Source organism: Nesoenas mayeri (genome assembly GCF_963082525.1).
Source record: "Nesoenas mayeri genome assembly, chromosome: 13".
Taxonomy (NCBI): domain Eukaryota; kingdom Metazoa; phylum Chordata; class Aves; order Columbiformes; family Columbidae; genus Nesoenas; species Nesoenas mayeri.
In genome coordinates this window covers 14,052,527-14,191,924 of record NC_137550.1, presented here as the reverse complement: position 1 = coordinate 14,191,924, position 139,398 = coordinate 14,052,527, and the positions used below count along the sequence as shown (strand labels likewise).

The following is a 139,398-nucleotide window of genomic DNA, read 5'->3' as shown; positions in this document are numbered from 1 at the left end:
CGGTGGGAAGCGTGCCATCTTTCTCCATTTACTGCAGAAAATATCAACATCATGTAGGGCCTTCCTAGCACCACACTGCAGGACTTGGAAACTGCGCGGTTCCGGTTGTCGCTGCCGATGAGGATGTTGCTAAAACTCCAGCTGAGGGCAGCCCAGCTCCAGCCGCTGCTGCTTTCTGCCCAGGAACTGCCTCCTTAGAGCAGCCCGCAGACTTTCTCTCCTTCCAAAGCACACTGGCTGTCACTGCCTGGCATACACGAGTATTTGCTTACAACTTGCTTTATTTTAGCCTCACAAAATAAAAAACCCCTTTACAAATCAGTTGCAAAGCACCATCATTCATGAAGCATCAGCATCACTCTGGGCCAGCTCTGAAAAAGCTGGTTAACCTCTGTTATTCTTCAGATAGGGTGATTGTCAGGCTCTTTTCCCCTCCTCCCCAAGCTGAACTGTGATTTCACCTTTTGAAACAATCTGAAAGTTTCTGTCTGAAGGGAAAGTAACTACCTGAAGGGCAGTTCTAGCCAGGTGGGGATTGGGTTCTTCTCCAGGCAGTCAGCAATAGGACAAGGGGGCACGGGCTTCAACTCTGGAAATTGAGGCTGGAGATTAGAAAGCAATTCTTTGCAGAGAGAGTGGTCAGGCACTGGAACGGCTGCCCAGGGAGGTGCTGGACTCACTGGCCCTGGAGGTTTTGAAACTGAGATTGGCCATGGCACTTAGTGCCATGATCTAGTCAATGGACTGGAGTTGGACCAAGGCTTGGACTGGATGATCTCTGAGGGCTTTTCCAACCCAGTCAATTCTGTGTGTGATTCTGTGTATCTTGACGTTTCTAGACCCCCAGTGCCAGCACAGGGGTGGGTTGTTGTTGGGGGTGTTTGCTGGCTGGTTGTTTGCACCAACACCAACAAAACCATCTTGGGCCACTTGGCACTTGAGGGGTTTTTACAGCCAGAGTCAAGCTCAGAGGCCTTAAGAAGGGTACAACAGGGAGTAACTTGCAGGATCAGTTACTCAAATTCATGAGTGAGTGAGTGATTTTAGTCAACAGCAAAGAAACAAAGAAAGCAGGATCTTTATCTTATTTGTATATATTTTTTTTAACCTATGTGTCTCCATTATACTGCTGGTCAAAGATACACACACACATAAACATATTGCATGGCATCACGTAACACTTTATCAGCTTAAGTTCCCATGGTAAACATGAAAGAACATATGTGACTCACAATAAGTTCCTCCAATCTTAAACAAAGCATCGGTTTATTTGTATTTTTGAGGCCAAAGGAACTGCCAGAAGGGTTAAATCCACAGAAGAAAGGCATTGATATAATTTGATGTGGATGTTTCCATGGTCTTCTGAAGCAGTGCTGGCTACCATGGGATCAATATTTGATTTTGTTTGACCTAGAAAGTCAGTGAGGGTTTGCCACAGCTGAATGGAACTGTCAGATGAAGGACAGCAAGGGTGGTGATGGGCAGCATGAGTCGACCGGGTGAGTGTTTCTTGCCTTTGGAGGGAGAGCGAGAGATGTGGAGCAGAACCAGCCCAAAGCTGGTTCTCAGGACACTGAGAGGTGACCCCAGTCTGCAGAAAGCACAAAGGAGGGGGGAGCTCCGAGGAAGGGAGGCAGGGTTGGTTGAAGGCAAGTGGAAAATTCATCCTATGGGACTTCAGATTCTGGTGGATGGACAATGATTCAGAGAAGGAAACAGGACACATGGGAGAAAATCTGAAGATCTCCAGCCTGGCCTGGCCCATCCTCCTGCTGTGTGGAAAGGATCAGTGCCTGGGATGAGGCAGGGATGGGCTGGAGGGAGATGCCACTGGCATCTTCCTGCTCTAGGAGACCCCCCATGGCTGCTACTGTGTGGAAGAGCTTTGGCCACTGAGCTGCACAGGACAAAGGTCCCCTGTCCTCTGACCTCAGGCCCAAGGCATCACTCAGGACCACCAAAGCATGGGGACAGGAACAACCCCAAGTTCCAGTATAAGTTGGGGAACAACCTGTTGGAGAGCAGTGTAGAGGAAAGGGACCTGGGGGTCCTGGGGACAGCAGGGTGACCATGAGCCAGCACTGGGCCCTTGTGGCCAGGAAGCCAATGGTACCTGAGGTGGGTTAGAAGAGGGTGGTCAGTAGGTCAGAGAGGTTCTCCTGCCCCTCTGCTCTGCCCTGGGGAGACCACACCTGGAATCTTGTGTCCAGTTGTGGCCCCTCAGTTCCAGCAGGACAGGGAACTGCTGGAGAGAGTCCAGCGCAGCCACCAAGATGCTGAAGGGAGTGGAGCATCTCCCGTGTGAGGAAAGGCTGAGGGAGCTGGGGCTCTGGAGCTGGACAAGAGGACACTGAGGGGGGACTCATTCCTGGGGATCAATATGGAAAGGGGGAGTGTCAGGAGGATGGAGCCAGGCTCTTCTGGGTGACAACCAGTGACAGGACAAGGGGCAATGGGTACAAACTGGAACACAGGAGGTTCCACTGAAAGAGGACAAGAAACTTGTTGGGGGTGAGGGTGGCAGAGCCTGGCCCAGGCTGCCCAGGGAGGTTGTGGAGTCTCCTTCTGTGCAGACATTCCAACCCGCCTGGACACCTTCCTGTGTAACCTCATCTGGGTGTTCCTGCTCCATGGGGGGATTGCACTGGATGAGCTTTCCAGGGCCCTTCCAACCCCTGACACTCTGTGGTTCTGTGTGATAACCCCACGTGGGAGAGTGGGAACCCATGCTACACCCAGCCCCTGTGTCTCTGGGCACGGACGGGAACGCGCGGGGGTGCGGCCCGGAGGGCGGGGACCCCACGGGAGCGTCACGGTCCCGAGTGCGGGGGGCGGAGCCTCCAGGGCGCGGCGGCCCCGCCCCAGCCCCGCCCCGCCCCGCCCTCGGGGCGGCCGCCGCGGTTAAAACTGCCGCGCGCGGCGGGACCCGCTGCAGCCGCTGCCGGAGCCGAGATCGGCCGTGGGTGAGTGTGGCGCCTGCCCTCCCCGAGCCCGCCGCGATCTCCCCGCTCCGCCCGGGCGCAGCTCCCGCGGGGGTTCTGCACCTCTATCCCACCCCCCGTCGCGGAGCTCCCGGGGAGCGTCTTGCAGCGTGCGGGACGGGGGCTCCTGGCCTTGCCCTGCCCGGGGCTCCATCGGGTCTTGTTCTGGCTTTCGCTCAGCGCGGCTGGGGCCGTGAACCCGCTGGTGGCCCCTTCCTGTCTGCGCTGGCCCATGGGCAGCCCCGAGCCTGGCACTGGCCCTCCCCTGTCTCCTCTCCACCGGCTGTGCTGCTGTTTTCTGCTGTCTGAAGCTCCTCTCTGGGACTGCTCCAACCCCGCTGCCCCGGGGATGGGCTGGCTCTGTAGGGCAAGGCCTGAGGGTGTCAGTGGCACATCCCTGGGGAACAGCTGCCAGGCTCACTGCTGGTCACCTGGGTTTAACATGGCTCAGGGCCCCTGCTCAGCCCTGCTGTAACCTCCCCTGAAGGCAGAGTGAGAAGCTGGGTTCAGGATCAAGACCTGCTTAGGACCAGCTCTTACTGGTTAGGCCCCTCCTGAGCTGTGGGATGAGCTGGAGGGGTGGCTGAGCTGTCTGAGGAGCTGGATGTGCTCCGAGCTCTGGGGTGTGGGACAGTGTCAGCCCTGAGCTTGCTGCATGGTCAAGAGCTGGCAGCCTTGGTTTGCCCCATCCCCAGCCTGGTTCTGCGCACAAGCAGCTTTTGCTGGGGCTGCCTGCCCGGTGCGTGCCTCACACCACCCCCTGCGCTGTCTTCTGTCCCCCAGCCATGGCTGAGGAGCTCAGCGACCTGCTGCGGGAGTTCGATGAGGTGATGGAGGACTTTGAGAGAGGCCCTGCCTGTCAATATGAGCAGCACCTGGAAGAGCTGAAGAGAAAAGCGGGGCACAGTGTGTACGACAGCGGCATTGATGAGCTGGAGAGTGAGTCTGGGGAATGAGGGAGGATGGTGTCTGATGGGATGGAGTTGCTTTGGGAGCTCTGGGAATTCTCCATGGTAAACCACAGAGCTTCCTGCTGGTTCCACCTCTGAGTTGCCTGCCTGACTCATCTATCGAGGGCTGGATGGGTAGCATGGGGTGATGGCCATTGGATCCTGATCCAGAGCCTGCCAACATCTGCTGGGGCTCCTTCTGCTGGGTTTGCTGCTGCAGGACTGCACAAGGCTTGAGATAACCAGGAGCTCAGAGGGAATCGGTTTGCTGTAATAACCACGAGGAGTCTCTGTGGCTATGCCCAGGCAACGTCTGGTGCTGTTTGGCTTGGCAGAGACGCTCAGTTCCCTTTTCCAAGTATTCCTTGCAGCAGGGGAAGAGTAGATGGGCTGGCCAAGAGTGAAGGTGGACCAGGGACTCTATGCCACACATGGGATTGGTCCCTGGTCCTGCAACTTTTTTATAAGGTGCATGTGGCCATGGACCGTGACTTTGTACCTGCAGGTACCAGCACGTCCCCAGGTAGCAGTCTCAACTCCAGCAAGGAGGACCTCAACACCCCTGCCGGTGCTTACCCCTCCACAGGTGAGGCTGAAAAACGTGTCCCAAGGACTGATGCCAGGGCTTCCTTCTGCGTGCCTGGCTCTGTTCAGCAGTGATGGGCTGCCCTGGGTGGGGTTGTGCCAATGGGCCCCTGCAGGGCATGGAGGTGGGAATGGGCCCTGGGGGCCTGGCTGGATCCTGGAAGAGGTATGAAGCTGGATTGGCATGTTGAGGCTGGACTGAGCCAGAGGTCTGCTTGGGAGGGTTGTGGAGAGGGGCTCTGTTCTCACCTGGGAAGGGCGGGATTGTGCAGGGATGGGACAGCACAGGGGAGCGGAGCACCCTTCCCACCACGTATGAATCCAGCTCTGGCCTCAGCTGAGCCATTGCTGACTGACCTCATGTACATGGGAGGATGTGCCCTGCTTCTCTGCTTCCCCCATGTTGAGCCTGAAGCCCCGCTTTCTGGGTTGTGGGATGCTGATGTGTGTGGTACCTGTGGGCACTGTCCTGCCCTCCGAGCCAAGGTCTGCGACGAGGGGCAGGGGGAGTGCGGGAGGTGGAATTGATGTGTGTCCGTAGGTCAGAGTCAGCCCCAGGGTTTTCCTTCCAAAAGCAGCGTCCTTGGTGAAACCTCTCACCCCTCAGTTCTGTAGCTGCCAGCCCTGACCTGTGTGTGTGCACAGGGGGACCACACTGCCGTAGGGGTGGGTGGGTGATGCTAGAGCTGCCTGTGCAAGTGTGGGACTCCAGAGCCAGGCAGTGCTGGGCAGCTGCTTGGAAAAGTTCGAGGCTGCTGTTCTGGTGCCTTCAGGAGCTGGGTCCAAGGGTGGGCTGTAATCCTGTAGAGATGCGTTGTCCCACGGAGATGCTGTGCTCGGGGCATTTGCCTGGGTTATTCTGGAGCTGTGCAGCCATCGGTTGCACACGCAGCCCCCTGGAATCTCACCACTGCCAGGCTGGCCCAGAAGCAGCAGTCATGGTTAAAGCAAGGGGTAGGGATCTTTCTTCTCCCAAACTAGAGCTTGGGGTGGAAGGGGGGATAGGAGAGACCTGACAGTGTGTTTCTCCCCGCTAGCTAAGCTTGGAGACACCCAGGAGCTGGAGGAGTTCATTGCGGATCTGGATAAAGTGTTGGAGGGTACGTACGCACCTCTGATCCCTGTGCTTCCCAGGCTGCATCCAGCCTGGCAGGATGCCTGGGCTGGGGCTGCTCTGCTGCCTCTGGCTTAGCAGAGCCTGGCCCAGGGGGCTTAGGACCTGGTTTTGGCATCGGGGTAGAATCCTTCTGTCTTTTCTTCAGGGTGGGGAGGGAAGGGACGTGGAGTTCATCTGGATGTCAACCCGCCCCCCCCCCCCCCACCCCCAGCCATCTTCAAATTCTTTCAGCTGGGGCAGAAATTCCACTGCTTTAGTGTCTTCCCTATCTGGTGCCTCAGTTTCCCCCAGCTGGTGAAGCGGAGGTGGCAGCACCGTGCTGCTGGAGGGGACCGGGAATGTGAAGGCCAGATTGGTCCTTACAATGAAGGCCTGCAAAAAGGGTTGCCAAACAGTGCAACCTGCAGAGCTATTGGCATTTTAACAAAGATTAACAGGTGCTTGTGGCTCTCTGCCTAAGCATCCCTCCCACTGCTGCTCTAGGGCTTTTCTTTGCTATGGGGGAGAAGGTGAGCAGGAGAAAAAATGTTTTCCCTTGTGGCATACCCCAACTTGGAGAAAATCAGCTCTGCGGAAATAGCCTATCTGGAGAGAGGAAAGTGAAGATTCAGACTTGATAAGTACCACCTAACACGTTCCTGTGGAAATGCCCCGTGGGTTGTGTTTGCACTGAATGAAACCATGGGCAGGTCTCGGAGTGAGACTTGTGCATCTGCAGAGTGGGAACCGCTTCAGAGGGTCTGTGTGGTGACAGAGAGGGGGATCGCAGCCCTTGGGAGCACAGCGGGTGGTGGTCTCCTCCTGCAGGTGTTTTCTTCCTGATAAAGCCCTTGGCCGCAGGTGCCTCTGGCAAAGGTGATGCCATGCTTGGGCTTGTCTGGCAGCTTTACCCAGGCAGCTCAACAATCCTGTGGGGCTGACTGGTCTCCAATAGCTTCAGTGCTGGGGAAACTGAGGCAGAGGCCACACTTCCTCTCCAAAGGGATCCCTGTGCGACAGGCTGGAGGCAGAGAGAACTTAATTAAAAAATTAAAGTATTTCCCCCTAGGCAGGCTGCATAAGTCGCAGTTCTCAGTATTTGTTCCCTTCTGAGTGTCCAAAATGAGGTGGCTGGTGGGAAGTGCCGCTTCTGCTGGCCCTGAGCCATGCTGGGAGGCAGAGAAGCAGGAGAGGGACAGAGCCCCTGCAGCAGATTTCTGCACCAGCCCTGCTGCTGGTGATGCTGGGGGGGATCCAGAGCATCGTGCAGCCCTCCTGCCTGCAAATGTTGTCTCACCAATCTTTCCCTCCCCACCCCTTGCTTGTCTTGCAGAGATGTGAGAAGTGGTTTTGCTGGCAAGTTTGGAGAGGAAGACCCACAGCAGATGAGCCCCATGCCTCCCTCACACATCCTCTGCTTATGTGCCCGTGCCACGCGCTGCCTGTGTGGGCGACAGCCATCCCGTGCTGCTCTGTGCCAGGGAAGGGCAGGGACTGGTCCAGCAGCAGTGGGCCGGCAGCTGGGCCACACTGGGGGCCGGGCCCTGCTCTGGTCACTGTACCATCAAGGTCCTGCCAGCATGAGATGGGACGAGCTCTCGCTTTGGGCACCGAGCTCTGCACTGCGAGGGGGATCGGCAGCTCTTGTGACTGTGTGGGGTGGGGGGTCCTGTGCTGCTGCTGCAGCCCGGGGAGAAACCCTGGGTGATTTTTAGGCGAGATCGGTTTGTGGCACAGCAGTGAGACCATGGTGTCCCCTCTTGGGTCGGGACAGCCTGTGCCCACAGTAGCATCTGTCACAGGCAGTGAAAACCACTGCTGACCCTTTGCTTTGCACAAGTAGCCTCAAATAAGGCCCCTGCCTGCACCCCAAGTGCCCCTGCCCCTACTGCTGCTGTAAATACTGTAAAAAGGGTGTTTCACACTGTACAGATGGGATGTATTTTTATGAACAGGATTTTAAGTCTCTCTGCTTGTCTGTGTGTATTCAGTCTTTCCTCATGGGCTCCTCTCTTCTCCGCAGCTGACTGTGCTATGCACAAGCTCAGGGGCTGCTACTGGGGGACCATCAGAGAGATGGGGGAGAGGGGCCTTGGGGAAGAAGGTCAAGCAGCATTTGTCTGTCTGAAGCGGGGTAGGAGACCCCCTGGTCCTCCCTGCCTGTGGCGAAGCATGGAGTAGGCTGGCTGCCCTCTGAGCTCTCCCCTGGCAGCAGGGGTGGATGGGCAGAGAGTTGGATGGATGGACAGACAGAGGAAGCCAGCTCTGCTGCAACATGTCCCCAGGACTGGAGCTCTACTGTTGCCTGCTGACCCCTGGGGGCAATGTCCTGCCTGCCTGGGGTCTCCCTGGAGTAACCCCATGAGCTGGCAGGCAGCCCAGCGGCTCCAATGGGGCTGGATCCAGCTGACCCGCTGGCAAAAGGAGGGCTGAGCCACACAGCTGGGACCTTGCCGGGAGCTGCAGGGTGGGTAAATGACCACGGCAGCTGCTTGGACACCCCATCACACGGGCTCTGGCTCTTGGGCAGTGTAGGGGTGGGAGAGGAGGGCAGAGTCCATCCCGTTCCACCTCCATCTTCCCCAAGGGATGTGCCACTGCCTGCTCCTCTCGTGGGTGGGAGAAGGCCCTGGGGACCTGTTCCCAGTGTGCTGTGGGACCAGCCCTGCTCCTGTTGATACTCTTCTGGAAAGCCACCTTCTTCAACCTACAGATATGTTACAGGGAGTATTTCTTGCTTGGCTAAAGATCCAAGAGGTGAACAAGGCTCCTGGGTTTGCGGCTGTGGGTTTGTTCCCGGTGTGCTCAGAAAGGCTGGGGTGGGTGTTGGTGGGTGATGCTGCTCCAGAGGTCCCACTGTGTCACGGACGTGCCCTGGTGATGTCACCTCTGGTTATTGCCACTCGCAGCAATCCCAGAAATTAGTCCCAGGGAATGGATTTGCAGCCCTCTGCCTCGAGTGGTGTGTGGGGACTCCCTGCCTTGCTGGGGTTGTGTCCCCGCGGGTGTGTGGTTCAGTGGCACAGACAGAAAGTGCCGTCAAATACGGGAATGGTCCAGGCGTGAGATCAACCTGGGAGCAGCTGAGCGTGGAGTGGGATCTGGCAGTTGTGAGGGATGCTCAGTCCTCCCCCGGGATTCCCCTCCCCAGAAGCTGCCCCGTGAGCAGTGGGGTGACCAGGAGGGGCTCATGGTCAGGAGGAACGTGGGGCTCTGCTCGTCCCAGGGCTGGCAGGACTGCCCTTCGTTCCCTGTGACGTCTGCTTGGGGCAGGGACACGTGTGCCTCTGTTGCAACTGTCTGAGCAGGAAACAAGACGGTTTTAGCTTCTTCCCTCACTCCTTGGTTCATGAGGTGTTGATCAGGAGGATATTGGTCATCTAATCTGCCAGCCTGGGGATTAGTGCTGCCGCAGAATCTGCTGAACGTGCATTAGTACTGCAAACTCAAGCACTCAGGCGGGAGGGCCAGAGTGTGACGAGGCTTCTGAGCAGCCCCAGCAGAACTCTGTGCAGGGTGGGGGACACTTTCCATTGTCACTCTCTCCATGCTGTGTCACGTGGCCACTGATCTACCTCCCAAACGGAGCCCACAGCCCTGTCAAAGTGCAGCGAGATGGGGGTGAGAGCAGCGAGATGGGGGTGAGAGCAGTGCGGTGGGGCGGGGGGGGGCGGTGATGCTCGGGGGCTCTACCTGTGACGCTCGGAGATGTCCCCATGATGCTTGCTGTGCTGCGGGGGCTAGAGCAGCCTGCTCTGTGTGGATACTCAGCCCACACCAAGGGTCTAGAGTACTAGGAGCTGCGGGGACCGTCCCTGCCCTGCTCACTGATGATGGCAGCGACCGCGGTGTCAGCTGAGCTGTTTTTTCCCCTCTGAGTCATTGCACGCAGGCATTTCACCCTTGCAATCTAGCTCTGACTCCTCTGTTTCTCCCACCCATGGTTTCTTTCTGTCTCTGGGTATCACAAGCATCATTCCAGCCTGTGTGGGAAGGGGATTTTTAACAGACCACCTCCGGCCCGCCCAGCAGCGTGGTCTCTGGCTGGGTTGCAGTGATGCTGGTGCTGGGCTGGGGAATCCCACACTGTTGCCTTTCCTGGGAGCTGCTCACCAGCTCGCATGAGCACCATGTCTGCAAATGTTGTTAAGCAGCTGCAGATACAAGTATTTTCAAGCCCCAAATCTGCTGTGGCTGATACACCCCAGCAGCAAAATATCAGTCTCGATGAAACACCAGACGGGTTGTTTGTTGTGGGAGTTGCCAGGCGCGGGGTTTGGGTTTCACCACAGGTTTTCTCCAGCCCCTTGAATCAGGCTACATGGATGCTGCCTGCACCTGAGCTGTCCCATGTTGTGCAGGATCCTCTCCAGGGCTTGTGGTACCTCCAGCACCAGTGACACAGCTGTCAGCATCTGCTTGGTTGGTGCTGGAGGGCAGTGGGGCTGGAACCAGGCACAGTGTCAGTGCTGTATGTGGATGACATGAGACCTAATGCCAGTGCCATCCTGCGCTGATGACAGGAGTGACAGTGATGCTCAGCCTGACCCTTGGGACAGGTTTGGACACATCACTGCAAGCAGATTTCTTTGGGCACAGGGGTTCTGGCAGGTCGTCTGCTGGGACAAGGTAGGGTTATTTTTCCTGGGGACCCCAGGTAGGGCTTGGGGACATGCCTGGGTGACAAGGTGACACTGAGATGGGTGCTACAGCATTCACCAGCCTGTGGTGGCTGAGGCTGACCGAGGCGGTGGGTGGGGAGAGTTAGATGATCCCTGTGTGCATGTGTGATGGAGGTGCTGCAAAAATAATCAGCACAAACAAGCACGTCCTGCAGCTCATCAGTTCCTCCCCTGGGCCCCTCTTGCCACAGCAGCGTGGAGGAGGCTGGACCAGGGCGAAGGAGCTCTGGGAGCAGCAGGGCCAGGCTGGACTTTGGTGTGGGCCTCTGCAAAGAGTCTTGAGAGAGCTTGGGACCTGCCACCCACCTGCTGGAGGCGGCGGGAGCTGAGGGTGCTGGTGGAGCTGGGGATGGCCAGACCCCGAGCAGTGCTGGGAGCTGCTGGTCCAGGCTGGCTGGGCTGGAAGCCACGGTCAGTGGAGAGGAAGCCCAGCCCCATCCAGGCTGGAACGGGCGCGTGGTGCCTGCACGGGACACCTGCAAGGCTGGCACTGCTGCCAGCCACGTGTTCACCGCCTGCGGCTGCTGCCCGACAACCGCCTGCTTCTTTTCTTAGAAGCGAGCGTAGCGTGCGCGGGGACGGGAAGTGGCAAACCAGAGTCAAGCCAACTGCACGGGCCTCCCGCCTGCAGCTTTTCCTTCAGGCCCAGCTGCAAACCCAGCCTTCCTGGAGACCACAGCAGTTATTTACCAGCAGAGCAGGCACTGCTCCAGCAGTAGGTCCCACACGCTCTTTTTGGAGGCTGCCCAGTAAGCCCCCTCCTCTGGCTGGGGGTGCTCAGCTCCAGCTGCCATGCCAGCCTGCAAAGCAGATCTCCTGGTGTACTGGGGACCCAAACGGCCAGACTGGGGCATGGAGGTGACAGCTTTTGCAGAGGTGGCCCATAGCCGCACAGTGGCTGGTTGGCAACCAGCCACCTCCCTCTCTTGCTGCACTGACACAGCCAGGAACCTCCCTGGTGGCCACCACCATAGGGGGCACCTCTGGGCAGACGTTGCCTGCACCATGTCTTTGCACACCCTGCTGCTTTTCTGCTCTCTAACATCCACAGGAAGAAGGGATGGGATGCCTTTTGCTGGGTGGAGATGTTCCTCAAGACCGGACAAGGGCTTCTGTTTGTGCACAGGGGCTGATGGAGTGGGACACGGTCCCTCAGCCTACCCAGGCTGATGAAGTTGCTCCCACCCAGAGGGATCTCCCCAACCTCTATGGGGGTAAAAAGAGTCACCAGAGTTTCCCTAAATAAATTATAGGTTAAATTGCCTTTATCGCACCCTGCTGACTGTGTCAGCCCTGAGAAAGTCACATAAGTGAGTTATTCCTCCACCAAAACACCATGGCAAAGAGCTGTTGCTCTTGCTGAGCTTAAAACCCAGTGGCAAGAGGGGCTTGATGTCTAACTGCAGAAAGATTTGGATCAGGACCTCAGTAGTCCCACCAAAAGTTCTCCATCCCCATGTAACCCTGGTTCTCTGGTCCCCTCCGGACTGCTGCGCTCCACCAGCTCCAGCTGGTTCTTTCTCCTCCAGCGGCCAGGAGGACACTGGTGTGGTGCTGCCCGGGGCTGCGTGCGCTTGGGGACCACTGAGAGGAACTGCATCCTTCTCGGGGAGGGAAGTCCCTGCCTGCCCAGACAGTCTGGCCACGGTGATGCAAGCGGCTGTAACTATTTTAGGAGATAACCCAGCCCTGGGGAAGCCATCTGCTGCTGCCTTTCTCTCCTGACAAACCCTCTCACATGTTTTCGGGGAATTTTTCCACATTTATGGGAAAGGAGAAGTAGGAACCTTTCAGGTCCTGACTTAAAAATGTATTTTTGAGTGTGCTTTTTAGCTGGAGCTAGAGTGCTGTGTGGGGGCGGGCACAGCTCTTGTAGGTCATGTTCCCCCTCTGAAACCACAGCGCATCTCTCCTTGCCCACCCAGACCCCAGCTCATCTCATGCTGGTCCCCAGCTCACCCCATGCCCTCAAGGGTGCGAAGTCACCCCTGGGACCCAGGGGAGCACCCACAGGTGTCCTGTCCCAGTGGGAGTGGGAGGGAGCACCAGCTCTGTGGAACCTGACAATGACAGCTGGTCCTCCTTCCCATGGGTGTGTGGGAAGCAGCCCCAGCCAGGCTGGAGCTCGGCTCTTCAGCCCTTCTCTGCTGCCCTGCCAGCCTGGGGCTCTGTCCTCGGCCCCCTCCTCTCCCCAGGGCGCTGCCAGCCCTGGCTGTGCCCGACCCACGTCCCGCTTGCAGGAGCTGGTGAAGCCAGTATCAGTGCAGGACCTGGGAAGGCCAAAGTCTCCATCACCTGAACCCCCGCCCAAGGACAATCCTGGGGAGGATGCAGGACAAGCACAGCTGCAGAGTCCCAGATGTTTTCCTGGGGGGCACAGGTCCTCGATGTCCCAAACATGGACTTGCTCCCCACTGGTGAAAGTGCAACCAGACACAGCTCTGGGGTGCGTGTCCATTTTGGGAACTGAGGGAGAATGGGTTCGGTGACCCTGCCCGCTCCCAGACACAACAAACCCAACTTTCTCTTGAAACATCGATCCTTGCCTTTGGCCACCACAGACAGGAGACACCCCACTGCATTACTTGGGGTGGCTTTGCCTCCTTCAAGGGAGATCCGTGCTTAGGCAAGAGGGGGTGAATGTAGGCTTTGACTGCTCCTCTCTGTTGAAACTACTTCCCAAAAGCAAACTTCCTTCCCAGAACCAAAAAGGGTGACGTTAGCCCAACGTCACCGTTCCCATCAGCTCTCCACTGTCCCTGCCCACAGCTTCCACCACAGAGACAGGGGCTTTAGCTGCCATGCCATGGAGGGACGGGAAGCCATGGAGGGATCCAGTGGGGACATGGGAGACTTGGAGCACCCCAGGCGATGGTTGTGCTGGGGGAGTCCCCAGGGTGACCAGCCCACCTGTGGGACAGAAAGGCAGGATGGAGAGAGGCTGTTGGCACAGGGCTGCGAGGAGAGTTGTGGTTCAGGCTGAACCACCTCAGATCCTGATTGAGAGTGGCAGAAACATGGCAATGTGGCCCTTATGGGCAAGGCCAGAGCTCGGGGTGGGCTTGTGGAAGCTTCTAAAAGTGCCTGTTTCTCTCCATTGACTACTAAGGGCACCCGAGGTAACTAGATGAGTTGTACACTTAGGTGAGCTAAATTGCACCCATAGCAACCAGAAATCCCCTAAGCCATGAAGTATTTCTTTAAGGAGCAATCCTCCTTGCCAGAATACTTCTTGGCATATTGAACTTGTCTTCAGCAAGAAAACTTCCTGAACTTTAGAGGAAGGAGACTCAAATATTTGATATCCCAGTATCAGGGGAAAAATGTATATACACTTACCAAAGAACCTCAAAACTTAAAAATAATGAGATGAAGCATTATAAATAGAAGGAATTAGAAGACTGTTTCAGGATTTTTTCTCTCAGGAGATTAGGTATCCTTCACGTTTAAGTGTCTTGTTGAGATAAATAAACCCTGTGATCCTAACATGGGGAATGGAAAACTATGTCCTTTTTCAATGCTGTAACAAAATGTCATGATAAATCAGGAACATTCTAGCCTTGATACATTCAGCAACATTGTGATAAAGAAATAATCCCCATTTCCTCCCTCAGCTTTCAAAGGGTCATTGTGGGCTTGCAGCTATGGTGGGTTGTGCTACCTGTGCAGAATGGTAGGAGGATGAAGCCAGCCAAGCTGCAACAGGCAGGGGGGTGTTCAGAGAGCCAGGCTGAGCATGCACCCCCATCCTACACAGCCCCAGGGCGTCCCCAGCTCCGCCAGCCCCCAGCAGAGTCTTCCCCAAGGAGTAGCGTGTGCCTCCTCCACCAGCTTTCAGCATGTGTTCAGTCCTGCGAGCTCCATCCTTGCTCCAACTAGTGCCTGATGAACCACCCAGTGAGAACCCCTTCAGTGCTCCAATTCCCTCGTGCAGCGAGCAGTGCGGTGCTGGCTCCTAGCCCTGTCCCCTGGGCTGCGGAGAGTGCTGGTGCCAACCAGAGCTGGGGTCTTGCTCCTGCTTTACGCCCTCTGCTCTGATTCCCACCAGCAGTGCCCCAAGGATGCTCCCCACCTCTGGGTGCCTTGGTGGAGGCCCTGGGAAGTCTGGCAATGACCTGGCAGTCCATGGAGACAGCATGCTGTCTTTAAGAGCTACCAGGGCAGGTAATGGGCCAGGATTGCCCTGGTGGGCCTGGAAGCTTGTGCTGCAGAGCAGGGCTGGGAGGTTTCCTCAGCAGTGGTGCAACTCCCGAAAATTCCCCAAGTAGTGTCTGTGTGACCCCGTCATTGCCCAGGACAGCAGAGCTCCACATTGTGAGTGGAGTGGGTGCTTTCCCCCCAGGGGATGCCAGCATCCTTGGATGGGAGCAGACAAGCTCCTCAAGGTCCTTGCTGAGGTTCCACCCAGGTGGAGACCAAGGCAGGTGCCTGGGATCAGAGGGATTTTGTTTTCCTCTCTCCTGGCTGCTGTTCTCTGCTCAACCCCCACCCCTGCTCCTCCATCGGGCTGGGCTCTGACTTCATCCTCCAGGTATCCAAAGAGACAATGGTGTCTGTGGCAGCCAGCACGGCATCCTGTCCCCTCGCTCGCCCGGGTCACTTCCCGGGATTGTTCTGCTCTGCAAGGACAGGGGTTGGCCCTGGGGACTGGGAACGGACGAGCCTCACGTGCATCTCAGCCGCTGGTATTTCATTCAGCAGCAGAGCATGTCTGGGGTGATGGATGACAGCAGGGGAAGGTTGTCCCCTCTCTCTGGACTTTCTCCTGCCACCTTGTCCTCTGCTTCATCGGGAGCTGCCCCTGCGGTCCCCACCAGCAGCGTTTGGCAGCCCTGACCGCGGGGCCAGAGCCCGATTTCCAACCCAGCCAAAACCCTTTGGCTCATGTCACCAGGACCGGCGCAGGTTGGGGTGAGCTTGGAGGGGAACAGAGGAACCCAGCTGATCCTGCCGGGGCATCCTGCTGCCTTAGCCGGCATTAACCTCATAATTAAACTGCTTTAACTAATACCAGGAGGGTCCAGCCCTGGGTCACCATTCCTCGGCACCAAGCCTGCATTCAAATAGGGGGCTAAGCCAGCAAAGAACCCTCCTTAGCATAATCACCCCTGTTTTTCTGCACCCAGAGGCTGCGACTTTATTCATGCAGTGATCTTTGGACTTGAAATGTCTTTTGTTTTTTCTTGTGTAATTCTTTATGGTTTGGTTAGCATGATGCCCAGCTGCACACTCCTCACTGTCTCCCATGAATTTTCATGTCCTGCCCGTCCTACATCTGTTGGGCATGTTTAGATTTTAAAGTTGAAACCTTTTTCCGTTTTTCTGTGATATCTGCTTTTTTTGGGGGTGCGTTCCTTGCTATCTGTCGGCTCCCAGCTGCATGCTGGCTGTCCGTACTTGGAACACCAATGCTGAGTAGGTATCGCTGGTAGCCACTGCGTGCAAATATCAGGGGGATGAAGCAGCATCCTCCTCCACACAGCCATGTGTGGTCCACAGCACCCCCTCCTTCCCACTCACCCCCTGTGTGCTCAGCGCCAACTTGGCTCTAGGTCCTTCAGCCCCCCCAGGTCAGCACACAGGGTCAGCAGCTCCATCCCTGCACAGTCGTGGGGTTGGACAAGAAGCTGGTTGCTTCCACTCTGAAGACCACCTCTGATTTGATCCCCATCCCAGGAGGGCATGGGGCTGAGCGACCTGTTAGAATCAGGGCAGCACTGACAGGCTGCACCCATCACCGGGACGTCTCTGGGTGTGCTCTCCAAGTGGGGTGCAGATCCAGGGTGGCCCAGAGCGCAGCAGGGATGGGTCCCGGAGCACCCAGTGCTTTGGAGCTTGGGGTCTGCTGGATGGGTGAATAAGGAGACAGGGAAAGCGCAGTGGCAGGACCAGCAAAGGGCTCATAATAAAATGATGCCAAAGGGCAAACCAGGGGCTGTGCAGACAAAGTGGTGGGACACCGAGTGCTCCCCCCACCACGTGTCTCTAGCTTCTGCTATTTCAAGGCTTCCTGTTTCCCTGAATTAAACGGCTTCCCAGCGCGCTGGGAACAAGGCGGGTGGCCCCGGGACTGTCCCTGCCTCCATGCGATGGCTCTGCCTTTCACATTCAGCCAGGGGGATTTTATTATTTCTTTTGGTGAAGCTCCTGGGCAAGCGGCATAGAAAACAATGGGCAGGAAATCGGGAATGGGGTCTGCCTTCCCGGTTCTGGCAGCTCTGCCTCTAGAGCGTCTGCAAGTACCTTTGGGTCCAGGTTTCTCTTCCTGAAGCTGCATCACGGAGCAGCCCAGTCACTGCAGCAGCGCTTGTGGCTGTCGGGATGAGCAGGACAGCGGGGAGAGGAGCAGAGCCCTCTCCTTCCCTCTGCTCCCCAGCCCCACAGCCCCCTTCCTCCTTCCCAAAGACTGTTGCTTTGCAGAAAGTCCATTTTCTGCTGAGGTTTCCAAGTTGCACCTCCCTGTCCTGTTTGTTTCTGCTTCTTCCAGGCCTTTTGCATGCTATGCAAATGAGAAAATAAATGCTGATTTTCCAGGAAGAAAAAAAAGTGAGAAGTTAGTTCATTTAATGGGAAAATGGTGGTGCTGTCAGTGAGGCAGGAGCTGAACATGGGGCTGCTCTGGGGAATGCTGAGGGCAAGGACCTCCTCTGCGAGAGGAATTCCCAGGCCTGGGGACAGTAACGCAGTGAAGGGGACCAGAAAGGGACCAAACCGGAGAGCAGGGCAGGAGACACCCGCTCGCTGTTGCATGTGCTGGGTGTCTGGGCAGCGGACAGGTACCTGACGTCCCTAGGGAGGAACCTGCTGCCCACCTGCCCCCTGCCCAGAGCACGGCGGGGGGGTGGGTGAGGAAGGTGTAAGGCCAAATCCAGCAACCCCTGCTCCCCGGGAGGTGGTAGGGGGGCACATCTAGTGGGTGGGAGCATCACACTGTGCACAAGGTTGTGGCGGTTGCATCCAGGGACCACCCAGGGCTGAGGCCAGAGGAGCTGGTCCTCGTTTCTTGGTGCTAATTCCTGGGGGAACCCAGCTGAGCCATGAGATCACAGAGGAGATCAGATGAAGTCAACGTTCACCTCATCAGGACCTGTGACATGGTCTTCCTCTTCTAAAGGATCTTCACTTACATAGCATGAGGCTGGTGCTGTTTTCTTAGGGTTATTGTTATGGTAAAACTGTCTCTTAATGTCCCAAAAGTGAGAGTGTTGCCAGCCGCTCTGTGACGTTCACCTTTGCTACCTGTCCTGGTGGGACACGGGCCATCTGAGGGTACCAGGGTGCTGGGCATTGGATGAAGACTTTCAACACAGAGATGTAGGGCCATCTTCTCACACACCATCTGAGGAGATGTTCCTCGGGGAAGCCAACACATCTGTGCAGGATCTGTGCATCTCCGTCCCGAGCAGGGGCTGGGAGCGTGCAGGGCCCCCCAGCCTCATGAACTGCTGCTCCTGGGACAACCGAGAGCTGGAGCCTTGGGTCCTGCTCTGCTCTGGTCCTCTCGCACCGCAGGGCCCTCTGCGGCCAGACTCAGCAGGAGCAGGAGATGTTCTTGCTCGGCTTCCAGTGGCATGACCCCACCGTGTCCTCAGCACTGCTCTGTGCTCCTCCGGGTTGTCTCCCAGCAGGGACTGGCCATGCTTCCAGGCCTAGAGAAAAAAACAGTCAGGTTGTCAGCCAGTCTCCATGGGAGGAGTAGAAGATGCCACCCAGGACACCAAGGGGTAACTGGGGAGCTCAAGCCAGGTGCTCCTGGCTGGTGGTGGCTCTACATGGCCCGGCAGCTCCTGCCTGCACCGCTGCTGCCCTCTGGTGCTGCCTGCACCCCCAGTGCTGCCTGTCCCAGCCGGACAGGGGATGGACTGGCAGGTGGGCTCTGGTATCACAGCATCCCAGCATGTCAGGGGTTGAAGGGCCCTGGAAAGCTCATCCAGTGCAATCCCCCCATGGAGCAGGAACACCCAGATGAGGTTACACAGGAAGGTGTCCAGGTGGGTTGGAATGTCTGCACAGAAGGAGACTCCACAACCTCCCTGGGCAGCCTGGGCCAGGCTCTGCCACCCTCACCCCAAACAAGTTTCTTCTCATGTTTAAGTGGAACCTCCTGTGTTCCAGTTTGCACCCATTGCCCCTTGTCCTGTCACTGGTTGTCACCCAGAAGAGTCTGGCTCCATCCTCCTGACACTCCCCCTTTCCATATTGATCCCCATGAATGAGTCCCCCCTCAGTGTCCTCTTGTCCAGCTCCAGAGCCCCAGCTCCCTCAGCCTTTCCTCACACGGGAGATGCTCCACTCGGTAACAGGGCTGCACTGTTTGGGGGCACTGGCTCCTACTGGGGGCATGAACCGTAGCTGCCCTGGCTGCTTCCCCAAGGAGCTCGGTGCTGCTGAGGATGCTCGTGCACTGTGGGGGGATCCCTATAAAAACTGCTACCACAGTGCTTGGCCCATGGAGACAGATGGGGAGAAGGGAAACTGAGGCACCATAGCTCCCCCTCCTCCCTGGCATACACAGTAGCTCTGTGTTCCACTCCAACAGTGCCCCCGGTTTGGCACGAGGGTACAAGGGATTACGGGGAGCATCTGGGCAGAGACCGGTGGGTGCAGTCAAGCCTTGGGAGGTTGGACTGGTGCTGGATTTAGCCCCCAGAGCCCTGAGGTACCAACCGATGTGGCTTGTTTGGGCAGAAGTGGAGGGATGCTGGGTTTAGGGTGGATTTAGGACTGCCTTTTGTTTTCCAGACTAGCCTGCTTTGGGGATCGGGAGGGATGGTGTCTTCCCAGAGGGGACAGGGCGAGCTGCCAGCCCCCTGCTCTGCCCTGGCCTGGGGGTTCTAGGGCTGGCCCAGGGCAGGGTGTTGTCATTGGGGTTGTCCTCTGCAGCCACACCGCAAAACAGAAGCAGACGTGAGGTTAAAAAGTTGTCTTCCTAATGTTAAGCCTTTGCTGTAAACCCACGTTTCTTCCACCTTATGTATTTTGTGCCCCAAGGGACTGTCCCCAAGCGCTGGCCAGCTCCTCTTCAGTGTGACATGGAAAGTGGGGTTGGACACCAAGGTGACTGTGCTGGTGCCAAGGGACAGGTTGTCTGTGGGTTGTGGAAAGCACTAACACCTTTCGCATGTATTTGGTAGATTGAGGGGGGAAAGTGTTCCTGGAGCTGGAACTTTTCCTGTTCCCGTTAACATTTTCCCTTCACAGTCGGGTTTTGTGGGGCTGGAAAGTGCCCCATCTTGTATAAGGATGCATTGTCCAGCTGGAGGGATTCAGGGGGAGAAACTCCTCCGTGTCCTTCGACTCCTCCGCCGTGGCTGGGGAAAAGAGTGGGCAAGGGAAGGAGGGACAATTCTTGTCAAGACCACATCGAAAACATCCCCCCCAACCCCATGTGGTTTGGCAGCAATGTCCCAGCCCAGGGCTGGGTGGTGATGGATGAGCTGAGCTTAGGGGAAAGCAAGAGATGCTTGGGCTGGGTCCAGCCCTCCTCACCCTGCAGGGTGGGGTTTTCCTGAGGGTTTCAGCGTGGGGTAGGATCCCAGTGGGGCTCATGGTGGTGGCAGAGGGCAGAGACCTTTGGGACCTGCTGCACCAGCCTGGCTGGGGGACACAGAGGGTAGTGATGGGGGGTTGGTGATGGAGGGTCAGTAATAGAGTGTCAGTGATGGGAGTGTCAGCAATGGAAGGATCTGTGTTTGGGGGGTCAGTGATGGGGGTCAGCAATGGGGAGGGTCTGTGATGGGGGATCAGTGGTGGGGGTCAGTTACAGGGATCAGTGATGGGGGTGGTCTGTCAGAGGGGACGGGGAGGGGGGGCAGTGATGGGCAGTCTCTGCTGGGGCAGCCAGTCATGGGGGGGTCAGCAGCGGGGTGGACCAGCAATGGAGGACTAGTGGTGGGGAGAGCAGGGATGGGGGTGGTCACTGATGTAGTCAGTCTGCGGTAGTTGGCTAGCGATAGAGAGGGGGAACAGCCGGGCCGGGACAGCGGTAGAGTGGAGGTGCCATTCGCGCTGTTGCCTCACGGTGGCCTCACTCAGGGACCTCCGCACCCGCTTCGCCTGCCCTTGCCCAACCCGTCACAGAACGGGGAGCGTATCGCTTTAAGAGCCCGACGCCCACACTCAAGATGGCGGCGGTGAGGTGCCGCCTCCTTCATCAGCACCACAGTGCGCCTGCGCAAGGCGCTGCCGGATGGGCACGGCGCGAATGGGCGGGGCAGCGCGGGCGTCACGTGGGCGACGTGACCCCGCCCCGTCGCGGTGGAGCCGCTACCGCGGTGGAGCCGCCGTCGCGCAGGTGCCGCGGGGGCTGTGGGGCCCGGGCCTGAAGGAGCGGGGCCCGGAGCGGCCGAGGTAGGGACCGGGGCACCGGGGCAGTTGTGAGGCCGAGCGGTGTGTGCGGGAGTGGGGGACCCGTGCAGCCGAGCGCTGTGGGGCGGTGTGGGCTGTGGGTGGGAAGGCCCCGAACCGCCCTGGGTCTGAGCTCCCGCCGCGCTGGGGAACCGGAGCTCGGCCTGAGCGGTACCGTGGGCAGCTGGACATGGGCCAGGTCGGCTCCCGCAGCGGCCTCTGGGCATCCTGTGGGTCAGACTGGCTGCTGCTCCCGCACCGGCCTTCTTCCCCCAAGGAATTTGAGTCTTGCCAGCTTGTGAGGAGCTTCTGTTGGGATTTTGTAAACCCTGGGGAAGCTGTCTTCTCTCCCAGTCTCCTAAATGTGAACATTTGAAAAGCTGCTCCTGGAAATGAAAATTGGCACTTGCGTTGTCACATATTCCAGGTTTAAAAAAAGAAGCAGCCTGCAAACCACAGTCACAATCTAAACATGGATTCCTAAACCTGGTGACACCTCTGTCTTGCCATCCTGCCTCCTTTTCCCATAGAGCCTTGATGCTTGTGCCCACTAAAATTAATTTGCTCTTCCCTCATCCTAGTTGGGCCAGTGTTGCAGCTGGAGGTGGGAAGCAGGAGCTTTAGCAAAAGCTGGTGTAGAAGGTTGAAGAAGATCACGAAATGGGAGAATTCTCAGATCCTTGTGTTGGACAGGGATGTTCTCCATGAAACTCGACATAAGTCCAGTGCCTGAAGTGTCTTTAGTCCCACTGGCTCCGAGTTACGGGGCTGATACCCCCACATTTCGCACTGGGAGAGGCTGTGTGTGTGTCCTGGCTCTGTTTTCCTCCATGAGCAAGTGACTCTTTCTCTTCCAGCAGCTCCCAGAAGCATCGAAGTGAAGGCAGGAGCAGCTGAGCCTTGGGAGAAGGTACTGCTGCTGCTTGTTGGATGGGTAAATGATCTTCTTGTAATCATGATTAACCTTTCCTGCGGGTGAAGGCCGGTGCCGAGAACAGAGCACCGGGCTTGGGCAGTGTGTGCGAGAGGATGGGCTGCGGGGGACACGCCACTCGCTTTCCATTCTGTCTGCACCTGCTGGAGTGCATGTGGTTGGAGCTGCTGTCCCTCTGTGTTTGTTTGGGTGCTCAAGGAAAATTCCCATCCGAAGGAGCCGCCAGGCACAGGTGGGGTGAGAAATAGGTCAACTGGAGTTTGGAAATCCTTTAATACAACATGTGTTACTGGCTTCTGGTTGCTGTGAGCTTTCATTGGTCCAAGTCCTAAAGCCTTTGTTAAGCTCGAAACTTGTGGGCAGAACGAAAGGAACAATTTAGCTTTCTACGCTTGTGCGAAGCAGGTGTTTGTGAAAGGCACATCTCGGGATTTTCCAGGTGTTAGTGGTTCTGCTCTGGGTGGCTGTGGGGGAGGTTGGCTGTGGGGTGGGACTGCAAGTGCTGGCACCTGGGGGGCAGTGGGGACGTGTGGCTGGCAGACGCCGCTGCGCCTCCGACTGCTCTTGCTCCCGGAAGAACTTGAGAACGGGTTTATTTTCGCAAGCTGTTTTTAATTCTTTGGGATGCAACGACCAAATCAGCTTGTTGCCATCCTGAGCTGGAGCTTTGCTGAGCTGCTGCTTTCTGAAATGACCTCCCACCCTCTGCATGGTGATGGGTGCACGTGTGTAGTATATGACCTCAAACTTGTTTTCACCGAAATATCTTCTGAGGTTTGGATTTGGTTTTGGTTTGCCCAAGATTTTGTGGCGTTGTCACTAACAGTTCTTCAGTAACTCCAGAAGCTGAAATGGTTTGGGAGCAGCACCCAACCAAAAGTCTGGTGTGATTTGTTTGTTCGTTTTTAATGGAGTCATGTTGTCCCTGCACCTTCTAACCCTCCGATATGCTTGAAAACGTAGTAGCAAATTTCCTTTGGTCTCTTTGCAGACTCACGTATCATTATCTTCAGCTACCAGAAAGCTGCAGAATTTAGAAAATCACCATGGGCCCTAAAGCACCGAAGCCCGTTGCTCTTTCCTCCCACAGAGTTTTGTTGGGGGTCATTGGGAAGTTGTGCGCACAGATGTACTTGTCTCTCGTGCCCTTCGCTGTACAGCTGTGCTGCTGCTGCCCTGTGCTCTTGGCAACCCAATTGCGTTTCAGGACTGGGTAACACTGTGAGGCAAGATTTCAGTTTTATCTAAATACTTTCCTTCAGTTCTTCTCCAGCACTACTTTGTCTGATTTGCATTTGATCTGTGTGAGGTTTTTTCTTGGTGCTTTTTTTGTTTGGTTTGTAAGCCATGAAGCTCCTAATTGAGTAAGGAATGTGGCTATTTCAGGGAAATATCTGTTAACGATACGTTATTCGTTCAACTCTAGATGTGTCGGCAAGGCAAAAAACTGGTTGTGCAATTATCCCCTTGCAGCCTGTAATTACAATGCGGAGTGGTTTGCTGTCCGGATGAAGAGCTGCTCTTCACGATCAGCTGGTTTAGTGGGAGGAATCATGGAACGAGCTCTTAAGTTGTTGGCCGTGACTGTCACACGAGTTATCAGCAGCAGGTTTCAAAAACCAGGGATGCGGACGGTGCAGAGGGACAGTGGCTCTGATGTGGGGTGGTGGCCTCGTGCTCAGGGCGCGTTTTCTGCTGCTGAGATGCCTGGAGATCTCCCGCAGCACCCAGGATGTGCCGCTGTCTAGAGTTGATATGGGGATTTTAAGTGCAGGGCGATATACACAAATGTTCTTTTTTAGCCTGGGAACAGCATTTTCAAGGCTGGCTGTGTTGTGGTGGCATCCAGACCATCAGACTAAGGTGCTGCTGTAGCCCTGTGGGCTCTCAGGTCTCACCCACTTCTGCCCCTTTGCTCTGTGTCCACCTTGGCCGACCTCCTCCTCCCCCAACACCCGTATTCTTTCTTTCCCTCTGCCATGGATCTTCATTTTCTTCTTCCATCCCTGGTGTGGAACGTGTCACCAGCTGGATCTGGTCACTAGTGAAGAAAGGCAAACCTGTCCCCCAAAATCCCTCACTTTGAGCATACTCATATAGTTCATCCATAGGACATCCCAGGTCATTTGTGATGTGCTATGAAATATGCTTGCAGGGGCTGGCGTTGCTGTCATCTGGTCTTGGACTCATCCAGCGGGTTTGTTTGGGAGATTGCATTCAGGTCTGAGTGCCCACGTGCAGGATTTGACAGCGTGAGGTTGAATGTTGATGTGCATTTGCATCATGTGTTTAATTATTCCCTCTGGAATAACAACTCACTCTTGATTACGCAGCACGGCCTCGTGCAGTTGTTTCCGAAGGAAGTCTGCCTGGGGAAGATCCTTCTCTGAATGAGTCCCTTGCCCGTGGAAGCCCACCCGTCCCCTCGATGTTGCTTGTATAGTATCCCAAGGCAGAGCAGATGGCATAAGACAGAGCAGGCAAGGTCACCTTGCGCTCGTCCACATCTGCTGAAGAGGAGAAGCTGCAAAGCCGGGTGGTTTGGACTTGCACGGTGCTGCGTACCCGTCGCTGTCACGCTGCAGATGTTGTTTTCTGTGATGCTTTTGGTTTGATGCCAGTGCTTGGACACTCTGAAGTGCTGTGAGAGCACCCTAACTGATGTTTCAGGGGTTGTTGCAGTGTTGCTGATGATGTTTCACAGAATCCCAGAATGTCAGGGGTTGGAAGGGACCTGGAAAGCTCATCCAGTGCAATCCCCCCATGGAGTAGGAACACCCAGATGAGGTTACACAGGAAGGTGTCCAGGCGGGTTGGAATGTCTGCAGAGAAGGAGACTCCACAACCTCCCTGGGCAGCCTGGGCCAGGCTCTGCCACCCTCACCCCCAACAAGTTTCTTCTCAAATTTAAGTGGAACCTCCTGTGTTCCAGTTTGCACCCATTGCCCCTTGTCCTGTCGCTGGTTGTCACCAGAAGAGCCTGGCTCCATCCTCCTGACACTCCCCCTTTCCATATTGATCCCCAGGAATGAGTCCCCCCTCAGTGTCCTCTTGTCCAGCTCCAGAGCCCCAGCTCCCTCAGCCTTTCCTCACACGGGAGATGCTCCACTCCCTTCAGCATCTTGGTGGCTGCGCTGGACTCTCTCCAGTAGTTCCCTGTCCTGCTGGAACTGAGGGGCCACAACTGGACATAATAGCCTGACTTTTATAATACATATAAAAATAATAATTGGAATGAAATTGGTAAAAATCATTGGTATTAAACTATTAAAATGTTCTTTCAGTGATTTTTAACTATAAAAAAACCTGAAAGTTAAAATGCAAATTACAAAAAGTTGAAGAGGAAAACAACCAACCCAGCAAAAACAAGGCGGTGTGATTTGCGTCTTGGCATTTACTGCATTTCTGTATGATGAAGCACCTTAAAAAAAGCAAGGACTTCTGAAGAGAAGCACTGAAATGTCCACGATCCCAGTAAACATGCTGGTCAGGCTGCTTTGGTCTCAACATTGAGCAACACCGGAGCAAAGCTACAATAGGGGTAATATAGTACAAGAGGATGACACCAGGCTGGGAGGAGTGGTGACACTGGAAGCTGTGCTGCCATCAGAGACCTGGACAGGCTGGAGAGCTGGGCGGGGAGAAATTTAATGAAATCTAACAAGGGAAAGTGTAGAGTCTTGAATCTGGGCAGGAACAACCAGTGTAAGTTGAGGAATGACCTATTTTAGAGCAGCGTAGGGGAAAGGGACCTGGGGACAGCAGGATGATCATGAGCCAGCACTGGGCCCTTGTGGCCAGGAAGGCCAATGGTACCTGGGATGGATTAGAAGGGGGTGGTCAGTAGGTCAGAGAGGTTCTCCTGCCCCTCTACTCTGCCCTGGGGAGACCACACCTGGAATCTTGTGTCCAGTTGTGGCCCCTCAGTTCCAGCAGGACAGGGAACTGCTGGAGAGAGTCCAGCGCAGCCACCAAGATGCTGAAGGGAGTGGAGCATCTCCCGTGTGAGGAAAGGCTGAGGGAGCTGGGGCTCTGGAGCTGGACAAGAGGACACTGAGGGGGGACTCATTCCTGGGGATCAATATGGAAAGGGGGAGTGTCAGGAGGATGGAGCCAGGCTCTTCTGGTGACAACCAGTGACAGGACAAGGGACAATGGGTGCAAACTGGAACACAGGAGGTTCCACTTAAACATGAGAAGAAACTTGTTGGGGGTGAGGGTGGCAGAGCCTGGCCCAGGCTGCCCAGGGAGGTTGTGGAGTCTCCTTCTGTGCAGACATTCCAGCTCGCCTGGACACCTTCCTGTGTAACCTCATCTGGGTGTTCCTGCTCCATGGAGGGGATTGCACTGGATGAGCTTTCCAGGTCCCTTCCAACCCCTGACACTCTGGGATTCTTTGAACCCAAACCTGTTGGGTGAGCCTGGACCTGAGAGCTGTCTAGGGCCCACGATCAGTGTCGCAAGAGGGATGCAAATCAAAGTGGTGGTTGGTAACATGGATATTGAGTGTGGATATTGTCAGATCCTCTTCTGAACCCCATTGACTTGCGCTGGGCAGGTCTGCATGCACTGGAAGCAGAGATGTTTATCCTGGGAGGAGGGATAAGCAGCACATAGCTTTGGAAATGGGAGTGGGTATTGGGAAATCCAAGGTGTAGTCTGTCTCTCTAAACTTGGCATGTTACAGATGTGTGTTGTGGTGGAACTGGGAAAAAAATCAAACCTTCTGTACAGAGGGGCGTTGGGGTCGGTTTGGCTGCTCATCCTTGGGTGTTTGCAGCTTTGCTCAGCATCTCCAGCACACTGGTGTACCAGCTCCTCTGTCCTGCCCTGCATCCAGTGCAGCTGTTTGCTTTCAATAAAGCATGTGGACCCAGCTCATAGGTATAGTTAACTGTAGAAAACAATGGCAATGTCAACCAAAAAACCAGCAGTTTCAACAAAAACATTTAAATGGGAGTTTACTGCTTGAGGGGTGGTTTGAGAGCTGTGGTTGCATATCAGTAATTATCAGGAAGAACTGCTGTTTGGCTTTTAGAAGGTGGTGTAGCATACTGAAAAGATGCTATCTGTTGGAAACATAACCTGCTTTCAGCCTGCAAGCAGTTGTAGGGCTGCTTCTGCTTCTGAATTCCCATTTGAATTCCCCTTCAAATGACAGGGAAGGCCCTGAAGGTAAGAAAGCATCTGTGTGGTTTGGGGAGCAAACAGTGCCTCGCCAGTCACTGCTTAGAAGCCTGCTTCCCCGCTGAATTTGTAGGAAACATAAATACTGCGTACAGGTGAGTGCCCAGTGGTGGTGCATTCACTTCCCCGGTGTGTGCGCAGATGCTTACGGGTGACTCCTCTCTCTGCAAGAGCTTTCATGTCACTGTTTCATGTCGCCGTAAGAAGTTTTTAATGTGAATTTTCCCCCAGTCGAAACAGCACCTGATTTGCCAGTGGTAAATCCAGTAATGTTGTCAACAGTCTTGTTTGCTGTCTGTTAAATGTTACTTGGCGTGCTTTGATACATTTCCTTAAAACTATATGCAAGGTGATTAATATCACAAAGAACTGGAGCATGTCTGGGAAGAGGGAGGGAGAATGAGCTTCCCTGGAGAAGCCAATTGATGCAGAGGAAATAATTTAGGAAAATATGTTTCTAATAACGGATTGGGATTTACTGGTAGTACTAGTGACAGTTGTCCTGAATGTGCGCTAAACAACCTTTCTTTTGGTTTTGGGAGGACCGACGCTGGTCTTGATCGGGGCCGGCAGGGCCTTTGGCTGCATCTAGAGACCACACCTGGAATCTTGTGTCCAGTTGTGGCCCCTCAGTTCCAGCAGGACAGGGAACCGAAAGCACTTGAAAAGCACATTCCTGTTTGATTTAAATGTGCACGTACCCAGGGATTAGGAGCAACATGCACAGTGTTTATGCATATGATGACATATACCAGGTTAGGATGTCGTACAAGGCCTTTACCAAAGGATAGACCTTCTAGGTACTGTCTGGGAAAACTAGTTGCAAATTAGTGTAGATGATGGGGTAGCAAGGTGCTACCTCTTTCTTCTGGAGATGTGTTCTTCTGGCAAGTATATGCGATTTGATTAACAACAACCCTAGAAACAAGGTTTTATTCAGAAGCTGAGTGTAGTTTCTCATGAGCTGAGGATGAAATCAGCTGTGCCCCATGTTTGCCTCTGCTTGAGTTTTGCACTGTACTGGACTTAGTGTCATAAGCTGCGGGGAATGATGAATTATTCCAGAAGAGGTGACACTAATGGGGACTTAAGGCCATCGTGTGTAGTGTCAGTACAGAAGCATCCGGGATGGCAGAGGATCCGATAACGTGCTGTACTGACCCCAGTGCCAGAAAAACTGAAACATCGCAGGTTTGTACGCTGCTTTCTGGTGTTACCTGGCGAAACGTGGCAGCGTGTGTTACCCTGCTGGAAGGAGGTCAGGCCTGTGCATGGAATATCAGCTCCTGGAGTCCATGTGAGTACGTGTTAAAGAACAAAAGAGCCCCAAACAAGCCCTAAAACAATTCAAGTCTCTGTGTTCAGCTTGTGTTGGTGGATTTCCCAGTTTCTCTACAACCACCTATTGTTCCAGACCAGCATGGCCGTCCAGCCCTTGCCTGGTGCCAGCAGTTCACCCCATGTTTGTTTGCCTTTGCTCAAGCAGCCGCTACAGCCAAGATGTTGCCTGGAGCTGTGGGGTGATTTGTGCCACCGGCTCCAGCCCCATGGGAACAACTTCAGTTTCCTGGTCCTGTGCTGGGCTGGGGGAACCCTGGATCCCCCTTGGAAGCCCCAGGAGGGACCCGTCATCTGCTGTGGAGGGGAATGGATGATCCCAGAATGTCAGGGGCTGGAAGGGACCTGGAAAGCTCATCCAGTGCAATCCCCCCATGGAGCAGGAACACCCAGATGAGGTTACACAGGAAGGTGTCCAGGCGGGTTGGAATGTCTGCACAGAAGGAGACTCCACAACCTCCCTGGGCAGCCTGGGCCAGGCTCTGGCACTTTTTAAGGTGAAGTTTCTCCTCATCTGCAGATGGAACCTCCTGTGTTTCAGTCTGTGCCCATTGCCCCTTGTCCTATCATTGGGCACCACTGACAGGAGTCTGGTCCATCCTCTTGACACCCACCCTTAAGACATTTATAAGCATTGATGAGATCCCCTCTCAGCCTTCTCCAGGCTGAACAGACCCAACTCTCTCAGTCTTTCCTCATAAGAAAGATGCTCTAGGCCCCTCATAATCTTCATAGCCCACCACTGGACTCCCTCCAGCTATTCCTTGTCCAGTTTATTTTCATTGTGTTGTTTTGTTTTGCTTGTTCCTGGGGAGTAGAACCCGACTCCCTCTGGCTCCAAGCTCCTTTCAGGCAGTTCAGAGATCAGAAGGTCTCCCCTCAGCTCCTGTTCTCCAGCTGAACCCCCCAGGTCCCTCAGCTGCTTCTCATAAGACTCGTGCTCCAGCCCCTCACCAGTCTTGTGATCTGGGCTTTGATTTTTCACATGAAATAAATAGCCACGGGCTGGCAAGCTCAATCCTTCCACCACAGCAACAACTTGTGAAGGCGCCTGGTTGGAATTACTCCCGGCTCCTTTTTAAGCTGTGCTCTGGTGTGACGGCTTGTGGTGTCAGCAGAGCCGCAGCCAAACCTCCCATCTGTCAGGGTGGAAAAAACGCTGTGGGAACTTCTACCACACTCTGACTGGGGAATTGTTGGACCTGTGTGCTGGAGGGGCAGCTCCAAGCCCCTTGTGTTGCTGGATTTGGTGATGGCAAATGTGGTGGTGCTGGTGCCACAGCTGGTCCTGCTCCTCTGGCTGCAGGTGAGGCTGGGGGAGCAGGTTTACTGGGGATGAGGCCGGGGATGTCAAAGCATGGAATGGAGAGAAGAGCCCGTGATGTCTGGTGTGGACAGAGAAGTGCCCGCAGGCCTGAGGCTGGATGGCAGCGGTGGCTCGGCGAGGTGGCCGCGGGGTGCTCCAGCTTCCTGCTTGTGTCATCTGAGTCACTTCCAGGCGGCGTGGGGCCGACCCCATCGGGCTTTGCTTTGTTTGCTTCCCTTTGCTTGACTGCGATGTGCGAAAGCAGGACGGCGGAGCAGGCGAACGGGAGCAGCTGGGGGATGATGGATTTTCGCGCACACACACGCTGGCTGCACCACGAGCCCTTTGGTACGTACGGCTGCTGCATCCCAGAGAGCCCATACCTGGTAGGACAGAAGCAGCTGTTTCCTGATGAAGGATTGTGGTGAAAGGCAGTGCTTGCCCATAGAGGGAGCGTTCTTGTAAGAAAAAGTGTCTTAAACCTGTGTCTGCAGGGACTGCTTTAGCGACTGGGAGAGAAGCAAGCATCAATTTATCATCTTCTGTGTCCTTTTTGTGCTTTGTAGCATTGGGTATTACCAGGCTCTGCTGTGGCTGCAGGGTGCTGTGCTTGTTGGCTTGGTTTTGGTTTTTTAAGGTGTAAATGAGGACAAACTAGGGGATGGATTAGAGGAAGCAGGAGGTGCCATTACCCCAGTTTTCAAACGGGGGCTCCCAGCCGCCCATGCTGATGGTGTTGTGCCTTCTCTCTGCTGAGGCACTCAGCCTCTGGCAGGGCTGCTTATGCCTTTTGTGCAAAGCAAATATGCACATACAGATATATTTTAAACCTCCCCTCCCATATAGATACACACACACACAGAACCTTATTGGAAAATACCTGTAACACTGTGTTGTGCTGCAGACAAGCCCTGCGACACACGAGCGCAGGGTTTCCTTAGTTCTCCACCATTCCTGCCTCCTGGGCTGGGAGCTGGTGTCTGCTGTGCTCCCTGGAAGCAGCTCACCAAAGGTGCACCGCGGCACTTTAATGATGTTTAATTATCTTTATCGTTAGCTGGATAATAATAACTTTGAATCCCTTAGTTTCCCCTGCTGTTGGTTCTCCGTGCTCGCTGCCGGAGGGACCGCAGCCCGTGTTCCTTCCTGAACACCCAGTTCCCCTCGGCCAGTGCTCTTTGCTGGTGTGCCCGCTCTCTCTTTGCTGGTGTGCCCTCTCTCTCTTTGCTGGTGTGCCCGCTCTCTCTTTGCTGGTGTGCCCTCTCTTTGCTGGTGTGCTCTGCACCAGTTTAATGAGTAAACAGAGCTTCAAAGTGAAGTAGTATCACGTCTCCCAGAATAAGGCTCAGCGAAGAGTCCAATTCGTCGCTTCGTCCAGTGCCAAGACTTTTTTATGATGTGCTGGCATTTTTTTGCAATAGGAAGTGCTTTCTGCAGAGGGCATTTTCCCTTCCTGAAATAAGGCTGAGCTGCATATTTAGTTCCTCTATAATTCTCTTGAAAAATATGTATGTTTGCAAGAGAAAAGCTAACATGGCCTATCTTCTCGTTAAGATGAAAAGATTCCCACTTGCAGGTTGCAAGAGCTATTTTTGAGGCTGAGACCTGTTTGTTTTCCAATTTAGCTTACTATTATGTTTTCACAGCTTGTGCTTTTGTAGTTTTGCTGCCATTTGAGAGAACAGGAGGAGAGCCCATGGGTCTTGTGTCCTGGCACTGGCCGCTCCTCGAGCTGGCAGCACTCAAGGGTACTTATTTAAGGTTATTTATGAAGTTTAATAGCACGTTTCCAGATTGCCTTTTGCAGCCTTGCGTGCGGGGGGTTAAGAATCATTGTTTTGACAGTTTGCCCACATCTCAGAGGAGGTAGGTGAGCTTGGTGCATCTGGAGAGCATCGCAGCTCTGAGGATCCTTCCTCCGTGACGGGCTTTGCACAGTTGTCTATCAATAAATACAATGAACCTGCGGGTGGTGAAATGGTAAAAAACAAAGTCATTGCAAACCTGTTGAGAGCACAGTGGAGATTATTTTAGAAACACATCAGCAGATGTCACTTGCCTTGTCTAACATGGTACTGACCCGAGTCATTTTTTACCTACTGTTAGAGTGGATTTCTCCTTGCTCTGTCTGGTAGTGATCAGCAGATGGAAATGATTTCACAGTCATTGTGGGAAACGTAAAGGAGGAAAAGGAGATGTCTTGAGATGCTTTTTAGACTAAGAACTTAGAAATAGAATTGGTTTTCTATAAAGGAAAACATTATCTAAAGCATTGGGGCTGCTCTTGGGTGAGAGATGGAGCACAAGCCGTGGCAGTGGGTGACACGGGACAGGGCCCCTGAGATACAGGCAGCTGAGACGAGGGTTGTTTCAATTTTTTTGGGGTGGCCGATTGCAATTTGTTGGTCTCATAAGCTTCATTAAGCCTGTTTCATGGTTATTCAAAATCCAGTTTGAGCCCTTTTCTGGCTGTCGCTGGGCTGAGAGGATATGCGTGTACGACCCTTATTATGGAAGGATTTTCCTCCATGCAGCTTGGCTTGGCCATGCAATGTTCACTAAACCTGTTTTCTTTAAAGAACTGGAGCACCCTATTTCTGCCGTTTGTTTGTCTTTCCAGTTGAGTTCAGATGCCACACTGGCACTTGATGTTTGTTTCTGGCATGTGGCAATATGAAATCTAGTGCAAGAGCCTTTCTTGGAATTGCAAACATCCAGTTTTGTCCTGTTCTAGCCAAAACTTGAGGTGATATCGCTGCATTTCTTCTTCATGTGGGAAGAGCGGCATGGCCTCTAGGTCTTCTGGACAAAGCTTAGAAGATGAGTCTTCATGATTGTGCTCTAAAAACTGTTCCCTTTGCCCCCAGGTTTGGAAGCTCTGGCCATGGATCAGAAAGGCTATCGACGGGGGAGTTTCCAGAGCAGCACCAGTGATGAAGATATGCTGGAAATAGCAGGAGCATCTCTGGACTTCTCTGTGGCAGACGATGACCCACCACTCGATAGGGAGATGGGAGGTAATACCCATGCATCCGCTTTCTGCTTTTCATAGTGGCTTTCGGCAGGATTTCATGTTTATATTTTCTGTACGGATCCCACTAGCCTCTGCCTAGGACGGGTCTTGTGTTTCATGATACCAATGTGAATAGTTTGCAGGATTTGACACGGCATCACATCCCTGAATAGACTTTTGCAGAACAGCTGAAAACGTGCCACGTTTGTCTCCCAGCATTGCCTTGTAATGGAGGCTGGTGCGAGAGGCCTGTTACGTGCAAAGCAGAAAATCTCCTTGTAGTCAGTGGCAATTGCAAGAAGAGTGAGAGTGGCTGCTGGGGGGGAGGCACCACTTGTCTGTCTCCAGCAGCTGAGCTGCCCCATCACAGAATCCCAGAGTGTCAGGGGTTGAAGGGACCTGGAAAGCTCATCCAGTTCAATCTCCCCATGGAGCAGGAACACCCAGATGAGGTTACACAGGAAGGTGTCCAGGCGGGTTGGAATGTCTGCACAGAAGGAGACCCCACAACCTCCCTGGGCAGCCTGGGCCAGGCTCTGCCACCCTCACCCCCAACAAGTTTCTTCTCATCTTTCAGTGGAACCTCCTGTGTTCCAGTTTGCACCCATTGCCCCTTGTCCTGTCACTGGTTGTCACCAGAAGAGCCTGGCTCCATCCTCCTGACACTTCCCCTTTCCATATTGATCCCCAGGAATGGGTCACCCCTCAGTGTCCTCTTGTCCAGCTCCAGAGCCCCAGCTCCCTCAGCCTTTCCTCACACGGGAGATGCTTCACTCCCTTCAGCATCTTGGTGGCTGCGCTGGACTCTCTCCAGCAGTTCCCTGTCCTGCTGGAACTGAGGGGCCACAACTGGACACAACATTCCAGGTGTGGTCTCCCCAGGGCAGAGCAGAGGGGCAGGAGAACCTCTCTGACCTACTGACCACCCCCTTCTAACCCACCCCAGGTACCACTGGCTTCCTGGCCACAAGGGCCCAGTGCTGGCTCATGGTCATCCTGCTGTCCCCAGGACCCCCAGGTCCCTTTCCCCTACGCTGCTCTCTAATAGGTCATTCCCCAACTTAAACTGGAACCTGGGGTTGTTCCTGCCCAGATTCAAGACTCTACACTTTCCCTTGTTAGATTTCATTAAATTTCTCCCTGCCCAGCTCTCCAGCCTGTCCAGGTCTCTCGATGGCAGCACAGCTTCCAGTGTCAGCCTCTTCTCCCAGCTTGATGTCATCTTGGGCTTTGTGCTCCCAGTAACCTTTCAGAGAGGCAAGCTGCTTTCTTAGCCGTCTGCGTGGTTACATATCCACTCTCACTATTTTGCTTTTGGGGCTTCTGGATAGTCCTTTCTGGAGTTTTCAGAAACAGCTGCTGGAAGGCAGAGCTGGGTGTGCCGTGAGGGAGGTGTGGTGAGTGGGATGGACAGGGATCACTGTGCAGACCAGTTCCTGGGGGTTTGGGATGCGAGTATAGATTCTCCCCTCCCCTTCTTCCCTCTCTGTAATTTGAAAGGTTGTCTTTAAGGGATCTTGACATGTAATGGCACAGAGGGCTTTGGTGCTGAGCTTGCACACAGCCTGAGACACTGGGCTTCCCCTGCCACCCATCTGCTATCCAGGAGATCTGTGGCTTCTTCCTCTGCTCTGAGCCTGAGGTTGTCAAATTAATGGGGAAAAGGTGAATCTGCATGGTTTTGCTGGGCTTTGGCACTAGACAAGCAAGATCTGCCTGCTTTTTGTCTTCTGTGAATTATCGTAGGTTAGTTTAAAAGCAAAAAGACTTGATTTTGGACAGCAGACTGCAAGTCTCAATGATTTCCCATAAACCTTCTTGTCCTCTTCTTTCCCCCAAAATTTAATGTAGGGCAAAAATTAAAAAGAAATCCTTCTGTTTTGCTTCTCAACCATGTGGTCTCTGTCTCAGGGTAGTGCAAATGAAGACAAACTTCCTCAAATGTCACCTGTTAGAAGCTGAAACTACCAGCTCTTCTGCTGGCGGAGATGCTCTGAGGAGCACGTGATTGTTTTCTGCTTGGCCTGGTCCCTCTCGCCCCTTTCAGGCTCAAGCGGAGGAAGGATCACTGTGGTTTTGTAGTGGTTGCATTAACTCCGAGTGATAAGCATTGGTTTGTGGTTAAAAAACCCTCTCTCCATGCACAAAGGGGACACGTGCAAGGCTTATATCCCGAGGGTGTTGGGCTTATATCCCGAGGGTGTTGTGTCTTGGGTTAAAGGAGGCATCGGGTACGTTGGGATGTTGCAGCGTGGGCACTGGGCGGTGTGCTCGCTCCAGCCCGCCCGCTGTGCAAGTGACTGGTAGAACTGGGCACCTCTGGGAATCCACTTGAAATAATGCCTTGTGACCAAATTTACTTCTGAAGATCTATTAGTTACTAGTACGTGCAGAATTAGGTTTATGGAAATAATCACGTTATGCATGTTGGTCATTGAATTGTAAATTCATGCTGCCTTTCCTGCTGGTGAGAGCTGCTTTTTCTGTAGGCACTGCGGTATCAGCTGTCTGAAGTTAAACGTGTGCTCATGTTTAATATTTAGAGAGAATGAGCTGAATTCTTTGACTTCTTGTAAGGAAATTATTATTCTAGGGAGGGCAGAAGCAGCGGTGGGTGTGTTGAGCTGAGTTTAGTTTTGCTGCTGACATGAAGCAGCGCTCAGTTATTCTTCTCCTTGGTTAAACACGTTTACCCGTCTCCACTTAGGGTGTTTGAAGGCCTATGGTTACTTCTGTGAAAGAAGCAGGGGTCTGCCCTGCTGGCACACATGGCAGCTCTTCAGGGGTGCCCTAAGCCCGCTGGCAGAGAGGAGCGGGTGCCCTGAAAGGGGCTCCCTCTGTGGCAGGATGCTGAAGTCCATGGGGAGATTGACACCGAAGTAAAAGAGGAAGAGTAAAAGGAGGAGGAGTTGCTTGCTCAAATACCAGTTTCAGTTCCATCTCCAAATTTCCCCCATTGACTTCAGGAAAGGTTTGCTGGCAGATGTTTCAGTGCCTGGCTGAGGATGTGGTGGCAGAGGCTTGGCTGGAGCTGGGGAGGTGAGAACCGAGGTTCTCCTGTGGTGGGGTTTGCTGCAAATCTCTGGCTGGGACCTGCTGCTCTTGCTGCCTGGTGTGTTGTCTGATGGGGGTGAGTTAGTGATGCCTTTGGAACCAGAACCCAGCCCTCCCTTGCCGCCTTCTCCAAGACTGTCACAGAATCCCAGAATGTCAGGGATGGGACGGGACCTGGAAAGCTCATCCAGTGCAATCCCTCCATGGAGCAGGAACACGCAGATGAGGTTACACAGGAAGGTGTCCAGGCGGGTTGGAATGTCTGCACAGAAGGAGACTCCACAACCTCCCTGGGCAGCCTGGGACAGGCTCTGCCACCCTCACCCCCAACAAGTTTCTTCTCCTCTTTCAGTGGAACCTCCTGTGTTCCAGTTTGCACCCATTGCCCCTTGTCCTGTCACTGGTTGTCACCAGAAGAGCCTGGCTCCATCCTCCTGACACTCCCCCTTTCCATCTTGATCCCCAGGAATGAGTCCCCCCTCAGTGTCCTCTTGTCCAGCTCCAGAGCCCCAGCTCCCTCAGCCTTTCCTCACATGGGAGATGCTCCACTCCCTTCAGCATCTTGGTGGCTGCGCTGGACTCTCTCCAGCAGTTCCCTGTCCTGCTGGAACTGAGGGGCCACAGCTGGACACAATATTCCAGATGTGAACTTTCCTGCAATAGTGCTGGCATCTCCCATTGAAAAAACAGCCACAGCTGGAACTTATGGGTCTTGTCTTGTTGACAGGGGGAGGAAAGGTCACCTGCTGCTTGGTAGACTTGTAAATCTGGAGTCCATTTGACAGCCAGCACTCCTTCGTGCTTTCTGTATTAGCCCTTGGCTAGCGAGTGACAGGACTTTTGTACCATGTCAGGTCACCGATGGGACCCACCAGCCTCCCCTGCTGGCTGGAGCCACAGGATCCTGCTGTTGGAAAGTATCTTCAAGGAGGATCTAGAGTGACCATGAAACTTTGATCCTAACTGGTATGTGCATGAATGCACCTGCTTCCCAAAGGCTGGAGCTCTTTAAGAGCTTAAGCCAAAATGTCGATATTCCAAGCACTTCATGCTTCTTTCAGTCAAAACAATTTAAAAAGGACTGTGCTGTTTGTGTTATTGAAAACTTACTATGAGCATCACATTCTTTTTTATCTTCTCTGGTTTGGACTTTGCATTTTGTCAATAAAAGGCAACAGATAAAACTTTCCGTGGTAATTTTTTTTCCTTCCCATGTTGTTAAGTTGTGCTTGGGAATCAAACTTAGTGTTTTAATACTTTGATACTTTTCTAGTTTTTCTCGTAGTCTCGGTAGTAAGGTAATGGTGTTACACCAGGCAGCAAGTGCATCTTAACAGTGCTTTTTCAACATGGTTGTCAAAGCACAGATTTTGATCTCAGAGGGTGGATGGGGTGGCGCTGCCTTTTTAACGATACAGCCGCGCTTCCCAGGAGTTGTTTCATCTCACTGGCATCACCTCGTTTCTGTGCCACAGTGGAGGTGACCACAACTACACAGGACGTTCAAGGTGCATTTGTGCAGCTGTAAATCTTTCGTGTTTCTTAGTCTAAGGGATTTAAAGAAAAGCCTTTTCCTTATCATCTGTTCTCAAGTGTTGAGCAATGACTTGCAGAGTGTTGCCCGCAGACGCTTGAATTTTGAAGTCAGACATGCTGACTTGGAGCAGGACATTGTTTGCAGTTGTCTCTTCCCCTCCCCGTATCGTCTGCTGTGCTGGCACTGGGTTTCTCCCGCTCTCCTGTAATCCAGCTGTAGCCCTTCCAAGCCAGAAAAGAGATGCTGATTACCCAGCACAAGTTACAATAAGTGTAGCCACCACTTTTCCAGACCACTTACAAATACAGCAGGTAGTCCAGTGCAAGCAGAGATCAATGGGATTCCAGTGTTGCCTTCCTCCTGTTTCGAAAACACAGAAATTTCTGCCTTTTAACATCCTGTGTTTTCTGCCAATTGCTTCTCGGTGAGAAAACTTTTCCTCCTACTTTCCAAGAGCCTAATTTGCCTCAGACCTTCTAAAGAAAATTTTGTCCAAAGCTTAATGAATACCCAGGTACATGGTCAGTTAGATTATATCTGCAGTCCTTTTTTTAATTTAAGAAATACAATATTTACAAGGCCTGATTCCTTTAGCACAAGCTGTTGGAACAGCTGCCTCACTGAGTATTATCTCCTAGATGAGGGGTTGCTTCTGTCAAGTGGTTTGTAAGTTGTACTGGTTTCTAGTTCCTTAATATCCCTTTCCAAAACTATTAAAATACAAATGGTGTCCTCTGAGTAGTTTATAGCAGTCCTGGCTGGGTGTCTAAGTTAGGCAGCAATGCTGGCTTATTTTGTGCTTTTCTTTAGCAGCCCTTTCTCTGCTCGTCGTGGATGCAGATGCTGGGCTTGGGAAGAACAAGGTGTCATGCGTGGGTATCGTGGTGGTCTCTGGATGTGCTTTAAATCATAGGGAGCAAAGACAGGACCGTGTTCCCCACTTCTTTTAGAGGAAAGCTTAAAAATGTTTCAGTGGCTGGAATGGCTCCTTTTTGCTGTAGGATTTAAGAAGGTTTTTTGTCTTTTTGAGCTCTGAGGGCAAGAATTGAGAATTGCAATAGCAACAAACAGAACTCCAAAATGCGACTGGGTTAGCGAAGCTTAGTTTCATATGGATTTTTGGTTTTATCCACTTTATGCTTTCCAGACAGGCTCTATGCGATGGAAGGTGGATGGTGTAGCTATATTGGGGATGATCAGCTGGCTGCTGCTCTTGGAAGGATTAAATACCTTTCTTTGTTGTGCTAGCCAGGTTTTTCACTCAACTGTTGCATCTCTGGCAGGTTAGACTAATTGACCCACCCATTAGATCTCAGCCAAGCTCTGAGATGATCCCTGGTCTGGGAGATATCTCCTCTGGCTTTAGTCTTCACTGCCTTCCTCCTTGACCTCCAGACTGGAGCCCGGGGTTGTCAGAGCAGCATATCAGGTGAAAGCAAAGTCAGTGTTTGCTAGGGTGTAGAGTTTCAGGCTTGCCACACAATGTTGAAATGACAAGCTATCGCTAACAAATTGGAGCCAGACAAACTTAATCACCAGCCCCTTCGAGCTCATAGGTACGTTGAATGGCAAGATAAAGAGTGCTCCCGGCGGGGCTGGGGAGAGCGGAGTGGAATATTGCATCTGCAGAGACGGCAGAAGAAAAGTTCAGTGCCTGCCAGCTTCCTGGAGAGACAGTGAGCAGAGAGCGCTGGAAGCAGCTCTTCAGCAAGCAAGATGTCAGCCAGGTGGGAGAAGAAGAGGTTTTTTCAGCCTATCTGTAAGTGACCCTGTTCCCCAGCACTGGTGAGGCTGTATCTCAAATCCTGGGGGCAGTTTTGGGCCCCTCACGCCAAGAAAGGCCTTGAGGTGCTGAAGCGAGTGGAGAGAAGGGAATGGAGCTGGTGAAGGGCTGGAGCACAAGTGTGATGGAGTGGCTGAGGGACCTGGGGGGTTCAGCTGGAGAACAGGAGCTGAGGGGAGACCTTCTGATCTCTGAACTGCCTGAAAGGAGCTTGGAGCCAGGGGGGTCGGGCTCTGCTCCCAGGAACAAGCGCCAGGATGAGAGGAAACGGCTTCAAGTTGCGCCAGGGGAGGTTGAGGTTGGATCTGGGGAACAATTTCTTCCCCAAAGGGCTGTGGGGCATTGGAACAGGCTGCCCAGGGCAGTGCTGGAATCACCATCCCCGAAGGGGTTGAACAGACACAGGTACGAGGTTCTTAAGGATATGGTTTGGTGCTGGCATTAGATTATGGTTGGACTCGATGATTTTGAGGGTCTCTCTTCCAACCAAAATGATTCCATCATTCTATGACCCACCAGTGTCAGGGAACTCCATTGGTTAATGTGTGTTTTCCTGCGCTGAAGTTTGGTTTGTCCAGATCATTGAAAAAGTGCGGGTGCAGAGCAGGGTCTGTCCCAGGCTGATGTGCTGGGAGCATCAATCTGCTGTGGGTAACTGGGTGTCTGGGGTGTCCCCCCACAGCCAGCCTGAGGGTGAGGGGCTTGAATGCCGGGTTTGCCAGATCTTTGGGGTTGGACTGTTGGGGTGAAGGAGAAGAGGTGTGAGTGCACAGCTGCAACCTGCCTGACTCGTAGCAAACAGCCTTAGCAACAAGCTGCTCTCCATCTTAAAGGCCCTGCGCAGGCAGCTCCGGCTCTCTGCAGCACCGCGTCTGTGCAGCTCAGCAAATGCGCAGATTTTAGTCCTTATTCTGCTGGATAAAACATCCTGAGTGCTGCTCAAGCAGCTCCGCTCGCAGCTTGGGGGTGCAGCCTCCCTTCTGGGTGCATCGGGAGCCCTGATCCCTGGATGTCGCCAGTGTCCTCTGCCCTCGCCTGCCCGCAAGCGTGAACCTCTCCCTGTGCCGCTCAGATCCTGCCCCTTCCAGCGAGGTGCAAGGGCCGGCTCATGTGACGGTGACGCTGCACCGGGCGTGTGGGGAGGGCCCAGTGCCGCTGCTTGAGCCTGGAGGAAGAGCCTGCAGCAAGTGCCACTGCGAGCGGAGCGCCCGGTGTCCACCGGCCATGGGACCGATGGGCTCCCGAAGGTGCTCCCGCGGCTGAGCGAGGGTGAGGAGAGCCCTGCCAGGGAGGAAGAGGGGACAGGAGCCCAGGGGAACGCATGGGGCTGCGTTGTGGAGGCTGCGGAGCAGCAAACTGCCCGTTCCCGCTGGGGCGATGGGGCGGTGCGGTGGGCAGGGGTTGCAGGCGGGGTGGTCGGTGTGATTTCTGCTGTGTAATGGTTGCTTGTTTACTGCTGGTCTCCCTTTTGTCTGCAAAACCCCTTCTTCCTCCAGATTTGCCAGAGCAAGGGGAGCAGTGCAGAGGCAGAGCGTTCCCAGGTGCTGCTGGCGTCTCGCTGTGCAGGCAGGACAATTAACAAAGCCCTGTGGCTCTGTGTGACACATGCCTGTAACTTTAACAAGCTCTGCTTTTTTTTTTTTAAGCCAGGTAGTCCCTCTAAAGTGGAGCATTAACCCGTCTTAGGGAGGTGATCAAAACGCAAACAAATCTGTGTTTAAAAAATGAACTGTACTTCTCTTAACATTTGACTTGCTGTTTCTAGGCATTAAATAGTGATTTAGGGATCTGTACCTTAGGAAATCGGCAGACCTGTATAATCATCTTGATTGTGTTTTGAAAGGTGCTACTGAGCTCATTTCTTCCTTTATTCCTACCTGGGTATCCTAGCATCCTTCATTTGCAATAAGCTGAGGCAGGAATATGATCTTGATAAATATTTATGGCTGTCAGCCATTTTATAGTTCAGTATTACTCCTGGAAAAAATATAAGGACATTTACTCGTTACCTTGTTGAATGGATAGCTTATCTGCTTACTTGGCTGCGAAACTGCCTTGAATGTCTAGAGACTTTGAGGTTCTGATTTTTTAGGCACATCAGGCTGGGCTGAATGGGATCAGCATCTGGAGAGCAGGATCCATCCCCAAACTGTACTTGGCTGGTCCTGAGCGTGCAGGTCAGACAGTCCCTCCTGCACTTGGCTTTGTGGACAGCGAGATGCCCCGCGGGGCTGCCGGTCGTGGCATGGGTTGGATCACACATGCTGGTCCCGGGTGGACGTTCAGTGCTGGGTGCGATGACCGGCAGGGCTGTGCTGTGATATGTGCCCTAAGGGTCTTGTCTGTGTTGCTTTGTGGCAGCAAGATAACCATGAGCCAGCACTGGGCCCTTGTGGCCAGGAAGCCAGTGGTACCTGGGGTGGGTTAGAAGGGGGTGGTCAGTAGGTCAGAGAGGTTCTCCTGCCCCTCTGCTCTGCCCTGGGGAGACCACACCTGGAATGTTGTGTCCAGTTGTGGCCCCTCAGTTCCAGCAGGACAGGGAACTGCTGGAGAGAGTCCAGCGCAGCCACCAAGATGCTGCAGGGAGTGGAGCATCTCCCGTGTGAGGAAAGGCTGAGGGAGCTGGGGCTCTGGAGCTGGACAAGAGGACACTGAGGGGTGACTCATTGCTGGGGATCAATATGGAAAGGGGGAGTGTCAGGAGGATGGAGCCAGGCTCTTCTGGGTGACAACCAGTGACAGGACAAGGGGCAATGGGTGCAAACTGGAACACAGGAGGTTCCACTTAAATTTGAGAAGAAACTTCTTCCTGGTGAGGGTGGCAGAGCCTGGCCCAGGCTGCCCAGGGGGGTTGTGGAGTCTCCTTCTGTGCAGACATTCCAACCCGCCTGGACACCTTCCTGTGTAACCTCATCTGGGTGTTCCTGCTCCATGGGGGGATTGCACTGGCTGAGCTTTCCAGGGCCCTTCAACCCCTGGCACTCTGGGATTCTGTGATTCTCTCGACTGTCGTGGGAATTCTCTCCCAGCTCAAAGTCGCTGGGCTGGGCAGTTATTCCAGAAGAGTGAGCAAGGAATGACTCTGATCTCATCTTCTTGCAGAAAATGCTTCTCAAAGTAGTCTCAGTTAACGAAGTTTAACACTGCTTTATTAGTATTTTTTTTCTTTTTTTAAGGACAACCTTTTATCTTTAGGACAGATTAAAGTAGGTGTGCCAAAATAAAACTGAACAGACAATGAAAATGAATGCCTGGGTGGCTGCTGGCTTTCCTTAATACTATAAACCACCCCTAAGTTTATATTTCAGCTTGCCCAGAAGAGCAGCGAGGCTGCTGAAAGCCCACTGTGACACACTCGCAACCCAGTGCCACCATCAAACCCATGTGCTGGATCAAAACCTGACTCCCCCCCCGGTTCGGTTGTCCTGCTGCAGCCACGATCTCCACATCCATCGTATTTATTGTGAAAACCCGCAGCTCTGGACTGCAGATGAGCCTTGTTTGAGCTGCGGTTGACTGGGCTGATGCCTCGTCCCCTATATCAAATGCTCTGTTGGGCACTGTTGGGTCTTGTCAGCTTCTGTTGGGCCCTGTCAAACTCTGTCAGGATGTGTTGGGCTCCGTCAGGCCCTTTTGGGCATTGTCAGTCTCTGTTGGGCTCTGTCAGAATGTATAAGGCTCTGTAGGGCCCTGTCAGCTCTTTCGGACTCTGTCGGATCCTGTCAAACACTGTTGGGCCTTCTGGGGCTTTGTCGGACACTGTCAGGCCTTGTCCTGGTCTGTCAGGCACTGTCGGGCCTTGTCAAACTCTATCGGGATCTGTTGGGCTCTGTCAAGCCTTATCAGGCTCTGTCGGGATCTCTCAGGCCCTGTTGGGCCTTGTCGGGCTGTCATAGGCTTTGTCTGGATCTGTCTGGCTCTGTGGGGCTCTTTTGAGCCCTTTCAAGCTCTTTTGGGACTTTTCTGACTCTGTCCAGCCCCGTCGGGCTCTGTGGGGTTTTTTCTGCTTCAGAGGGGGTTTGTTGCCTTGATAGGCTGTGGGGCAGTGCTCATCCAGATGGCTTTATATAGGTAAGCAGGAGTTGCGAGTGTCTCAGTTGAACCTGGTTGTCTGCTGTGAGGATAATTTGTTCAAGAAGGTTTTGGTCCGTCAGATTTGTAGAACAGCACTTGGCACTTTCAGTGAGGATATTTGAGTGGGGAAGCCTCTGAAAAACGTTGCTGCTGGCCTCGTAAGTGCAAATATGTTGGTTAAATTCCTCAAGGCCCTCGGCAAACGTGCCCCATTCTCTGTGCAGCACAAGTCGGGCTTGTTCTCAAAAGGAACAAAACCAAAAATCCAGTCAAAATTGAAAGGCAGTGGGGAAGAGGAGTATTAAAAATCCCCTACAAAAGGATAATATTTAGTATTTCCTTTAGCTTATTTGGGTTTTAGATACCACCAGGGTAAAGATGTCTCCAGATGGAGAGAAATAAGGAATTCAAACAATTGCTCTCGACCCCCATCACCTAAGAGCAGCAGAGGAGAAGAGAGACCTATGATGTCTTCTCAAGCCCATTTCCCAGATTGGCACAGCTGCCTCTTAACAGAGAAAGCCGCAGGAAAACAAGATGAGTCATGTAGCATAAGTGAAAACTGCCACAAAACAACCCAATTTCAAAAGGTTCCTTGCTTCATGTGGGACAAAAAAAGGTTAACTAACATTAACCTAACTTCTTTCCCTCCCTCTCCTTCTTGCCTTCCCTCTCCTCCTTTCCCCTACTCGTGTCCCCACGTGTCCGCCCGTGGGAGCTCTCAGCAGCAGTGCATTGCTGGAGGAGGAACGTGCACGGTGCGTGTTCTCCTCGTGTGTGTTACCAGGGGCGCGTGAACTCACGCGTGCTCTGCAGAGCACACAGGATACATTGCCAAGTGGGTGATTTGTGGTTATTTAAGGCTGGGTTCCCAGCTCGCGTAAGAAATAGGCTACCGAGGACTTCAGTCTCTTGCCGCCTTCTAGAATTATTTTTGTACTTTGTTTCCCTTTGTTTTGCTGCTGGCAACGACACCCTGAGATTGCTCAACACACACATTAGCTGCCTGGCAGCACCTTGCTCTTCTCCTTTTCCGACCAACAATGTATGTTGTACGAGACTGTTTTAAAAGCTCTTCTGAGCTGGGATTTTAAGGGGTTCATCCAGGCGACTCCCTGCTGCTTTGCAGCTCCGTTCTCTGTGCTGTCCACATGCGGAGCGCGAGGGCTGCGTCTCACTGGTGTGCCGTCCTCCTGGGTGTAGAAGGTAGGAGCAGGCTGGAGGTGCAAAAAGAGGGGTGATCCCTTGTGTCCTTCTGTCCTTCACTTCTTAAGCAGCGAGGCTGTGCACAGCAGATAGGCTGGGAGGTCGCTGCTGGCTTCTTGTAGGGCCATCAAAGTCAAATAGTGTTGAGTGAGCCTGCCAAAGACGACCGTGGAGCTTGGTGGGTATCAGGCATCGCAGTGAGAGAAGCATGAAAGTCTTCTTAAGGGAGGTTCAGAACTAGTATTCCCCGTGTAAGGCAGTGCTACTTATATTTTCTGATGATACTTTTGCATAGTAGGTAATAGACTGCAGGACACCTTTCACCTCTGCTGAAATTTAATGGTGTTTCTTGAAGTAACCCAGGCAGTTTTTGCCCTTTGAGCATTTGGTGGCGTAGAAAGAAAACTGTGTAATTACTGCGGATTCTGTTGGTGTTGACTTGGAGCAGGGGCCCTAGTGCTTGCACAAGCAAAGGAATGAAACTTGGGCTGAATTGCACAGAATAACTGGTTCGTGTCAATTAGTCTGTCAAGAAAACTGCTCGATTTCTTTGGATAAGGTTTAAAAGACCTTTGGTTTGTTTTTCCCCTCAATGTGTTTCAACACCTCCTTCAAACTGCTTGCAAGTGGCTTTAAGAAACCTGTTTTTAAAGGAACAAGTGTTGCATTAGTGGGGGTTTAAAAGGTTCTTTTGTGATCAGAGATGCTCAATATTTTGTTCTAGGAGCAAACAAAAGCGGGGATAGATTAATGGATGTTTTCCAACTGGAAAACACTTAAATGCATTTCTCAGGGCAAGTAGGATGCACTCGGGTCCAAGGCAAGGACTGAACATCAGCCTGGCTGGGAGCTGCCTGTAAACCAAATGCTTGGGGATGTGGAGACAACATGAATCCATCTATCTGACCCATCTTTTTACACTGGAATCCAGGACTAGGGGCATAGGGCTAAATGATCTTTAAAGGCCCCTTCCAAGCCAAATCATTCCATTAACCATTTTATTTTCTTGCCAGAGGATGGTGGAGCTGGGGGGAATGAGACTTCAGAGCCTTCACGTGGGAGCATGGCTTGTACATTATCTTTAGATGGACCTGGCCACCCCTCATCACACTGTACATGAATAGTTTTCTCTAGGTCTTTGTCTTACCCTGCCCCACAGCCTTGGCCTGTGCTCCTAAACGTGAAGAGACTGTCTTGTGACCAAAATTTGGGGAATATACATCCGCATTGAGCAAGCAGTCATTATCCCGCTCTACTCAGCCCCTGTCAGGTCGCACCTGGGATGATTGTCTTCAGTTTTGGTCCCTGCTATACAAAAAAGATGTGGACAGGCAGGAGAAGGGCCACAAAGATGATGCAAGGACTAGGAAACCACAAGATGTGGAAAGGCTGAAACAACTGGGCTTGTTCAGCCTGGAGAAAAGAAGGTGTAGGGGAGAACTCGTCACCATGGTCCAGTATTTAAAGGGTGGCTACAGGGAAAATGGAAATTCCCTTTGTACGAGGAGTCACAAGGAAAAGATATGGGGTAATGTGTACAGGTTACTCCAGGGAAATTCTAATTGGACACAAGGGAAATTTTTCATTATGAGAACAATCAGCCATTGGAATAATCCCAGAGTGTCAGGGGTGGGACCTGGAAAGCTCATCCAGTGCAATCCCCCCATGGAGCAGGAACACCCAGATGAGGTTACACAGGAAGGTGTCCAGGCGGGTTGGAATGTCTGCACAGAAGGAGACTCCACAACCCCCCTGGGCAGCCTGGGCCAGGCTCTGCCACCCTCACCAGGAAGAAGTTTCTTCTCAAATTTAAGTGGAACCTCCTGTGTTCCAGTTTGCACCCATTGCCCCTTGTCCTGTCACTGGTTGTCACCCAGAAGAGCCTGACTCCATCCTCCTGACACTCCCCCTTTCCATATTGATCCCCATGAATGAGTCACCCCTCAGTGTCCTCTTGTCCAGCTCCAGAGCCCCAGCTCCCTCAGCCTTTCCTCACACGGGAGATGCTCCACTCCCTTCAGCATCTTGGTGGCTGCGCTGGACTCTCTCCAGCAGTTCCCTGTCCTGCTGGAACTGAGGGGCCACAACTGGACACAGTATTGCGGGTGCGATCTCACCAGGCAATAACCTCCCAAGGGAAGTGGTGGATTCCCCAACATTGGACACTTTTAAGATTCAGCTGGACAGGGTGCTGGGCCATCCTGTCTAGGCTGCTTTGCCAAGAAAGCTTGGAGCAGGTGATCCCTGAGGTCCCTTCCAACCTGATATCTCATGATTCTATGATCATTTTCCATGGGATGGAGCAGGTTGGACAGAAGGCCAGTGGTTTGGCTGAGTTTGTTTCACCCAAAGGGTGGCTCCAAGCTCCAGTTTCATGTCTCCCCAAGCCCCCATTTGGTACCACTTCCCTCTGCTCAGGCTCTCTTGGCCCCTCAGCAGTGATGGGGGTCGGATGCTCCGCTTCCCCCATCTCCTGTCCTCCTGCTCATCTTCACTAGATCCACCTGCGACTCCATTTCTTCTGCTGGGGGTCTCAAATGTTCCTTCACCTTCTCCTCTCCCCTCTGCTTTCCTCAAATAGCAAAATATCATCATGGCAAGGGAAGAATGAACACCTAGTGTTAATTTACTTTGGTTCCTGAACAGTCCTTTCCGCGATTGACCCAGTCTCTACATGAACCGCTGGAGCTGCCCAGGTCATCCCTGGGAGGCTTGCTCGGTGTATTTAGCTCAACAAACAGCTCATTAGCAGTTTGCTTCCACTGAAATCTCTAAATTAGTGTTTTGGCAATGTGTTTTTTCCTAAAAAGGAGGAAAACTAAGAAACGCTCCATTTTTCTCCCCCCAGGATTTTCCTCGTATAATGGAGGAGGGATGAACGGCACAAGCACAATAATGGATTTCCTGGAGGAACCTCTTCCTGGTGTGGGGACTTATGAAGATTTTAACACTATAGATTGGGTGCGAGAGAAGTCCAGGGACCGGGACAGGCACAGAGAGGTAACTTTTCTTACTGCTTCTTGCTGACACTGAGGGCAGAATAATTAACTCGCTAGCGCTCATCTCAATTCTGATTGCTGGTCTTGTGAGGTGCTTTCTGGAGATAACGTGGGACAGAGGAATCGCCATTAGTGTGGGAACCAAGAGCCTCTCTGCAGGATTCATGCGAGGAAGAGCAACACTAAACTGAACATATTGCAGTTTATCAATTACTATTTCTCTTCTGAAGGCTTTTATTTATTTAAAAAGCTCTACTGGATTTCTGATACGCATCTTAAATCCTTAAGGGCACTTTTTCTTATGCCACATTAAACTTGCTTGACTCTGAAGCATAGCAAAAGCTACACTCCTACTCGTGGAAGGTGAATGTGTTATTTGGAGGAATTACATTGCTGTTGTATGGTTTATAGTGGAAGAATTTAAGCACCCGCAATCCTGTTTATTGATAAGCAGGCTGTTTTTCTGCTCATACAGTTGCACTTGGGAATGATGCTCTTTCTATTCCTGATTCATGCAGAACCCTTGCTGGCAGAACTCTTGTGTAGCAGTGACTGAACTCAACTCGTTTATTTGCTTGTAAATATATCCTTTAATTGTATTTTTTTTTCCTGAGCCTCACAAAGCAACCTTTGTCTTAATGACAGCACGCAAACTGAACGTGCTCCCTACTCAGTGTGCGAGTAAATACAATACAGCATAATGCCCAAACTTGAGCAAGTACAGGCCCAATTACTGGGCTCTGTGCCTCTATTACTTACTGCCCAAAAAGCTGTCCCCATATATGGATTAAGAGTACAAAGCCAAAAGGATTATCACACACACGTCCTCAGGCACAGGTGCACGTATACAAGGATGATGCCCATCAGTGCGGATCTATTTGCTGTCAGCTTCTGTCTGTATTGAAAGAAATTGAAATCAGGTTGAGGCAGAAGTTCCAGCTGGTCAAAGAGGTGTAGGGTTGGTCCAATGAAAAGAAATAGAAAGGAAATAGTTTTGGCACCGCTTTGGTTCTGTACCAGTTCTACTCACGATCAGTGCGGCATTTGAAAGATAAAAATCCAGAGGAAAAGAAAACAAACAAATGAGGCTCATTCAGGCAGAAATGATTCTTACTTTATTTATTCCTCATTTAGCGATTACTAGCTGTTTGCATCAATGTGCCTCTTTATCTGGGAATAATAGTGGCGCACTGGAATGTTTGCTTTGGGAGAGGCACAGGCACACAAGAGCTGTTCTGTCACCCTTCTGTCCGCCTGTCACGAGCAGTGGGACTGACAGGCCGGGCCCGAGTCCCACTGTCCAGTGCCACCAGTACAGCCCAGTTCCCAGCCCAACCGCCCTCTGTGTTGGTATTAAACCATCTCCTCGCTCAAAACGAGGTCTAGTTTGTACTCCAGATGTTGAGACTGAAGTGCTGGTGCCAGCCTCTGTTTGCTCTCACAGTTGGTGGGTGAGATACCCCCAACAGTATTGATAAATTGCCGGGGGCAAAGTGCTCGAAGGGTTTCTTCAGTATTCAGATTCACTTGTGGCAAAACTACCAAAATGTGGGATCTCAACATTAATCAGGCTATTCGGGTTGCGCAACATGATGCTCCTGTGAAGACCGTTCCGTTTGATTAAAGCACCAAATGATAGCTGTGTGATGACAGGAAGATGGGGTAAAACTTTGAAGTTGTGGGATACCCATTCACCAACACCTATGATGACACTGCACCTCCCTGAGCGATGTTACTGTGCAGATGTCGTTCACCCCATGGCTGCTGCAGCCACTGCAAAAAGGGATTTGATAGTTTATCAGTTAGAGAATCAACCTTCTGAATTTAGAACAGAATCTCCTCTTGAACACCAGCATCTCTGTGTTGCTATTTTTAAAGACAAAGTGAACATTACTGACAAGTAATGGCTTTAAAAGATAAAGGGATGAATTTTGTCTTGTTTTTCTGCCGAAGACACCTGAGAGGAGAATAATTCCTTCCATTTTCCCCAACAAAAGGAATCCTTGATCTGTTTTTGTACATCTCCTCGCCAGAGCTGCATTCACTGTGCCAGCTTGAAGAGCAGCCACTGGCTGATATCTTTTCTCTCACCCCTCAAACAGAATATGTCACGATAGCTGTTATTTTGAATGTTAGAGCCTGTTAGGACACTCACAATAACACCACATAGTTTTGAAAACATTTACAGCAAAGCAGATCAATGTTTTAACCGATGATTCTTTCTTTTTGAAAAACACTTTCCTAGATCACCAGTAGAAGTAAAGAGTCCACGTGGGCACTGATACACAGCGTGAGCGATGCCTTTTCCGGCTGGTTGTTGATGCTCCTCATTGGCTTGCTGGCAGGTAAGAGCAAATATCCTGGTTCTGCGCTGCAGCATCTGTATCAGTTGCTGCCACAAACCCCAGCAGATTGCCGAAGCGGGAGATTTTTGGCCCTGGAACAGGAGATTTTGGCTCTGGAGCAAGTGCTGTGCGAGGGGCTGCAGCCACCTCTGTGCTGCTGCTTTGCAATTTGCAGAGGATTATTTTTACATGCTTTGAGGCTGCGTTGGTGTAAATAGCCAGATACAAAACAGAGACTGAAAGATGTCCTGATATCAAAAGTGAGAGGTGTCCTTAGGGAATTCAGGCTTCTTTCAGAGGTTGACTGGCTGAGGCCTTTTAAATGACTTGAGGAGCAAACTTTGAACCCAGTGCGGCAGAAATAAATCAGCTGGATACAGATCGTCCCGATAGAAAGCGACCAAGCATTCATCACGAGGAATGAACTTAACATTTCTGTTAATATTTACATAGGAAAGCTGCTATCCAGTTTTTCATTAACCGGAAGATTTGCTAAATGTTTATTGCTACTTCTGGAGCTTGTAGTAGCACTTGCTACTTCTCTGAATTCAAGGTTATTCCTGTCTTAATATTGTTAGTGTGACTCCTGGATTCAAGTGGTGTGTTTTGTCTGTGTCTTCCAGAAATGCAGTACGTCCCTCCCTGCCTCTCAGACTACTCGCTCTGCTATATTTAATAAGCATAATTGAGAAGAATTAATTTCTAGAGACGTAGGGTGGGTTTGAATGTGGTTCGCCGTGGCCAGCGTTTGAAATAGGATTAGGAATGCTTTGTTTCCTGACCTACTCTTTTTGATATATATACTTAAATAAATCTTCCCATTTAGCTCTCTGTAGAATAAAAGTTAATTGCAGGCAAAAATATCAGTACTGCTCTATTGGTAGGCGAGTCGAAAATCAGTCGGACAGGCTGTAACCTTTGGGTATGTGAGTCTGCGTAAGGCCGCTATTAAGTTTTCTTTTTCTATTGATGTTTTTCTTTCAACCAGGTTCCTTAGCGGGGCTGATCGACATTTCCGCGCACTGGATGACGGATTTGAAGGAAGGCGTGTGCTTAGCAGGCTTCTGGTTCAACCACGAGCACTGCTGCTGGAAATCCAACACAACCTTTATGGACAGAGACAAGTGTCCCGAGTGGATGAGCTGGTCCGAGCTGATCCTTGGCCATGGAGAGGTGACGTGTGCCTACAACTGGTTTTGCTGCCAAACACCCCATTTCCCCAGCCTGTGTCAGCCTTTGCTAGCGATCTGGATGTATATGCTCCAAGTGCAAGCTCTAGGTAGTTCAGGGGCTTAACGTTCCCCGGTGGGATCTTCCAAGGGTGTAAAGAAACTCACACAAGTTACTTACCTGACGTCCTCAGGAGGGGAACAAAACACTGACACATTTGCAAGTGCAATATTTTAGTCATGTGTCGAGGGTTAGATTGCGGGTGACAATAAAACCCTGGCAGATGTATTGTTAACCTCCTCTCCTCCCCCTTCAATCCCCCCTCTCCCGCTTCCCACTCAGCACAGGCGATCGGGAGGGAAAGAAGGACAGAGAGAAGAGTTGGAAAAATTAAAAATGTTTTACTAATGCTACTGATAAAATAGAGAAAATAATACAAAATATACAAAACCAATCTTTAAAGTCCCAGCAACTGCAGAACCTGAAGTCCTGGACTGGACTCGGCAGCCAACCGGAGCTGGATTCAGTCTGTCACTGGCCTCAGTTCGCAGGGACGACTCGCAAGGTCCTCTCCTAATGTCGCCAGAAGGGAAAAAAGGGACGAGATCCTCGTGATCTCCCACTTTTATATGAAGTATCACGTGAATGGGATGTTATACTCCGTTGGTCAGTTTCTGGTCACCTGTTTCTCGTTGCCCCTCTTGCGAGATGTCCATCCGTGCTTATCAATAACCTCACATTCCATTGCTGTGTCTACCAAAACATGTGTCTGGTTCTCCAGGAAAATGCAGCTGATATGAAGCTTTAGCTGACAGGCAAATTCACTAAAAGAGAAACCTGTTTTTAACAAAACCAGGACATCATGTGTCTGAGACTTGCTGCTCAGAGGATAATTTGCCCACAAACCACTTAGAGGGATGTTAGACGAGCACAAGTCTTGTGTTTCTGGCATCTCTGGGTGAAGCAGCCCACTGGACCAGGACAACAGTTACCCCAGTACTTGTGTACCTTGTTTGCTATTTTATATAATGGTCTTTGGAGTTATAGTTGGTTTATATCCCTGTAACCCAGCAAATGTAACTTGTCCTTGAAACCTCAGACTTGCTGGAGTTTTCTTTGTTTTTGGCTGCTGACTGTATGTGAGATTACCTGCTACTTCTGTGTGCTTGTTTCAGTGCATAGGTTTGATGTGAGCTCAGTTGAAATCATCTAATTTGGGTCACTTTCTCTGCTTTTCAGGGGGCTTTTGCGTATATTCTCAACTACTTAATGTACGTTACCTGGGCCTTGTTATTCTCCCTTCTCGCTGTGTTACTTGTGAAGGGGTTTGCTCCTTACGCCTGTGGCTCAGGGATCCCAGAGGTGAGTGAGAGTGAAAGCGGGTTGGGTTTTTTAATGTGGGGTAGGCATCCACCATCCAAAGATTACGCATGCCTGTTATGATTTATAATAATGATATATTACACTTTAGATGATGGCTTAATACATGGGTTTTTTTCAAAACTATTGCTGGAAAAAAGTCTTAAGTGCTTGAGTCTCCATGCAGTCCCTTTAAAAACTAAAATGATTTAGCGTTTGCTGACTCTGTGTTCCTTTTGGTAGCTGGGGAGGGTCTCTGGAAGCTGTAGGGGAATATGGATTGGGAGAGCCTAGTAAAACAGGAGCTCTGCCCAGGGCTTGAATGAAAGCCTGTAGAGCTTTGTGTGCTTGACTTCCAGATCAAAACTATCTTAAGTGGTTTCATCATTAGAGGCTACCTGGGCAAGTGGACGCTGATCATCAAAACCATCACCTTAGTGTTGGCAGTGTCATCTGGGCTGAGCCTGGGCAAAGAGGGGCCCCTGGTGCACGTCGCCTGCTGCTGTGGAAACATCTTGTGTCATCTCTTCACCAAATACAGGAAGAACGAAGCAAAGCGCAGAGAGGTACGGAGAGAGGCTGATGTTGTCAGGCTGGTGTGGGGAGACTGCGGGGTCTGGTGCTTTGCACTGACTGTAAATGGTTAATTTTGGCCTGTTCCCGGTGTGCCTCAGCACAAAGGCCTAGTTGGAGAAAAAGCCATCTCTGTTAGGAAGTGACACCGCAGCATCTCCCCAGTGCAGGCTGGCATCCCGTTTGTGATGGGAGAGTTCACTGGCATGAATTTGCTGCAGAGCCAGTTCTGCAACACTTATTTGTACTGATTTGTGCTTGCCATGTAACTCCATAAACTGTATTGGGGCTGCTGTAGAGTCCAGCGCAGCCACCAAGATGCTGAAGGGAGTGGAGCATCTCCCGTGTGAGGAAAGGCTGAGGGAGCTGGGGCTCTGGAGCTGGACAAGAGGACACTGAGGGGGGACTCATTCCTGGGGATCAATATGGAAAGGGGGAGTGTCAGGAGGATGGAGCCAGGCTCTTCTGGGTGACAACCAGTGACAGGACAAGGGGCAATGGGTGCAAACTGGAACACAGGAGGTTCCACTTAAATTTGAGAAGAAACTTCTTCCTGGTGAGGGTGGCAGAGCCTGGCCCAGGCTGCCCAGGGGGGTTGTGGAGTCTCCTTCTGTGCAGACATTCCAACCCGCCTGGACACCTTCCTGTGTAACCTCATCTGGGTGTTCCTGCTCCATGGGGGGATTGCACTGGATGAGCTTTCCAGGTCCCTTCCAGCCCCTGACATTCTGGGATTCTGTGATTCTGTTTGAGGGACCTGGACTTGACCATAGGAACAGAATGCCGGGTTTTGCTTTCAGGGACACAGCGATGGGCAAGGTGCAAGAACCAAGTGACAGCGAACGTGACATGAGTGTTTCCTCACAGTGCTGCAAGGCTTTTCTGTGGACAGCTCACTGGAGAATAGTTAATGTGAAATGTGTAGTATCACATTGGCCAATTTACCTTCTACTAAACCAAACTCAACAGAATCCACCCAGTGGGCTGGCAGGGTTTTGGGTGGCCCCACAGCACCTCTAGTTACACTAGAGTTCATTGTACAAACTTAAGACAAAAAAGGGGGGAAATTTGGGGGGGCTGAAAACATCTGACCGTCTTTGGTTTCTCTTTTAGGTTTTATCAGCAGCTGCAGCTGCTGGAGTGTCTGTAGCTTTTGGTGCACCCATCGGTGGAGTCCTCTTTAGTCTGGAAGAGGTAACCAGCATTCTGTATTAGCTCTAGGCGAGCCATTTTATTGCAAGAACTGACCCTGCTGGTTTAAAAATACAGGCCACTCGTAACTGCTTGGGTGTGGAAATGAGACCCTATTGAATACTGATTGGTGGTGTATTTACAAGGCCAAGCAACCTAAAAGCTTATTGAGGTTTCAGGTAATTCTTAGGAATGCTGGAGAATTTATTTTGGATGATGTCTCTGTGTAGCTTTGCAATAAACCTGTTGGGTTCCCCTGATCTGCGTGTGCTCAGCAACGCTGACTGTTCACAGCCACAGCCTCTGTCACATTTTCCACGTGTCCACCATCTCCTTACAACAACTTATCTGGTTCTCAAACCCCTTTTTGTCCCAGGGAACTTCTAATCCTTGTTCAGTTGATCCAGATGTGAAATGCATCACTGCTGCTTGCTTCAGGGCTTAGCTCAGAGGAGCAGTGGGCTGGTTTTGCTCAGCTGAGCAATAGCGGTGGTGTCAGCTATGGCGAGCACTGTTGTTTGGCACTTCTAGACTTTGCAGAGCATGCAAGGCAAATAGTTCTCCAGACTCAGCTTGTAGCTGATTTGGAACAGCTTTTATTATCCGAGTAAGTCACTTCCAGTTGAGGGATCACAGAGGGCACTCGCTGCATTGGAAGCTGCAGGCCAGGACCCATCCTGGCCATTGCAGTACGCACAGAACGGGAGCTCCGAATAAAGCCTGGGGTGCTCGGCTGGAGAGGAGAGTTACATAGCCAGGGCACATCCATCTCAGCCCTCGCTTTTACTCATTCTGTGGTGATTTTGTTACTAGGCAGCGATTGGTGTAGTGACAAGCATTGAATTAACTGAGTCCACTTTGTTTTTCCTCTTTAGGTCAGTTACTACTTTCCTCTCAAGACGCTGTGGCGCTCCTTCTTTGCTGCTCTGGTCGCTGCGTTTACCCTGCGCTCCATCAACCCTTTTGGGAACAGCCGCCTGGTTCTCTTCTACGTGGAGTTTCACATGCCATGGCATCTTCTGGAGCTTGTGCCGTTCATCATTTTAGGAATATTTGGTGGGCTTTGGGGAGCTTTCTTCATTCGCAGCAACATCGCCTGGTGCAGGCGGCGCAAGACGACGAAGCTGGGTAAATACCCCGTGCTGGAGGTGTTTGTCGTGACTGCGATCACGGCCGTTCTGGCCTTCCCCAACGAGTACACCAGAATGAGCACCAGTGAGCTGATTTCTGAGCTCTTCAACGACTGTGGGATTTTGGACTCTTCCAAGCTCTGTGAGTACGTGAACGATTTCAACAGCACCAAAGGGGATGACCTGCCAGACCGAGCTGCTGGCCCAGGAGTTTACACAGCCATGTGGCAGCTGGCTTTGGCCCTTATAATGAAAGTCTTCATCACGATCTTCACCTTTGGCATGAAGGTGAGAATTGCCTGTAAAGGAACGCGTGTTCTTCTCATCCCCTGCAGGAATCCCAGGTCTCAGAGTTTTATTTGCTCAATAAACATACATGTTTTCCTCCCCAAGCTCTGTTAAGAAGGGGTTGAGGTGACAGGCTGCAATGATTTGTTCTGTTGCTCATAGCCAAGGGCAGTAGAAACCTTTTATCCGGAGCGTGAGCACTAGATACTGTCACTCAAGCTGGTGTCTCAGGGCTTTACGTCCCATTTGCTGAACACAGAATGCTTCTAAATTGTCCTGCCTTAAGCCTTTTTTGATATACGTGCAATAGTTAATTGCAAAGCAATCAATATCTTAATTACTTATTCCTTGATCAGATGGTTCTGAACTTGTTTGGCAGCAGCTCCTGAGCTGTGGATGTCCGACCTAGCTCTGAGCTTTCCTGCGGTGGGGTTCAGCAGAGCTGAGCATCTCCTGCCCCCCAGTCCTCCAGTACTCTGTCCAGAAAGGCGACCCCACCGCAGAGCTTTGGACATCATTGCTGCTGTGAGGTCCTCACTGACATTCAAGTCATCTGGTCTGTGAGAATGAGAAAGCTGTATGACAAAAGTGTAAAGGGAACGGGGGGAAATTCTCTGACTTAAAAGACCAGGAGCTTTTGGAGTGCTGGAACAGCTGAAGTGCAGAGGTGAAACTTGCTGCCATCGGCTCTGCTGGGTGTCACTCGTGCTGTGGGTGCTAATTGCAGGTGCCCTTGCTTTCATGATGGAATTTGAATTTCTGCCAAGGAAGAGGTACATGAAGGCAGCGGAGTGGGGAAATCCCATGTCTGCAATAAACACCTCCTTGTGTGGTTAGAAAGGCATGGGGGGAGTGTTAGCGGTGTTACATTCTCTTAGGAAAGCAGCTTTTCAAAAAAGCTTGTTCTTTTGAAAAAGCCTCTTGTGGGGCTGTTTCTCCTGCTCAAAAAGGAGTAAATTCAAACTCCTTGCAGAAACCGTAGAGCATGAGGGTACAGAAGGGCAGACACAACAGAGCAAGGCAGCCTTGCCAGTTTAAAATTTACCATAACCTCTAACTTGACCCTGTTTTGGAATTCCATCGCTATCTTTGAAGTGCCTGAGGAATGGCAGGTTTACCGATGTGTGTTTTCACAGGTGCCCTCCGGTCTCTTCATCCCCAGCATGGCCGTGGGGGCCATTGCAGGCAGGTTGCTCGGAGTCGCCGTGGAGCAGCTGGCCTATTACCACCACGACTGGGCCATCTTCAGCGGCTGGTGCAGCCAGGGCGCCGACTGCATCACTCCCGGCCTCTACGCAATGGTGGGGGCTGCGGCGTGCCTGGGTAAGCAAGATGGCTTTTGAAGCGGTTTGGGTCTTGGTCAGCCATGTAAATTGTAGAACCATAGAATAGTTTGGGCTGAAGGGACCTTCAAAGCTCATCCAATGCCACCCCTGCCTTGAGCAGGGACATCTTCACCAGCTCAGGTTCTCAGAGCCCCGTCCAGCCTGGCCTGGGATGTCTCCAGGGATGGTTCATCCACCACCTCTCTGGCCAACCTGGGCCAGGCTCTCACCACCCTCAGGGACAACAATTCCTCCCTCATGTCCAGCCTGAATCTCTCCTCCTTTAGGTTGAAACCATCACCCCTTGTCCTATCAGAACAAGAAGGGTGGTAGTGCAATGCTGCTGTTGTTCTCACAGTCCGTAGAATCTGGCTTTGTCTCAAGAACAGGAAACTTTGTAGTAGAACGTGCACTGTGTTTCTCATCCTGTTTGTGTTCTTTTGCCAGCACCAGCCTATTGTCAGACATGATGGGTTTCAGTGGGGAGCCTCCTGAATCAGCAGCTAGAAAAAATGAGAGTGGCCAGGGACTTTAGATTTTCCTGTGAGGTTTTAATTTATTTTCCTGCCTGTTCTGACCTTAAATCTTATGACGCAGCTCTGCTTTTTGGTGACACTGATTCCGCTTGGCTGAATTTGAGAAACTCAGTGCACGTGACTGAACTTCACTTTCACTGCAATTCCCAATCATCTCCTCCATGGAATAATATGTTTAATTCTTAAGGACCTGCTTTACTGTATTGCCAGAAACTCCCATTTCAGGAACAGCAAAAGCATGCTACCAAAACCCAGCTTTGGTCTTTCTAAAGGGGTTACACCTCCTTGTTTGCATGTAATTGATGAAAAAGAAATATGATTCTGCTTCATTAACTGTTATTTTTACCATTGGAGAGTACTGAAGGGTATGTGCTCCTTTAGGAGATGGAGTAAAACTCTTCTAAAATATTTGAGAGTAGCTTTGAGACTTGAATCTCAAAAGCATAAAATAAACCAAGAAAAAAAATGCTGTTATGAAAAAATTATGTCAATAGCTTAGAAGGCTCAAGTGTTTTCTCTTGAAATGCCTCAACTGTTTTAGTGTTGAAAACCTACACTGTTGTAGTAGTAGTAGTACAGAAGTCAAAAACGTCAGACTGAAAGCTGGCAAACTCGAAAGGTCAGTTGTCTGAAGCACTTGCTATTAGGGGAGTTAATGAGAGCAACTAAAAGATGTCAGGGTGACACTTACTTCTTGCCTATGGCCTGTCAGAGGTCGTGTGCCATGAATCTGCCTATGGAGATGTGTATGGGGCCTTCTATGGCATGGCCAGACTATTTTGCAGTTAGCTGAGTAACAAGGGAGAAATGAGCTGTCTCTTAAGGTGTCTTCAGAGTTCAGGGCAAGCCCCATCAAAAACGCATAGCAAACCCTTATAAAGCAGCCCATGGGATGATATTCTGGAGGGGACGGATGGTTTCAGTACTGTTCTGCTCACGCTTGGCTTGCAGTGCGATGCTGAACGTGATGTAGGAGTCCAACAGTACAACCCCTTGTTGACACGAGACCTTCTCTAGGTGTGTTGGTAGAGGACAGCTGTAGCAAACCTCCAAACATCTCTGCACCCCAGGAAGCCCTAGAATTGCCTCTTCATGTCATGTGTCTTCCTGTGTTCTGTTTGCAGGTGGGGTGACCCGAATGACTGTGTCACTAGTGGTCATTATGTTTGAGCTCACGGGGGGACTGGAGTACATCGTTCCTCTGATGGCAGCAGCCATGACCAGCAAGTGGGTGGCTGACGCCATTGGGCGGGAAGGCATTTATGACGCCCATATTCGCCTCAACGGATACCCTTTCTTGGAAGCCAAGGAAGAGTTCTCACACAAGACACTTGCGATGGACGTAATGAGGCCACGGAGGAATGATCCTCCTCTGACTGTCATCACTCAGGACAGCATGACCGTAGAAGATGTTGAGAGCATCATCAACGAAACCACGTACAGTGGCTACCCGGTGGTGGTGTCACGGGAGTCCCAAAGGCTGGTTGGGTTCGTCCTCAGGAGAGACCTCATCATTTCAATTGGTAAGAGGCAAGATACTGCAGAGATAAACAGAATCCCAGAATGTCAGGGGTTGGAAGGGCCCTGGAAAGCTCATCCAGTGCAATCCCCCCATGGAGCAGGAACACCCAGATGAGGTTACACAGGAAGGTGTCCAGGCGGGTTGGAATGTCTGCAGAGAAGGAAACTCCACAACTTCCCAGGGCAGCCTGGGCCAGGCTCTGCCACCCTCACCTCGAACAAGTTTCTTCTCCTCTTTCAGTGGAACCTCCTGTGTTCCAGTTTGCACCCATTGCCCCTTGTCCTGTCATTGGTTGCCACCCAGAAGAGCCTGGCTCCATCCTCCTGACACTCCCCCTTTCCATATTGATCCCCAGGAATGAGTCCCCCCTCAGTGTCCTCTTGTCCAGCTCCAGAGCCCCAGCTCCCTCAGCCTTTCCTCACCCGGGAGATGCTCCACTCCCTGCAGCATCTTGGTGGCTGCGCTGGACTCTCTGCAGCAGTTCCCTGTCCTGCTGGAACTGAGGGGCCACAACTGGACACAAGATTCCAGGTGTGGTCTCCCCAGGGCAGAGCAGAGGGGCAGGAGAACCTCTCTGACCTACTGACCACCCCCTTCTAACCCACCCCAGGTACCATTGGCTTCCTGGCCACAAGGGCCCAGTGCTGGCTCATGGTCACCCTGCTGTCCCCAGGACCCCCTTGGACTTCCCTTGGACAAAAGCAGAAAGTGGTGGTGGGAACAGTGTGATCCTGGAGAACTGCAGACACACGAGCTCTGCAGTGTGTTCTCCAGCATGTGGTTGAACACACTGTCTTAGCTCAAGCTGGACGATATTCTGTAGGGGTGGTGTGACAGCATGGTCCTGAGCGAGCTCGGTGCCATGGCAGAGCTGGACTAGTTTTGATTATTAAGTTGCCTGCAGCTATGAATCAACCTCATGTGTTCACTCTCTCTTTTAAGGTAGAATTTTCAGCGTCACTGTTAGGATGTACAATAGTCTTTTAGAGCACATGGGTATTGCTCAGATAAGTATCTGGGCCAAGTGCTTATGACAATATAGATTGAAATACATAAAAAAGGGCACTATCATATTATGCGCGTTGCCTTTCCTCTGTAAGGCTGCTTTGTGGTGTGACCACAAATTACTGCATTTGTGTTATTCCGAATCTCCATGGGCTTGTTAAGAGCAGTCTTTTCCCCCAGATATGCACAGTGCTGCACTGCTATGTGCCACAGAATGGGATTTACCTTTTGATAGCCAGCTCCGAATACGCAGCCTGGTGCTTGGGCTGCCAGCCCCTTCCCAGCGAGTCATGGAGTGTAAACATCAACTCGGAGCTGCAGTGGGGCAGGTACCCACATTGCCCGTGTGGCAGGAGTGGGCTGTCATGCACTCGTGTAAATATCTGAGAGATGGCAAGTACTTAACTTGTTTTCTATTCTTGATCCTAATCATGGGCAGGGAGCCTGTGCCAGTAGGATAAGTGCTTAAAAATACTTCTTTAGCTGCTCTGCATGCCACCAAAATCGATGACTGAGAAGTGTACGAGGCATTTTATCTACCTCCTCTTAAAACTGGGAAGTTAAAGATCTCCAGAGCTTGCATTTACATGACCACAGCAAAATGCGGAGATGCGTGGCAGCCTCGGCATTAGGCAGAGCTTGCACTGAGCTCAGCCCTGGGGTGAAACTCTGGAAACCTCAGAGGTTACACTGTAGTTATTAGAAGATAGGATGGAAACATTGCACCCTCCTCGGATCATCAGTTGCCTTGAGAAGCAGCACAGGTGAAAGGAGGAATGGACCTTTAAGGCCAGCCCGGTGTGGGCAGAGGGAGGAAAGGGCATGTTCTTCACTTTGGAAAAAGAAAGGAGGGATGATATTTAATCAAATACTTCTTCTTCCAGAAAATGCCCGGAAGAAGCAGGATGGGATTGTGAGCACTTCAATTATTTATTTCACTGACCACTCTCCTCCGCTGCCTCCAAGCTCCCCCTCTATGCTGAAACTCAGGAGCATCCTGGACCTCAGTCCTTTCACAGTGACAGACCAAACGCCCATGGAAATCGTCGTGGATATATTCCGCAAGCTGGGGTTGCGCCAGTGCCTGGTTACTCACAACGGGTAAGAGCTCTGGGTCCCAGGGTTGCCCGTGGGCCTGAGCCACAACCCCCTTCCAGTGAGCAAAGGCCTCTGATGTGGGGAGCTCTGAGCATCAGCTGGAGCAGTTGCTATCTGGAAAAAAGCAGTTGTGAAACCCCGAGCCTCTCCCAGTTGTAGCAGCAGTGTGAAGCCTGTAGCTCCATAGGATGACGGGTGGATGGAAAGGGCTCACGCCTCCCCTCCAATCTGGCCGTGTGTCTCCTAGAACTACCTGAATTCGCTTTGGTGTTGATCAGGAGCAGTGTGTTTGGTGAGGTGGGAAGGAATGAGGGGCAGAGATAGAAACCGAGCGACCAGTCCCCTGGAGCGGCACTGGTAGGACTGACTCGCTGTTCCCTCCGTGCTGCACTGGGACCAGCTGCTGGTTCCAGCACCACTCGGCATCGCTCCCAGCACACATTCTGCCTCCTTCCTGGTGTGCCTTGCAGCACCGTTTTGAAAGCATCACTACTGAGTTCAAGGACTTAGAAGGTAGCACTAGACACTCCGGTCGATCTTTTCAGAAAGGGTGGGTGTTAACAGTTCTAAATATTTGTCTTTTGGTTATAACATCCTTACTTTCTTAGTGTAAAATACTGATAAGAGTTTCTCTTGGGGCTTGTGAGCTTTGTGTGGAGCATCAGTGCTGTGGTCCACAAAGGCACTTGGATTAAACATGCCCTGTAGGAAGCCGTGTGAGAGCAGGAATTGCCTTCTGTGGGTGGCGATGCACTGAAAATGTGTTTTCATTTTTCAGGAAGCTACTTGGGATCATTACTAAAAAGGATGTATTAAAGCACATTGCACAGCTGGCTAACCAGGACCCAGACTCTATACTCTTCAATTAAAGGCAGACTAGTAGGTATTGTGTGTTCAACACAAAAGAAACTTTATAGATAATACTGGATATACTTTCCTATTTTTATTGAGACCATGGAACTGTTTTCAGCGTTTCCTTCCATGGAGCTGAAGAAGATAATTTTTTTCTACCAGATAACCAATTGCACTACATAATCTGTGGAACATTATCTTCTTTTTAGAAGAAAAAAAAAAAGACTTTATTTACATTGCTTTTGTGAAGTTGCATTGGAAAGATTCCATGAAGGAGTAAAAGCGAAATGCTATAGAACTGTATCTCCTATTCTTATTTTATTTGAACTCTTGCTACTAACATGGGGAGGAAAAGACAAGGTCTGTACCTTCAGGCGTTTTGAAGGAGAAGGATGATTTTGCACACAGCGTTCAGGTGGTGGCAGAAAGATATGATTGTAACTCAGGGGTGGTGTATTCCCAATGAGCCACTTGGTAAAAATAAGAATCTTGTAAAGTTGAAATTGGGGATGGGGGGGTGTGGAAATTTGGCCAGCTGAGGATGTTTTGCTGAAAGAATGAAAAAAGTCCACAAAACCAAACCCCAGCAGACCAGATCTCCTTAAAACCGGGCCCAGCATCTGATTGGGAAGAAGCTTGTTTTGATTAATCTTCTGTGAATGTATTTAATTACTGTGACGCGGCCTTGCCAGGAGAACCCCGAGGAGGCAGGAGGAGTTAACAGTTGTATTCTCGTCGTGATCCCTTTTTTTAGATCTATACCTAAAGGTTTTTTCTTGATTTCCCTCAAGTACGTAATGGCAAAGTCCTGAGTTACTGCCCCACCTTTACTGCACTTCCCGGTGAGTTCTGATTGTGTTAGATGTTGCACAAGTGACCTCATCCTCACTCAGCAGTGTCTTAGGTGTCCTCCCGGAGAGCCCTGCGCCCGGGACGTTTACACGGCTGCGTGTGCTGCTCCCAGCCCAGGCCGGATCCTGGCTCTAGGACTGACCGCACCGCCGCTTTCTGTCCGGTGTCTCTCCTTTTGCCAATAACTATGCAATAAACCCCCTTCCTGACCACTGTTGGCCACACAACTCGTTCCATGTCTGTGCTCCTCAAGTCCCTGTCCCAGATCTTACCAAATTATTTTCCTGTGAATAAAGTTATGACCGTTTACTGGAGTTTAGAGGTATATGAATGCTTTTGGAGGGTGGTGGCGTTCATTGTGGTTGTGTTCCGTGGTGGGTGCATTTTGCTGTCCATGGCTGAGGCTCATCGGTGGCAGCAGCTCTTCCTGTCACCTCTGGCTCACCACCAAGGCTGCGCAAGGCAGCTGAGCTGTTGAGTGATGGCCAAGAATTACAGAGCGGTGGCTCCGACTCTGCTTCCTGGAGCAGGTGTTGCACTTTGTGCAGCCTTGGCCACGGTAACAACTCCTGTTGTCCCTGCCCGGGCGCCGCAGACCAGCTGAGGTTTGGTGGCAGGAGGTGGTGGGTTGTCTGTGATAAACCTGTTTTGGGGGGAGCGGGGATTCCTGCCTAGAGCTGAGTCTTTGCTCAGTTTTAAACTGTCTCAAATAGAGACGAATTCCTCGTCTCTACTTGGAGCAGAAGCCAGCTTATTTCTTTTCCAAAGCCATCCAACAGTGACAACCTGCTGCCACTGCTTTAACCTGGAGGTGAGATGATGATGTCTTGAATTCTTGTGTAGCTTCAAACTGAATCAAACCAAGATGTTACGGGTGGATCCGATACCTTCTGCTTAAAAAATAAATGCCTTGACTTTGTCTGTGGTGGTTTTGTATGACAGGAGTTGGTTACCGAGTTGAACCGGACTGCAGCGTGCCTGTAAGTTACTCACAACTTGAAATGCTTCACGTTCCGCCTCAGCCGTGGCTGCCAGCCTGGTGACACTAGCCGCTTTGCCTTCAAAAGCTCCGTTGTCCTCTTTGCTGAGGATTGTCCCCCTCTCACCAGATGGGCGCTCTGCAAATCTGGGTCTGAGTCCAGGGAAGAAGCTGCCACTGTCCTTTTCCCTGAGCTCCCTCCAAGCGAGGTCAGTGCAGGAAGAATCTGGGGAGGCCCATCCTGTGCATGCAGCTGCTCTTCCCTGCGGCATGCTTGGGACACCAGAAAAACTCTTTTCTGCTTATCTTACAAATATGCAGGAGCGCTCTAGCTTGAAAATCTGATCCCTGCTTCAATTAGAGCTGCAGTACATGAGAGCATGTCCTCTCGTTCTTGTGGGAAGGCTGAGGTAGGCTGGTGCAAGGGCAACAGGTGCCGAAAGGGAGCCCATGAGGTGGCTGGAGCATCGCAGCTGGCTGGTGAGCAATCCTGGATGCTCTGCGGGAAGTGGCAGGGGCAGGGAGCACGTTTGTGGAGCAGGACCACAGCTGTTCGGCCCTGAGAGCCCTGGGAACATGGGGAACTCGGGGCAGGAAGCAGCTGCCCGGCACAGGGCTTGTGCCAGCAGACAAGCTCCAGCTCTGCAGCAGCCTGCCTGGCACCCGGCTTGTTTTTGCATGGGAGAGGTGTCCTCGGGAGGCTGGCCTGAGAAAATCCTGCGCAGGAAGGTGAGAATGTGGGAAAATGCACATGCTGGCTTTGTGGGAAAGCCTGGCACAGCTGGGCTTTAGGGAGTCTCAGTCCTCAGTGTGCAGGACTTTGAGTACCTGCAATGCCAAACCAAACATGATGGGTGAGTAAAAGAAATGTTGCAATGCTACAAGACCTTTCTTTGCCTCTTGCTCACAGAATCCCAGAATGTCAGGGACTGGAAGGGCCCTGGAAAGCTCATCCAGTGCAATCCCCCCATGGAGCAGGAACACCCAGATGAGGTTACACAGGAAGGTGTCCAGGCGGGTTGGAATGTCTGCACAGAAGGAGACTCCACAACCTCCCTGGGCAGCCTGGGCCAGGCTCTGCCACCCTCACTGGGAACAAGTTTCTTCTCAAATCTAAGTGGAACCTCCTGTGTTGCAGTTTGCAACCATTGCCCCTTGTCCTGTCACTGGTTGTCACCCAGAAGAGCCTGGCTCCATCCTCCTGACACTCCCCCTTTCCATATTGATCCCCAGCAATGAGTCACCCCTCAGTCTCCTCTTGTCCAGCTCCAGAGCCCCAGCTCCCTCAGCCTTTCCTCACACGGGAGATGCTCCCTCCTCCTCGAGCAGGTCTCTCCACTCTTGCTGCTTTTTAATGTGGAAATATAATTTTCCTGTGGCTGGGGCTGCACATTTTAACAGCTGGGGGGCTGATACACGTGGGCAAAGTGGAAATAGGAGCTTGGAGAATGACTTTGTAGCTGCTCTTGTCTGCGAAAACATGCTGACACCATTAACCAACAGAAGTGGTGTCTGCATAAAGAAAATACTGATTTCAGCTCCAGACCTGTTCTAAGCTGCAGTTCTCTGTATAGGGAAACTTGCATCAATATTACTCAATTGTTGTTATTGCATTAGCTACAGCAGTGATGTGCTGTGCCCAGAACATGAGGCTCACAAGGGCATTATGTGGCTGTAGATATATGTATAGCTCTATACTGGGACTGATGTCTTCCCTTTCCCAGTGAGATGTGGGTTATAAAAGCTCCTGACTGTTTGCTGTCTGCTTTTATGGAATTCCTATAATTCCTACTCAAGCGTTTTCTCCATTTGCCCCAATCGAGGGCACTGACTGGGAAAGGGGTTCCCCTTCCCCTGGGCAGTTTAAGTTGCTGCAAAGGGTTTTGCCTCATTTCTATTGCTTTACCTTCCCAGTGACTCCAGGAGGAGCCCTGGGGTTTCTCTTCAGCGAACTGACTGTACATGTCAGAGCTGGAGACAATCCATACACTTCATAAATAACAACAAGCTGCGACCTCAGCTAAGCAAACAGCACTGGGTTCAACAACCAGAGGTGAAGCTGTGGTTGATGCTCCTATAAATCCCTTCCCCATCTGTTGCTAAAATGTTCTCACTCCAGCGGTGATGCTCTGGACGAGGAGGTGGCCACAGGACACCATCCTCTATCCTCACCCAGAGAAGTTAGGGACCTGGCAGGGGGCTACAGAACCATGGTTACGAAGTACATTATTGGGGACCCTTTTGGGGAGAGCTGCTCCTGCTGCTTTGCCTTTATACCGGAGGGATGGGAGTTGGGGTAGTGCTGGGTTTGGATGGGACACAAAATGCAGGCGGGAGTTTATTATGGAAGGAACGGGGCTGCTGCTCAGCTCCTCTTCTCTGCCTGTCCGCGGAGAAGCTCCCTGAGCTTTGCCTTAATAAGATGCAGTGGATAAGGAAGCCCGATGCCACCCTGGGCTAAGGCAGCAGATACGGGGTGTCCGTCAGGGCTGGGCTCTGGGGGGGTCACAACTTGCTCTGGCAGCTTTGGATGCCCAGGGATGGGCAGGGATGAGCGATGGGCCGGGCTCCTCCTGCCTCCCCCGTGCTGCAGGCAGCAGGTAAGTGGAATCATTTTTTCCTTTGATCTCCAGCTTGTCTTGTTGGGGGAAATTAAGGGGAAAACCGCGTATCCTCCGTGCACGGGATCTGTGAGTGGGTCAGGCCGGCTCAGCTGTTTTCTCCAGTGCTGGGAGCTGTCGGTGCCAGCGGTGACGTGTCCGGGGGTGGAAAAGGGGGAATGACCGTGCCGCCGGCCTCAGCTTCGCCTCTTCAGCAGCCCTGGGATCTGTTGCTCGGAATCCAAGGTCTGAGCAGCAAAAGGCAGCACCCCGATCCTTAGCAGAGCAAAGGACCTTGTTATGCCTTAAACGTCTGGGTTTTGTTGCTTTGGGAGTAAAAGATAGATGACACCTCGTCTTATCTTCCCCAAAGTTTTATGGCCATGGAGGCAGACACCTTGTAAGCTAAGGGCAATAACAGTGTTGCTGTAAAATGCCTCATGGCCTAATTGGGATGATAGAGATGAACCATCTGTTAGACAACAGTGCGAGTAAATACAATACAGCATAATGCCCAAACTCTTCTCTCTCTCTTCCTTTTTCTTAAACATATACAGTAATATCATTGTGAGTTCTGCTGCTAAAGTCTTGTTAAGTTTTGCATTGCAGTTACTAATTGTTGCCAATCCACTGTTTTCAGAAGGGCTTTTGCTGTCAATGTATTGATGAGTTTTGTGGTACTATAACATACTTTTGCCAAGTCACTGATTGCTGTAATTTGTGTACCACCATGTGCTTTTAGTAAATTCATAATTGGACCCCCGGAGTGATTGTCTGCCTTTCACTTCGCATTGCCGCGCAGAGTCAACTCACACCTGGTCTCATCTGTTGATCAGGGTGAGTGTGGCGTTCAGAGTGACCTCATCCCTCATCCCATCTGTTGGGACAGGACAGTGCTCGGCTCTGGGACACCAGGACAGTGCTCGGCTCTGGGACACCAGGCATGGACAGGATGGATGAGCGTGGGGCTCCCTCTGCTCACTCCGTTGCAAAAGCACTAACGTTTTACCATTGGTTTAAGGAACATCCTGCCTCCTACTATTCGAATCTTTCTTGATGAAAGAAACTGATTTGCTGGTTTGTTTTCTTCTCTTTCAGGCTGAATTCATGCTTGGGGGAGTGCGGCTGGGTGAGATGTCCCGGGGTGCCCCCAGGGCAGATGTGCATCAGGGCAGAGCTGTGAGTGCCAGTGGCGTCTGCGTGCGTGTGACAGCGGGGTCACAACCCCGGGCTTGCTTTCTTTTGTACGCTTTATTTACAATGTCCCAAGAAATGATTTCCTGGGGCGTTGATGTGTTTTTCAGCGTGGATTTCCTCCTTCCCGCTGCGAGCTTGTTCTGGGCTTGGGACTTGAAAGTAAAACAAGATCTTGTTTGGAAGGGAACAAACAACTTGGATGTAGCAATGAACTGGTTAATAACAACAGAATTGGGGGGGGGGGGGAAGGAAAACAAAAAGGTATTTCAGCCCCAGAATTTATGTTGAGACAAAGGGCAGCACGGTTTATGCTGTGAACGCCCTTGGCTGGCCGGCGCGTTGGTCTGAGCTGAGTTGAAAGCAGAGCTTTGCTGCGGCGGAGATAAGACGGGTCCTTTGGCAGGGACTACAAGGAAGCTGTATGTGTCTGGATCAACCCAACACGACGAAGCCAGGAGAAAGATCAACCTGAAAATGTTATTAGAGCTGCAGTCATCCCCCTCCACCCCCTCGGTCTTTTTCAAAGCAGCACGAAAGGGCAGGGGAGGTTGCAGAGGTGTCGCCTGGCAGGGGCGATGCCCAGAGCCTGTTGGCACCGAGGTTGAGCGCGCGCGCACACACACACACACACACACACACAGACTTTTTGGTCTAAAATCCATGACATCGAGTGGCTCGAGGTCTTTGCTACCACAAAGCCACCCTGACACGTGGGGCTGAGCTGCGGGATCCTTCACTGTGCTCCTACCCACAGGTCTTGGAGCCTTTTACAAAGACCGATGCATACTGACATCTCGTACAAGTGGGGAAACTGAGGCACGGAGGCTTCATGAGCGACCAGGTCTTCTGGTGAAGAAATTGGGTAGTGCCAGCCTGCACTCTTAGTTCTTGCACGACTCCATCTGCTTTCTCTATCCACAGCAGCTCTAGAAAACCAAAGGTGGTTAGGGGTAGTGAGTGACACTTGTGACTTCAAACCCCCTTGATTAAAGCCTGCTCACCCTCTTCATGCCTCTGTGCTGTTCTGTGGGTGTTTCTGATTTAAAAAAATAGATCTTTGCATAATGTTGTGTCAATGAGCTCTCAGCTTGGAGAAGGGCACGAGCCGGGTTCTTCTTCCAGTCCCTCCCTAAAATGAAAATGCTCTGTTTCTGAGGACGTTGTGCATGTGGCCATTGGGTTGATCTCATCCAGTCTTCAGGGTTTCCTTTAACATGAAACTCGGAGGAGCCAGGACCTGTTTTCACACCAGAAGCAGCGAGGCAGCCCTGCCAGGTGCTGGGAGCATCAGTGGGAACGAACCCAGAGCGCGTCTGCAGGGCCGGGGTGGGACGCGCCCGAGCAGGCGGTTCTGTGTCTGTCTGCACGGAGGCGATACACTTTTGGCTCCAGCAGTGCTTTCTGCTTCTTGTTGAATATCAAAGTAGTTTGGGAAATTGAAAACTGTCTTCCAGTTTGGCGCATGTCAAATGTGCATCAAATTCCTTTTGCTTTTCTCAGCCTCTCATTTTGTGTGTGTTAAGCCTCCTGTAAGCTCAGGCCAGGACTGGGCAGGGTGAGGTTGCTCTGGAAGGGGAGGTGTCACGGTGGGGAGATGCGGTGCCTCCCCGGAGCAGCCTGTGCCTGGAGCGGCGTCTGTGCTGGGGGTGCCCACTCCCCACTGCAGCCACAGCCAGAGACCTGGAAAAGCTGCAGAGCTTGGACCTTGCAAACCCCCTCCCAGGCCAGACCGGCCTCCAGCCCACCCCGCCAGCTCTTGTCGCCCCACTCTGTCCCTTGTGTCGTTGCCCAGCGTTGCTCGGCTCTTCCAGACTCGGTGAGGCTGCCATTTGGCCTGGTGCTCGCGGAGTTCTTCTCCAGAAACATCCACCCACAAGTCCTCCCCTTCCAGGGAAGCGGGGTGACCCGTAGCCCGTTGACACCGGGCCTGGCTGTCCCACGGGGGGCTGCTTCACCTGCGACGCTGACAGCTCCTGCTCGTTGGGTTCTGAACAGCACCGTCCTACCTGCGCTACCGAGCTCGGGGCTGCTTTAAACTCTATCTCAAACAAAAGCTTCGAACCACCTGCTCCGTTTCCTGCAGCCTTGGGTTCCCTGATGGAACCCTGAGCTCCCACAGCTGCTGCCAAAGGCAGCTCAGAGCCAGGGGTGTGGGAGCCGGGATGAACTCAGTGCTCCCCTGGGGGTGTTTTCAGGCCATTAAGGATTTTAAGAGCCCTGGGAGGCTGAATCCTGTTGTTGGTCACCAAGGTGACTGAGAAAGCAGGAGGAGGAATCAGAGGTGGAAGAAAAAGGGACCATTTGGAAGGTGGTTGTGGGAGGGGTTTGTGCAGCAAAGCCTGCGGTGTTTGGGGCTCTTTGCTCAGCAATAGCTCCAGGGCCCCAGCTGTGCTGAGCGCTTTCAGGTTGTTTTGTTGGGCAAGAGCACCGGGCGCCGCTCAGGGCTGAGCACAGGGCTCGTCCGGCCCCCCGGCACAGGGCAGGGGCAGGGGCAGGGGCAGCCGCCTCACCCCATTGCAGACGCTGCTCGCTGCTCTCCAGCTGGGAGGGTTTGGATGAGCTGGGAAAGCTGCCCGTGCACTTGGGGCTGCTCCAGGAGCTTGTGCAAGGGGTGAGGGGGGGCCACACCGTGCCCCTGGTGGGGCTTTTTGGGGCCTTGCCGAAGCAGGAGCTGGAGGCTGGTGAGTGGCCACGTCTGTGGGTGGGGGAACGCCGGAACCATTCAGCTCAGCCTGGCACCGGCTCCCAGCCCCAGCCAAAGAGAGGGGGCTCAGGCCTGGAAAGCTGCGGGATGCACAGTGGGAGCAGGGAACAGCCCCCGCCTGGCCACAGCGTGATGGGGAACAAGCCCATCTTGGCACGCTGGGGTTTGGCTGTGCCTTGAGCTGGCAACCGCGAAGTGGAGAGAAGAAAAGCAGCACCAGGATTCCCCTGGGGAGACACAGCCAGCAAGAGCTGCTGGGAGCAGGGGAGGAAGAGGAGTAGGGTCCTGGGAGGGCTGTGCTAGAACACCGCTGGTTCCTGGGAGTCAAAGGCACCGCAGGGCAGGAGTGTCTCCCTGGAGAAGCCACAGGTGTCTGTGGGGCAGAGGCGGCGGTGGGGCCCGAGGTTCTCCAGGTACAAGATGAGGCAGGACCTGGTTATTGGCTGCAGCCTTAGCTGGGCTCTGTCTGCAGCTCTTGGGGCCAGAGCCCCTGGGAACCCCATGAACCTGTTTCCCCAGGTCACCTCTCAGCACCCAGCAGCTCTGGCACCGCACCCGGGCTGCTCCGCTGCCAGTATCCCGGCATGCCTGCGCTGGCACGGCAGGACTCTGCTCAGCCCGGCTGGAAGCCCGGGAGGAGGCTGAAAGGAGCCGGGGAGAAGCTGCCCCTCTGCTCTGCCCCTTGCAGCCGCTCTGGGCTGGGGCAGGGACAGGGAAAGAGGCGGCAGACGAGGCCAAGCTGCAGCCAGTGGGGCTGCCCAGCACCCAGGGTGGGCACTGGCCCAGACCTTGGACAGTCTGCTTTGTGCTGCACTGCGGCTGCTCAGGGGCCCAGGGCGCGTTGCTTGGGGTCCCTGATGCAAAAAGGTGCAAGACCAAGTGCTGGAGTACAGAGTTTATTTAAACCAGCACAGAGAGCCCCCGCCTTGTCGTGCTGGCATCCCTCGTGGGAGCCTGTGCTGCTGTCCCGTCCATACGCACCAACAGTCTTAATATGATACAGAGAGTATACAGGTAATTACAAAAGGGGGCTGCATCCAGCCCAGTGTCCATGGGCCGAGTCAGCTGGACCACGCTCTGCCCTGCTTGAAGCCACCTTTTGCATCTGAGATGGCCTTTAACAACAAGGGCTTGGTCTTGTCCCTCCTGGGTCCTGTGCTGCTACCGCCAGGGCTCACTCACAAGCTGGAGTCCTGCAGGTTAGCGATTACTAAAGACGTGAGCGAAGGGGGGCCTGTGCTGGCCCAACAGGGCTGGGAGGACCAAAAGTCCCAAAGAAAGAGATGCTTGGTCAGAAGCAAAGGAGAGGTGTGATAACAAGCTCCGGGGCAGGATGGTCCTGTGCAGTTTGGCTCAGGCACAATGCTCCTCACGCCACGTGCCCGGGTGCGGTCACTTGGGCTGGTGATCGCTCCAGCTCCGCAATCCTGCTATTGCCCTCACCTCAAACCGATTGCTGGCATCGCTCCAGGTTTCTAATTAGCCCAAACTGAAACTCCTTCGCTCCCTTCCAGAAGCTGATGCTGGACCTGCCTCGTACCTGCGGGCTGTGCCCTGGCGCTCTGTCCCGGGGGCGCCAGCCGTGCGCTCACCGCTGCACTCAGACAGGAGCCAGGGAGCTGATGTGCCATCAGGGCTGGGATGTCCCCAACTTGTGCAAGTCTCCCGTGAGCCCTTCCTGGCTCCTGGGCTTCCTCCCGGCTGTACAGTGGGGCCCTGTGGGCAGCCCCCATGCCGCCCTCTGGCTCGTCCCTCACCATAAGGGACAACGCACGAGGGGAAGGACCGTGCACCAGGTAGTCTCTGGCCATTTGGCTGCTGTCCTGTTCCAGTATCTGCTGCCCCAGGGCCACACTGGAGAGCTGATGGGCATGAGCAGTGGGAGGCTGGGAGGCAGAGGCAGCTGTCACAGGTCAAGCCGAAAGGCCCCGAAGTAGCTGGCTGCTGCATCGTTGTAGTCGATGGCCAAGGAGGAGACGGAGACAAAGAGCTCATCGCCGGCCTTCAGCTCAAACAGTCCTCCCTGGTAGAGCGCGTGGAGCCCGTAGTTCGCCTCGGGTGCCCAGCACTTGGTGCCGACCCCTTTGAGCAGGAGGATGGGCTGGCTGTAGGAGGTCTTCCAGTTGATGCACTGCACGAGCTGGGGGACGGAGACCTGGGCGCTGGCCCCGCCGCTGGGGTAGCGGAAGTAGATCTGGGAGTAGACGTAGTACTTGCCCGCCTGGTTGACCCGCAGCCGCCCATCCCGGTAGGTGATGTTCTGCAGGTGCGAGTGGATGGTGCTGTCTTCCCAGAGGGCGATGGCGTGGCGGCAGGACTGCGAGAGGTTCCCAAAGCGTTTGGAGTTTCCTGCGGAGAAGAAAGGGTCACCCAGGGGAGCGAGATACGCTGGGGAGCACCCGCAGGGCCAGGAGAAAGGGAGGGGGTGGCTCTAACTCTCTCCCACAGTCATCCAGCTTGGAGGGGTAGAAAAGGTGGTCTTGGACTGGACAGGAGAAACATTTCCCCATCTGCCACCACATGTATCCTCCCATCCTGGTCCCCTCCCCTTTGGGTGAGATCTTTCCCCCGTTCCCATCTCAGAAACCCACTGGTGCCCAGTGGACTCCCCAGCTCACCATCCTGGGCCAGGCTCTGTGGGCGGAGGGTGAGATGTGCCGAGGGCTTGCTCGCTGTTTTGGGAGGAACCTGCCCCTCTGAGGTGTTGAAGTAGCTCTGCCGGGCCTCTGTGAGGAAAGTGACACACAGCTGTAGGGGACAGAGAGCATGGGGACGCCCAGCCCCGTGTCAGCAGAACGCATCCTTATTGAGCAAGCAGAGCAAGCGGGACAGGGAAATGCCCCACTGACCCATTGACGAGGGAGGCTATTTGGGGATGGAAATGTCTAGTCAATCATTATCCAACTGTTCTGTCCTGTCCCTCGTGGCCCCAGTTCCCCAGACTCCACACACACAGCTGTCCCTCCAACCCACTCGCTGGGGACAGATGCCCTTTGCCCACCCAGTGGGACCGTCCTCGCTGTCCCCTCCCCTGGCCCTGGCGGAGTTTGCCCCAGGAGCACCGGAGCCCCCAGCCCGCTGGCATCCCCAGCCGCACGCCGGGCCGGGCGCACGTGGACCGTGGCCCTGGCAAACAGGCCGTCGATGCTTCGCGGCACCGCAGCTGCTCCCCCGGTGCCGGGCCGGGACTCACCCTTCACGGCGCTCCTGCGGACAACGTTCTCCGTCACCTGGACCGTCAGAGAAGAGAAACAGCCCCACGGTTAAAGGTGAAATGGGCACTCCCTGCGCCCCAGCTCCTTTTCTCTTTTCCAAGCCTTCACAACTTTGTGTTTCACGCTCTGGCTCTGGGTTCTGCCACCTCCCCACTGCAGAGGGCCTGGCGAGCAGCCCCCTCCACCACCCACTTCTTAACACACTGTTGCAATTGCCCTCCGACCCCCACCCCAGTGAGGTGGATGGGGAAACTGAGGCAGGGAGGTAGACAGGAGCTCTCCCCTCAGCTGTCCCATCCTCCCCCAGTCCCCAAAGCCAGTGGATCCGGGCTCACCGTGGCCACATAGGCTTTGATGGTGTTGGCCAGCTTGAGACAGGGCTGGCTGGTGACCAGCTCCTCCAGGCTGGAGCCCTCCTGCTGCTGGTTGATAACCTGCAGACACCGCAGCTCCTCCGCGCTGCCCGGCACCTGGGCTTTGAGCTGGAACAGAAACACCCGCACACGCTGCGTCAGCCGGGGCTGGAGCGCAGGGCTCGGCTGCGGGGAGCAGCAGGGATGCTCGGGGGGGTGTTCACAGCGGCATCAGGACACTCACAGCCACACCACGGGGTAGAGAACAACCCTGAGCTGCCCTGGTCCCAGGGCTGGTGGTGGCAGAGGGACACAAACACTGACTGTGTCTCTGGTGCTGGGGCGGAGTTCGGTGGCAGGAGGCTGGGTGGATCCCCAGTTCTGTCAAAGATCTGTTTTGTGAATTTTGTGAATCTCACCTTGTCCTCTCATGACTCCTGGCCGAATTGAGTCTGGCTCATCCCGGCTCTTTGGGAAACACGACAGCGCCTTTCACTGAGTTCCAGTGCCGAGTGTGAGGAGGAGGAGGAGAGACTCAAGGACTATCACAAGCTGCAGAGCACCAGGTAAAGAAAAGGAACCCAAATTTCCCATTCTCCATCTCCTTCGTCTCTTCCCCTCCTGCTCTGAGGCTTCTGGAGCAGTAAAACCCAGCCTTCGCTTTGAAGATGTTCAGAGCTTGCAGGGAAGCGGTGCCCTGCTTGGCTCCATATGGAGCTGCAGCTGCGGGCTGGACGTGCCCAGGCAGCCAGGCTCGCGCTCTTCGTGCTCTCCCGCTGCTGAGCTCAACCAGCTTGCAAAACAAGCTCTCAGGCAGCTCTGCCCTTCCAGCTGCCGAGCCGTGCTGGGTGGAGACGGGACCCCGCGCACTCGCCGTGCTGCGTCAGCCCAGGCGGATCTCAGACGCTTTCTAGCCTGTGCTGGCTTGCGGTTTGGGCGGGGAAGCCTTCCCTCCACGTGACACGGGCTGCTGCGTGCTCAGCTGCCCCTTCCCACGCTGTCCCAGGCTGACCTGGGCCGTGACGGCACAGTGCAGGACAGGCATGGCTGGCTATAGGGTCTCACCACACCGTGCTGCTGTCTAGGGGCAGGGAAACTGAGGCACAGATGGGATGGCTGCCCTGAAATCAGTGTGCCAGGTGCTGGGAATTAACACCAGCACCTGGACCATCCTACCTTTATCACTTGGGTCATTCCCAGATCCCAGGACAGAACCCAGGAGTCTTCAGGGTTGGCCACATCATCTCCTGGGGCTTGGCTACCTCCAGCACCCTGCGCTTGCTCACGTCCCTGCTCGCTCTGAGCCCACACCAGAATCACAGAATCCCAGAGTGTCAGGGGTTGGAAGGGACCTGGAAAGCTCATCCAGTGCAACCCCCCCATGGAGCAGGAACACCCAGATGAGGTTACACAGGAAGGTGTCCAGACTGCTGCCTGCCCATCTCCCTCAGCCGCTGTTTTGGTTACTCCCTGCCTAGTACCAGGATGTGCTCGTGTTTGGGATCAATACAGACTCTTGTATCAACAGAAAGATGGTGTGAGGTCAGATAAAAAGGGCTGGTGTGGGTTTTTTTCCACTATTGGGTCAGCAGCCTGTCCTAGCACGGGCTGGCTGGACCTGCCAGAAGCACCGTGGCTCCAGAAGGGCCACAGGGGCGAGCTCGGAGGGACTGATGTGGTGGATCACACAGCTGGATGGCTGGAGAAAGGCGAGTGCAGCCCTAGTACTGTTTTCTCCAGGCTGGCCGGGCTGCAGTTTTGCAAAGACTTGTGTGCAAAGACCTGCGTGCAAAGACTTGTGTGCAAAGACCTTGCAAAGACTCTGGTGCCCACCCAGGCAGTAAACCCCTGAGTGGTGCGAGGCTGTTCATGGGAAGCTCCTCAAAGCAAGCATGTGCCTGGGTGTGACCAGCGTGTGCAGCTCCCCTGTGCTCTCAAGTGCACTAATTACGGCACGTGCCCGTATACTAATGACTAGGATCAGCCCTCATCTGACCGCTCCCAGTAAGGTGGTGGCGCATTCCCAGCAGCAGCATGGGGACTGCAGTGACGTGCCTTGTCACTCTGGGTCCTGGCACCGACGGATCACGCCAAGTGCCTTGATTAAAGCTGCTGTGATAGGCTGTATGTGCCACCAGCACCTTGCTCTCTGCGGGGTAACCCCTTCTCCCCTCCCAGGGACCTTGTGCTGGGTGGGGTGTTTAAATTAAGGAAAAAGTGGGAAGGTTTTATAAAGTGGCAGTACTTCATGTGAGGGGGCGAGGGCAGGCTGGCTGTGCTGAGTGATTCAGTGTCCCCAGAGATGCTGAGCTGCGACTACCTATCCCCAGCACAGATCCCCCGCAGGGATCCAGTGACAGCCCTATGAAATTAGTCCAAAGAGGTCAAGTGGCTTTCTCCTCCCTTCAGCTCTTCCCCGTGGCTCTGTCTACTCACATTCCCCTCCTCTCTCCAACGCCTTTCATGTAAATCCCTCCAGCGGGTGCCACATGGCATCCGGGGATGGAAACAAAGCCCAAAGTGAGGGCAGCGGTCTGCTCCAAAGGATGCTCCACGGGGCACCAGGCAGGCTGCTCCTCCTGCATCCATGGGCAGGACTTTCCCATCTCTCCCCCGACTCTATTGTGGTTTTGTGCAACGCTTGGTGCTATGGGGTCCTGTTTTCGCTGGCACCTTCAGAGAAGCTGTTTGGAAGTCCTGAATTTCTCTCTCCCCACACCAAAGATCTCTCCTTTCGTTTTCCCCTCCTTGGCCCTCCCACTGCTCAGGGATTGCTGTGGGCCTGAATCAGCTGCTGGTGGGGGGTCTGTCATGTCCGAGTTTGGGAATGCTGTGGGTAGGTGGGAATGGCTGGATCCCAGCAGTTATTTGGTGTGATTCAGCTGGAGCAAGCACCCAAGACTTGCTGGTACGGGAGAGTTTCCCAGCAAGGCCACTCACAAATGGGGTGAGGAGGATTCAGCGGTGGGTGGGTGGGAAGCGGGGGGTAAGGGGCAGATGAAGCAGGAACAAGGGGCAAATGGGATGTGGAGCTCAGGGCAGCCCCCCCATCCCCATCTGAAGCTGTAGACTCTGATGGGACCCCAGGGCAAGGCCCCCAGCCCAGAGCAGACCCTCAGCTCTAGACAGAGCCCAGGACAAAGGCTCCTTCTCTCCACATCTGGATCGGCGGCTCTGGGCGGAGCCAGGGACAGTGTCCACCCCTCACCCCACATCTGGATCCGCGGCTCCCGGGGGAGCCGGGGGCAGTGTCCACCCCCCACCCCACATCTGGACTCGCAGCTTCGGGCGGTGCTGGGGCAGTGCCCCCCCACCTCCACATCTGGATCCGCGGCGGGGCAGCTGCCGTCCCCGCCAGCACAGCGGCGGAGGGCGGAGCGGGCAGAGCCCCCGCAGCCCTCGGGGCTCCTGGGGGCGCAGCCCCCGCGCCGGTCCCGGCCCTCTCGGGGCCCCGCCCGCACCGGAACGGCTCGCAGGGAGGGGGAAGGTGCGCGGGGGGCGCTGGACAAAGTCCCCGCCGGCGGGCTCACCTTGGAGATGGCCATGGTGAAGTAGACGAAGAGGCCGGTGGTGGAGGCGATCTGCAGGGCGAGGATGGCCATGACGGCCACGCTGCCCCACAACGGCCCGCACCGCCGCCGGCCCCGCGCCTCGCCGCGGGCGGGAACGGGGTCGGGGCCGTCCGGCAGCATTCGGAGCTCCGAGCCGCCGCTGTCGGAGCGCAGGTACTGCCCGGCGCTGGGCTGGTGCGGGGCCATGGCCCGGCCCGCCCCGCTGCGCTGCCCCGCGCTCCGAGCGGCCGCGGCGGCGGGAGAGACGGGCGGGGAGCGGGGGGGCGAGGGGCGGGGCGAGGGGCGGGGGCTGCCCCGCCACCTCCCGCCGCGGGGGTGGAGAGGGGGGGACACGGGGACCGAGGTGGGACTCGGGGACGGAGGAGAGACACGAAGACGGAGGGTGGACATGGGGACCGAGGATGGACATGGGGACAAAAGCGGGATACGGGGACCGAGGGGGAACACAGGGACCGAAAGTGGACGCAGGGACCAAGGGTGTACCTGGGGGCAAAGGGGGAACATGGGGACGGAGGGTTACACAGGGACTGAGGAGGGACATGGGGACTGAAGCGGGACACAGGGACTGAAGGGTGACACAGGGACCGAGGGTGGACATGGGGACCAAGCATGACACAGGGACCGAAGCGGGACACAGAGACGGAGGGTGGACATGGGGACCAAGGCGGGACATGGGGACCGAGGGTGGACACGGAGACTGAAGTGGGACATGGAGACCAAGGGGGGACACCAGCTTGAGGACGTAGCATGGTGCCGTGGACAGGCTGCAGCTGTAGATGCCCCATCAGTGGCAGGGGACAGGCAGTGGGACCGTGGGGACAGGTGTTGCATGTCCTCAGGAACCTCCCGTGTGACCCACAGAGCAGTGTGAGTGCTGGTGGGATGGCCCCACGGAGCTGAGGACACCCAGCTCCAGGCAGCAAGAAATGCTCTGTGCTGCCTGTGCTGAGAACAGAATGTCTCAGGGCTGGGGGGGACACGATGTGACAAGGGTTTAGGTAATGGGCTGTGTCCCTATGGGACACTGGACCAGCTGGTCTGGCCAGGGCTCAGCTGGCCACCCCAAGAAACTCAGACAGGTGAAGGTTTGCAGAAAGGGGGTCAATTGCTCTTGAGCATCTCCCAGAGGCCTCGCCCGAGGGGATGGAATGTGCCCACTCTGGGCCCGGAGCTGCAGGGCAGGTTCTCCATGCATCCTGGTGTTTGGCCACTGACCCCAGCGCTCTGTCCTGCGGGTGGGTAGAGTTCCCTGTCACTTCGAAACAGAAAAGTTGAGTTGTTTAGAAAGCAAACAGAAAGTCTGGAAAAATGACTGTTACCTGACAACTGCAATAGCCACTCTGTGGTCAGGTGAGTCTGTGGCTTTTAGTGCTTCTACCTGTGAAACGAAAGTGACATCTTGATGAGACACTTTGGTCTTCCCAGAAACACTCCCTTTTTGGTAAGGATGGGTGTGGGAAACGTGGGCTGACCTCAGCACAAACTCTCAGACAGCTCTGTTAACCTTGAGCCGTGTGACGGGGACAGTTCAGGATTTATGGCGAAATAAGGACCTGACTGCGAGCGGGATATTTGGACTCAGGTGAGAGTCAAGGTGGAGGTAGCAGCCATATCCCCACCTTGTTCCCAGGACTTCGCACCCTGCAGCTGCCCCTGAGCTGGGACACCAACCAGAGCCGCAGCCGCAGTTATTCACAGGGACATGCCACAGAGACATGGCCGTGAAGCCAGAGCTGCTCTGAGTCAACCAGGGCTGACATCCCCGCATGCCACGAGGCTCCTCGGGCAGTGCTGCTCTCCTTCGGTGAGAGCTGTGAACCCAAGCCCTGCCAGGCTGAGCTTTGATCCTTGAGGGGTTTAAAACTGTCTGTGATATTTCAGTCATAACATTGGTTCAGGGTTTGACCCATAAGCCTGGACTTTCTGGGCTGGGTCTTGCAGATCGTGTGGGACCCCCAGCAGACACAGGGGATGCAGGAGAAGGCAGCTCTTCACAGGTACCACCTAATTAAGAGGGAAATAGCAGATCCGCTTTCTTGTCTTAATGATTTGTGGAGCTGGTGGGGAGGGAAGAAGCAACTCGCTCTCAGGTCCCTAATTGTCTTGGGCTCGGTTGGGGGACAGGAATTGTCCTTTTCCTTAGCTGCCAAGCCAGGAGCTTGAAAAACCTCTCAAGCATCTTTCCAGTCCTACATTTCTGCTTGCACGTTCTTGTCCCCCCTTGCAGACGGTGTTGTTGTTCATGCAGTGCTGCCAGACTCTTTGCCCCCTTTGCAGACCAAGGAAGCACCCACTCTCCTGTGGGTCGTGAGGATGATGATGAAGCAGTGTGAGGCTGTTTGGGGTTCCCTCCCCAGGAAGTGGAGGAGATGACCCTTGTCAGAAGACATTTGGGGCTGAGAGCAGGTTCCCCCTGCCCATCTCCAAATGCAGCCATCACTTGGGTGTGGGCAGGTGAGAGGGTGGCCCTGTTGTGTGAGCTGCTGAGGCAGAGCATGGCAAAGGCTCATGCAGGTTGTGGCATCAGCAACTCTTGGTGGCCTGTGGGTGTCCCCAGCCTGTGCTAGTGGCCATTCCTGGCAGCGTATGTTGTCTTTGCAGCAGCTCACACCCATCACAGAGGTGCTGCACCCTGGCACAGGGGAACTGGGGGTCGAAGGTGGCTTTTGCACAGGAAAAGTTGTGCACAGGACTGTGCATGTGTCGTTCCTCCCCATCCTCACTCTCTGGACTCATCACTGCAGCCTTGGCGTTACACAGAGCACAGGAGCAGTTCTGAGTGGGTCTCCTCCACCAGCCTCCCTCCACCTTTGCTTTCTTTGCCATGAGGTGAGTGTGGGGACACTGAATCTCAGCAGTTTGGTATCCCCAAGCCCAGTTTTATCCTTAAACATGCACAAATGTGCAGCAGTCCCTGCAGCGCCAGCCAGACCTGTCGGGCTCCTCCAGGCTGCTGCTCTGCCCAGCACGCAGCGAAGCGTGTGACCAGCTATCACAACCTCCCAAACATGTGAAAGTGGGTAACTAGTCACCTTATCTGCTTTTATTGCTTTTATAAAAGACTTTGCCCAGCCTTGAATAATGCAAGCTCCATACAAGTGTCTTTAGATCACTGATCTAATCACTTGCTCACTGCGAGTGTCTCCAGTGGGCTGTGGTGTGCGAAGGGGAGCATTTGGGGAATGCTCTGGATGATGCTGGCAGTTGCCTTGGCATCTGCTGGGTAGCAAAATATTTTTCCTCTTACTCTTTTAGCAGAAAGGCAGCACTGATGCTGTTTGGGGGCTGTGGTTGCCCCTGTTTCCCACGTCCTGTTGGCCTGAGCTGACCAGAACAAAGCTGCAGGAGCAGGGCAGAGGAGGTGGGACCCAATGCAGACAAGAGATGCAGAGGGGGATACTGAGGACTGATTTATTACCAGCTCTCCCAGCCAAAGCCTTTCAGCTTGGGCTCCTCGTTGATCTTAGTGCCCACTCTCATCTCTACCACCCTTTGCTGTCCTTTGCTCTTTCTGCCGGAAGGGGCTGCTGAACTCCTGGTGACTTGTATTGTAGAGACCTGTGTGGGAAAAATGCTGCCCCTTCCACCTCCGTGCTGTGTCTGTCCATCAGGATGCTCCTGAGACAAGGGGATCTTCCCGTCAAAAGCATCTGCCAAGCCCACGAGCTGTTTCTTCTTTTCTCTGCCAGCTCGGTGCATGACCTGGTGCCCAGAGCCCGTCAGAGGCAGGAGCTGTGCGGCTCAGCCCTGGTGTGGGCACCATCCCTGCCCTGACAAGCAGCTGTTGGCCCAGGTGAAGTGCTTTTGTGTGAGCTGGGGATGGGCACTGAGCTAGGAGAGAGATGACTATTCATTTCTAAAAAAAAAAACCCACAACAATGAAAAATGAACCCTCCTCGTTGTTCATCTCATTAAAAAGGCTCAGGACCTTCAAAGCCAGGTGGAGGGGGAAGAGCTAGAAAAGGTGCATCTGTGGCACAAACCACTTGTAAAACCTTGCCCTGGTCTCAGGCAGCAATTCTGGCTGCTTCTGCTGTTGAAGGGCTGTGTGCGCTGGGGGATGCAGGGACCCCCTGGTGCAAGGGGCAGCGTTTGCCCGTTAGAGCAGCCAGGGTGGAGAGGGGGTGGAGATGCTCAGGCTCATGGTTTTGGGGGAAGTGCACTTGAAGAGCCAAACGCATTTGCAGTTTGGGGTGTGGATGCATGTGCAGAAGCAACCCGGGCACCGCTCACCCGTGTGCTGCGATGCTGGGCCATGTGCTGCTCCATTGGGTGGGACAAGGGCACCTGGAGCTACAAGAACTTGGTAGCTTGGGGCTGCTCTCCACACTTCGGAGATAGGAGGTTTGCCGAGCAGCCAAGCCTGCGAGCAAGGGCAGGACCACAACTGGAACTGTGCAAAGAAAATTGGGTGGGAGCCAGATAAAAAAAAATGCCTCCTGATACTGGCTGAGGAGTTGTTTTTCACTTCTAATGTTTCCTGGTCTGTGCACTAGGAGAGCCGGGTCAGCCAAGCCTGGAAATCTGTTTCCTCAGCGCTCAGTGGTGCAGAGCAAGTGCAGGAGAGCAGGAGAAGGTGTTTTGCTGGGGTGTCGCCAGTGTTGTCAGCAAGGCACCGTGCAGGGGAAAGCAGGCAGAGAGTACCTGTGTGCAGATGTGAGTTGTGTGTCTGGGATTCTCCAGCCTGTCCCTTGCATTCGCTTCAGCTTCAGGCAGGATGGCTGAATGTGCAATTCGGTCATGTCATTTTCCTATGCTTTGCAGGGGTGATAGTGTGTGTAGGATCTGTTGGGTCAGCCTAGGCTGGAGTCCTCTCAAGCTGGGTTAGCGACAGGGAATTCCCCCCTGTTTTGCATCTTCTGGAGCAGAGCTCCAGGGCCGGGTCGCAGCTTCCCGAGGCTGCTCCTTTAAGGCAAGGCGCTGCCGTTTGCTCAAGCAGCTGATGATTTCTAACATGTGTTGGCTACATGATCTTCAGTCAGGAAACAGCAGCCCCCCGGGATGTGAAATCATTGCGTGCAGCTCGGGAAGGCCTTTGCTAACCTCCCTGGTATGCTCTCTCAAACATTTGTCTTTTGGTTTGCACTGATCAGTTCCTGTGCTGAGAGGGTTTTTTGGGAAAAACCTCTTTCCCCATTACACCGTCCTTCCAAGGCTCAATGGGCGGCTCAGTGCTTGCAGCTGAGGCACTGGATCAGCTCACCTTCCTGACCAGGTCTGCCACAACCACGTGGAGAACCCACTGGGACCTCCACGCCAGGCTCCATTCTGCCCTTGCCACAGGGATCACCTTCTCTTGGGCTGCCAGGGACCCACCCTCCTCCTTTGCCCTCTTCCATGGCCCAGCAAAGCCAGGGTGGTTCCCTCCATCCATGGGGCAGCACAACAATGCACCTTGTAGCCGTCACAGGGACCTGGGAAGCAGGGGAGTGCCAGTGATGTGCCTGGGCTCCCTGCCCCTCTGTGCCTCAGTTTCCCCTGTTCAGCATAGGCTCTCAGGGAGCTTTGCTTCCTGCGTAGTTTCCCAGGTGCCTGAGATCAGCAGCAAGATGTCCAGCTTGGACAATGCCTTTGTTCATCCTGGAGAGTTCCAGAAATGCTCTGCTGCAGCAAAGTGCCCTGAGTGTCTTTCGTCGGAGAGAGCAAAGGCTGGTTCAGAAGCAGATAAGAGATGCTGTGAGAAAAGACACAAATAGCAGGAGAGCTCCCAGAGCCCTTATTATGTAGAAAGGCAGGAGATGTCAGGGCCAGCGGAAGCTGTCTCAGGGTGACACCACATTCCTTGGGTGATGCTCTGACCTGTGGGTGGGGATCAGGGACCTGTCACCTGCACACTGTGGATATGGCCACTGACACGGGGCTGTGGGGTACGTTTGGCTGTGAAGGGGGTCAAGCTTTACCGTGGATGTGTGCTGGGACCTCTCCTTACCCACCTGCATGGTGCTTTGGAGTATCCAGTTGCAGTGGTAAAACATGGTTCTCATCACCATCAGCCGGCACCTCGGGGGGGATGCCAATGCTGGGTCCTGGAGGGAAGAAGAGCCTTTGAAAAACTGAGATAGAGATGGATCTGTAGGGAGCAGGATGGAGATATCGGGTGGAGCAGGGTGGGCAACTATTTTGTCAGCTAGGACACCACTACAAGGCCACCACAGAGAGGACACTCCTGGGAGACGCAGAGCTCAAGTGGCCTGGTGCAGCACGGCTCAGTACTGACCTTGGCACAGGTCTCATGGGGTTCATTTTCCAATGGGGGCCATGCCAGGTCTCCAGTGCTCCTCCCTGCCTGAGGAAACACAAGTGTGGCACTGGGACCAGTTTGCAAACCAGAGGGGTTTTGGGACGCCCAGACTGCAAAGGGATGGATACCAACAGCAAAATGCCCAGTGTTGAGACACTGGTCCCAGCTCCTGCAGCCAGTTTTAAACTTTCCAAGAGTCAGCGTTATCCCTTGCCACACATTTCTGAGCAAAAAGTCATCATCGCAAGCAGAAGCTCCCTGGAGATGGCTCTAGCAGCCCTGATGCTCCCTGGAGCAAAGAGGAGTTATTAAAGCTAGGTCTTTCATGTCTCCTTCACCCAGAATACCAGTGAATTTACAGCACATTTAACTTGTGGCGAAATGTGGAGGGACTCATCTGCTTTGGGTTGATCTGCTGGGAGGTACACCTGGTCCTCCAAAGAAGGGTCTGAGAGGGAGAGGGGCAGGGCACATTTGGGTTTGCCCTCTGGCCATGTGGCTCTTGACTCACGACGGAGACTGGGGAGACACAGCCCACGGGCAGGATGCGGTGACCCGCGGTGCTGGATGTTGATGAGTTCATGGGGGGCATTGCAGAGATGCCAGACTGGGTGAGAGACCAACGTGGCGGCCACTTTTGGAAGAAGAAAAACCTCCACCCAGAATGAGAAGAACTCAGCTATTTCAGCCCAGGGCTTGTGGTGCCCCTTCACCCTCCCTGTGGGGATCCTGAGGTGAGAAGTGTGGGAGCACATGGTGCTGGTCAGCCCTGCTGGGGGTCTCCCCTGGCAGCCTGGCTTGGTGACAAGGATGTGCCAGGGTGACCAGGACAGGGTGACCTGAGCAGACATGACTCAGCATCCAGAAAACATTACTCAGCACCCCCAAAATGCTCTCCTACAACACCTAAGTGCCAGTGCCACAATAACTGATGCTGCAGTTTCTCCCTGGGATTGGCAGTTCCAATCTGCTTGAGACCATCATTGAAGCAGCAGAATCCACCCCAGAAACCCTAGAAGTTTGCATGATGGGAGGGATCTGTGCCTTTGAGAGATGCCCAGAGCAGCTCTTCGTTCTCAGCCACAACACAATGTCCCTCTGGAAAGGGACCCCAGTAAGGGGAGGAGCAGGATGATGCTAGCCTGGCTCAGGGGTGGTCCTGGGCGTGCTGCAGGAGGGAACACCCCACAGCTCTAGGGGTCCAGCTGGGCCTGCCGATTTTGGGCAGGCCATGCTGATGCCCTTGGTAAGACTTGTGGAAGAGTTGTTTTAGGCTTTGTGACCAGTCCTTCTTTGTCTCACCCCTTCTGCCCTTTCTCCCATATGACCCACACACATGCTTTGGCTCAATTCCTTGCCTCAGTCTCCTCACAGCACTGTGCCATGTACATCATCCTTTGCTGCCATGTTCTAGTGGCATGGGCAGTGTACAAACCACTGTCCCAGCAATCCATTTCAGCTGCAACTTTGCTGTTCAGCCTTCTCCTTTCCCCTAAACTCACCTGGGTCAGCCTCAACCTGCCCAGTTTGGGCCAGTCCCTTGCCCAGACCTGTGCAGAGACCTTCACCCTGACCTCCAAAAGGTCCCAAGACCCTGCCCTCCTATGCAGGCAGATAGACACACTGATGTGGACAGACACAGCGTGCTCCCGCTCTGTGAGGTGCAGAGACCTTTGCATTGTTCCCAGGAATCTGGAGAACTGTGCAAGACATGTGAAGGCTGTAGGAGGGATCAGTTTCAGAAAAGCCATGGTTGGAGCTGACTCAGAGCTTCCCACCACACGTTTCCTGCTGCCTCAGGCTTTTTTCATGTCTTTCTCCCTCCCCCTCCCCAAAACTATCCAGATCTTTGTGAGGATGCTGAGATACATTCACTACCCACAGAGCTGTGAGAGGCCCCTTTGCTTTGTCAAGGCATCGCGCAGGGGAAGCGTGTGCTCACCGCCTGGTTCTATCTTAGCAGAGATTCTCTTTCTGGGTGAACCTCGCTCATTCTGCGTTGATGTACGCCTGGCTTTGGATGAGCAGTGCTGAGGGGCAGCAGATTTCGGACCCTCTGCTTGCCCTCAGCTTGCAGTGGAGCTAATGGCAGCCTTTGGGCTGCCCCACTACATGCGTGCTATGAGGCTGCAAAGAGAGGGCATCAGCCATGAGGACTCAGCCTCTTCTTCCCATAGCCCCCAGCGTTGGGCTGCGAGCAGCCCCCAGCCCCTGTCACACATCAGGTCACTCCTTGCCTGGGGCTGGGACCAGGGTTTGCTTCTCCCTGTTATCACAGGGGATGGAAACCTTCCCTGGCTGCATGAGGCCATCTCCAGAGCTGGGCCAGCTGCTCCAGCCCCACACATTGCCAGGTGTAGGGTTGAGGCTGGAGGGGTTGCTGGTCACCCTGAATGGGACAGGACAGGTTGTCTTGGATGGGCACAAGCTGGCCCACACTGACTAGAAGCTCCCATTCCTAGAAGCTGTGATGGAGAGCTCGGTGTGTGGCCTTCTGCAAACCAGCAGGATCTGGGCTGGTTTGGCTCAGCATTTCCTCAGCCCCAGGATCCATCACTGCACCCCAAAGGAAGATGTCACCATCCTAGGGCTGCTCCTGCCATCCCTGAGCTGTTCAGCTGGGACGTGATGCCTGAATGCTCCTGGGCTGTGGGGGGTAAAAGGGAGCTCTGGGTTCTTTTGGCTCATTGCCTGGGTTTTGCAACTTCCTGGCAAAGCAAAGTGTCAAAAACCAACTGAAAAAACAAACCCCAAAACCAAAACAACAAACAAAACAGGTTAAAAAACAAAGGAAGAAGAGTGACAGCCAGAACTCAGCCATACGCTGCCCAGACCAGCTGGCACCTGGGTGCATCAGCCACCTCTCTGGGCCAGCCGTGTCTCCTGTCCCCAAGCCCTGCAGCCCCGCTTTCCGCGTCCTCCTTTGCAGCAGCCGCCTCTGCTCTTGCTTTCCCAGCAGGAACTGCGAGGGGAAAGGAGGAGCTGGGTGGGACTGCTAGGTCCTGAGACTCGCATACCCTGGCCAGGAGTGTTCCCAGGCTCCGGTGAGGGATGAAGGACCAGTTTCTGCCTGCAGTTCCTCCTCTGGGTTGGGCTCCTTCATCCCAACTCTTCTGCTTGTCTCCTCTGACAACTGATCTGCTTGCTCCCTCTAGTGGGACAGTTATGGGGCCTCCCTGCCTGTACACACATGCCCAAGTTTCTTTTCTTGCACCTTGATGTCTCCCTGGAGATATTCCTCTGGCCATGCTGTGTCTGGTCCCTGGTCTGGACACCCTTCTCCTCTCCTCACTTCCAGTGTGCAGACTGGTACCCATGGAGGGAGCAGAGGATCCTCCAAGGGACAGCCTGAAAGCCTTGGTTTCAACAGAGCCTGGCTTATGGTGTGGCAGCCAAGACCCTGCCCTGGGTGCCACTCTCCCTGAGGTTTTGTGCACACACAGCTACCAAACGCTGTGCATTCATGACCTGGGTAGATCTAAGCTTCCTCTTTCCAGCTCCAGCTACATCAGATGTGTGACCTCTTGTGTCTGCTCCCGGCTCTGCTCACCTGCCCCTGGGAGCACCCTAATGCGACAGCGTCCCCCAGCAATGAGACACACCAGGGACTCCATTTCCCACCTGGCCCTTTCTCCTGGGTGCTGTCCACGTCCCTCTGGATGGGCAGAGATTGTCAGGCATGGAAATTCACTAAATGCAAATTAGCACTTCTGTTGCTGCTGCTTCCAAGTCGCTGTTCTCCCTCCTGCCGCCCAAACCAGCGCAATAGCCAGGGTGTGACAGGAGGTGGAGAAGGGAGGACGGCTCCAGTGCTGCGACCTGATCGAGCCTTCCCTGTGATGGAGGGGAAAGGGTCAACTCAGAGCCATCAGTGTGAGCTGCTGCTGACCATGGCTGGGGAAAACTGGGCTAGGAGCAACTTCAGAGGGAGGAGAGAAGGGGGTCAGAGGGAGGAGAGGAACGTGAGCAGCGGGGCCCTGAGTGCTGCAGGTCTCCAGACACCGACTGTGCTCCTGCAAGGCTCTGCCTTTAACTCGGCATCTCTTCATCCTGATTTGAAGGACAATAACCACCTCAGGTACACCCTGAGGAGCCGAAATGACCAACGTGAGCAGGGTGACAGGGCTGTGCTGACCTGTGGGACAGAACAACCGGCACCAGACAGGCAACGCAAACCCAACCATCTTTCTGGCTTTACCTGTGCTGCTTCTTGGTTTTGTTTTAAAACAAAGTCCTTTCTTAAACCAAAAGGGTCTTTCCTTGCTTGGCTCCCTCATGAACAAGTCTCTTTCACCTATAGTGCCTCGGTCTCTCTCTTTTCATTAACTCCAGAGAAGACCAAGGAAAGGGGGACTGAAGGACTTCACAGGCTTTGTGCTGTGCCAGCCATCAGCCCATGAATCCCAGGCTGGGACTTTTCTAAGGATGTCTACGCCGTGGGAGCGCCCATCCCAGTGAGTGTCCCCCAGGTTCCTCCACAGTCACTGGAGAGCTGATCAGTTGCACCCAGCGGTTCATCACAGCTTGACATTCATTCCTGCCCTTGCTGACAAGTCTTTGCTGACTGCAACAAGAGGCCAAGGTGACCACCTCAGAGGTCACCTCTGAGAGTTAGTCAAACAAATTCCATCTTACCCTCCATCTTCCACTTGTTCCCCTGACCTGGGCCTTACAAAGTGTGGTTTCTACCCTTGTCTTTTTCTTAAAAAGTCTATGCAGTGCTTCATTATGAGATGGTGTGTGATGGGGAGCGTGTCACGAGACACATGTTACTGTCCCAGCAGCAGCAATTTGCTCCTCCTGGGGAAGCTGCAATAGCCACATTCTTCTGTGTCTCTACTCACAGAACAGGAATAGAGGTATCATCTCCTCCCTTGGAGGAGTGCTCTGAGATCTACAGGACACAAGTGCAACTTTCTACATCTGTCTCCTTAGCACACCATCAAGCTTAGGCTCTCAAATTTTCAGGCAGGCATGAATTTTCTGTATATGAACATGTTATCCCTCATGTGGAGGACAGCTTAAGGATTTCTTGTACTGCCACTGTCCTCAGGGTATGTATGGCTGTGGTGGATCCTTCTGCACCCCTTTGGGAAACCCACATGCTTGATTACTTCTCTGAAGTGCCTGTGCACCAATGCACACAGCGTGGGGAATAAACACACAGTCCAGGAGATTCTTGCAGAGCACGAATGACAATTTTTTTACACAGGTGGTGTTACAGTTTAACCCAAGCTAGCAATTCAAAACCATGAGAGCTGCTCACTCACTCCTGCTCACACCCCTAAACAGGGGAGAGAATTGAAAGAGAAGGGACAACCTTGTGGTTTGCGTTAAACAGAGTTTAATAAATTAACAAAGTAATACTCCTATGCCGCTGCTACTACTAATAGCTATAAAAGAGAAAATAGAATACGAAATGAAAGATACTCAATGCAATTCTTCATGAACTCCATCCGCACGAAGCAGCTGGTCTCAGGAAGAGAGAGAGCACCCTGGTCCCGAACAGCCTCTTTCTCTCTTTTCCTGGGGAAGCAGAGAAAGAGGCAGAAAGGCCCAGAGGCCACTGTGAAATGGCAGCATAGCAAAAGGCTGAACTAAAAGAACTCCCAAACAGAACTCCACCAAAACAGGCCAGAAACTGGAATGAGTCTCCATCTCCGTCTGTCCATCCGTCTAGCTGGAAAGTCCTGACTCTCCTTCAGCATGAAGTATGATGCTAGTGGCATGGGATATCCTCATTGATCAGTCTGGATGTCAGGCAAGGTCTGTCCCACCCATGCCCCTCTTCCCAGCTTCCTCACAGCTGTGGGACAGAGCTCAGAAAGACCTTGGCTCCCAGAAAACAGCAACTGAAAAAACATTAGCTCTGTCACTGGATATCTTCTTGTTCTCAAACTAAATCCAACCAACGACTTTGCCAGCTACAAAAGTGTTTCTAACTGTATGAATAACTCACTTGCAGTCAAACCAGCGCAGGTGGTGGAGGAGCCAACAGGGAGATGTGTACTGCTGGACCCTGTCCTAACAAACCAGGAAGGACCGTTTGGAAATGTGAAGGCTGGGGGCAGGCTTGGCTACACTGACCATGAGATGGTGGTCAGGATCCTGCGTGGAGGAAGCAGGGCAATAAGTAGGATTGCAACCATGGACTTCAGGAAGGCTAATTTTGGCCACTTCAAAGTCCTACTTGGAAGAATCCCATAGGTAGAGGGGCCTGAGAAAGCTGGTTAATTTTTAAGCATCATGCCTCCTAGCTCCAGATTGATGCATCCCTATGAGCAAGAATTCAAGTAAAAGCAGCAGGAGACCCGCATGGATAAGGAGCTACTGTCAAAACTCAAACAGGAGGAGGATGGAGAGTATAGAGAAGGCCAAGTTACTGAATGTTTTGCTTCTGGCTTTACTGCTTACCACTAAGACTGGCTCTCAGAAATCCCGGATCCTGGAGCTAAGAGAGAAAGTCCAGAGAAAGTAAAGTTTTCCCTTGGTAAAGGAGGATCAGGTTAGAGGTCATTTAGGCAAAACTGACGCCCACAGATCCATGGGACCTGATGGGATGTACCCATGACTGCTGAGAGAGCTCGCAGATGTCTCAGTGTCTTATAGGGCCCTGTGTTTTAGTCTGCTCTCACCATCACAGGCAAAGAGCTGCCGCTTTTTTTATGCACTGGATGTTTAATAACTCTTCTCTTTGCTTTAGAGACAGGTATTCGATTAGAGAGGGAAACACAGACAAAGGCAATGCATTGGAGAGCTGGCATGCTAAAACTGGGAGCTGGATGAGGCCACCTCCTTTAGCAAGTGAGTCACTGAACAGCTCACAAGTACTGTAAAAGAGCACCTTGAGAGAACCCTGGTTGTCACTAAAGGGGGAAACGGTAGATTCTGTTGCTGAAAACAGACTGTATGGTTTTGTGAATGTGGCTTCAACCTTTTTCTTCAAAGGAGGCTCATACCTACTTAAGAAAACTCACGACGATCATGTTGAAAACAAAGAATCAGTGTGGTGAGGCTGTAGAGTGGCCCCTGGATTGTCCTGCAAACAAGCTCTGAATGCGGATTCTCGCAGGTGTAGCGGAGCAGGCAGCAGCATCTGAGCAAAGCTCTGGGGGACGGGGTCCTGTGCTGGGCACAGCTTCCTCGCCATTCTCCGCTCCCTCCTCCTTCAAGCAGGGGCTGCCCCACGCCGCCCAGCCGGCCCGGAGGGGGGTGTCTCCATGGCAACCGCCCGGGCTCTGTGACGTCATAACCAGAGCCATTGTGACACGGAGGTCCCCACCCTGACCGTGGGGGTATTTAAGGGGCAGCTTCTCAGGAGGCAGCAGCTTCTCAGGAGGCAGCAGCTTCTCAGGAGGCAGCATCTCCCTTGGGTACCCGTTGCAGCTCTTTGGTAGACGAGACCCAAGATGCCCATTGACGAGGAGGCGAACGCCCACTCCCAGCCCTTCGGGCTGCCCCCCTTGCTCCACAAGCCACAGGGGAGGGACGGGACAGGGCAGGAGGGAGAGGCCGGTGGTTGGACGGGGCCGCAAGCAGCTGCTGCGGTGCCGGGACTGCCGCCTCCATCCCCTGTGCCCTGCTCCTCCTCCTCCTCCTGCTCAGAGGTCAGCCACAGCCTGGGCCAGCACAGCATCCAGAGCACCTCGGTCACCCCCTCGGTTCAGGAGCGCGTCCAGGACCACCATGAAGGTCCCCAGGAGGGTTCTGGCTGGCCTCGCAGCACCAACACCGAGGCAGCAGCAGAGGCAGAGCGCCCAGCACGCGCCCCACAGCGCCCCACAGCCTACGATGCAGTTCCGTGGGACATAACCCAGCGCATCTTCATTGAGACCATGCGCAGGACTGTGGCTGAGATCCTGGGACTTGGCCAGGAACTGGAGGAACAGCGGGACCTGGCCCAGAGCATGGACTTGCAAGATGAGGACAGCAAAGAGGGGTGCCAAGGCGGAGACATCATGATCCACAGCATCTGGATCAACCCTTTGTTCCAGGAGCAGCTCCAGGACGCCCCTGCAGGTCCCCAGGAGGGGCCTGGCTTGCCCAGCTGCACAGACACGGAGGTGGCAGCAGAGGCAGAGCGCCTGGAACCTGCCCAGCACAGCCCCACAGAGGATGATGTGGACCTGTCAGACATTGTGGAGCACATCATCAGTGAGGCTGTGCGCAGGGCTGAGGCTGAGATCCAGGGACCTGGCCAGCAACCAGTGGAACAGCAGGACCTGGGCCAATGCACGGATGTTCCAGTGGCAGCACCAGCACCTGCAGGACTTGAAGCCATTGAGGCTCATTTGGCTGGAGAGGATGAGGGACAGGCCAGCACAGCCCCTCTCGTCTCAGCTGCAAAGGATGAAGAAGAGAACACAGTTTCTCCAATGTCTGGGCAGCATGGGGGAGAGACCAGCACAGACATCGCCTGCCCAGCGCAGGGCCCGGCTCCACAGCAACAGCCTTCCCGGTTCAGGAGGGCGCTCCGGGCTCTGCGCAGGGCTTTCCGCTGCAGCTGCACCGCGGGACAGCAGGAGGAGTAGAGCCCGGCTGCCACCGCGGCATCCACCTGCCCTGAGGACATGGTGCTGCCAGCCTCTGCTCGGACTTGGATTGTTTTTAGAAATCAATAAAGCTAATTAAAAAAAATGGCAGTTTTCCCCTGTGCTCATCTGTTCCTGCTCCACCTTGGGACAAAGAAGGCTGCAGGAAATCTCTGTCCTCGGGGTGTCCCGGCATTGGTTGCGGGAAGCCCTGGGCTGGTGCTGCCGCAAGCCGGCAGTTTGGCTGGACCCCCCCTCAGGCTCCCTCCCCACCCACCTGTCTCCAATTCCAGTCAAGGACTTGGAACATTTGAGATCTATTGCCGACTTGGCCTGGTTGACCTGCACCGTACGGCACCCCCTTCGTCTCACAAGGAACCTCCCCATTGTGGGGGTGTTTCCGAACACCTCCATGATCCAATTGCCCCTCCATTTTTAAGTCCCTCGCCTCCACGGTGCTGGTGCTCTTCCATCAACGGCAGCAAGTGCAGCACTGTACCCTGATGGTGAGTCCTTCCTGGCAATGTATAATCGTGGCTTTCGCTCCAGTCCCACTGTCATGGCATTCCTGCTGGCCTTGGTCTCTCCTTTCACAGCCATGTCCATAACCTACCAGAAGCAATCACAAGCCTTGTGCCTATCATTCTCTGGACCACCACACAGCTTCGGGATGCCAGTAGCCACTTCACTTACGGACTGCTGCATGGCAGGGTGCTGAGCTCTTTCATGGATTCTCTGAATTAGTTTCACTTGTTTTTCTTCACAGCTGATGAGGCTTTTCTCTGTACAGCCCATCCAGGGTCCCTTGCCCTAGAGATTGGAGGTCGTAGGTGTGCTCTGCTTCCCCTAGCCCAGCTGTGGGGCCCAGGAACAGCTGCACTGTGTGTCCTTCTGCATTTGCCTGACTTTTTTTGCTCCAAAGCTCAGCTGTTTGCCTCTCTCCCACAGGCTCTAGACCCTGGAGACTCTGCACTCCAGGTGGAGCAGCAGCAGCTGGGCATTGACAGAGGGTAATGTGTGGCCCTTCTTTAGCTTATCAGGCTGCCCTGATTGCTCCTCTCCAGGCTGGTGGGGCCGTGACTGCTGCCCTGGGAACTGCTCGCTGCCACGCTCTGACTCCTGCCTCGACACCAGCTTGCTGCCATGCCGTGCTTGCTGCCTGTAGCCCTTCTTGCTGCCTCGCCGTCATGCCTGCCTTGTTTGCTGCCTCGTTGTTTCCATCCCTTTCACCCACCTATTCTGTGTATTGATGTGCCTCTCAGATTCTTCAGCAGGGGACTTGTTGATCTCTGCCAGAGCCCTCTTGCTCCAAACTTGACCCCTCTTGGTGACTTTGCTGGTTCTTTGGCTGGTCCAGATGGTCCCCTACTCGCTGCTGTAGGCCATCCTCTGCTCTGACTTTGTTATCTCCCTGGATTCTGTGCTGAGCTCCTGCTCCTGGCAGGTCTGCAGGTTTGCTCCAGCTCAAAACCCTGTCCCAGAGGTTCCTGCCTTTGAGAAACATGTCACTGCTGGCCTGCTGAACTGCAGCACCCATCTTACTGCATGAACCTTCACCCTCCTAGCTTTCTTGTGCCCTGGTGCTTGGGCACCACCTCCTGGTTCTGGTGCCAGCAGGTGTTGGCTTCTGTAACAGTGCTGGTGTTGCTGGCTTGTGGGCTGATAACAGGTGAGACCCTCTGTACCCACACGTGGTGCTGGGATGGGGTACCTTGCTTCTGCCAAGGGACTCCCAAGTCATGAAAAGCCGGCTGCTCGCCCCCTTGCTGGAGAGCTGAGCCTTGATCCATCTCAGGGGACACTGGAGGGTCCCCCAAACACCAGCAGCCCCCCTTCACACTGCTGAAGGCAATGAGGAGGGGACCAAGGGGGCCCAGCCATAGTGAGGTTTGACCTCATTGCGTTTCTGCAGTTGCTTGGGGCCGGAATACGCGCTGCATCCATGTCTGAACCTGCCTTCTATGGGAAGCTCTCCTCCATGGGGTGTTTTCAAACCGGTTTGGCTTGGTTTATTTTTTGTGTATACCTATATCTCTCACTCCAGGGTTTCGTTAGACACTACCACACAAAGCTCTGCATAGGGTTTTGCTGTTGCAAAGCAGCTGTTTTTGTGGAAACGCCCTTCACTCCCCTTCCATACTGCTAAGGTGATGGAAACAATTCAGGGGAACGGAAAAAAATCCTCACCCACCTCGTACTTTATGTGATAAACCCTATGCAGCCCTCTGTGGTCTCCCCTGTGATGCAAAGCCACCTTTTAGCCACATTCCCATCCTCTTGAGCTCATGCTAGGCTCTGGTAAAATTATTAAAACCCAATTCTTTGTCACTGTCATGGGCTCCTTCGTGTGCCCTCACAGTACAGCAAATTACCCATGGGGCCAGGGAATATGTTGATGCCATTCCACAAGTGCCCTTTTTGACCTGGCATTTGGATTTTTTTGCATTTGTGTCAGTTGCACATCCCCCTGAGATCTGGAGCCTTCACTGGGGCAGCTGATGGCTCTTTAGCACCTTTGTGCCCCACTGTGCCTGTCCCCACATACACACCTGGGGTGGTACCAAAGTGCTGACAGTCACATCTTCCTCTATCCCTGGGCAGGGTGATTCACCTTCACCTGTTGGAGGGGCAGGAGGGGTGAGACCCTTGGCCAACTGCAGGGTTGTTAACAAAGGAGGTGCCCAGAGTAGCATGAAGTTTCTGGACCATGTTGTAATGCCCACAGCCAGGTATGAGCAGACTCTAAAACAGGGTCCTGGCTGACGCCCCCCTTGGAGTGCTCTTCTCAGAGCAGCGGGTCTGTGAACCGGAGCCCTCTCCTTAGACTGGGACGCTGTCTAAGGAGATTCCCGGGATTGAGAGTGCCTCACCTCCTCGTTTGGGTGAGTGGTTATTTACTGGATATATCCGTGAATGAGTCCTTGCCCAACCCAGGTGAGTGATTATTTCTTGTGGGTACGCTGCGGTCAGAGGGCTCTGGTTTTGTTTCTTGTGTGTGCGTGCACACTGTGGATCCCCATTATTCTTATTTTGCTGTACCCCAATAATCTCCTCAACTGATATACAAACCTGTATTTTATGTTGTCGGAGTGCTAACTAATTGCATGAACCCTGTTTCTGGTCGGTTTATTGGCTACACTTTTCCGGCCAGAATAAAGTCTGTTTTGGAACCCACTGTCCGCCTAAAACTGACTTTGGGATGCCTCTGTGACAAAACCTTACAGACCTCGCAACTGCTGCACAAGCCAAATCGTTCTAGAATGACAGGGTCTAAGAATCTGCTACTGGTCCTTGCAAGCTCTCAATCTCCTTTTGCTCCCCTAGCACACTTCTTCCCCCCTCCATGCAGTTTGGTTTCAGCCTAGGCAGCAGACAAATCCTGGGAAAAAGTAGGCATTCTTTTCACATGCTATGTCAGCACGGAAAAAGAAGAAAATCCCAAAGTCTCAACATCTACACCACCCTAAGTGGAAGGCCAACGTGTCCCCACCATCCATCAGCATGATGTGCCACTAGTTCATATACGATTTGGTGATTTTGAGAAATACAGAAGAAAACATGCACCAAAAAGTAGAAAAAAAGTCAGAAAGCTTAAGAAAAAAACATTTGTAAAGGGAACCGTGGCAAACAGGGCAGGTACCTGAGAGGCAGCAGGAGGCATTGCTTGTGGATCTACTCCTGCGTGTTGAGTCTGGCCACTCGAGGAAGGGGAGGGGAGAAGAAGAGAAGGAGGAAGCGGGACTGCGGAGCCAGTAGCCAAACCCGCGCTCCCCCACCCCTGACCCCTCCTGTTCCGAGGAGGCGCCGCTCCCCAGGCAGGGCGGGTTCTCCGGGCTGCGGCGGGGCCGCCCGGCCGGGTCTGCGGGCGGCAGCCGGACACTCTGGCTTCTGTCCCAAGGTCACCTCGCTGAGCGACAGCGGCACAAGCCCGGAGGGGCTGCGGGAGGGGCGGCTCCCGGTCACCCCCCCGCCCCGTCCCGGTGCCTCATGGCGGAGCTGCCTCCGCTCCGGCCCCGCCGATGCTGCCCGTGCTCTTCCTCCTCCTCCTCCTCGCCTGCCCCGGCAGCTCGGCGGCCGGGCTGGGGATCACAGGCAAGTCTCTGCTCACCGGGGGACAGGGGGGTCCCCCCGGGACCGCATGACGGGTGGGTGGTCGTTGGCGCTCCGGGGGTGTCCGTGGGTGTAGCACCGCGCGGTTTGGGGTGTTTTGCTGACTTGGGAGCTGCCGAGTTGTCAGTTGCAGCAAGGGCAGCCGCAGCTCAGCGGCGGGGCTGCATCTCGCCGAGCCTCTCCCCCGGCTTTAGGGGTGCAGGACCCTTTATCCTGACTCGTTTTTGAAGAAGGGAAGGCAAGTCCTGGACTTGAGCACTCCTCAGCCCCATCTTTTCCCCGGCGAAGAACTTTTCAATGAGGATCGGGAAGAGGCTCACTGGCTTTCCCGTTTCTTAATGCCGTTTTTTGGCAGTGATCCGATGGGAAAGTGCTTGTTTGTGGGGAGGGCTCCTTGAGCTCAGATTTGTGCCTTTGGTAAGGGGGAGGGAGGAAAAGGACTCCCGAGTGGGATCGGGGAGTTGTCCCCAGGTTCAAGCTGCTGGCGCTGTGCAGATACACCAGCTGAACGTTTAAGGCAAAGAACTGCATTTTTCAGGCGAGAGATACAAAGGGAGCTCATATGCAAATGTTGGGACTTTCTGCTTTTCCATGTTGTTGCTTAAATCCAGAAATAATGAAGCCCCCAGCGCCGCTGTTTGCAGAGCTGCTGAGCCAGGGCGGGTGTTGCGGTGCAGTGGGGTGACTGGGGCTGGGCTCCCGGTGCCCACCCAGCTGCTTGATCACCACCCTCTTCGGCAGGACAGGGAAGAGAGACCATAGTGAAGGCTTGTGGGTCAGCATAAGGACAGGGAGATCACTCAGCAATTACTGTCATGGGCAAAACAGACTTCACTCAGGAAAAATTAGTTTAATTTATTTCCAGTCGAATTACAGTATGGAAATGGGAACATAAAACCACCTTCTCCTCACTACTCCTTTTCCCCGGGCTCAACTTCATTCCCAAATTCTCCACCTGTGGATGGATGTCTGCTCCCCTGTGGACCTCCATGGGCTGCAAGAACATCTCCCATTCCTTTTTCAAATGGTCTTGGTGTCTGCAGGGCTGTTTCACATATTCTCACTCCTCTCTTCCAGTGGCTGTCGTACAACAGTTTTCCCCCCTTATTAAATATGTTATCCCAGAGGCACTACCCCTGTTGCCAATGGGCTCAATCTTGGCCAGCAGCAGGCCCATCTTGGAGCCAGCTGGCATTGGCTCTGTCAGACATGGGGGAAATCTCTGCCATCTTCTTGCAGAAGCCACCCCTGCAGCCCTCTGGCTGCTAAAACCTTACCAAGCAAACCCAATACATACAACCGCCTACCAGGTGCATGGAGTTGACTCTCAGCGACTGCAGAGTAACATCTGATTTCTTTTTCAGCCCACACACTTTCTCCATGCTACTCTGCTGACCTCAGGCCAGCATCACAGAGACTCGTCTCGGCTGTGGGCTGCACTGTGCTTTTGACAGTACCACCGGTGAACGCCAGTGAATTTGTCTTCTGGGAATACAAAACCGGCTCGCAGGAAGGAGTCATCGTCAATTATGCTTTTGATAGACCTGCCAATGTGTCTCGTCCCTATGAGAATCGCACATGGTTCAATGAAACGGACTTCTCGCTGCAGATCGTGCTGCAGCAGGGAGATGACCAGCTGTACCGGTTCAGGTCCGAGTTGGAGGCCACAGACTGGTTCCAGCTGCGCGTTGTCGGTGAGTGATGAGATAGCAAACCCTCCGCCACGGCTGGAGAGCTTGAATCGCTGCGGAGGAAGATGCTCCGGTCTGGCATCCGGAGAGCCGTGGGTTTGAATGCTGACAGTCGCTTCGTCTCTCCCAGAACCGCTGTCCGAGCCAGAAATCGTGGGCAACTCATCCGTGAAGGAAGGAGGCAACACCAAACTGGTTTGCAACGTCCTGGAAGGGAAGGCAGACTTGTACTGGTGGAAGAAAAATGGGGAGCTGCTTCTGGGAAGCGACCACATCCAGTTTGTTGACAATACCACTCTGTGCATCATTAAAGCATCAATAAATGACAGCGGCTACTATGCTTGCGTGGTCCGCAATGAAGTCAGCCAGAATGAAACCTCCTTCCTGCTCCATGTCCAGAGTAAGTGGGGAATTCTTCCCGATGCCCGGGAAAAGAAACAAGGGAAATAGCCCAAGAAAACATATCTCTGTGTCCCTGCACCAGGCACAAATGCCTGTTGGCGGGTTATTGCTTGGAGGCTGTGGGTAGGAGGTTAAATTTGGTCTGGCTGCAGAGACTGTGAATCCTCTCCTTTGCAGATGCTGCAAACGTGGTGTTGCCCGTGCTCCTGGCATGCGTTATCATGGGCTCGCTCGCAGGTGAGTGCTGGGGCTGACTCTTCACTGGATTTTTGGCAGGTTGCTGCATCACTGCTGGATGTAATTTTGTCCTCTGTTGCCTTCCCTTGCCTCTCTGCTCCCAGAGGGAGGGAAGGTTGTCATGAAAACTCCCCCTGTGTGTCTAGAGTGGGTATGAGATTTACACTTTACTGGGGGAAGCTGCACATCCCTTCTAGAGTAAGAGCACTGAGCCCCCCCGCCCCCAACCATGGTCTGCTGTGGTTTTCTGCCCTCAGAAAGGAAATGAGCTTCCTTAATCAATGGTCTTGATTTTCCTCCTTTTTTGGAGCTGGAGAGCATTTTTTCTGGCTCATCCCCAGTCCCTGGCATAGTGGGGATTTTAATTCTCAGATTACCAACTGCAAAATTGGAGGGGTATTAAAAGAAAAGTCCAAGTCTGGACCTGAGAAGAGGATTTGTCAGTTTAAAAGAGAAGTGGGAGGTCGTCCCTGGGTGATTTATGTGTATGTTTTGCTATTGCACAAAGCTTTCAGGTTTTTCCTGTGAAAAGCCTCCAGGCGCTGGGTAGGTGCTGGCAAAGGTGTGCTCCTGCTCACGTCATCCCTGTGACACTCCCCGTGTACCTGCTCACACATGGCCGGAGCTGGTGGCCCGCGCTGCTCCCTGGCCATCGGCTGGGCTGGGGCAATCAGTACCTGTGGGGCAGTGTGGAGATGGGCAGGGGTGGCCTCCTGCAGCCCCCGAACACCAACCCTGTGTCAGGGGGTGCTGGCTCGAGGTTTCCCATCAGAGTGTTGTCTGAGCACCATCTCTAGGTGTTGTAACGGAGATAATGAATGGTTTGTCCCCAGGTGTCTTCGTCTGGTGCAGGAGAAGGGACCGCCCGTGTCGCAATGGCTGTAGGTAAGGTGCTTTAAGTCGCTCTCTTGGGTTGCTCCTTCAACTGTGGCTACAAGCCAAAGTTTTATCGTTGGCTGGAACTGAGTTAACCAGACAAGTGGGAGAGCTCAGGTCCTTTGCCAACCTCTCCATGCAGCTGAGGGGTTGCTTTCCCTGCTCTGGGGGCTCAAAGGATTTGCTATCCTATCTGTTCAGTCCCCACTGGGATTTGCTCTGAAAACATCCTTCATTTCCTCACCTGCAGCCTAATATTGCTGGCTATCTCTGGCAAAGCGGGCGCTGGGCGCTGCCAGGCAGGGGGGAACTTCAGAGTTCCTCCTGGTCCATCGTCCATCTGCTCCATCAGCTCTTCTCCCTCTACGTTGGCTTTTAGATTCCCGTTACACATTTTCTGTAGCCACATGTACTGCTGTGATAAGTGGTGGTCCTGTCCCAATTCCTCCCATTGCAAAAGCAGTCAAAAACTCATGCTGTGGTTTATGGGAGAGCAGATTCTTGCCCAGAGGGGAAACACCTTCTCCAAATCACATCTGTGGCTCACAAGGGGCCAGACTTTGGTTTCCTGTGATGCTTTCCAGATTGGCATAACTCAAGCTGCAGCAGCCTCCAGATGCAGAGGATGTGCAGACTCATTCTGAAATATGCTCCTTAATGGGTGTTGTTTGTTTTTTTAATTGTCCAAAGGGCTCCAGAGATTTCTGGGGAGTGATTCTTGAAATCCTATTGGAGATTGCTCATTCTATGTGACCACAAAAAACTTGGGCTGTTAACTGGAGCTTATTGGAAGGTGAGGACAAGGATGTGATCCCCTAAGGGTTGGAAACTACATCCCATGTTGTGGCCAGTCAAAAATAAGAGAGCTCTCAGTTGTCTTGTGCAGCCAGGTCCCAGATAGCTCCTCCCAGAGATAAATTGGCTGAAGTACCTCCTGAAATTGGGAGCAGAGCACACAAGTTCTGAACTTCTCAGTGCTGCCACCACCCTGCAGCTGCCTGAGGCCTCGGAGGGGGTTTGAGTGAGTGTCAGATGCAGGATCTGCACGCAGGAGATGGCTTAGATGGAGACCTCTCTTCTCCTTGCAGGTGGAGATCTTGAGCAGCTGTGCCCTTGCTGCCTTCCCCCGATGGTGGTGGATGCTGCCCGGGGAGCGCCGGATGGTGGATGCTGTCCCAGCCTCTGAATTGCTTAAGCTGCCGAAGCCCGCAAATATTTTTTGTATAACACCAGCTTGGACTATTTCTGTGTTGTCCTGCTCATCCCCAAGGCCCCTTGCACATCCCTGGGGGAGAAGTGGGCATGGCTGTGTCTGGAGACCCAGCTGCTGCGGTGCTCCAGACCTCCTCATGTCTCCAGCCTTCCTCCAGAGCCCATCTGGGGTAAGTGCTTGTGGATGGGCTGATTGCTTTGGAAAAATGCTCCATCTCCACTGGACAAACACACAGTCCTGGGGCTGCTGGGGAGTGCTGTGGTGACACAGCCCGGTGTGGGAGATGTAGGGATGCTCCTGAGCCCATCTCCTCTGTCCTCCAGCCTTGGGCTCTGACGGGATCTGGGGACTTGTCCTCCTCTTCTGAGCACTCACCACCCGGGTCCTAGGTGTTGTCCTTTGCTTTTGCTGCTCCTGCGGGTAGTGGAAGACTTGGTCTGGTTTGATATGGCTGGGGCAGCCCTGCTCCCAGCCCCTGCTCTTGTTGCCTCCCTTCCCCACGCTGCTTCTGCAAAGCTCTTCTGGGCTTTGCTCGTGAAGGGGGTCATTATTCGTTCTTATAGTTGAAATTACTTAGCCTGAAGGCACAACTGCCATCTTCACACTGGAGAGAACTGGATGCTCTCCCAGGAGCCCTGGACCTCACAAGGTGCTTTTTGCTGATCATCAGACCCGGGTATTTACACCCATATTTCATTCTGATGGGCTTAGGCTCAGGCACTGAGCTGGTCCCCAGCACCTCTGTGGGTGCAGCTGTTTTGAGTGTCCTGGTCTAGCTACTGGATGGTCACTTCTGGTGACCACCAGCAGCTGGTGGCCTGGGGACCTCTCCTTGCCCCAAGCCACAGTCAGTCAACGGAGAGTGGTACGAGTGGGTGTTTTTAGAGCTTGGGTCTTGCCTGTAGACCTGCAAAGGGCTTTCCTGGCCAGGGGAGCAGTGGGTGTCCCTCTCCTTAGAGTTATCCCTTCTCTCTGGAGAACAGGCGTACACCTGGGAGAGGCTCAAATCATATCCCACGATATGTCAGTCACCGAGCTGCCCTACATCTCTTTCTGGGGCAAACAGCGAAATCACAGGAGAGTGAACTGGCTCGAGTATCTTGGATGCTGCCCACTGTGGTGCTGGTCCATCCCATGGAGCTCTGTCCTGTGAGATAACTGGGGTATAAAGGGGCCAGCAGCAAAGGGACATGTATCAGCCTGGGATTTCATGTTGCAATTAAAGCACTAAAGGAAACAGGGCAGTTTGGGTACAGTAAATTAGATTTCAATGTCAGCTTTAAGCTGCAATGCAGGTTGTCAAATTTTCTGTTGCACTTGCAGGTATAACATGTCTCATGTTTTACAAAAAATACTTTTCTAAACTTTTTGGAGAGTTGTCTGTAAATCATTTTGGAGGTGTTGTGGTTTGTTCATGTCTGTTGCTGCTAATAAAAGCGCCTGTATAATCCCAGTTGATGTGATCCTCAGGGGTGGGGATCCAGAGCCTGCGGTAGTGCAGGGGTGTGCTCCCCGCTGCGGGACTTGGGTGGGCTCCAGGCTTCGGTGGTGGGGAGGAGCTGGTGGCAGACCTTGAGAAGCTGGATTTACCCCTGATGCCCAGCCCTGCAGGAAGAGCCACTGTGCTTGGGGAGGCCATTTACTACTGCTGTGATGCTCCTGCATCCCCGGCTGTCCTTCTTCTGCGCAGCCCAGCTCCTCCTGCAGTGATTGCAGCCTGGGAGACTGAGCTGGGCTTAAAACCATCCCAACAACCTTGCTCTGAAGCCAGGTGAGGGTATTTTTAACCTGTATCAGTTCCCTGGTGACTCAACCAGGACCTGCCAAGCAGCCACCCTGGCACAGCTCCTAGTCCTGGGGTAGATGGACTTGAGAGAAGATTCCACCCAAGTGAGATGGGGTCAGAGATGTCTGAGGTTCACCCTGTGGGTGCTCCTTTAGCTTCCAGGTTTATCTGGTGGCCCTTGTATGCACATTTATGCAGAGCAGCTGTGTTTGCAGTCCTAAAAACGTCCTCTAGGCTGTAGGAAATACCTTTGTGCTGTTGTAACAGCTAAATCTGGTGGGGGAAAAATAGCCTTTGGGAATAGTTTAATGTGCCCTGAGTAAACATGTGCCTGCGTTTGCATACAGGAGGGTGTCAGATGCGTTGCAGGGTACCTGTGGAAGAGACATCGCCAGTGTCCATCTCCGCATCTTTGTGCTGGTGCCTTCCATGTCCTTCCTCCCTCCTGGGCCTCTTCCCTCTCCCTGGGAAGCTTCGGCAGGTTAATGCGCCATCCACCTAATTAGCAAAGCTGTCCGCAAAGGGCTGTGAAATCAAATCATTTTGCTGTGTAGATGAAATCTGACCAAGCAGCTGTCCCAAGCAGCAGAAGCGTTGCGGTGTGCTCAAGTTTGCCAGCCAAACAAATTACTGCTGGTGAAGCAAGTATATATTTCAAGTTGCTACAAAATGTCTCCCAGAAAAGCAAGTATATGTATGTATTTCAAGCTAGTACCAAAATTACCACTACTAAGGCGGCACGTATCTACATATCAATATTAGAAGCATGTATAACTATGATTTATTTCTAATATGAATACCTATATATGTGAATAATTTAAATGTCACCAGTATAGTGCTCATCAGTTGATGATGGACAAAGTCTCCCTGCATGGATGATCCATGTCAGGGAATCTGGAGTCACATAGGCATCCCTGGGACAGGTCCTCTCTCATAGAGAAATTCTTGTAGGGAGAGAGACTCCATTTGGGGTAGAAAGCGAGTGATTTTTGTGCCGTAGTGACATGAGGGGGCGTAGTACACCACTATTTGGAACAGATGTTTTTCTTTCGCACGGAACAGCCCATAGATGATGCTGGTTTCTATTTTTCTCAGACCAGTTCTTGCTTTCTCAGGCTGTTTCTTTCTTCTGTCAGCTGAAGCAGACAATGCCTGTCACTGATTCCTCCTTTTTCCAGACTGCTTTTCACCTTTTTTTGGTGAGTTTTCCCCTTTTCAGATGATAAGTTTGTTGTTGCCATTTCTTGTTTTTATGGTTATGAAGGGTATCCCGGGCTGTTTCAGGTTCTCGGGTGCCAGCTGCAGCTCACGGATGCCAGCTGTGCTCCTTGAGGATGCTCCTGGTCCCCAGGCTGGCACTGCTCGCAGACATCTGCTACTGTCAGCATTTCAGCAGACATTTTCCGCCAGTATTTTTCCTATTATGACCTTTATGGCTCCTCCTCTCGGTTGCTCACACCAGTCTCCACCAGTTGCTGGCTCTGAGTCCTTACAGCACATCCCGCATGGGTTGGAGAGCGAGATGACGCAGAGGGTTGAGAAAGGCTTTAATGAGAAGCTGGAGCAGACTGCAGTGATCAGGGCTGATTCAGAGAAGTGCCATTTACACACAACCAGCCCCTTTTACCCTCCTCTCTACTCCTTCCTCCAACCGTGCTTTTGCACAGTGCCATATCCCAATTCCTCACCTCCCTTCTGCTTCCCCCTCTTATCAGTTGCAAACTCCAGGGTTGTCCTCTCTAAAGCTCTGCCTGCTGGTTGGTTGTGCCCCATCAATTGGTGAATGGAGGTTTTTGGTCTTTGGCATCGTCTCCTATTTCCCTATCTACCTGGGCTGTGTCTGCATGTGCTTTTGTTAACCCCTTCCCCTTTTGCAAAGGAAAGATCCTTGATCGAATAACCTGAAGCTAGCTGGGACAGGATGGATGCAGCTCTGGCCCAATACCTCTGCGGGTCTCTGAGAGGCATTTCCAACCCCTGACATTCTGGGATTCTGTGGTTCTTTGCTGCATGCAGCCGCACTCTCAGAGATGAGCATTACTGGATATGTGTCCCTGCCTTGGGCTTTCTGTCCCTGTCCAAGCCACGCTGGAGAAGTGTCCATCCCTGGCTCAGCTTCAGCCTTGCCCAGGCTGGTGGGACGTGGTCCCCTGTACCCCAAATCCAGCTGGGGAGAGGGCTGTTCCTCCTATGGACACCTTCAATCCAGTTTGGTGTGGGAATGGGGGATGTTCCAATGCAGCTGATGGGATAAGTTGAGAAGAGAGGGAAGCATCCCTGCTGGCACTGCTTGGTTGGGATTTGGCAGGGCCTGTTGTGCTCAGCTGCCTGGAGCTCAGGCGGGGCTTGAAGTAATGAGGTGGAGGGCAGCAGTGACAGGGAGGAAGGCACTCAGCACCCTCCTGTTGCTTAACAGCCTGGATGATTCCCAGTGGCACTGGGGGAGACCCTGAGCTGATCGCAGCCTGGCAGGGCTCAGCAGCCGGGAAAAGGCAGGTCCAACACAGAGTGAGAAGCCGAGTGCTTCCCAAAACAGCATTCCCCTTTCATCGATGTAAACCAGTGCCTGGCTGGGGAGCCGAGGGCAGAGGCAGCTGTGGAAATGGCAGCAAAACCATCAGTTCATACCTGGGCAGTGAAACCTGGTCCAGCACTCACAGAGGCAGGAACCAGCCCATGAGTGGGGCTGGAAATAGGATGGAGTTGTCTTCTGCCCGAGGAAGCGAGATGGGGATACACACAGAAGTATCCAGTGTGGAACACGTTTATTAGAGGGGTTACAACAAAGTGGAGAAAAAAGGAACATAAGTTTGTTTGTTTGTTTGTTTGTTTTTTCCTCATCTAGTTGAGGCGTGCTTTAACCATGATGGCACCTATGGGTGCTGATGGAGCTGCCTTTCCTGGTCGTCCTTCCCAAACGCCAGGCAGAGCTCTGCTGAAGGCAAACCAGGGTCAGCTTAAAGCTTCAGAAACACAGGCAGGGCAGCTCTGGCAGCAGCACATCTCGGCAGCGCGTGGGCAGCATGGAACTTCTGTCTTTCATAGTAGAAAGAACGTTGACCGGGCCAGTGGCTAAAACTGAGAGCTCCTCTGCTCTTTTGCAGTTGTCTACGCTAATTACTACAGCAATACATTGAGACAACTGGATCAAATTCCTCAAAACACTCCAGAGAATCAGCTTTTTCCCTTGACTGACATTTACACGTCTTTTTGTTGTTGTTGACTCATTAACATATTAAAAAATCAGGCCTGTGGTGTGACAGGGTTAGTGAGGGTGGTTAACCTCCAGCTTGGGGTCTGATATGATTTCTGGCTCATGGAAAAGCTGCCCTTGCTTGGGTGACAACCAGCATTAGCAAGAGCAATGGCTCATGTTTTCTCTCAGCCTGGGTGTTACGAATAGAGGGCAGGGAAGTGGCAGGGGAGGGAGTATCATTTGTCACCTGGAACTATTGTGTGGAGACTTGGGTTGCAGCATTTTGTCAAGATTTTTGCCAAAGCCTTGCCTCACTGGTGCTTGGGTAGAGGCAGAGCTTACGGATACTTTGCTTCGGCTGCCTACAGCGTGTGGACGCAGCTCCCTGGCTGGAGTAGGCACAACCGTTTACTCCCTCTGTCCTTGGATTTCTTCCATCACCTGCTGAAAACACAGAGACCGTGTCCTTTGGTGACACAAAAGGGACCAGGAGCTCTTCAGCTACGCTGCCAAGCATCGCAAGCCACGCTGCTGGGGGGGGCAGGTTGTCCCAGCCCTGGGATGGGCACCCCTCTGGTACATGGTGCTGTTGCACTCCTCTTAAACCTCCCAGTCCCTCCAGTTACCCCAGAGACTAGCCTGCGGAGAAGTAAACCACCCCAAACCACCATGACCCCCTGCAGTGGCGGGGGAAGGCTGCAGCTGCATGTGGGCCAGCACTCCCAAAATGCAGGGGTGCAACATCAGCCACCATGCTGACATCAAGCTAAGAGCTGAAAGGCTGAGAGAGCTGGTTCTCTTTAGCTTGGAGAAGAGGAGACTGAGGGGTGACCTCATTAATCTTTACAGATATATAAAGGGTGAGTGTCAGGAGGATGGAGCCAGGCTCTTCTTGGTGACAACCAGTGATAGGACAAGGGGCAATGGGTTCAAACTGCAACACAGGAGGTTCTACTTAAATTTGAGAAGAAACTTCTTCTCAGTAAGGGTGACAGATACTGGCCCAGGCTGCCCAGGGGGGTTGTGAAGTCTCCTTCTCTGCAGACATTCCAACCCGCCTGGACACCTTCCTGTGTAACCTCATCTGGGTGTTCCTGCTCCATGGGGGGATTGCACTGGATGAGCTTTCCAGGTCCCTTCTGACCCCTGACATTCTTGGATTCTGTGAAGCCTAAGGCTCAGCTGCGGGAGAGGTAAGGGGGGGCTCCACTGACCCCAAAATCCCTCTGGCATCTCCAAAATAAGGAGGCAGGAGAGGAAGGTGGGGCTGGGGCAAGTTGGCCCCGGCGAGGCTGAGCGTTGGTGCTGATGCCAGCGTGGGAGGGAGGTTTCCGTAGGCAGGAAGAGTGAATCAGATAGAGGAGGTGTGTGTATTTAACGTTGGTGTTGTGGGTGAAAAGCCTGTTTTCCCCTGCGTCTTATTTGTAGTTGTTTTGGATTATGTGTAGTAGAAGAGTGTGTTTTTACCCAAATCAGACTGCAGCAGCCCTGAGAACTGACGTACTCTGGCCACCAAGATGCTTTTCTGGGCAGCCAAGCACATTCCCTGTGGTGCTGGCACAGGCAGGTGAAACCGCAACACTTGGGACATTGTCCACTGCACCTCCAAACCCAGAAAAGCTCCCCAGGACGTGGCAGTGACCCCATGGGTCCCATGGGACCCAGCTGAATTACAGCACTGGCCACCAGCATGCTCACTGTGTCCGCCCAGGGTGAGGACAAAGCTCATGTCATTCTACAGGAAGGCACGCAGATGCTTCCTTGCTATTATGAATTAAATATTCATAAATATTCATGATGAATTAAATATTCATCATTAAGGAGTAAGGATATGCAATAGTGGGAAGCCAGCTAACGGCAGCGAGTTACCATGGTGGCCCTGACTCGTGTGCTCTTTTTGGCGTGATGGCTTCTCATCATCTGCTTCTTATGCTTTTTCCAGTGATCTGGAAAGAAAAGAAAGGCCAAGTAACTCTTGGGTTTCCAACAATGCCGCGGCAATTCAGGCTGCTCCCTACATTTCATGGGATGGGTGAAGAAAACCTGGCTGCAGAGAGCAGTGAAGACAGGAACATTTTACTGGGCAGAGCCCCCCTCTTTCCAAAACCAGGAGAGCCCCGTTTTGAGGGGGGAGAAACAAGAAGGCATCCTGGAGGATGATGACACCCATCTTGCCTGCAAGCCCCTGTCTCCGTGTGGCTGTATGGACTTGTTGCAATATTTCCTACATTCCAGACTTGGAAATGCTCTATGCCCTCTGGGAAAGCATGAGAGCCCCCTTTCCACCCTTTCCCTGAGGGCATCCTCTCCTTAACATGCTGTTGACCCTCCTTCTTACCAGTTCCCTGAGATGCTTCATGTGACCCCAAAGGCTGAGCCAGCATTTTTTGGGAAGCCCGTGGGATGGCCAGCCAGCCCTGGAGACCAGGCCACTGCAAAGCCTGGCCTGAGAGAGGCCAGAAACAATTGCTAATCGAGGCAATGAGGGGATTCACGCAGCAAGACCACAGAAACCAGGAACTTTAAAAGGAGAAGCTGGAAAAAACACAGTAGGCTTGTGAGCATCACACCATGATCATAATATGTTCCCACAGCCATTCTTGCCTGTTTATCAGATAGTTTGTGCTCCCAAAGCTCGCCAAGGCTGAGGGTTTTTTTGACCATGGCATGGCTATCATTAGGGAAGACCATGGCAGGACATTCTGCAGGAGAAATTTGCTTTCCTTGAGCACCCGTGGGCAAAGCAGAGGTGCTGGCAAGGACTGCAAGCAGGGACCAGTGCCTACTGGGGCTTTCCTAAAAGCATGGACACCAGAGGTGGGTCCTCAGCTGATTTGGACAGTCCTGCTCTTTACAGCAAAAGTCTGGCTTTATCTAATGGAAAGCATCTTTTCCTGTACCCACTGCCAGGAGAAGGTGTCAGAGCTGAGTCTGGGAGGACTCAGTGGCTTAGCAGTTTGTTATGGTTGCTGGGAGGAAACCACAGGGCTACTTACAGCATAGGAAGAGCAGCAGCAGTGCAGTGACAACAGCTGCAGCAGCAAGGACACAGCTGGTCATCAGATCAACAGCCTCTGAGCAGCCTCGCTCTTCCAAAGAAAAATGGAGAACTTGTCAGTAGTTGCTCCTCAGGCCGACATCTCCCTATGAACACTTAGGTGCCATGAGTTTAATCCAGGGACTTGCTACGTGACACAGAGGGAGGATTCCCGTGTTTCAGGATGAACCCGTGGAAGAGCTACAGCCTCCCCACTCAGTGCAAAGCTGCCACAACTACATCAGCTACAACAAGATTTCTTGCAGATCCAGCCATGTAAAGCCACCTAAGGACTCTCTGCCCTGTGTGAATCCACCCCCACCCCCACCCCCCAGATACCCCACTGCTCCCCAGAAGAAAGGCGAGCAATGACATGGGTGGTGCAAACCCAGGCCACCCCTTACCATGGAGCTGCTGGATATTGTGGAGCAAAAGGGTGGCGAACAACAAGTTTACAATCAGTGTTGTGGGGGCTATGGAATTCCGGATGACACAGTGCCCTGCGAGAGGGAAAGATTGCTGATGGATGATAGCAGAATGGATGAGGAGTGCAGGCTGCCACGCAGGGGAGCTGAGCTTCGGTGGGAGGGTGAGCAAGGTGTGGGCAACGCCTTGGACGAGCGTCACAACAGCGTGCTGAGCCTCCACTCCCCTCTGGGACTGAAAACCTGTGGAGCTTACGCCTGGGCCATTATCAGGCCTTTTCCACCAGAGGCTTAGATCATACACAGCAACGTACACATTTTCATTTCGAAGCGGCTGAGAGCTGCAGGTTTCCACACCGCTGCTGCTGCCGCCTGGGCAGTTCCTATTACCGCAATGAAGAAGAACATCCCAAGCAAGATGAAGGTAGCAGAAAGACCTGTGGGAGGAGAAGTAAACCAGAAGGTGAGATGGAAACTGGTGGAGGCAGCGGTCTGAGAACAAGGCAGGGAAAGCTGGCTTGTGGCGACCCTGCACCCAGCTGCTGCATCTGGGAGTGTAAGATCCATCACCCTGTGCAATGGGGTTGCGCAGCTGGAGCAGGACTGCAGATGGCAGCCAAGAAGGGTCTCCATTGCCTGAGGATGGGTCTGGAAGCAGAGCTGGCTCAGCTCTGCTGGCCAGGGGACCATATCCTACAGCTGAGGACAGTTTTTATCCTGGAAGTTGGTAGCAAGCAATATTTATTATAAATGTATACACAGGCAGCACCCTTCCTTTAACAGAGAATGGGGAGAAGACGTGCATGGGGTTTTTTTGGGGGGTGTTTGGGCTTGTTCGCCTTGATGTCTGCTGGCAGCTCAGCATGTAGTAAATGAGCACCCATGGCATGACAAACAGGTAGCCTCAGCCTGAAGCAGGGAAGAACTGGCCATGGAGCAGTTTTAGAACAGTCGAGCTTTGTGTTTGTCGCCCATGGTCTCTTAAGGTCTGGTGGAAGTGGTTTCTGAACAGCTTTTTTATTTGTGAGAAGTCCTGTAGAAGGGGTAGTGGTACCTGAAGAGTGCAGAGGAACAAACGTAGCCCTTTGGTTTCAAAAGGGCAGAGAAAGAGGAACCTGCAGGCTACAGAGCAGTGAAGTCTAACTTCTATTTCTCCAGATCAAATACTGCTCCATCAAAGATGCTACTGTAAAGACCTGGAGGAGAAAGAACGATGACGCACTGAAGCAATTAAGAACAAATCAAGTTAAATGAATCCTACCTTCTTCCTGCATCCAGATGATGGAGGTGGAAAACAGGAGGAGAGAAGAGATACACAGCAGTCCATAGGTAAACAGAATTATATGTTTCCATGCTTCCTTTCCTGGGAAAAAAAGGCAAATGGACTCAGTAGCACACAAACAAGATGGATGCAGCCTGTAAGGGGAAAATACACAACAAGCACAGGTTTCCTTTGTCAAGAGTTGAATCCCTGAGGTTTCGAAACCCTGAAAAGAAAACCTGGTGAACTTTCATGGACTTACTTTGACTTCAGGAGATACCAGCAGAAACCATCCAGACCTGGGGTTGTTCCACACTGAACTAGACACCAGTTCCACCTAGTGGTAAACTTTACAACACTTCTTCCCAGTTTTTGCCTCCTATAATGACCTGATAAGTGCTGGATTTCCTCTGGAGACCCATATTATGGGGGAAAGCCCACATGGCCCAAGCTCTTGTCACAAGCACCAGGCATGGCGAGCTCCTCAGGGGAGATTACACTCAAAGGCAAAACCCAACTCCACAACCTGCACATGTCCCCAGTGTTAATGCTGAGACACAAATACACATGGGAGAACATTCCAGGCACTCACCGAACCTGAGCTCCTTCAGCTGACAGAGCACGAAAATGAAGCTGATGGCAGAGAAGGTGACGAACATCAGGGCAACGACGGCCAATCTCTGCACATGGTGTAGATTCGGTGTGAGACCTGCAAGGAAGGGGGGGAGGGAAATCCATGCTGGGGACAACCCCGAAACACAGAACAGTGATCCTGCAAAATGCTGGAAAACCCAAGTGATGAGCCCTGGGTCTTCCTTGCTCAGGAATGTCCAAGAGACCATTGTACCCTGTGGGGTGGACCTGTGACAACAGGACAATGACCTGTTGGAGAGCAGTATAGGGGAAAGGGACCTGGGGGTCCTGGGGACAGCAGGGATGACCATGAACCAGCACTGGGCCCTGGTGGCCAGGAAGGGCAATGGTACCTGGGGTGGGTTAGAAGGGGGTGGTCAGTAGGTCAGAGAGGTTCTCCTGCCCCTCTGCTCTGCCCTGGGAAGACCACACCTGGAATCTTGTGTCCAGTTGTGGCCCCTCAGTTCCAGCAGGACAGGGAACTGCTGGAGAGAGTCCAGCGCAGCCACCAAGATGCTGAAGGGAGTGGAGCATCTCCCGTGTGAGGAAAGGCTGAGGGAGCTGGGGCTCTGGAGCTTGGGGGATTGCACTGGATGAGCTTTCCAGGTCCCTTCCAACCCCTGACATTCTGTGATTCTGTGAAACCACTGGATCCACCGAGGCAGGGCAAGACTAACCTGTCACTGTCAGGTTCAGCGTTGCCTCCTTCCAGCTTATCACGTTGCTGACATTGCAGGAGTAGGAGCCACAGTCTGACTTTTCTCCGCTCCTTATCTGCAGCAGGGTGGTGTTTCCAGAGAGCAGAGAGCATTTTTCAGGGGGAAGTGGATGTCCCTCTTTCTTCCAGGTGATGGAAGCCACCATTCCCTCTGGCACCATGCAGACCAACTCTATGGGTGAACCAGCCAGGTTTGAACTGCACTGGAGCTCAGGCTGGGGCACAGGCTCTGAAAAGCAGAGAAGAGTGTGGTAGCACCCCCAGAAGAGTGAGTGCTGCCTTGCTTTGGACCTGAAAACTGGACAAGATAGAATCATAGAATCATTTTGATTGGAACAGACCCTTAAGATCATCGAGTCCAACTATAACCTAGCTCTAGCACTAAACCGTGTCCGTAAATCCTCATCTTTTAAACCCCTCCAGGGATGGTGACTCAAACACGGCCCTGGGCAGCCTGTTCCTGTGCTTCACAACATGCAAGAATACTGAGCCCCTGGGGAATAAGTGGGTCCTTCCCTTTTTATTTCCATCTTAGGTCTGTTTGGAGGGAAAGAAGTTACTGCAAGAGCAGGGCAACATTCACCAAGTTCAAAGAAGAAAGAAGATGTCCCCATCTCTGCCACTGTGCCACCACTACAATGGACACTACCAGCTCTTGGAGATCAGGCACAGCATGTGGGCTCAGAGACACTGACCCAAAAGAGCTGCAAGTTGGGAAGTGATGGCAAAGACTTCTGAACATTGTCTGCCATGGGGTGTTCCAAGAGGAGAGGGCAATGTTGGTGTGAAGGAAGAGTCTGCAAGGCCTGGAGCTAGGCAGGGGGAGAACCTGCAGGGAGCCCCAGGAGATCACACACATCTGCCTGGCAGACGGAACTCTGGTGGAATTAATCCATCAACCCAGCTCAACTCGGGCCACAGCCATACTCAGCTGCAAAAAACTCTCTGTCATTTCCCAGCAATGCTTTTAGCATCTCCAGTCTGTGTATACTGTGTGAACTGGGCTTGTTCAGCTTGAAGGAGGGAAGACTGAGAGGTGGCCACATCACTGAAAGGTGAGTTCATTGCTAAAGGTGACCTCAGTGAGTCTACAACTTCCTTATGGGGGGCAGTGGACGGGGAGCTGCTGATCTCCTCTCTTTGGTGACCAGCAATAGGACACAAAAAAATTGAATGAAGGGGGAAGTTCAGATTCAATATTAGGAAAAGGTTCTTCACTGAGTGGTTGGTTGGTCCCTGGAACAGGCTCCCCAGAAAAGTGGTCACAGTACCAAGCCTCTCAGAGTTCAAGGCGCGTCTGGCTGATGCTCTTAGCCATATGGTTTAGTGTTAGGTAGTTCTACAAGGAACAGGAGTTGGACTCCATGGTCCTTATGCGTCCCTTCCAACATGAGATATTCTATGATTCTATGGCTCTATTCTGGTTGCCATCTTGTGGGCCTGTCTGCTGCACTGACTGTCGAGTCTTTGTCTGAGAGAACCATCCTCTCAACACATTTGACTTACTGATAACTTCAAGGAAGGTTGTCCTAGCTTCTCCCTGCTTCAGATCAACTGTTGCTTTATAGATGCCGCTGTCTGTCTCTTGTAACCTCTGCAGGAGAATTGAGCCATTCTCCTTAAAGAAAATCAATCTACTTTGGTAAGCCGGGTAAATGGTCGGAGACTGGGAATTCGCATAGTACTGCAGGATTAATTCAGAGGTGGTGTTTCTTATATATTCCCATTCAGTTAATTTTACGTTCTTGATATCTGGCGCATCCATCACTACGGAGGATCCTTCAGCTGCGACTCTTCTTTCTGTGAGTTCCTCCACTGCGAAGGACCCCTCCAAAACCAGTAACAGGTCTGGAAATAGGAGAGATGCCAGAGCAGGATGGGTTAGTTTTAAAGCATGAGCCAAAGAACAATTTAATCTGCTTGTACTTTATTTTGTTGGTTTTTGTTTTTTTTTTTACACAAGTCACCAACTTAATTCCTGAAGCACATTGTGTCTCATGTCTGATTTCCTTCTTCCTTTCTCAGGATAAAAATTGTAACACTTTTGTTGGTGTTATATAAGTGCTTCTTAGCTGGTTAAGACAATTCCTTGCTCTGTGGAATGAAAATGATGGGAATCTGGACTTTTGGGGTTTTCTGCACATCAGAAGTTGCTAACAAGAACCATAATCAGTGCAGCTTCACTGCTGGATCTCAAGCTGCTCCCTCAACACCTGGGAGGAGGAGCACTGCTTGGAAAACAAGCTCTAAAATACACTTTATTGGGACTATGTAGTCCTGGATGCTAAATAACCAGTGTCTGAGAGCTGACCTTTCTGAATGCTGTTAAAACCTACAGCCTCGGCCTCACCATCCTCTTGAGAGGAGGTTAAGCCCTGCAAAACGGATGCTTCCCACTCAACCAGGCACCCAGTGACCTCATGCATCTGAAAGGTGATTATTCATCACACATTCACAGTTCTTGGCACCTCTGAGTAATGCAACGGCTGTCTGGTGCAGCTGCTGTGTAGACAAGCTGCTTTGAACATGAAAAAGAATCTAAACAGGTGTTTACATAAGAGCCTTTGTCTTGAAAATGTCTTATGGATTCCTTAGAGGAGAATCAAGCTAATGTGGGGGTCAGTCTGCAACTGTGACCCTGAAAGGTACCCTGTACAAAACCCAGGCGTGAGAACACTGTTGTAGCAGTGCTGGTGTAAAAGGACTTAGCAAGTGGAAAGTCACGTCTGGCAGAAACGTCATCCTGAAGCCACTTTTTGCATGTTTAAAAGGTTCTGCTGGTTGCTGAAGAGGGAACAAGCTACAGAAAGATGTACCAAAAGGAAAGTTCACCTGAGCAAAGACAAAAGCTGATAGAGGGAAGGCTCAGAGGCTCAGCAAGGGATACTGGAGAGTAGATCGTGATTGGAGAGTGGCGAAGAGGCTCAGAGGGAAGCAATCCTACGCTGTGCAGTGGAAGAGAGCTGCTTGTAAGAGGTGGTGGTGGTGCCAGGCACAGTGATGCTGCAGCACCGGGAGGAAGGAGGCGCCTGCCAGGGTGGCTACCAGGGCACACACCTTTACCGGCAGTGCCATGGCCTGGGGAAGGGATGCAAGGAGAGCACAGAAATGTGCAAGCATATGATCTCTAAGGAGGTACCTGGCCGATGCAAGCCTTACACAAGTCCCTTTTCATACTCACAGCCTGTGATGGTCGCTTGCAGCCAGGTTAACATGGTGAAGCCCTGCAGACTTTCAAACCAGCATGAGGGATGAGCTCCTGCAGCGACATGCTCTTGGGATGGCCTCTCTGGGCACGATGGACGGGCCTGTGAAGGACACTGTGAAAAGCACATCAGCATCTGCCATACAGAGGTTGGGAAAGGCAAAGGGTGTTCAGTGCAGTGATGAGGGACCCCCAGCCTTCTCCACGTGTCCCCACAGCACCGACATCTCTGCAGGCAGCGCAGGCTGAAGCAAGGGGTTGCGGTACAGCAGCCTGAGCCCATGCTGCTCAGAACAGCACAGCTCTGGGAAACCATCACGGCCATTTGTGTTCAGCACCAGCCCACCACAGTGGTTCAAAAGAAAGATCTCCTAGACACAAAGACCACTGATATCCAACAGCTTCAAGACCAGCATAGGCGCATGGGAGGACGAGAGTGTCTGGCCGCTTTCTGTGTGCTGCAGCTTTACAATGCTGTCAGCTACAGCCCTGCCTCGTCCTTTTGTTATTTATTTCTGCAACTGCTGGCCATGAAGTTGCCCGTTTGTATTTAGCAATGACCTCCACAGCCTCTCAGGGTAGCAGGATTCACACACCCACACCCTGATGCAACTGAGTATGACAGTCTCTCCCTATGCCTATGGAGAGGTGACAAGGCTTATCCCAGGAGATGGAGAATAAGGTGTATTTAGAAGGAGGGCACATGCCACACCTCCTTGCTCAAAATGCTGCTGCTGCTTTGAAAAATTAATCCCTCCTCCTCCTCCTTTTTCTACCCGCAGACCAGGAGTCATGAGATGTGGCTGAGGAAATGGATAAGAGCCTTTGGGTAGAGATGCTCATGTAAGGCAGATAGTGTGTTATATCTGCCTGTGGTCATGCAGACTGTTTTATCTCCTGAAGAGAACCTCTCATCTCACACAAGGCATTAGCACAGTTGAATATTTGCAGTCTGAGAGGCAGTTGGAAATGTGAACCAATGCTTTTGGTAAGGGGCAGATATTTTCATAAGTTTTCATGAAATCTTACATGAACAGGGAGAAAAATAGGGCTTGTGAAGACGGACGTATTTATAAGGCTGTTATGTTTTCCCTTGGCCTCTAGTATCATCGCTATGCTGTGTTATCTTCCATCTTTCCAAACACACATGGAAAAGCTGAAACAGAAGCATGCTGCAGCCTGCTGGAGTTCTACAAAGAGATCTTTTTAAGGAATATCTCAGGATCTTCATGGTAAAACATGCCTGTGGCTCTTTGGAAACATCCTTGTCACTTCAGCATCTCATCCAGCCTTTTGTAGCAATGGGATGTGCGTCAACTATGTTTCAGCTGCAAAAAAATAACTTGTTATGTGAGCTGGAGCTGTGCTATCACCAAGGCACCATATATCTGAACAAAAATGTCCGTGTCAGGCGAAGGGAAGTTCCTCAGCACTGTGAGCCCGTCCAGGCTTTGCGGGCTGCTGGGGCTCTCGATCAGCCTTTTGCAAGCAAGTCCCTCCTGCTGCTGGAAAGGGGTGAGAGGCTCCCTTAGGGATAGAGGGGCGAAAGAAATGCTCCACCGTTATTTCAACTGCCTCCTCCTCTGGTCTGGAGTGAGGAAAAGGGCTTGTGGTTGTGTAACAAAGCAAGAGGAACTGCGCGCGGGGGAACGGCAAAGGCAATCGTACAGGCGCAGGCTTTCATTTCTGGCAACTGCCCGTTGCACTAGAACACAGGAAATCACACAAAGTAAAGATAAAGAGCAGAAGTGTTTGTTTATCAGCAAAAGAAAGGTGGAGGAGGTCGGAACGCGGGCTGCAGGGGCTGGCTGGGCCTCCGGGGCATGGGGCTGCTCAAACACCACCTGTACTTGGAGACATCTCTCAAAAGAGCAAGGCAACACCAGCTCCTGCAGAAGAGTGCCATGTCCTCCTGCGTAACACGTTAGCTTACATTAGCGGTTTGTTAAAAGCATGCACTTTCCCTGACCTAGGTCAATGGATAATTACAGATCTTGTACTGACAGACCTTGCAATGGGAAGTAACAAAAGGGATGTTGCGATTTGCAAGGACAAAATAAGTTCCTACACGAGGAAGTGCAGGCACCATCAGAGCCTTTGGTAAGGGTGTATAAAAAGGTAGTGTGCATAAAAACCTTGTGTGCTCTTTTCTGCTCATACTAAAAACAAAACAAAAGACCAGAAGTGAGAGTAACAGATGTAATGCTCATCTAGAAAAGAGAAGCTTTATGCTTAAGTGCAACTCTAAACGAACCAAGAAACTCCGAGATAAATTAAATACGTGAGGTACTTCAGAGACTTCTGTAACTTTACCCTGCCCTTGCCTAAAGCTCTTCATGTCCTGTATTCAGGACACACAAATTAAACTTGGTAGAGTCCTGGGACAGAGTAGCCTAACTCACATGTGCAAAAGGCCCCCTGGCCCCTGCCTCATCTCTGCGTCCCCATTGCTCCAGTAGCCATCCCTATCACTCCATTATCCATCCCCATCCCTCCAGTCCCTGGTCCTGTGGGTCCAGTATTCAGCCCCCATGGCTCCAGTCCCTTGTCCCCATGGATCTGGTAGCTGGCTCCATCACTCCAGTCCATGGTCCGTCTTGTCCTGTCCAGCCCCAGAGCCACAAAGATGATGGAGTGGAGCATCTCCCATATGAGGAAAGGCTGAGGGAGCTGGGGCTCTGGAGCTGGAGGAGACTGAGGGGTGACTCATTCATGGGGATCAATATGGAAAGGGGGAGCGTCAGGAGGATGGAGCCAGGCTCTTCTGGTGACAACCAGTGACAGGACAAGGGGCAATGGGTGCAAACTGGAACACAGGAGGTTCCACTGAAATTTGAGAAGAAACTTGTTGGGGGTGAGGGTGGCAGAGCCTGGCCCAGGCTGCCCAGGGGGGTTGTGGAGTCTCCTTCTCTGCAGACATTCCAACCCGCCTGGACACCTTCCTGTGTAACCTCATCTGGGTGTTCCTGCTCCATGGGGGGATTGCACTGGATGAGCTTTCCAGGGCCCTTCCAACCCCTGACACTCTGGGATTCTGTGATAACTCATTGCTCCAGGTCCCTGATCCCACCGTTCCAGTCCCTGATCCCACCGTTCCAGTCCCCATCCCCACCTCCCCTGTCCCACAGGGCAGCCGCCGAGGCTGCAGCCCGGAACTGCCCACCCACCCCCTGATGAGACCTTGGACCCCCCGCGACACTCACCAGGGCTGCTCTCTCCCTTCTCCCAAAAGCGGTTCTTTGCCGGAAGGGCTGTGCCGCTGCAACACCAGCCCCACAGCAGTTCCTCCCACACGCCAATGAGATGTTAGTGCTGTAACTTGTAACGAATAGTGAAAAGACACATGAACTGGTAGAATTGTATCAAAATGCACTTGTAGCAATAAATGGCGCTCTCTTACTTTCATCTTGAAAGAACCCGGTCCATGTCGTTTGTCTGTCTCAACCGCGACAGTGTCTGCTCAGCCGCTGGCTGCCCCACACCTGTCTGAACCTGGGGAAACAGTCACTGTGGTGACTAGGTGCTGGCAGTTGTTGTTCAGAGAGGCTGTGGACTTTCCACCCTCATCAGCATTAAAAGTGCATATTAAAAAGCCATCTGTCTATGGTCCTGAGCAACCACGCACCCTCAGCCTGTCTAGTTTAGCCTGCTAGATTAAATCCACTGCTTCTTATTTATTTACTTTATCTATCTATCTATCTATCTATCTATCTATCTATCTATCTATCTATCATCTATCTATCTATCTATCTTTTAATCTTGATGGTATTACAGAAAAGCCAGAGACTCTGCTGACAAGGGCTAGACAAACACAGCCAGTAAATCATATTCACTGCTACCAGAGCAATAGGAGAGCAAGACATAAGGCTCAGAGATATAGAAACATGGCCCATGCCCCACAGTGAAACTCCTTTCCATCTTTCCATCCATTATTAGCTAGAGATTCTTGTAATGTTGTGCTTATAAAAGAGAAAATTCCCTTTACGCATGGCAGTCGCTGTCGGTCTGTTTGTATTTGCTTCTCCTCAGGCCGGCCATGAGGTTTGCCACATGCAAAACTGCAGGGCTCAGTTACATTTGCAGGGATAACTAGGGGGGTTGGAACTGAAAAAAGGACTTTTAAAAGCCATAGGAGTGGGTGAATCCTTAACTCCTACCTCTAGTACAGCTGCAGTCTCAGGTACAGCAAAGCAGGCTGCTTTCAGGTACCAGCAAGAAGCTGAATATCACATTGGCATCCTGATGGGATGAGGGTATTTTGCCTGAGGTACTTGCCAAGTCCATGAGTAGTCTCTGACTACTCTCTGCTGCCCAATTTGCTTTGTGCAATTAGCTGATGCCAAAGGCCATATGGACCTCTGTGACCTCTCACAGTTTTTTGTCCCTTAAACTTTACCTGACTCTGACCACTCAACCCAAGATTAAGCTACAAGTCATGATTTCCCTGAAAGCTAAGCCCACACATATATCATTGCTTAGCTGGGGGGAAAACCACAGGGTGCCAAGAATCTAACCCCCCACTTTTGTTTTTAATACATCTTTTTCTTATGTCTCAATCTGACTCAACTCCTGATCTTCAGTTGAATGTTCCTCCTAAGTCAGGTTGTTTGTAAAGGGGTCCATCGAAAGTACAGTTCGTGCTGAAAGTAACGGGATTTTCCCCCATGTTCTTGATATAAGAGGCCCAGGAGCCGTTGTTGCTCTGCACAAGGAGGGAAGGAGTGGCAGAGGTTGAGATATGGATGTGATGTTGCCTGTTCAGGCAGGAAAAAAATGGAGGAAGACTCAAAAAAAAACCAACAAAAAAAAAGTTAGTAAGGATGCAGATTCCTGCTGAACATGAGGAGTGAGACCTCTCCTGTCCCATGCAGGCAGCATGGCCCTGAGCCTCATGGTGAGGGGAGAGGAGTCCCCTGAAGATGCTGTCCCACACTAAAGGGGACAGGACACACATAGACCTGTGGATTCAGGAGGAGAGGGACAACTGTTCTCTCCTTCCCCTCAAACAAGCTGTGAAATCATCTGCACTGGGGAGCGAGAAGTCAAGCATGGCGGCAGGAAAGGGTGGGGTGGGCGCATTTGGTTACCCGTATTTGTTTAGAAGAAGATGCAGCCTCATTATTGTGATAAAACCTGCCTGGACACCTTCCTGTGTAACCTCATCTGGGTGTTCCTGCTCCATGGGGGGATTGCACTGGATGAGCTTTCCAGGTCCCTTCCAACCCCTTACATTCTATGATTCTGTGAAGGTGCACAGCACCACCCCCACCCCCAGCCACCCTCATCCATGTCTTACCTTCCTCCCGCATCCAGAGGATCCCGGCAGTGCCTGCCAGGATGATGCTGAGAACCTGCTTCTGTGTGTGGAGCTGCAGCAAACAGGCTGGTGGGATGACATGTGCTGGGGACACGGGGCTGTGCTGGAGAGGGGACGAGACAGCAGGTCCAGCCCATGCTCTCGTGTCACTGATCTGCCTCTTCCCCTTCTCTGCAGGGGGAACCCTGGGTGTCCTCGTTGAAATTTATCAGGATGCAGTCAATGGCACCGTGGGTCAGTCCGTGCTCCTGCCCGTCTCCTACAGATTTGATGGTGCCCTGAGGAAGAGCTGCAGCTCGGGCAGGACCCTTACAGTGACTCCTAGGCGATGCCTGGGCAGGTTAAATGTAGGCAACTCTTTCTTGAGGCTGCTCGTCCTTGTATCACCCGCTCTGATTTTTCTCTTGCTGGTGGAGCAGTCCCAGGGGCTGATGAGTGTTTGACACTGCGGCACCTCCCGCTCACATTGCATAAGTCAGAGTTGTCTCCTTCCTCCCATGTTTGCAACTCACATTTCTGCTTCCCAGGCTTCCCGTTTCTGCTTCTGCTCCCCAACACAACCACTGCCACATCTGGGCTCCCCCAGGCCCCGCTCCGGGAGAAGCAGATCCCTCTGTGCAGCCCCAGAGCCTCCTCTTAGCCCTGCCTGCACCCTTCCCGCACCCTGCCTGCACCCTGCCCACCCTGCCTGCACAGCCAGGGCATAGGCAGCTCCCCTGTCCCACACAGAACCTGCCTGTGGATTTGCACCTCTGGCTGGGAGCTTTGCAAACCCTTTTTGCCTGGGCGAGGACAAGCAGCGAGCAGGGCAAGGGAGTGGAGCCGGCTGCTCCTGGGACCCCAGCGGCCAAGCTGGGCTGGAATCCCCCTCTTCCCTCTTCCACTGCCAGCACTCATAGCAGCTCAGGAACTGCAATTGCAGAGCACAGGAAGAAAGCCTGGGCTCGCCCGCTCGCAAATAAACCCCACAGCATGCAAGGGACTGAGCAAGAGTCACCAATGTCCTCCCCTGCTGAGGCGACAGCTCGGAGGTGCTCGCTGGTCGCCACGGCACAGAGCCTGGTGGCTCCAACCCCATGCCGGAGGTGGGGTGACCAGCTGGCCAGAGCTCCCACGCCAGCTCCCCTGCCAGGGCTGGCCCCCAGCACCCAGAGCAGATGTCATCCGGCCAGCGCTGCTGCAGCCTCGGCTCCCTCCTGCTGCTCCTGGGTGAGTATGGGCTGAGGGGGGTCCAGGGATGGGGTGCACCTCCACAGCACCCCGGAGGAGGGTGACATGGAGGGTGATGCGGATGCTGCTCCTTGGCTGGGTGGTGGTGACAGCTCTCCGCTGGCCCCCAGGACCTTCTCCCCATGGTGTGTGCCACTGGGGACATGTGCCAGTCCCAGGCAGAGTTGTGGTGGCAGAGGCTGCTCCAGCCTCTGGTAGATGAAGAGCAGGCGAGGGCTGAGCCTTTGCCTGCCCTTTCCTATCAGGGCACAAGGCTGGGAGCTGCTCCAGGTGTAGATGGACAGAGAGCAAACCCGGCTGTGGAATGGTGCAGTGGGACAAATAACGCTGAGGGTGCTGGACATCTGGACCCCATCTCTCAGCCCTCTCTGGGATGGACTGGATGAGCTTTCGAGGTCCCTTCCAACCACTGACATTCTGTGATTCTGTGATAAACTAATGGGACTCCTGCAACTATTTCTAAAGGTTCTTCTCTACTTTAGGGCCTGGTTCTAAAGAGAAAAAAGGAGAACATGCATTTGGCCTCCCCCAGCTCTGTGTTAAAAAAAAAAGGTCAGAAGTGAGTTCATTGAGTTGCCATTTATTACAGGTATTGCAGAGGCTCAAACTGGGTGAAATTGAGAACCCTCGACCCACCAAACCTGGGAGAAAGATTGAGTTGGCTCTGCCAACCAAGGAACACCCCAGTTGACCTCTAAGACATGGAAATGGCATTCTTGCTGCTGGGCTGAGACATTTCAAAGGACCTGTAAGGAAGAAGGGTAGGGATGTGCTGAGCATCACTAGAGCCAGGGGCTCTGGTGTCCCATCCAGACCTGACCCCTGCCCCAGCAGAGGCGAGGGCTGCGGTGGCTTCTCTCCACACCCATCCTTGCATGGCCTAAAGACACAACAAGACCCTACAAGCAGCTGTGGGTGTGTTATTCATTCCTCGGTATCTCAGGATGGCTTTGGCTGGGGCAAAGAGAAGCTGGTTGAGGCCCATGAGGTTGTGATGCCCAGGGGGCTTTCCTGCAAGGCACGCAGGTTGTTTTGGCACAAATGTACCCACAGCGTGGCTGAAATCCAAAGTGCTGGGATGAAACCAGCAGGAATTAAGGCCTAACGGCTTCATGCTGAGGCCATGAGGGAAAAATTTGTGGGGAGATTTGAGGATGTATTCAAGCATTTCACTGGATGGGGACCTCCACCAGAGCTACCTGCTCTGAACCTAGAGTGAAATCAAGGGCTGGGTCGGCAGCACTGGACTGCACCTTTCCTGGAGTCTGGGACTTAAACCAGGGCATGGCATAGTTTCCATATGCCATTTTTTTCACTTTAAGCAGTATGAGTTTACACAGAAAAAGGTAATAGACGATCTACCTTGCCTTGTCCACCCACTCGGACTCATGTCCATTCAGCCATCCCTGAGTCGTGTGATCTGTAAAAGGACAAATCTGTTCCAGGGTGTCAGGAGGAAGCACATGAGAGTCACCAAACACGCGGTACAGGGTGTTGTACTCGGGAGGTGGTGTCTGGTGTTCACTGGGGAAGGGAAGCAGTCAATGGGCAGGTCCTGGGGTTGTCACGAGAGCCGATAAATACTTTTAAAATAATTCACATGGCTGCTTGATCGCGTGGTGATAGAGGGAAACCAGCTCACTGAGTATAAGGCACTGGAGGCAAAGGGAAATGAAGGAGCAGGGAGACTTACAGCAGAGTAAGATCGCGAGGAGCGGCAGAGCCGACACGGCCGCCGTGCTGACCGCGAGGGTGGTCACGTCCACGAACTCTGTGCATCCTTCTTCTGTGGTCGGGCAAACCCAGCATCAGCACAAAGCACCATCCGAAGCAGGAGAGAAAGGAGAAAGGCAAATTGCCACCATGAAAACTTGCACAAAAAGGTGGGGTGGTGAAAACTAGTTTTGCTTTTGCGAAAATTGCTCTCCTTTGAAAACCCCAATTTGTTGGATTTTTTAAAAATTTTATTTAGAGCAGGTCTAACTCCAAATGGCCTAGTTGAAAGGATATTTGGATTACATATTGTGGTCAAGTTTTAGCCTCAGTGTGACAAATGTTTGGGGTGGTCCCTGGAGCATCCCCTCTCACCATGGCGATTGTGGATGTTCTTTATGAGGAAGCTGGTTGTCAGCACCACCGAAACCACTCCTCCGGGAGCAGCGTAGCCCATCATGCGCTGTGCTGGCCAACGGAAAGATGAAAAAATGATAGTAATGTGTATTATGAGACGCGGACGAGGGGGGTCTGCTCTCACCCATGGTCTGGTGTGGAATCCACCAGCCTGAGTTAGCACAGAAATAGAAATAATTTATTTTAAAAAGTAAAGGAAGAGTTGTCAGGCAAAATAAAACTGCCATGGACTGGTTCTACCTCACTCCCTGCAATCCTTGGTCACACAGCTCACCTGTTTTGGATCTGAGTTGGATGAACTTCGTAGGCTGGAAGGTCACGGTGGCAGAGACCAGGAAGGTTACCACCATCACGTACGTAAGGGCAACCTCTGGCAATATGATTGCAATTGAAGGGCCTGAAAGAAAACAGGACAAGGCAGAGTACCAGTTCTTGCACTTGCCTGTCACCTTCAGCATTTTGTAACCCTTTCCCACCCTTTCCCGACTCCCAGCCTTTTCAATCTGTCCTAGCAAACATCCCTGGATAATTTTAATTTTCTTCTGCAATTAACTCTGGGTAAGGGTTCTGAGTAAAGGGAAATAAATATATCAATTGTATGGATGGGTGTGTAATCTATACGGTGGTCCAGACCCCCATGACTAGCTGAGATCACACATGGGGAAGACACATGTGTCTCTGACTGGATCTATTTCCACATGTTTACCTGTGTGACCCTCCTTTCCCAGGGCACTGCCTTCCTCTCTGACCCCCGTGAAACTCTGCCTCTCCCATGAGGCCTTCACCCCAAATGGTTTGCACAGCAAGGGTTGCTTTCCCATGCTGCATCCTGCACTGCTGAAAGGTCGAGAGAGGTTCTCCTGCCCCTCTACTCTGCCCTGGGGAGACCACACCTGGAATATTGTGTCCAGTTGTGGCCCCTCAGTTCCAGCAGGACAGGGAACTGCTGGAGAGAGTCCAGCGCAGCCACCAAGATGCTGAAGGGAGTGGAGCATCTCCCGTGTGAGGAAAGGCTGAGGGAGCTGGGGCCCTGGAGCTGGACAAGAGGACACTGAGGGGGGACTCATTGCTGGAGATCAATATGGAAAGGGGGAGTGTCAGGAGGATGGAGCCAGGCTCTTCTGGTGACAACCAGTGACAGGACAAGGGGCAATGGGTGCAAACTGGAACACAGGAGGTTCCACTTAAATATGAGAAGAAACTTGTTCCCAATGAGGGTGGCCGAGCCTGGCCTAGGCTGCCCAGGGAGGTTGTGGAGTCTCCTTCTGTGCAGACATTCCAACCCGCCTGGACACCTTCCTGTGTAACCTCATCTGGGTGTTCCTGCTCCGTGGGGGGATTGCACTGGATGACCTTTCCAGGGCCCTTCCAACCCCTGACATTCTGGGATCCTGTGAAGGTGCACAGCACCACCCCCACCCCCAGCCACCCCCATCCATGTCTTACCTTCCTCCCGCATCCAGAGGATCCCGGCGGTGCCTGCCAGGATGGAGGCGATGCACACCAGCCCGCAGGTGTAGGCACTCAGCCACCTCCACAGCTCCCCCCCTAGACACCCAGAGCAGCGGGGTGACTGCTGTGACCCTCATGATGTCCCACACCAGCCCCCACCCCTTCCACAGAGTGGGATGCAGCCCTTCCCCACATGGGATGCTTTGGGGTATCCCTGACCAGGGCCTGGTGGGTTTCACCCACTCTTTAGTGTGTGTATCTGGAGAGGGCTCTGTGCCCCTGCCAGTACAGTGTATTAATAAACATACTCTCTTAAAAATAGAGCCTCGTAATGAAAAAAAATGCTCCTGAGAATTTTTTTTTAATTTAAAGTGTCAATCAATCACCTCAACTTTCTAGAACAAAAATGTCTGGGAAGTAGCAGATCTAGCCTAGCTTGAAAACAGAGTAAAATCAGTTTTCGCCATAAAAAAAATTTGCTAAGGAGAGAATGTGATAAGTTTATATAGCTGGAAAGCGAATAGGCTGATTATCATCTCTTCCCACAGCAATGCTCCTCACCCTCCTCCACCAGACAAGAGAAACAAGGGTTTGGCTGCCCCCAAGTGCAAACTCACTTATTCTCAGCTTTTCAGACTGGCAGACAGGAAATATTATTCCCCATCCTGAGACGGCCGCGAAGACCACAGAAACCACCGCAATCCTCAGTATATCCTGCAAAGGAGGGGAAAGACCTGGAAAAAAATAGGAAAGAGGAGCCAGGAGTCAGGCCACTGGCTGGACCAGCATGGATGGCTCTGGTGGGCCATGGTGCTCCTCCCTCACCAGGATATATTCAATTTATTTGCCAGCTGATGGCCAAATCAGTGCTTTCTGCTTCAATCTGTGGTCCATGAAATGTCCAACCTGGGATGTGTGCTGTCCGCAGGCTTCCTGGCCACCACCGCTGTGCCCATGTCCTGCTTACCTACCTCAGCCAAAGGCCATCACTTGGAACCTTCTCCAAGAGAAAACAGCCAATCTCCTGCTGCTCATCCTGCCAAGGGCTGTGCCTTGGTGGCATCAGAAAATGGGAATTGCTGCTGATTGTCTTAGGATGGGGAGCTCCTGTCAACAGCACATGGGCCACAACCTCATGAGAGGGCAGCCAGACCTTGGGGGATGGAGGCAGAGGGATGGGATGAAACCACCCAGGGGTCCCCAGGGATGGGTGGAGAGAAGGAAGTGAAACCTCAGCAGCTATCACCTGCAATGGTGACGTTCAGGGAGGTTTCTTGCCAGCTTATCCCATTGCTGGCATTGCAGGAGTAGGAGCCGCAGTCTGACTTCTTCGCTGGCCTCAGGTACAAAACGCTGAGGCTGTTGGAGAGGTGAAAACCTCTGTCCAGGGGAAGAGGCTGCCCGTCCTTCTTCCAGGCGATGGTGTCCACCCTGCCCTCTGCCACATCGCAGAACACCTCACCGCTGGCCTGGGCCATGAGAGCACTGGTCCGGAGCTGGGGGCGGGACACGGGCTCTGGAAAAGGGACAGAAACACCAGCACTTCTCTCAGATGTGACCTGTAGCGTCTGTGAGGGGCAACGGGGCTGCATGTGTCACCGCAGCAGCCTTGAGTCTGCAACAGTGCGATTGCAGGTGCTTCTCCCTTGGAAAGTCCTGTGCTGCATAGGGCAGCTGTGCTTTCAGGGTTTGGGCTTTTTTTTTTCTAAGCTGAGTCATTGCTTTTATTACATTTGGGTAAATACAGGGCATTTTAAAATGTGTCAGAAAATGAGAAAAAAGAGGAAAAGGATGCAGATTCCTTTCAGCTTTATGTGTTGTGGAAAGGAGAAATGTGTGGTGAAGAGCTGTGGTAGCATTATGGCAACAACATTATTACAGAAGAGAAAGGATAATGCCAAAACAAATTAAGGGAGTTGCCGAGAGCAATATTGAGGAGGAACTTCTGTGTTATTCAAAGCGTGCTCTTATCTCTGTGGCAGCGGCTGGCGCCGGCAAATTGCTAACAAACTATCAGCCGGTGTGGTCTGAGAGGGAGATTTTTTGTGACTTCTCTATAAAGCCCACCCTACTGGGCTTAGCTCCATCGGCTCTGCCTGGTCTCCCATGTAAAAGTGCCAGAGATACTCTCTGTGGGTGGCAGTGGATACACAGAATCCTGCCAGCCCCTCCATCCCTGCACTGGGAGTAGAAAACCAGGGCGAAATTAGCCTTTCCAGGGTGGAGCCCAGGCCTCTGTCACAGCCAGGCACCCTAGAAGGTCTCCTTGGGCAGCACCACCAGATCTTCTCCACTGGGATAGGTTGGGAACCTCTTCCCAAAGTCTCCCTGGTGATGTCTCCATGCATGGCAGGTTCAAACAAACCCATGACTGTCCTATTAGACTTAGCTCAAATCACTTCTCCAAATCCCTTTGTCCAGCTGATGGTCCATAGACAGTCAAATAAAGCCACTGCTCTGCTTGCATCCATCACCCCTCTCCTCCCTCCCATGCCCACCACTTACTAAGGACTTCCAGCAGGATTTTCAGGCTCTCCTTGTCTCCCACGTTGACAGTCACTTTGTAGGTGCCACTGTCGCTTTCCTGGACGTCCTCCAGCAAGAGAGATCCATTGAATGGATGGAAAATGGCTCGTCCTGTGTAGGGTGCATGAATGGCTGGGCTGTGAGAACCCGTGTAGTACTGCAGGATGGTGCGGGAGCTGGTGCCATTGAGGTACTCCCACTGTGTGGAGTAGATGTGTGTGATGTTACTTGGCCCAGGAAGCAGCACTGAGGATCCCACAGCGGCAGCTTTTCTCTCAAGGGGTCCCACTGCTTCTGTAGCCTGTGACAAAGGCACCAGCAGCCCTGGGTGGAAGGGGAAGAGAATTCAAGTCAGGGGTATGGAGAAAGTCAGCATGGCTTGGGAGAGGCTTTGGTACCTCCCGTGCCAAGGACACATGTGGTACCTGGACCACTTGCTCACTAAGCCATCGCCGTTGCCCATCCTGCTGCCAGGCAGGGAGACATCCCAGACAGAGCTGGTACCAGTACCTAAATACAGCACAGGGTGCTTGGAGATATCGGCTCTGAGCTTTTTCTACTTGAGTTTTGTGTGCATTGTATAGCATTTCCTCCCAGTCTGTGCCCAGAAAGTACTTGCTAATCCTGACATAATTTCCATGGCTCATTCCTGATTCTTGGTCTTGTTTGGGGCTGAAAGTATCTGCACACTCCCAGCAGAGTGGGATGCATCTGTCTTTCTAAAACATATGGCAATTTTCGGGCTTGTCATGACTTGGGCTTTAGCCCAAGAATTTAAAGGAAGAAGCCAGCCATAGGCTGACAAAAGAAAGGGTATTTATCTACCTAGGGAGAGTTCTAATTATTACTGGTGGCAATTCTGGTAATCCTAGAGGCTGCTCTGAATTGGGCACTGTGATTTCTGCTAACAGTCCTCCTCACCAAAGCTGTCAGCTTAATCCTTGCACAGGTGCGTCAAGTCTGAGACTTGCCGAGATGGGGACCGGCAGCCCGTCCCCAGACACCGGCCGCTGAGCAACCGCAGCCACGCTTCCTGACAAAAGAGGCACGTGAAAATGCATTTCCAGCACCGGTGGCCCTGAACAACCTGCAGCGAGGCGGAGGGATGCTCGGCGGGCAGGACGCTCTCACCTCGGGCAGCCATCTGCTCCTGGCGCAGAGCCACCGGTGCGCAGGCTGTGTTTGCTCCTCTCTCCACCGTGTCTCAGCTCCTGCCCCGATAAGCAGATGTTCATGTGCATTTACAGTGCCGCCTGCCGTCTTTGCAAACAATCCTGAAAGTTGTCCCTTATGCTCTGACCGGTGATTTCCCTTAGCAACTTTGCAGCGCAGGTGGGGAAGAAATAGGTCTAACAATCTAAGTGAAACAAGCTCATCTGTTGATTTTCATTTCTCACTCTTATAACCTTGAAAAGCTTCTATTGGTTTTTATTTTTCTGCCTTCATGCCCCTGAAACTGTAAGAGGTACAATCTTACGACTGAAAATCCCCTTGTTCTAAGAGAACACTATTTATACAGAACATACAATACCACTAGCAGAAGACAAGAGAAAATACTTCAGCACAGACACCTTTTTACAACTGCAATATCCAAAGTTCGTCCAACAGACACTCAAACAGAGCTCACTAACACCACAGCATCTGAAAATCTGACGATATTGTAATGAGTTTCTTTTCTATTTTAAGATGCTTGCCCTGAAAATCTTTGTAGATTTCTGCTTCAAGGCAGCCAGCGCATATATTAGGACCACACTGAGATCATGCACAGGAGTATAACTCCATTAAATGTTGTGTTATTACATATATCAGCCCCAGACCAAGCTCTTAAGCTGCTTCTACCTTCTCTGTCTTTGGACAGCGAAACAGAAGCACCTTTCCCTTTCAGGTTAAGCATTTTGCCCATCTAAAAAGTCTAATTTATATGGACCAGAGATCCCCATTGCAAAGGTCTGCTGAAGCCTCACACTCTCCATGGGTTTGCAATGGGCAAGGTTTGGTACCTCACCCACCCTCGGGACAATTTACCTGCAAGGAGCACCCAGCTGGTCCCCAGTAGCTCCATGGGACGGCGCATCAGCATCTGTCAGGGAAAAATGGCTCAAAAATTGCCACGCTTGAAAAATAGCCCCTTAAAACTCACGCTGCAATGAGAATAATGGGTCAGGCTGTACCGTGCGAGGAGTTTTTGCAGTCTGAAGGTCTGGATATCCGATGCTCGTGAGGTCAGCGCCGTGGATACTCCCAGCCTGGACTGGCTCCAGACCGAATGTTTTCCTGCTGATTGCTCCTCTCCTTCCTCGCTGCCTCCTCTCTGCCCTCCTGCCCGGAGACCCTTCCTGGGAGGTTTCCTGGTGATGGGCAGCAGCTCCCGGCTCTCACCTCCTGGCTCTCTCCCTGCGCCCTGTCTGGGAGCAGCACAGACTCCAAGTGGTCCTTTCAGCCAGGGCAGGGCAGAGGGGGACCCCAAAGGGACCATACTCTATCCCCACAGGGGCACATGAGCAGAGCTATAATGCACCCCAGGAGTGGCCCCATTGCAAGAAACACTGAGCTTGATTGCCAGGCCAAACCAGGGAGAATAACCTGCCTGACTCTGCTTCTAGGAGGGATTTCCTATTTCAGTTCTTGCAGTGATATAAATTACAGGGGATGTCCCAGATAATTTCCATGCCCCGAGGCCAGAAGATGCATCCCCATCTCTTTCTCACAGCTCAGACATCTTCCATCCCTCCTCTGGGAGAGGAGCCAAGCTCCCTGATCAGAGCAAAGCTTGAGCTTGTCCTCCAGCTTGTTTCTAGTGGTGGCCAGGGGCTCAAGCGGGCTCTGAAACACTTTTCCCACTGCGAGTAGCTTTTTCCTTCACCAAGGTAGGTGTGGACTGGGATCATCCGCGTCTGACAAGCTTTCTGCAAAGGGAATTTCAGTTTATGGGAGAAACACTCCTGGGATGAGAGGATGACCTGGGAAACAAGTTTCATGCTCTAGATTAAAGAACAGAGAGATAAGAGACTTGGGAACATTTGAGCTCTGCCCCAGAGCACTGGGGAAAGCTTTCCTGCCCTGCTGAGCTTAGCTGGCCCTGACTGACTCCCATAGACCACCAAAACCAGAGCGAGATGGATGCTGGGACAGGACAGCTGTGTGTAAAGCATTAAGGAAAGGTGGGTGGATGCAGATGTCATCAGGTCCAGGGCACCAACAGAGTGATACCCGTCAGCTCCATCAACCCCACCCCTGTGCCCTCTGCCAGCTGGTGAAAGCATTCAACCCACACCTCACACCTGCCAAAGCAGGTCCAGCCTGATGCTGGCCTTGCCATCTCTTTTACCATTTCTTGACCCTTTTTTTCTCCACCTGTCTCCTTCCAAATAAATAAGCCCATAATTACTTTTCCCCCATTGGTCCTCATTTTTCTACATCCATCCCCAAATATAGTGATCCTGACACCATTACCTAGACAATCTCAGCTTTAGCTGGTATTGCCCATTTGGTTTTACTCAGGCAACACTGGCCTTGCAGGTGTCTTCCCCAAGAGGTTCCCAGTGCTCCCCATCGTTATCTGAGAAGGTCAGTTGTTTCTCATTTCCCCCACCTCGGCCACTGTGAAACCCAGCCACACCTCACACATCAGAGCTCTGAGTTTCGTTGCTTTTCACACTGTAATCTGTCACATCTGCTGTTTTCAGTAGTTTCCTGTACACTGGCCAGGCTGCTTACCCTTAGGCTAGGGCCGAGATAGCAACTGTGTCATTTATGTGCAGCCCCAGTGGGCAGGACAGACATTTTCGGACAGGAAGGACAATGATCTTTAAGATAAGTGGAGCTTACAACTAGCTCAGTACAAAATGTATGTCAAGCAAAACTTTATGTTTGTTTGTTTATTCTTTTTTTATGTGTTGAGGCGGAGGCTGCTCTCGCGCAGATTCTGCCTTTCATGTTGGTTTGTGGTCAGCTGTACATTTTCATTTTTAGTTTAGCTTCTGTTTCTTCCCATGCTCAGTGCAGGTTCCCTGTTTCCATCCACCTGGTTCCCCAATGCAGGGCTGAGTATTTGCAGGGTCATGTCACAAGTCCATTTGCATTTGTCATCACAGCGAAGGGCTGCTGCATTCTGCGTACAGTTCACTTGAGCTTGGGATGTCTGAGAAGCTAAAATCAACAGAAAGCAGTGCAAATGCAACTTGTGAAAAGAAACAACCCTCTGTCCTTTTCCCATGGAGATTCCCTCCCTGGAGAAGCACATTTCTTGGGTAGCTCTTGGCAGCTGCAATGGATGCATCAAGGTGCAACACCAACCATTCACATTCAGAAAGACACTCAAGGATGAAGCTTTTGTTCTCTGGGCAGATATTTCATTTGCTTGCATAAAGGGTGAGCTGCCACAGATGCATGTTGCCCACCCACTGTGCCCACTGTGTCCCTATCATCCATATAAACCCCTTCATTTAACTGCTCCAAAGAGTTATTTTTATCAGCCACTCTGGTCTCATTAATCCTTCCTGGAAGGAAATGTATCCTTCCATTAATTTCCTTCCAGGTTGCTGGAGGAAGCTTTAAAAACATATTCTCCACTTAATCTTAGACGAACTAAATGAAAAACTGAGGCAGGTTTCTGCTAGTGCTTAACTCCTTTTCTCAAGTATTCTAAAAGCTTTTCTGGCACTTGCATTGCACCCTTTGCCTTTTGAGGGGCTGGGGGAGACCAAACAGTAAATATTGGCTGCAAGGAAGAGCTTGCACACTCGCCGCTTCTATTGTGGTTGGAAAAAGATGAGAGGAACAGGTGACCATAAGCAGACATGAAACTCGTGCCACAGACTGTGACAGCACAGCCCCACATCCCTCACTCTTCCCACACCTGCGCTGCCGCAACCCCAAAGTCACGCAGGGACGATGGTCGGTCTCTGCTAGAAATCAGAAGAGTGTGGATGAAAAACTGAATTGCATTTTCTGGTTGATCTCAGCATTTCTGTTAAAAGGTAGAGGTTGGAGACCCCTCCACCCCCAGCAGGACCAAGCCCAGGATACAGCAGGCAGGTCCATGGGGCAGCTGGTGGCTGCTCAATCCCTTCTGTGGTCTCCAGGCTGGAGAAAACAAGTGGCCACCCCTCTGCAGTCAAGAGCAATGGGGAAAGACTCAGGAGTCTTGCCCACAAAACTTCTGAGCTGAATGGTAGCATGGTGGAGCAGTGGGCAAGGAGAGGGTTTTTGTGTGAGCTGTGTGCTCCTGGTTATCACCAATATCCATGTGGGTGCTCAGCGGAGGTGTCTGCACATAGCTTTGCATATGGGAACGGTTCCTGAAATTCTCTGCATAGGATTAAATGAGAGGGGAAAAAAAAGCAATCGGTAAAAAGGAATAAGGTTCACCTGTTCAGTCCCAGTGGAGAAGGTGTTTTCTGGAGACCCGGGCCTGGGAAACCAGGGGAATGCTATCTCTTCAAGGCTGCTAACACATGAAAAGTGGCAGCTTGGAGCCTTGGCAGACAACAGTAATCTTGGCTGTGCTGGGTTCATCACCTGAAATCAGCCCAAGTAACCATGATGCACATCACATAGACTCTGAGCAACTGCTGCACAAGGGACAACTGTGACACTTTTCCCCTCCAAACAAAATAGTGTGGGCAAATCCCAGATTGACAGTATAGCTGAGGTCGGCAGGCACCTCTGGAGATTAACTGTGCTCACACAGGGTCACCTAAAGCAGGTTGCCTGGGACCATGTCTCGGTTCAGTTGATCAGCCAGTTTTCAAGCCACAAAACTGATAAATCCACTTATCTAAGCTATACTTTGTCAGCTTCTCTGTGAGGATGCTATGGGAGATGGTATCAAGCACCTTACTGAAATCAAGGTAGACAACATCCACTGCTATCCCCTTGTCCACCAAGCCAGTCAACTCACTGAAGAAGCCTGTAAGGTTGGTTAAGCAGGATTTCTCATTCATAAATCCATTCTGACTCCTCCTTATCACCTTCTTGTCCTTTATGTGCTGGGAAATGGTTCTAGGATTAGCTGCTCCATCACCTACCCAGGGACTGAAATGCAGCTGCTGGCACTGTAGTTCCCTGGGTCCTCCTTCTTGCCTCTTTCTGCAGATAGGAGTTCTCCTCCATTCTTCGGACATGTCTCCCAGCTGCCACAACCTTTCAAAGATTATCAAGGGTGGTCTCGCACTTTTGTCAGCCAGCTCCCTCAGGACTCATGGGTGCAGCCTCTCAGGGTCCATTGGCATGTTCAGTTTGCTTAAGTGTCACCTAACCTGATCTTCTCCCATGGAAGGGTTCCTCCTTGCTGTGGACTTTCTCTGGGATCTTGGTTTCCTGAAGGCCAGTCTTACTGTTAAAGACTGAAGTGAAGAAGTCATTCAGTGCCTTGACCATGATCTTTGTCTCCAGGTCCCCCATGCATTCAGCAGGGGTCGCAAAGTATGATATTCAGCCACATGAGCCTGGGATTGATTGAAATCTGGAAGAATAAAATACGATACGCAGCAAGGCCATTGAGACGACCAGCATCACACTTGAAATCTTAAAAACCCAAGACTACATGCACACAGCAGGAAGAATCACACAGAATCCCAGAATGTCAGGGGTTGGAAGGGACCTGGAAAGCTCATCCAGTGCAATCCCCCCATGGAGCAGGAACACCCAGATGAGGTTACACAGGAAGGTGTCCAGGCGGGTTGGAATGTCTGCAGAGAAGGAGACTCCACAACCTCCCTGGGCAGCCTGGGCCAGGCTCTGCCACCCTCTTCGGGAACAAGTTTCTTCTCATATATAAGTGGAACTTCCTGTGTTCCAGTTTGAACCCATTACCCCTTGTCCTGTCACTGGTTGTCACCCAGAAGAGCCTGGCTCCATCCTCATGACACTCCCCCTTCCCATATTGATCCCCATGAATGAGTCCCCCCTCAGTGTCCTCTTGTCCAGCTCCAGAGCCCCAGCTCCCTCAGCCTTTCCTCACACGGGAGATGCTCCACTCCCTTCAGCATCTTGGTGGCTGCGCTGGACTCTCTCCAGCAGTTCCCTGTCCTGCTGGAACTGAGGGGCCACAACTGGACACAAGATTCCAGGTGTGGTCTCACCAAGGCAGAGTAAGAAGCTTGCCCTGAGATGCAGCCAGCAAGCACATGAGGTCTGCAAGCACTGAGCCATTTGCAGGCACAAGGAAAGCCACACTGACCTTGAAGAGCTTCAAAGTGCGAACAAAGAAAGCCCTGGGGGGAAATGAACAGGCGGAGGCAGCTGTGGTGTGGGTTAGAGGCAGGGACAGGAGACACAGTGTAGGTGAAAACCAAATGTCTTCTGTGGTGGGGAGCTCAGGGCGAGCAAAGGGTTGGAAAGAACAAGTTAGAAACAGGGAAGCATGAAGAACGTCATGGAGCAGATGCGGTCAGCCTTGTCTGCTCTCACTTTCTCCCCTCCCCATTAATTTCTGCAGTTTCTCTCAGTTTCGCGTGCAGCGTGCTCTCTGTCCTGCAGCGGTGAGACCCTGGGTGCAGCCCTGCGGGCGCTCGGTCTCTGGGGCTGCAAGGGGAGCTGTGGCCTGGCTGCGAGGACTCGAGCTGCTCAGCTGCACCAGGCGGGTGCAGGGGCTGCTGCCTCCTCCCCCAGGCTGAGCTTGCAGCCTGCCCAAGTGTGGAGTTCCAACAGCACAATGCCACAAATGCAGCTATCCCCTTAACATATCGGCCAGCATGGGGGGCAGGTGTAGGCAAACCTCAACAGCACAAAACTGTGTGCAATTAGTACTAATGCAGCACCTTGTCAGCCACCAGCAGACGCCTCTTTCCAGCGGTGTGTGGATGTGTCACAACCTGGATCAGACGATGGGAAAAGCAGCTGCTGATGGCAGGGACGCATGGGTTAAAGTGAGTATGCCAAAGCCTGGGGGCTCCAGACGAGGCTTGTAATAGAAGAACCTGTTTTTCCTGGTTGATGCAGTTGGCAAATGACATGCACATCACTCAACTGGCCAAAAAAATGAGTGCAAGCGCACCTCACTTCCAGAATCAGGCACTGAAGTTCCTATTAAACCCATTACCCCAAATGCCTGACCACTGGTCCAGCCAAAAGACAGCCTTCCCCCTAGTCATATCCAAAACACGCAGAATGCAGCAGAAATTGAATTTTAACTTAAAACAAGAGGGAAAAAAAGAAAATGAGTTTCCAGAAAGAAATTGAGCTCAGTCTTCTTATGGGCATTTTAAAACAGAAGTGAAAACTGCAGTTCTGTGAAATGTCCAGGAAGCTGCTGCAATTGCCCTTTGTCTCTATGTGAGCTCACTGAGACCTCTCTGCTCCTCCCCTCTCCACACCATCGCCCACTCACCCGGCCAAGGAGGGCAGCATAACTTAAACCCCAAAAGAGAGCAGATTTCACCCCTGGGAATGGATTGTTCACAGAAATGGCTCTAACCAGGCTGAGCAGGGTCAGTAAGCCACAAGAATCACATAACACCTTCTTCTGTGACTGATCAAGCCCCACACCAGCATACTGCTCAGGGTTAAGCCTTGTCACACACGCGCTTCATGTACAGAAACACGCCAGCCCATCAGATGAATTTTGCTAGGTAGCTCCGTTTTCCAAGCCCCAAATAAAATCCATATTAAATGGAGCTGCCAAGTTGGCACAACAGTTCAGTGGTGGGCTAATCTCCCAGACTGGGCTCCTTTATCTATATGGCCCACCACATTCCTATACATTTTCACACAGAGCAGCAGCAGTTGGTCTGTGTTGAACTCATACTCAGTTCCTCTATACTTCTCAACCTTAGCAAAAAGCAGAAGGATAAAGCAAAAACCTGGTAACTCTTGCAAAACTTTCTGCTGCTTTCAGTCTGTCTCAGAGACAATTAGGGAGAGACTTGTCTTTCTGCTGATCACTGAAGTATAATTTCAATCCAGGAAGCAGGTTGCTATCACCTATTTGCTTGACCCAAATCCCATTTTTGTACTCCCAGCAGTGCCAGCAGCACACGAAGTGTGTGCGCCCTGAGGGAGCTACGGAGCTTTACTGCAGACTCACAGATCTGCAGAGGGTCAGGGCTTGCTCCTGCCTCTTGGTTTTATCTTCTGAGTAGCAGCTCAGCCTGGGGTGTTTCCACAGCTCAGCCCAGGGGCTCGACTCCCCAGAGGTGTTTTCTCCAGGAGGCAGAGGCTGCTCTGCAAGATGCAGCAGCTGGTAATTGGACAGTTGTGTTTCTGGGTGATTAGCGGATGCAGGAATTCACTTCTAGGTCTTCACTTTATTCCAGGGTTGAGATTATTTTGTGGCTTACCAGAGATGGAGGAAGATCAAGAGGTTATTCTGCTGACTCTTTCAATGGGCTGTGTGGCTGCTGGCAAGTGTCGAGGACTAGATCTGTGTCCTGAGCAACCCTCCCTTGCCCTTCCACGATCCCCAAAGATGCCATTTCTGAAGTCCTTCAGCAGTGGGGCAGAGACAGAGAGGGCTGTCTGTAAGGCAGTGATCATACATGCTTTAGCCTGAAAAGTGAAAGCCATATTTTCTGTGTACTTACTTGCTGCTGCTTTACTTTTTTAGTACTTTCATCTCTCCTGCTACTTAAGGCATCACATCAACCACAGTGGCAGCTCTGTCTTTACCTAGTACAAATGTTCAGTTTTGTGACTTCATTGAACCACATTGAACCACAGTTGTTTTCTGGAGCAAAGCTCTGCCACCACAAACACCGGCAGGACTTTGCGAGAGCAGAGCAGTCAGACCATGAGGCAGGTCTGAGACCCCAGAGCCAGGAGCAGGGCTGCAGAACGCTCAGCTGGAGATGCAGGTGAGAAGAAAGCAAAAGCTGCACATACCACTGCATGTATCTCTCCAGAAGAAGGTTTTTTTCCTTTGCTAACAGCAGGCAGGAATGCTGGAGGCAGCCTCTTGTGCTGCTGGAGGTGTTGGGTGCTTTTTCCTTCCTGCCTGAAGGGAAGAATGCAGGAGGGAATGGGCAGCTCTGGTGGGAGTAGACCCCTTGTCCTTGGTGCTTTGAACATCATCTTCAGCATCATCTCTCATGAGCATCATCCCAGCGGACAGAGGAGCACCCAAAAAGGGATAGAGGCAGTGGCAGCTTCCATGCTCTGTCCAAGCGAGTCCTGCCCCGCAGCCTGGCATCACTGCACATGCTGACAGCAGCTCGAGTTAGAACATCCCAAGGGCTTTCATCCTTTCATAGCATCCATTTATTATCAGTGACAGGGCTCCATGTTTTGATTCATACTGCCTGGCTTTCCATGAAACCCAGAGGGAAACAAAATCAGTTTATGCCCTCCTTGCATTCTAAAGATGCCTGAAAGTGTGGGTACTGCTGGGGGAGATGTGGCCCTTTAATTTTAAACCAGAATTACACAGCTCCGTTTTCTCCCACCCATGCATAGATATTTGAGAAAATCCGTTGTACAGAAAGTGCCATCTCCTTGTGTTTCAAAGGGACATTTGAAATAACAGAGGAACTTGTACCCCTGGCACTCTGGGGTCAAGCAAAGTTCATTGTAGGAAGAGATTGCTCAACAATTACTTGGTATACTTATGAAAATAAGGACAACTTTTCAAGTCAAAGCATCTTCATATATTCTTTTAATGTGACAAGACTACTGGTAGTGAACCTGAGACACGATTAAAATCCATTTAATGCTCTCTGTTACCCCTCAAATTAAGGTGAGTCCATGGAAGCAAGCCTTCCATGGACAAACTGTTGATTTGCCTTTGCCTTAAGCATCTTCGTCTTATGCTGGTTGTCTTTGTGCTCTCAGGAAGTCTCAAGGAGAAACTAAAACCAGCTTGTCTCTCAAATTGAAGAGAGACTGCAGCTCAAGGCAAACTAATGCATTTCTGAACTCTGTTGCTCCAAATCCTTTACAGCCTGGGCTCAGTGTGCGGAGCTGCTGGAGGGGGAGCCCCAAGGGTGCAGCGTCAGTGACAAAAACAACCTCTTTGGTTTGAGGCATGACCACCTTCTGCAAAGCTCCCACATGAGGCAGCTCCCATAGTCAACCCAGGTGATGGAAGGGCCTAGTGTCCAGTCCTGGTGCACGAGGAGAAATTATGGATGCATACACAGACATTGATGTTGGTCTTGGCTGTGGCTGTTCAAACCTGTCTCCAATGCTGGCGTAAATGGTTGCCACGTCCTGCCCCACAGTGCTGTCCATGTGGGACTCCTCCACACTTGAGACCTACAGAAGTACAAAGAGCAAAAATGTGACCCTTCTCCAGAGGCTGTGGTGGGATCAGGAGGGGTCCAGGGCTACAGACTGTCTGCACACAGCGAGGAGTTGTCAGGGCAGGAGCTACATAAAGCCCAGATGGCTTTACCCATGATAATGGTGGGGGAACATCGGTCCCAGCTCTCCCAGCCCATGGATGCAAAACTGGCTCAGCCCATCAGGTACACTGGAGAGGGACATCTACTTTGCTCAAGGACCTCTTGGACAAAACAGATACAGCCTAGAGAGTAGGTGGGAGAGTGGGATGGACACTGGAAACAGGGATGGAAACCTTTGCTGAAGTTTTGTTGTGGTTTCCAGACCAGAGAGCACAGGGTGGGGAATCTACTCTTGATCTTGGCTGTTTTCACTGGAAAAAAAATAATCACAAAATCCTCTTTGCATGCAAACAACTGTAGGCTGGTAGTATCTGCAAGACATGGTGTCTGGTGAACTCTAGTTCTTCTGGGAGACCTGTTCCCTGCAGAGACACCTTCCCCAGCACTGTGTGGTGGGCAGAGAGATGACTTGGGCCAGCTCGCTCTCTTCTATTTGGGTTTGCCTCTTTCTCTCCACTTCATTTATTTTTCATGGGTAAAACTCCGCGTGAGATGAGTCCCTAGATTGTCCACACTAATCCCCTAATAAATGCATTAACATAAATTCATGAGCCCAGGAAGCAGGGAGGGATAATTATCTACACATTTCTCTGCATTTAACCATTCTGCACTTTCCTTGCTGCCGCTGGCCAAAGCTGCTCAGCCATGAAGGTAACGTTCATGTTGGTTTGGGGTCCGACCGGGGGAAAGATGGAGGAGAAGTTTGCAGCTGCCGCACAGCTGAGGAAAGCACAAGCATTTTGCAGCTTTCCCTTACAATAATGAATTAACTTCCTAATTTTATATCCAGCACCCGATTCTTGCAGCTCAGTACACCTTTCAAGCCAGCAATTAGCAGTTACCCAGATGCCTATGCCCAAGAGCTTTCAGATTTTCTCCTGTACCTGATGTTGTTTAATGACTT

General features: G+C 52.6%; 4 protein-coding genes across 12 annotated transcripts; 2 read left to right on the top strand and 2 right to left on the bottom strand.

Annotated features, from left to right (window-relative positions):
• The first annotated feature begins 2,908 nt into the window (after window positions 1-2,908).
• LOC308045551 (regulator of cell cycle RGCC-like) lies at window positions 2,909-7,580 on the top strand. The gene is made up of 5 exons (XM_080352878.1): window positions 2,909-2,963; window positions 3,765-3,920; window positions 4,437-4,517; window positions 5,554-5,616; window positions 6,946-7,580. Exons 2-5 carry the CDS (start codon window positions 3,767-3,769, stop codon window positions 6,951-6,953), a joined length of 306 nt encoding a protein of 101 aa, XP_080209004.1. The 5' UTR covers window positions 2,909-2,963; window positions 3,765-3,766; the 3' UTR covers window positions 6,954-7,580.
• A 12,952-nt stretch (window positions 7,581-20,532) lies between these two features.
• LOC308045510 (H(+)/Cl(-) exchange transporter 5) lies at window positions 20,533-67,023 on the top strand. 8 transcript variants are annotated; one of them, XM_080352822.1, is made up of 14 exons: window positions 20,533-20,644; window positions 21,499-21,551; window positions 32,274-32,423; window positions 46,922-47,073; window positions 49,318-49,417; window positions 50,406-50,590; window positions 51,827-51,949; window positions 52,306-52,512; window positions 53,633-53,713; window positions 54,586-55,128; window positions 56,265-56,451; window positions 58,114-58,512; window positions 60,401-60,617; window positions 61,393-62,659. In XM_080352822.1, exons 3-14 carry the CDS (start codon window positions 32,291-32,293, stop codon window positions 61,481-61,483), a joined length of 2,418 nt encoding a protein of 805 aa, XP_080208948.1. In that variant the 5' UTR covers window positions 20,533-20,644; window positions 21,499-21,551; window positions 32,274-32,290; the 3' UTR covers window positions 61,484-62,659. The 8 variants fall into 8 exon arrangements, with proteins under 8 accessions (XP_080208948.1, XP_080208946.1, XP_080208947.1 ...); XM_080352820.1 differs by having other exon boundaries at window positions 21,499-21,575; XM_080352821.1 differs by having other exon boundaries at window positions 20,574-20,644; window positions 21,502-21,575.
• Window positions 67,024-71,704: 4,681 nt separating this feature from the next.
• LOC308045403 (tumor necrosis factor ligand superfamily member 10-like) lies at window positions 71,705-77,124 on the bottom strand (the record flags this gene model as incomplete). The annotated part of the gene is made up of 5 exons (XM_080352667.1): window positions 71,705-72,147; window positions 72,417-72,524; window positions 72,992-73,028; window positions 73,349-73,495; window positions 76,897-77,124. 5 exons carry the CDS (start codon window positions 77,122-77,124, stop codon window positions 71,705-71,707), a joined length of 963 nt encoding a protein of 320 aa, XP_080208793.1.
• Window positions 77,125-104,807: 27,683 nt separating this feature from the next.
• LOC308045365 (uncharacterized protein) lies at window positions 104,808-117,726 on the bottom strand. 2 transcript variants are annotated; one of them, XM_080352616.1, is made up of 11 exons: window positions 117,704-117,726; window positions 114,477-114,615; window positions 112,802-113,143; window positions 111,255-111,524; window positions 110,537-110,653; window positions 109,945-110,046; window positions 108,998-109,120; window positions 108,663-108,758; window positions 108,218-108,310; window positions 107,091-107,167; window positions 104,808-105,665 (listed from the first exon to the last, which is right to left on the bottom strand). In XM_080352616.1, the coding sequence occupies exons 2-11, from the start codon at window positions 114,508-114,510 to the stop codon at window positions 105,630-105,632; spliced, it is 1,290 nt and encodes a 429-aa protein (XP_080208742.1). In that variant the 5' UTR covers window positions 114,511-114,615; window positions 117,704-117,726; the 3' UTR covers window positions 104,808-105,629. The 2 variants fall into 2 exon arrangements, with proteins under 2 accessions (XP_080208742.1, XP_080208743.1); XM_080352617.1 differs by having other exon boundaries at window positions 104,808-105,662.
• Between the last annotated feature and the right edge of the window lie 21,672 nt (window positions 117,727-139,398).

Excerpts from the sequence above, each read along its gene's own strand:
- LOC308045551 (XM_080352878.1), top strand. The coding sequence starts at position 3,767 with ATGGCTGAGGAGCTCAGCGACCTGCTGCGGGAGTTCGATGAGGTGATG. Across the intron at positions 3,921-4,436 it reads CGGCATTGATGAGCTGGAGA|GTACCAGCACGTCCCCAGGT; the intron begins GTGAGTCTGGGG and ends TTGTACCTGCAG. Across the intron at positions 4,518-5,553 it reads CGGTGCTTACCCCTCCACAG|CTAAGCTTGGAGACACCCAG; the intron begins GTGAGGCTGAAA and ends TCTCCCCGCTAG.
- LOC308045510 (XM_080352819.1), top strand. The coding sequence starts at position 29,706 with ATGATGGATTTTCGCGCACACACACGCTGGCTGCACCACGAGCCCTTT. Across the intron at positions 47,074-49,317 it reads ACCGGGACAGGCACAGAGAG|ATCACCAGTAGAAGTAAAGA; the intron begins GTAACTTTTCTT and ends ACACTTTCCTAG. Across the intron at positions 49,418-50,405 it reads CCTCATTGGCTTGCTGGCAG|GTTCCTTAGCGGGGCTGATC; the intron begins GTAAGAGCAAAT and ends TCTTTCAACCAG.
- LOC308045365 (XM_080352616.1), bottom strand. The coding sequence starts at position 114,510 with ATGTTAACCTGGCTGCAAGCGACCATCACAGGCT. Across the intron at positions 107,168-108,217 it reads GCTGCTGCTCTTCCTATGCT|ATCACTGGAAAAAGCATAAG; the intron begins GTAAGTAGCCCT and ends TTTTCTTTCCAG. Across the intron at positions 105,666-107,090 it reads CACGAGTCAGGGCCACCATG|CAGGTGATGGAAGAAATCCA; the intron begins GTAACTCGCTGC and ends CTGTGTTTTCAG.